Source organism: Notolepis coatsorum (genome assembly GCF_963971535.1).
Source record: "Notolepis coatsorum genome assembly, chromosome: 12".
Lineage (NCBI taxonomy): Eukaryota > Metazoa > Chordata > Actinopteri > Aulopiformes > Paralepididae > Notolepis > Notolepis coatsorum.
The window spans coordinates 57,393,170-57,533,169 of NC_140176.1; the positions used below are offsets into that span (position 1 = coordinate 57,393,170).

Below are 140,000 nucleotides of genomic sequence, written 5' to 3' on the forward strand. Positions count from 1 at the left end.
CTTGCCCCACAAGAGGAAACAAAACACTAGACCATGTTTATTCCAACATAATGGATGCATACAAAACTGTTCCCCTCCTCCACATGGTACAATCAGACAACCTTTATTTGTTCCTTTTACCCAAGTAACATTCAAAATATGGCCTGAGGGGGCAGACTCTGAGCTGCAGCACCGGTTTCAACACACAGACTGGAGTACGTTTGCCACCCAGTCCACCCTGGACTCCCACACTGATATTAACACCTGCTGTACATCTCTTGATGTAGTTGTGGACTACATCAACTCCAACATCAATAGTGTCACCGCCCTTAAACAGATTACTACATTCCCCAATCACAAGCCGTGGATGAGAGGTCCGTATACTGCTAAAGGCACGTGACACCGTTTTTAGATCTGGTGACACGCAGGCCTACTGTTCAGCCAGGGCTAACCTTGAATAGGGGAATCAAGCAGGCTAAGGAGCACTGTGCATATAAACATGGATACGGAGCATGGAGGACCCTATCTCCTCAGTGTTACATTTGCCCTCTCCCACCTGGATGAGAGCAGTACCCATGTGAGAATGCTATTCATCAACTTCAGCTCAGTATTCAACACCGTCATCCCGTCCAAACTCATCTCCAAACTTGGTGACCTCGTTGAAAACAAGGACCTCGACATTAACCCTTTTGTCTGCAACTGGATACTTGACTTCCTAACTAACAGACCCCTGTTTGTCAGGATAGACAATCTCTTACCAGCGCCTCTTCTTCCCTCTGGTAAACTTTTACCGGTGCACCATAAAAAGCATTCTCACCAACTGCATCACAGTACGTGGTATGGCAACTGCACTGCCTCAGACCAGAAAGGTGGTGAAAACAGCCAAACGCATCAGCAGTACATCACTCCATATCATATAACTCTGTATGATAGCATGTACAATAGTGCTGTATATACTGTACGTATATATACCTACTTATAAACCTGCATATAACCCATATAATTATGCATGATAGCATGTACAATAATGCTGTATATATATATATTTATTCGTACCGTATAATCTATCGGATAACTGTTTGTACATACCTGCATATAATCCTTTTTATATATCTGTAGATACTATATCTATATCTCTACATATCCCTTACCTACTATTACTAGTTATGCTGCTGGCCAGTATGACTTACTACCAGTGTCTGTGACTTGATTATGGCACCGCCCTAAAGTGTAAATGATCTATTTTGGCTGCTTTGTAATACCATTCCTCTATTTGTAGGCTATAGCTATAGGCTGTGGGCTATACCTACTCTTACTAGTTACACTGCCGGCCAGTATGACTACTACCAGAGTGTCTATACACCTGTATCACTGTACATATTAATACACCAACTATCTGATTAGCACTATTACTCAGTAGTACTAATTTATATATTTTATACCCAGTTTAACCACCTGTACATTGTATATTACCATTGCACTTTACTGTTACATTTGCACTCTGGTTGGATGCCCAACTTCTTTTTCGTTGTACTGTACTTGTGTTGTATAACGGCAATACATTTTAATCTAATCATATACTATGTGCATCAACATAAATGACACAAACTAAAACTAATACAGTAGTGATACTGGTACAGTGGTACAGTCTAATGATGCACTCATATTCTCTGTACATTATCCTCAATCACTTACATACTGACACAAGGTCAGCATGAATCCGCAACATACATACAAACACACACACACACAGATATGTTGTGTAGACTGTACAGCGGTGCACTAGTACTGTACGGGAATTGTCCATCACATGGCCTTTCCAAGGTCTGCAGGCTGAGCAGAGTATAATCACCTGCTGGGCTGAACAGGCTTTCTGGCTCTGTGCTCAAGACAAAGGCCTCATTGTGACCAGTCAGATTCCTCTGTTAGCCCTGGGTGAGCTTAGAGAGAGCCCCTGAAGCCTGCACACACACACACACACACACTAATTCTCACATGCACTCGTGTACACAAACATACACATATGCGCGCACGTTTGCACTCGTTCATGGATGCACACGCACACACAACCACACACACATGACGGCGTCTGGGGCAGCTCACTCAACCTGCTCCTACAGGACTCTGCTAATCTCTCCATGTGTGTGTGAAAGCTTTCACACCTGCCAGCACAGCTCTCACACACACAGAGCCAGAGACCTGATACTGTTTTGATGGAGAGTCAGACACACATTTAGGACATGCTTGTCTGGCGTCTGCTTGTGTAGAATTTGCTGCACCCTCATATGCTGAAATATTAGTTGAGTTGTGCAATATAATAAATAGAAGGAGGAGGGAGAGGAGGAGGGGGAGAGGAGGAGGAGGGGAGAGGAGGAGGAGGGGAGAGGAGGAGAAGAAAAAGATGGTGATGATGATTGTTTTTATTGTTTTGGTAGGATCCCCATTAGCTGCCAAATGAATGGCTGCTAGTCTTCCTGGCGTCCTCACAATCAAATGACACAACAGAGAGGGCGGTCGGGTGGCGTAGCGGAGATTGCGCTCGTCACCAATGCAAGAGGCTGCGGTCTCGACTCCCGGAGTCAGCAAGATTCTGATCAAACTGGCCAGTATCACGTCTTCGTCTGTTTGGCCCTCCATCCAATTCCTCTGCGTTGTGTACTTTTAATGGTCCTGACGTCTCCGATACTGGTAGATAAGATCCTTATCTCCCCCCGTTAGTGCAATCCATAAACCATAATAATTCAAATCCGTAAGAATTCGACACTTCGACAACGTGAAATACCTTACAAGGAAAAGCGTGGTTTTATTTCTCTAAACAGAAACCTCAGCTCAGATGTTAACAGATGTTATTGTCCTTGAAGAGTCTATTCTAATGATCTTTCGGTGTGTTCAGATTATCGTCCTTTTGCTGTTCAGTCCAATAGTGTTCAGGCCTGTTCGTTAGCCGAACCCTCCTCGTGTTAGCCGAAGCTACTGTAATGATGATGTGGCATTCTCCCTTCCCCCCCCCCCTCCGTGGTGGAGGAGGAAGAGTCTCTCCTCTGTGTGATCTCAGTCCTACTCGCTCTTGGTCAGATTCTCGTCTGGCTTACACCCGGAAACACCGTTCGACTCATAGATGTTCGTCGTCGCAACGACGGCCCCGCCTTCTGGTTGTCATGCGACGTGTTGTCATGACAACTGCATAACCTTTAACACTAATAAACTCACGTTTCATTAAGATGAACCTCTCTCCCTCCTGCCCTGGGAGACAGTACACTCTAATCTCAGATGTTCTTCTAAGGAATTCATAACAAAACCCTCGCTGACGCGGCCTGTGCCTGTGAAATCACTGGTTCCACCACCGTCAATATCACCGTCTCCTGCTTCCATGCTAACTCGTTTGGCTGAGTTAGCGGGAGGGAAGTCGTGGGTGGTAATCTGGCATTGTGGACAGCGACTCCTACAGGTCAGGTCTGGGCGCCTGCTCAGCGAAAGGCAGGAAGTGGTGAAGGCAGCATGACCTCCCACGCGTTACACTTCACCAATGGGAGTCCTCGCTGGCAGGTGAAAAGAGAATGAATGAATGAAAACTTTATTTAAGAGATTGCAGAATGGGTACAATACAGTACGGCTCAATACATACAATTGTTAAGGGGATGCAGACCAGAGAAAGACGTTTGTCTTGTTTACATCAGGGTCCCCGCTGGCTGTCTCTGCATGTGTCGGAGGAAGCATGTGGTAGACTTCAGGGTTCCCTTGTACCGACCAGTAGTAGGGGGAACATGCGCACAACGACCAGGTAGGGGAGGGGGGGAATTGGCATAACACTAAATTGGGATGGGAGGAAAAGCATAGAAAATCAGGCGGAGAAAAAGAGGATAAAAAAATCAGAACAATGACACAACAGAGTACAAACACAGAAAATACTCAACATTGAAGACGTAGGCTGATGATGAAAAATAAGTCTTTATTGTCCATTTTTACAAGGCAATTGAAATGGTCTTTCTGCATTTACGGTGTGCCCCGTAGATAGTAGATACACATTACACATAGACAGAGAGGTCAGGAGAGTGGAAAAGGAAAGTGCCGTGCTTATTATGGGCACCTCAGATGAAGTATCAACCACCCTCTAGTTGCCAGCTCACAGTCGGAATACAGTCACCGGTCTGCCTCTTGGCCATCCTGTCACAGATAATAAAATGAAACATACGACAAAGTACAGTAAGAGTCTGAAGATATGAAATCATGTCAGAATCTAAACTAAAGTGCTTCCTGACTTGCATTTTTCCTACAGGAGAAAAGCCTCCTTGTCTCTGAGCGGATGTCTCTCTAAATGCTTGCAGACTGTTGCCCTACAGGTTATTTTGACTCCAGGTTTATAGACACTACTGCTAATAGCGGTTTTGAACATTGGGAGAATGCGGCGCCAGGCATGACTCATCTTTCTCCTAATGAATAACACAGACTAATACCACCATCTACTGGATAAACCACACATAACACTCTCGCTCTGTCTCTCTCTCCCATCTGTCCATCTCTCTCACTCTTTCAAAATCATCATGTTTTTTCATTCGTTAACAATAATCCTATAGATTCGATAATGAGTGTGCTGCATGATACATCTTTTCAGCACCAGTATACTGGCGGAGGTCATGAAACTTTGTTATTTGAAAATGAAAGGTGGTTTAAGTGGTATATTTTTGTTAAAATAAGTGTTAAATTTAGCTCTACATTCACAACCATCAATGATAAAGTGTTTGGTCAGTAACATCATGGTCTCCCAGTCCCTTCACTCTGCAGTAAAGAAAAAATTCCAAAAAAGTGGGGGATACCAGACATTTATTTTGTGTTTACCGCAGAGCGGAGGAGGGACTGGGTCTGGGAGACCCATGTTACTGTCCAGACACTTATTTTAACAAAGAAAATACCACTTACAGCACCTTTAAACTATAAAAACTATAACTTCCAATGCCTCCCTAAAATAATGTATAAATACATTTATATTAAATTGTATTTGATCAAACCGGTACTTGGTAGTATCAGTTTGTATAGTATATAGTATAGGCTACCAATTAAACATTTTGGACAAATGTTGTCCCAGATTTACTGATGAAAATGGTAAATAAAATTAAAAATTAAAAACTGAATAGAATTTGAAAGATACAGTATTTGTCCATAGAGGATAGATAGCTGTCAAGCTGAGATAGAAACTTGTTATTGCATATGTAAACAGCCTGTTCGTGTAAATTCAGAACCTATGGATTCACATTTTAGTTTGTAAATAGGAGAGGCCAAAATTATCATCCGTTCCAAACAGCCTAATATTTACCGGTCGGCGGTCGGCGGTCGCACACATATAGATATATATCTATGGTCGCACAATTCCAGAGGAGCCGCTCTGATGAGGAGCCGTATCGGTACGTTTCTTTGCCCATGTGCAAAGTGTAATACTACCTTGTATCCATGAGGGGGCGATATCTCTCTGACAGTGAGGCTATCCCCTTCACTTGAACAGTTGTTGACACAGCTGTCACCTGCTGTATGCACATTTGATGCTTGACCTATAATATGAGATAAAAAGAAAAGATTAAAAAATGTGGTCAGAAAATCCCTGGTCCCATTTGATGAGAAGTGGCATGTGGATTCCCCAGAGAGACTGATTAGGTTGTATACATGATGACTAGTATATAATTCTTCCAACATTATTAGTCAAAGTCAAAATCAAAGTCAACTTTATTGTCATTGTCATGTCAAAAATTAAATTACATTCCCCCTTCCCACCCACGGTGTATATAAAAATATCTAATATAAACATAAAGTAACATATAGGACACTATAAACATAAAGTAACATAATACAATGTACACACAATATACAGGACTATATGCAATATAAACAGTAGCTAAAAATGTTATGACTGAGTGAAATAAATATAGAGGTAAAAGAGAACTTAGTGCAAAACTTCTAGCAGCAGTGGTACATAATACATATAAATAATGGCAGTAAAATAAAATAATGGCAGTGAAGTGGCAGTGAGTTAGTAAAGTAAAGTGGCAGTGTGTGTCTGTGTGATGGTGTGTGTGTTTCAGTTTCAGTTTATTAAAAAAAAGAAAGAAAAACAGTACACATTGATAAACATTTCTGTAAATGTGTCAGTTTTAGCCAGCTGGCTAATTCGCAACTGTAGTCCTTTTGGCAAGATGTTATGAGACCGAAAATACACCTAGAACAGAAACATTAAAAGCACAACACAGTATTTACAACATAATCCAACATAATAATAAAAGCAATAATAAAATACACAATGAACTGATTAAAAGTGATTACATGTTTGATTGGTTAACACATTGGGCGCCATGGGTTATATCCATCAATAGCCAGTCTGCCACCATTGAAAGCCTATGGAGATGTTTACCTTCTTTGCAGGGCTATAACTTTTTTAATTTGATTGCTATATTGACATTACTATAGCCCATTCAACATCGATTATCTATCGTTCAGGATGTGGGAACGTTATATTTTTTTCATTCATACATTGTTGTGTTACTAGCAGGGCTTGACATTAACACCTGACCACCGGCCAAATGCTGGTAGAATTCGGTGGCCGGTGACATTTTTTCTATGAAAAAAAAACATTGTAGTCTACAAAAGGCATCGGCAATAATTAAGTCAATCTGAGTGATACTACATAATACTACAACTCCCACAACAATTCGGAAAAGTGCATTACCGGCCAGATCCTGGTAGTGGTGCTGTCTCGAGAATGGAGTACTCCTTGTTTTCAGACCAGATGTAAATTTTTTTCATTCAGGCCTACTTTTTCTGTTAGCGTGAAGCTATGCCTTCATCAGATCGCATGGAATACCTTTTGCGACGCCGAATTCAGTATGCAGTAAAGGAATATAGCATCAGCCAATGGACATATCGATCTACCAGATGGCGATCAATAACTGGGAAATCCTTTTTGGGATCCAACCGGCCACAGGTAAGAACGATTTCATGCTGATCAGGCCTTGTTAGCATAGCCAACCAGCCGATGAATGAATGAAAACTTTATTACAACAAATGCACTATAGTGTTTGTCTGGAGTCCTGTAACATGATGTGACTGCCGGAGGAATTTCCTCGACACACCGATTGGCACTTCCAGTTTTGGCGAGAGTGTAACTCGCCCGACCATCCACCAGGCGGCGGTATTGAGGCGTTGCAATCTCATACAGGGTCCCGCTGGAGTCCGGAGGTTGGCTGGATGAATTATGAATGCCATGGCGAAAAAATGAAATATTGATCCCAAAAACGGCGTACACCGTTGTTGGCGTTCAACGCATGGCGGGCAAAAACGGCGTAAGTCGTTTTTGGCGACCAATGTGTTGTAACCAGGTATTGAGTTTTTTTGTAAAGGTGTGGTAGGTAGCAGTGTCTTATTTCAGTTGGTAGGGTGTTCCAGAACTGAGTGGCTCTGACTACAAAACAGGACTGACTGAAGGAGCTGGACCTAAACGGCACAGTACAGTCCCCTCTCTGGGTAGATCTTGAGGACCTATTATGAGATGTTTTTTGTTTGATAAAAGTACTGAAGGGTGGGGGGGCCTTGCCATTTAAGATCTTGAATAGTAGGCAGGCATCAGTGTATTTTGTGAGGTTTTCCCAGCTGAGGATTCTGTACTTGCTGAGGATGTGACAGTGGTGGTAAGTATACGGTTTTCGGTCCAGCACCTTGAGGGCCTGCTTATACAGAGAGAAAATTGGTGTCATGGTTGTGTTTTTTGCATGGGTCCAGCTAGTCATACAGTACATGAGATGGGAAATGATCATTGCGTTCATATAGAGAAGGGCAGCAGTGGATGTTGAAACAGTTCCTCATGAATCTGAAATTTGACAAATTATATTTGGCAGTCTGTGTTACTCTTTTTACCTGCTTTTTGAATGATAATGTAGAGTTGAGGATAATACCAAGATATTTAAAATGAGAGACTACTTGAATTGGCTCTCCAGCAACAAACACTCCAGGATTATCAGATGTTGGATTGGATTTTGTGAAGTACATACAAACTGTCTTCTTCACATTAAGACACAGTTGAGACTCTGTGAGCCAGTTGCTGACATTCACCATTGCAGCGTTTAGTTCAGCTGCCAGTTCTTTGGTTTTTGCATGAATATAGAAAACGGTGTCATCGGCATACATTTGAATTTCACACTCTGTGCAAACAGACGGAAGATCATTTATAAATAAACTAAATAGGAGAGGCCCGAAGATGGATCCCTGGGGCACACCAATTGTATTGCTCAGGATTATTCAATAGCTAACACATTGAATTCTGTCAGCAAGACAAGACTTCACCCAGTTCAGCGCGCCAATAGAAAAATTATAGTTAGCAAGTTTGCAAAGGAGTATCTGATGACTAACAGTGTCAAATGCCTTGGCACCGACAACACCTCCTTTGTCCATCTTTTGTTTGATACTCTCTAGGAAGAAGCAGTTGGCTGTCTCAGTGGAGTGGTTGGTCCGAAAGCCAAACTGCATTGGGTGCAGAGTGTACAGGCTATTATTAATATGGGAGATTAGCTGTTCAATAATGCATTTTTCAGCAACTTTGGAGATAACAGACAAGATACAGATTGGCCTAAAGTTACTCACTGTGCTTGAGTCTCCTGATTTAAAGACTGGTATAACAATGGCTGTATATTATATTTATATTTATATTTATATTCTTTAATAGAGGCATTCACTATTTTTGTTAATGGTTCAGTGAATGCATTTGCATTATTTTTTAGAAAAAGTGAGTCCAGACCAAATACATCCTTAGACTTAGAGCTTTTGAGGGATTTCAGAATTTTGCTAATTTGGGCTTCAGTGACCTCCATCAGGGAAAACACTGGCTGGGATTCATCTATCAGACGTGCAATAAGTGGTCCTGTTTGACACTGTCATTGTGACATCCTCCGGGAACGACGCAATTAACACAAGTAGATTTCTTGAACTGATTTTAATGAAGCTTGTTCATTCTCCATCCAAACCGTAAAATCTGTATAACATACAAATGCATACAAAAGATACCATTAACATTGAAAGTCCATTAAAACCATGGTCAGAACATCACTGTAACATATACCAAAATCATCATCCAAAACAATCAATACCTTATTGGCTGCGTGCCAGTATAAGAGAACATCGATGCGTTATGGTAGTATGTCTTTGATCCTTATCTTGGAAGCTTGTCTTGTTAAATTGTCTTGAAGGATTGTCCTTTGCTTATTAAGATTGACAGGTAAGTCAATAATCCATCCAAGTTCATTGTCGCAACTCAAGAGAAAGAGGGTGGAAACACGTCACCGGATACCAGGTGTGCCAAGTCTTGTGAGATGAAATAATTGCGCAAACAAATAGAAAAAATAGTGCGCCACTAATATATATCTTATATAAACCAATAAGAAATACAGTGAAATACAATTGAGTGTATTATTACTAATATACAAAAATAAGCATATAAAATTGTAAACGAAAATAACTATATTAACCAACTGTTAACCATAGCTGCAGTTACACTCCCACCAATTACACATACTAATACAATGTGGAATGTCTTATTGCACATACTTATAGAATGTGGAATTTCTTATTGTGGATACTTCAAAGGATATGTCTCTAAGATCAATTGGATTCAACCAGGTAAGTATCTCTTTCCAGTGTAAGACAAAACAAAAAACTCCTATTTCAGAGTAAAGGCAAGCAGAAAATGGGTAAGTGCCAAAACAGCTTAATGTTGAATAACTCACTAGTGCTCTAATCTGCTTCTATCAATGTAATGATCTTGTGTATTGGTCTCTCTAAATACACTGTTGTGGCTTTCCCTTTGCTATCGTATGTGGTGTGGCTTACTAGCAGCTTCAACTTTCGGACTCCACCATCTCGTCCTGGGTAGACTTCAGTGACCCTTGCTAGTCGCCATTCGTTGCGTGGTGTCAGTTCATCTTGGAGAAGGACAATGTCGTTGACTTTAGAGTTCCTTCTGGTTTTACACCACTTCTGTCTCTGTTGTAGGTTGAGAAGATATTCTTTCCTCCATCTTGTCCAAAACTCGTTGGCCAAATACTGAACTCGGCGCCACCTCTTTTGTAGGTACAAATCTTGTTTGATGAATTGTCCAGGTGGGGGCAGAATGATTGTAGATTTCATCGTTAGAATGTGGTTCGGGGTTAAAGGGTCAGGTCCGGATGAGTCGTTCAGAAACTCACATCCCAGAGCCTTCAGTCTTTCTTCATTCATTCCCTTCATAAGGTCTGTAAATTCTCTTCTCGCGCCAACACAATTGGTTCCTTGATCCCATCTGAGTTGGCGAACGTTTCGCAATGAATGCTCTGAGTGCATTGATGAATGAATCTGTAGTCATATCGTCAATCACTTCTATGTGAACGGATCTTGAGCATAGACATGTGAGTATAAGTCCATATATTTTTAGATCTTTTCTTCCTTCTTTAACGCAGATTGGGCGTCTTGACCTACACGTCCTCCCACCTTGAGGATCCCGTCTTCGTCCAGGAAGGGACTTAGCTTTTATAGCTTACTTTCTTTGGTCTTGGCAAGTTCATGCTTTTGCTTGAGTCCTTTTATCTCAGCTGGGAAGGCCTCTTCTTGAGCAAGCTTGATGATAACAAGCTCAGCTTCTTTTCTTTCTTTGATACTTGTATTCTCGTTGGTGCGTTCTTTTGTATATTTGGCACCTGACACATCTGCAGAGGTGCGATGAGACTGCGTCACCACAGGAGATGATATTCTCCATAAAGGTACAGTAGTCCGCGGCTACGTGGCATAGTGGGCAAGGCGCTCGCCACGAAATCTGGAGACGCTGGGCTCGCCTGTTCAAGCCCAGCGCTCCACATTTGCTTTCAGTTTAGCTGGTCGTCCGTACTAATACACATTGGCCGTATTAGGGGGTGGGAAACTGATGGGTGGGGATCGGGCGTTGTGGACAGCGACTCCTACAGGTCGGTTGGTGCGCCTGCGCAGTAGAATCAGGAAGGGTCGGGGGCAGCATGAGCCTCCCACGCGTTACTCCTCGCCACTGAGAGATCGAGCTGCGCAGGTGAAAAGATGCGACTGCTGTTACCTCAGGTACCGGAGGGGACTTGTGCTATGTATGACTTAGTCCACAATGCAGCCGGCTTGTGGGAGGCAAGAAACAGCGTTCGTGACAGGGGAGGGTTGAATTGGGTGATACGAAATTGGGATGGGAGAAAATATAGAAAAATGGGAGAAAAAAGTGGATAAAAAAAAGGTACAGTAGTCCTTGTAATAATTTCCATCTTTGTTCAGTCTTCTTTCGAGACCTTTCAGGCGGTGGATAGCGCTGATCTTGTTGTTAGGTAGCTCTGGTCGTTCTCCTTTGAGCGGCAGGGGCATCTCATAGTGACCGTTTTCCTTCTGTGTGATATTTTCTTTCAGCTTCGACAGGAGCTTCAGGTCATCTTGTGAGATGGGATTATCTTCCTTGGACCTTTCTGAGAAGTCGGACTCGTGGACCTTTAGGATTTCTGTAGGGGTCCCTTCTTTTACTTTGAGCCGATTTACATAGTGTACTTCTGTTTGAAGGTTGATTGAAGACTCAAAATCCGGTGTCACTTCTTTTACCTCTATATGATGACTAATGGGGATTCTGTTTGAACTCCCTGCATCGGCCAGGACCCTGACGAGCTCCGATGTACTTTCACCCGGGGAGGAGACTACAGTTCTTGGTGCAGAGAGCACATACGGGGAAGGAGGTCTTGTAGGAGCAGGCATTTGGTTGACTGTTCTCCTTTCACTATCCACTTTGATGTTTAGCTTCTCTTCTTCTTTTTTCGCCACTTGGTCGTACACTTGGATTCTCGCTTGGGCTGCATTTAGACTTTTCATTTCCTCCAGTTGCTGTACCCTTCTTTTCCTTTCATCCAGGGTTCTTTGGAGGGCTGTATGCTGCGATATCATTTGAGCTTTGATTTTAGCGGCCTCTTCCTCTTGCTGCATTCTTCTTTTCAAATCATCTTTCTTTCTCTCCAAGCGATCCTTGACAGCTGCTGCTTCTTGTTCGGCTATCTGTTCTTTAGCTCCATCTTCCAGCCGCCGTATTTCTCTTTGTTCTTGGTCTTGCTCTTTTGTTAGCTTGAGAACAGCTTGGCCTGCAGCGGCATTGGCAGCACCTTCTTGACGTCTTACTGTGGACCCAGTTGTACGTACAGAGGTCTTCTTTGAGTTAGAGAAGCGAGAGTTGATGCTTGCGTGGAATAGAAAACCTGCTTCAGGACAGTCATCTTCTTCTTCAGGTGTATGTCCATCCAGTAGGCTTGAGGCTCTTTTGCAGATGAACAGGGATGTTTGGGAGCACAGATCGACTCTCCGACGGGTTTCCTTATCTGGCGTTTCAACTTGTCGTAATTCTTCATATGTGCGCTGGACATCAGTGGAGAGACGATGGGTATCAGTGATGACTGTTTCGAGTTCCTCAGTTACTGTCTCAGTTTGCGATAGTATCTCCTTGGCGCCTCTCACATTTATTTTCCATCTCTTATATACGTATTAGAACCTTCGCTGGAGTCCTATAATTTTCTCTGCTTGCATCTCTCTGCCCTTCTCTGTCAGAGTTATGATTCTTCCACTTTTTCTTGTATTCCTTTCAGCAGTGTCGCCGTCTTTACACCTTTCGGGCTGCTCTTGGGAATCTTCTTTGTTTCTGGGTTTCTCTTTAACCTGTTCGATAATCTGTTCCTTTTGAGCTATTGTGTCATCTTCTTGTTCTAGCTCAGTAATCTCTCCTTTACGTGACATGTTGAAGACTATGTGTAAATGTCAAGTTAATATGTGAGGATAATAAGTGTATAAGCCTTACTATTATTACTTGAAGTGCGATTACTTAATTAATTGCTTAGTTATAAATGTAGACTTAATTAACCAAGCTAGTTGACTTATTTAACTAGGCTGGTAGACTTATTTAACTGGGCTGGTTGACTTATTTATACCAGGCTAGTTGACTTGTTTAACTGGGCTGGTTGACTTATTTATACCAGGCTAGTTTACTTCTTTAACTAGGCTGGTTGACTTATTTATACCAGGCTAGTTTACTTCTTTAACTAGGCTGGTTAACTTATTTATACCAGGCTAGTTTGCTTCTTTAACTAGGCTGGTTGACTTATTTATACCAGGCTAGTTTACTTCTTTAACTAGGCTGGTTGACTTATTTATACCAGGCTAGTTTACTTTACTAATGTAGGCTGAATTCCCCCTTACTCTATATGTATAAAATAAGGTTGATCAATAAAATTGCACTTTTAAACCTCAAAGCTCTTATTTCAATACATGCATGAATGGGGATCTAAGCTACAGAAAGTAAGGTGCTTCAAAAATCATTACAAAATAAACACATGGATAAAGGCGACACCTTGTGGTTGTGACCAGGCATGCGTTGTTCATGGCACGGGGTACCACGGTGTGGGACCTCACTCGCTATTTGCATATAAATAGCTCCGGTCGTCAGGTGTGTTAAATACGTTCTCAGACACATTCACACCTAACCTTGTTGTGAAGACGTGTTACATTCCATTCGTAGAGGCAATTAGGCACTGTCTTTAGTCTGTGCCCAAGCGAGGGGACATTAAATGCGCATTCGCGGGAGCGCGCGCACGCGCAGGGAGCACGCGTGCACGTGGTGCGTGTCACCCCAGATGATTTCAATAACGCACCACTGGTTGTGACTCACTCCTCTCACCCTTCTAATACGTTTACAATATTACCCTTTGTTAGAAAACTACTTCTTATAAGTGTCCAACCTTATGGCTTTTGCAAATATATATTGAATAACGTGAGTTTAGAACTTTACGCAGGTGCCGTCATTCCAGATGCTGTTGTTTGATGAGCGTTGACTTGAACACCGGCGCCATCTTGTGGTTTACACCGTGGTCCATCCCACGTGTTGCTTCATGACGAGCGAAACGAAGACCAGCGGCGCCATCTTGCTTCCACTTGACTTCGCGTAGACAGTTAAGATTTTACTGTGACATCCTCCGGGCACGACGCAATTAACACAAGTAGATTTCTTGAACTGAGTTTAATTAAGCTTGTTCATTCTCCATCCAAACCGTAAAATCTGTATAACATACAAACGCATACAAAAGATACCATTAACATTGAAAGTCCATTAAAACCATGGTCAGAACATCACTGTAACATATACCAAAATCATCATCCAAAACAATCAATACCTTATTGGCTGTGTGCCAGTATAAGAGAACATCGATGCGTTATGGTAGTATGTCTTTGATCCTTATCTTGGAAGATTGTGTTGTTAAGTTGTCTTGAAAGATTGTCCTTTGCTTATTAAGATTGACAGGTAAGTCAATAATCCATCCAAGTTCATTGTCGCAACTCAAGAGAAAGAGGGCGGAAACACGTCACCGGAGGTGTGCCAAGTCTCGTGAGATGAAATAATTGCACAAACAAATAGAAAAAATAGTGCGCCACTAATATATATCTTATATAAACCAATAAGAAATACAGTGAAATACAATTGAGTGTATTATTACTAATATACAAAAATAAGCATATAAAATTGTAAACAAAAATAACTATATTAACCAACTGTTAACCATAGTTGCAGTTACAGTCATCCTAACAGAGTTCACAAAATAGGAGTTGAAAAGAGTTGCAATTTGTACTGGTTCTTTAATCAGGGAGCCATTCTCTTTAATTTCAAGCTGTTTTGTTGATCTTTTACTGCTGCCTGATAACCTTTTCAAATTGTCCCAGATTTGTTTTCGATTTTCCTTAGCTTCGCTCAACATATTTACAAAAAAGGTTGCTTTAGCAGCTTTGATCACTTTTATAACCCTGTTTCTTAGGAAGCAAAGATTTGTCTATCTGTTGATAGTTTGGTCTTCAGATATGTTCTCAGGGCATTGTCTCGTCCCTTCATGAGTTTCATTATATTACCATCAATCCAGGGGATAGTCTGTTTGCTATTGTTTTTTTACTTTGCATTTCTTAAGAAATGATTTTGTTGTATTTGTAATTATATCTAGGAATGTGAATCCACATTGTCCCATATACTAGGTCCTTCCAGTTGATGTTCTTAATTGCACTTTCAAATTCAGCCATGTCACTCTTAGGTATTCTGAATGTATTACATTTTGTGTTGGAGGTCATGTGTGCTCGATTTTGTGGACGTTTTCTAACTACAATGGTTAGGTTGTGATCAGACAGGCCTGTAATCATGTTAAATTATCTCAGGTTTGTTAGAGAATATTAGGTCAATTTGAGTTCTTGATGTGGGAGTTATCCTAGTGGGCCCCTTAACTAACTGTGTAAGATCAAATTTATTTGCGATTCTATTCAGTGCTCTTTTACCTAACTTATCTTCATAGTTTAGGTTCAGATCGCCAAGGATTAATACTTCCTTCCCTGAGCTATATTTCTTTAGTACATCATGGAAGTTATCAAGAAAGACAGACTTCGGAGAGGGTGGCCTATACACTCCAATTAAGACAAAGGACATTCTTGGAGATAATGTGACATTCAGACAGATGCATGAGGCCATGGTTACACTGGGGAATACAGCAACGTTTTTGTTGCTGAATGATTACGTTTGCTGTCCAAGTTAGGCTGCGGTTAGACTGACTGATGTTTTCGTTTCGTTTTGAAGATGAGTTTCGCTTTTCCAGGTCGCAACGTAGCGGTAGGCGAGTCAGACATTCGTTTTGCAACCTGAGAACTTTCGTTTTGTCACCTGAGCACAGTGATGTAGTACACTGCCAAAGCAGTAGGTGGCGAACATGAAGGCAATTTTCAACCAATCAGAACTTGAATGTGCCAATACACTTCCTGCAAAGAAATGTCAACACGCCGCCATCTTTAAATGCCTCGGCTATTTAGCCAATGCAGCACTTATTTTTCAGCAAAGTGTAATAAAAGTGCAATAAACAAAACTGATACATTCACTGTGTTCTGCCTATCATTTGTTGATGAAACAAAACTATCATCAACACAATTGACCACCAAGAGCGGAGTTTAGTCTCATCAGCGCTGATTTTGTTAGCTTACATGCTAACGCGATAGGAATATGCCATTATAACAGTATAGCATTGTGGCTAGAAGGTAACGTTAGCTCACGTTAGCCAGCCAGCACCAAACTGATGATATCGGGAGCTATCAGTAGCTAGATAACATTAGAGACAACGCCTTGTGTATTAAACAAAGGTGAATAGATGACTGGGCCATTTTGTTTAATGCTTGTTATGTTGAAAGATGAGCTCTGAGCTAACAGGGTCTGGTAGCTACGGTAGGTAGCTAACGTTAGCCAGCTGCTCATGCAATCGTTAATGCTAGCAGAATGAATGGATGTAAACTTTATTTAACATATCGCAGAATGGGTACAATACAATACGGCTCAATACAAACAATTGTTAAGGGAATGCAGACTGTTGTAGCTTGGACTGGGGTCCTTATAACAATAACTTGACAACACATGGTAGCTGCAGCTATAGCTCTGTTGTCACCGGACATTGGTGAGGGCACGCAGATGTGGGTATCTACTGCGCATGGGCGTTGAGCAACAACGGCTCCGCGCAGATTACACGACACGTTGTCGGCGAGTTTTGGCGAGTATCCAAAACTAAAACACCTTTTCAGCGTTCCCGCTAGGGCAACGCGTTTTCCTGCCAAAACGGCATTTCTATGTAACAGGGACAGCAAACGTATTCAAAACGTATTCAAAACAAAAACAAAAACACCTAGTCTAACCATGGCCTTAAAAAGAAACGCCGTTTTGGCAGGAAAACGCGTTATCCTACTGGCAACGCTGAAAAGGTGTTTCCGTTTTGGATACTCGCCAAAACTCGCCGACAATGGTGCCATGTAATCTGCGTGAACCGGATACAGAGCCGTTGTTGCTCAACGCCCATGTGCAGTAGAGACCCGCACGGTTATTTCCAGTGTTTACAGCAGAGATGTACCAAGTAGCTGCGGCTACCATGTGTTGTCAAGTTATTGTTATAAGGAGCCCAGTCCAAGCTACAACAGTCTGCATTCCCTTAACAATTGTTTGTATTGAGCCGTATTGTATTGTACCCATTCTGCAATCTATTAAATAAAGTTTACATCCATTCATTCTGCTAGCATTAATGTTACCAAGCTGCTAGCCACAATGCTATACTGTTATAATGACATATCCCAATCACGTTAGCACGTAAGCTAACAAACTTTGCTGCTAGCCACAATGCTATACTGTTATACTGGCATATCCCAATCACGTTAGCACGTAAGCTAACAAAATCGGCGACGATCTTTTTGTGAGACTAAACTCCGCTCTTGGTGGTCAATTGTGTTGATGTTAGTTTTGTTTCATCAACAAATGAGAGGCAGAACACACAGTGAATTTATCCGTTTTGTTTATTGCACTTTTATTGCACTTTCTTTGCTGAAAAATAAATGCTACGTTGGCTAAATGGCTCACGCGAGGCATTTAAATATGGTGGATTGTTGATTTTTAGCAGGAAGTGTATTGGCACATTGAACTTTTCTGATTGGTTGAAAATGGCCCTTCATGTTTGAACTACATCGCCACCTACTGCTTTGGCATTTTACTACATGTATATACATCACTGTGCTCAGGAGGCAAAAACGATATCTAACTTGCCTGCCATTACGTTGCGTTCTGAAAAGCGAAACTGACCCTGAAAACGAAACGAAAACTGGCCATAGTGTAACCGCAGCCTGAAATGTCATTCTCTGGGCATTGGATCTCTTTGTATAATATATGTTCTCGTACATAGAACATTACCCCCCGCCCCTCTTCCTTGAACTCTGTCCTTCCTGTAGATATTATAGCCAGGTATAGTTAGGGCAGAGGATGGGGAGTTTTTGTGGAGCCATGTCTCAGAGAAGCACAGGAAGTCTAGATTAGTCTGAGAGAAGATGTTTAATTTGGTTGCTTTTTGGGATAATACTACGAATATTAAAATGTCCTCCTAGCAGTCCCTTGGGTTTGTGAGGATTCCACACAACATTGGCATTATTGACAGTTTGATAGAAGTTTAACTTTATTTAACAGATTGCAGAATGGGTACAATACAGTACGGCTCAATACACACAATTGTTAAGGGGATGCAGACCAGAGAAAGACTTTTGTCTTGTTTACATTAGGGTCCCCCATTTTCAATTCATAGTGACATACATTTATGACATACACAACATACATGACATTTATGGCATAGGGACATACATGACATACAGGTATATAGTACTGTTACATTTGTGACATATACGATATGCAAATATACAGTACTGTTACCCATAGATCCTAACATAGAATATGTACATACGTTGGGGAGGAGACTGTCTATTAGGAGGGGGTGGGGGGGGGTTTGGGTTTGGACATTTACGGTGGCCAGTTTAGAATTGCAGCCTCCTGTAGGTGCTTTTGAATGTGGGTAGGGATTCACATCTTTTTACGGCTGTGATAGGGCGTTCCACATTGTTGTGGTATAATTGCTAAATGTGTTCAGTCCCTTGTTTGTGCCGAATCTGGGTTGCACATGATTTGTGGAACTCCCTGGTGTTGTGGGCGTGGTATTCACTGACCTTTGGGAAGTATTTCGACATGTACATGGGTACCTGTGTGGTGTAGAGTATCTTGTAGACCAGGCCCATTGCAAGTTGCTGTACTCTGTCGTCTACTCTAAGCCATCCTAGGTAGTCAAAGTGGGCAGGGGTGAGGTGAGTTAGGTCAAGTAGTAGTCTGACCAGTTTGTTTTGTGATGTTTGTAATCATGTTTTTAGCGCCTTTGAGGTGCTTTGGTACCATGAGGTGCAAGCATAGTCGTAGTACCCTTGAATGAGTGCTCCTGCCAGAGTCTTCAGGGTATTCTTGTTTACCAGAGAGGAGATCTTGTTCGTTGGTTGACTTTTTTTTATTATATTGGATGCCATTTTGTCACAGGAAAGATTTGCCTCTAGGATGGAACCCAGGTATGTAATTTCATCTTTCCTTGTGATAATATTGTCACCCACTGTAACTGAGATGGTGTAATGATAGTTGTTATCAGCGAGCCAGGTGCAGATTCTGCCGAGTTCCGAGCTGAGGGTTTTTTCAACCTGTAACTTGTTTTTGTCAGAGACCAGCAGGGCTAAGTCGTAAATTAGGAACAGTAGCGGTCCTAGTATGCTTCCTTGTGGAACACCACAGCTCACTGTGAGGGGGGGGGGGTAGTGTACCGTTTACCTCCACCATCTGTTCTCTAAACATGTCCATGGTCGCGGAAGGTTAGGTTCTGCATTGACACTAAAAGTACTGGTGTTACCATTGAAAACGGTGGCAGCTGGGCTACTGCAGCAGCATGTGCCGGGCGTGATGGTGGAGCTGCTGCTGTGGCCTGGGCTAGGCGTGATGGTGGAGTTGCTGCTGTGGCCTGGGTGGGAGGGGGGCGTGGCTGGTGAGGGGGATTCTTCAGAGAGTGAGGCAGGGGACCCATCCACGCCTCCTGCGTGTCGGCTACAGGCGTGGTACCAGGAGCAGCAGTGAAGGACATTCGTGCATGACCAGTCTGCTGTAACACCTGTTCCCACGCCCCGGGAGAGGAGGTTTCGTTTCGGTCTGGGGGTGAAGACCGGGAATCCAGGGCGCCTAGAATTGTTAGGAGTAGCTGGCAGATCCTCCTCCCGCTCCTGTGGTGGGGGGCCCAGACAGCTCCTAGCCATAGGAGTGGGTGAGCCTGACCCCGGACGTTGCCTCTTTGCCCCTGGTGGAGAGTGAGAGAGACTCATGAGGTGGAGTCCCAGGTTCACCTCTTATGCCTCGACTGCACTTTAGACCAGGCCTGGGGAGGGGGGTGTTGAAGTCAGAGGTTCTAGGTAGGATTGTTATTAACTGTCTAACTGTATATATAACTGTTTCCACTAGAGGGCGCTCTAGGCGGAGCTACTCAAGACACCACCAGGTGGCGAGTATAAATAGATATGTCTCCTCCTACTCTATCTCTCTTCCCCCACCTACCTCTCACGAGGAGGACTCATGTGTTACTGCTCTTACCATGTGAATAAAGAAACCACTGCAGTTAAAGGCGAAAGATAGAAACCATGCCTCTTGACCACATTATTGTCGGATTCTGTCAACAGGTTATGGGCCCAGATCACGCCGGGGGCTAAATAATAAGGGTAGCAAGTTTAGCTAAAGTATAGGCTAGGTTAGCACCGGGAGTACCGCGTGGCTAGACGCTAGGCCAACAGGAGCTAAAACTACGCCCACCATCAAAGAGCAACATGAAAGCCAAGAAGTCTCACAGGAGGGTCAAGAAGGTAGCAGCCGGGAGTCACTGGAAGGTAGCAGCCAAGAGTCCCGAGGAGGCGGCACCGGGGGAGACGGAGCATGCTGAGCACAACGGAGGCGAGGGGGAAAACCCTGTCTTAGAAAGCGTGGCGCCTGCTGAACACAACGGAGGCGAGGGGGAGAACCCCGTCTTAGAACACATGGCAACCAGAGGGAGGAACAAATGGCCCTCATTCAATGGAAAAGCAGAGGACTACGAGCTCTGGGAAGAGCACATGCTATGCTGCATGCATGGTGCGGGACTGAAGGAGACGATCCTGGCAGCCCCCACGGGAGACCTGACGGCGGAAGAGCAAGCCCTGGACGACCAGCGTAACGCAGACGCGTACTGTGAGTTAGCGCCACTGCTCGACGACACCAGCTTGGGGCTGATATTCCGCGACACTAAAGACAAAGGCAGAGAAAGCCTGGAGGTATTGAGAGAGCATTACATCGGGCGAGGAAGACCCCGAGTCATGGCCCTCTACATAGCACTGACGGCCCTGAAGAAGGGGCACACCGAGACTGTGACCGAATACGTCAACAGAGCGGAGCAAATCACGATGCCATTGAGGAGTGCCAGAGAAGCACCAAGCGATGGGCTAATGATGGCGATGATGATGAGAGGACTACCGGAGCTGTACAAACCGTTCACACTCCTGGTAACACACGGTTCAGAGGACATGACGCTGAGACAGTTCAAGGCCAAGCTAAGAAACTTCGAGGCCTCAGAAGATACCCACCCAGCCGCCGCGGAGACGGGAGAGAGGGTGTTGAAGGCGAGCGATGCCAACAGAAAAGACCAGGCCCACGACGGAGCTGGCGTGTTGGAGATGCGGAGAGAAAGGCCATCGGAGAGGTAACTGCACGAGGACTGTCTGGTCTGGCTTCTGCAGATCCACGTGGCACGCAAGCAGAGCGTGCATGAAGAAACGCGACCAGGGCGCGCGACACGCGCATGGACAAGATGGCGGCGATGGTCGGCGTGGGACGGATCGAGGCGACGCCTGGAGAGTACCGGAACGAGAGGGCTTCATCCCCAGGGCGCAGACGACTTACGTCACCAGGCCAACGCAGCTGCAACAGGCCCAAAGGAAGGGACTGACCGTGGACACAGGTGCGTCGTCCCACGTCATCAACGACAGGAGTCGGTTCAAGAACTTTGACAGAACTTTCCGCCCGGAGAGACACAGCATGGAGCTAGCAGACGGAAAGCGCACCTACGGGCTGGCGAAAGAGAGAGGAGACGCACAGGTATGCCTCACGGACAGCGGGGGCGCCGGCGTACAGTGACGTTAAAGAACGCTTTCTATGTACCATCGTTCCCACAAGGACTGTTCTCTGTAATAGCTACTACTGCGAACGGTGCCAGAGTGTTCTTCATTGAAGGTAAACATTTTCTTGTAGAGCCCAACGGTACACGATTTGACATAGAGGTGTATCAGAGAATGTATTACCTGAAAACAGAGTGTAATGACAATGATATATGTAAAGTAACCGTCAGCCACTATATTCAGACATGGCATGAGATTATGGGTCATTGTAATTACGAGGATTTACTGAAACTGCAAGCAGTGACAGAGGGCATGCATATTGAAGGTGAAAAGCGTAGACCTGATAAAGAATGTGTCGTGGGCATAAAGGGGAAGTTTGCTCAATCGAGAAACAGAAATCCCACAGAAAAAGTAAAGGTACCCCTTGCGTTGGTTAACACAGATCTTGCCGGTCCAGTAAGAAACGAGTCCATAGGAGGTTTTAAATATGTACAGTCTTTTACAGACGTGTGCACAGGGGCAGTGTTTGTTTACTTTCTTAAAGCAAAGAGTGACACACTCCAGGCCACGGAAAAATTCCTGGCGGACATAGCCCCTTATGGTAACGTGAGATGTTTGAGGTCCGACAACGGAACCGAATTCACAAACGGAGAGTTCCAATCACTGTTGAGGAGGAACAGGATAATACACAAGACGTCATGTCCATATTCCCCACACCAGAACGGAGTGGCAGAGAGAGAATGGCGCACTCTTATCGAGATGGCTAGGTGTAAGCTAGTAGATAGTAACTTACCTAAGAGCCTATGGCACTATGCGGTGCAAGAAGCCGCTTACACCAGAAACAGGTGCTTTAATAAGCACACGGGCACCACCCCGTATACAGCACTGACAGGAAAGAAGTGTAATCTAGCCAGAATGCACCGATTTGGATCAGTGTGTTATGCGTACCTGCAGGACAGAGGAAAGCTCGAGTCCAGATGTGAAAAAGGACTCTTTTTAGGGCATGACAAAGGAAGCCCCGCTTTCCTGGTTTATTATCCCGGTAAAGGGGGAGTGCAGAAACACAGGCTAGTCAAGTTTGTCACAAAGACAACATGTGAGGGCGAGACACAGACAGAGGGGCCAGAGCTGGACTCCAGAGTAAGGTGTGTAGAAACAGAGACACATCAGCCCAGTGTACTTAACACGGTCGTACAGGCAGACAGTCAGCCACCCCCAGAGGGCGATGACGAGGCGCACCCGAGGGTGACGTCAAGTGCCCCAAGCAGTGGGAGGTATCCCTCAAGGGAACACAGACCCCCAAAGTATCTGACAGACTATGCTCGGAAAGGGAGTGACGAGGAGGACAGTACACCCACCACCGTTGATTACTGCTACAGGGTAGTTAGTGGGGTACCTCAGACCTTTAAAGAGGCAATAGTGTCCCCTGAATCAAGTAAATGGGAGAGAGCAATGGATGAGGAGATGAGGTCCCTAGAGGACAACCACACCTTCACGCTAACCAAGTTACCAGAGGGCAGACAGACAGTGGGAGGAAAATGGGTGTATTCAATCAAGGAGGGTATTGAAGGCCACAATAAGTACAAAGCGAAGTTTGTAGCTAAGGGTTACAGTCAGAGGGAGGGGATAGACTACGGTGAAACATTCTCCCCCACAGCCAATCTGACCAGTATAAGGGTAGTGGTGCAGAAAGCAGCTGAGGACAATTTAATTCTACATCAGATGGATGTGAAAACAGCCTATCTGCATGCACCCATAGATAGGGAGATATACATGGAACAACCTGAGGGTTACGAAAAGAAAGGGGAGAAGCTAGTGTGTAAGCTGGAAAAATCCATTTACGGCCTGAAACAGTCTGGGCGAAATTGGAACGAGATGCTTCATACATGCCTTATCGAAGATCACTTCCTACAGAACCCAGTAGACCCCTGTGTTTACTCGAGGGAGTCAGAGGAGTTAGGAAAAGTGATCATCGTCATTTGGGTGGATGATTTGATCATAGCAGCAGACAACACCAGAAGCCTAGCACAGGTGAAAGAGATGCTCTCCACCAGATTCAAAATGAAAGACCTTGGGAGGTTAACGCATTTTCTAGGTATGGACTTTGAACAGTCTGCCAATTGTGTAAAAATATCCCAGAAGATCCTGAAACGTTTCGACATGCAAGAATGTAGATCAAGGGAAACACCATGTGATCAAAAACTAGACTATCAGGAGGATGCTCAGAAACTGACAGATGTAAAAATGTATAGAGAAGCTGTGGGTAGCCTCATTTATTTAACAACATGTACCCGCCCTGACCTATGTTTTGTAGTGAGTAAACTGTCACAGCATTTCGCTGACCCCACAGAGGAGCACTGGATTACAGCAAAACATGTTTTTCGTTATCTTAAAGGTACAGCAGAAAGAGCAGCGAGGGTCTAGGACTTAAAGCCTACAGTGATGCAGACTGGGCAGCTGACACCACAGATAGAAGGAGTACCACCGGATATTGTGTGAGTTTGAACGCAGACAGCTCACTGGTTTCGTGGAAAACAAAGAAGCAGCCCACCGTGGCTTCATCAACTTGTGAAGCCGAATATATGGCTCTAGCTATGACCATACAGGAGTGTATTTATCTGGAACAACTGCTATATATCTATGTATATAAGAAGACTGTTGTTTACGAGGACAACCAGGGAACCATTGCGATTGCTAGAAACCCTGTGTGCCGACAGAGATGTAAACATGTCGATATAAAATACCATTTCATCAGATCTGTCATCAGAGAAGAAAGGATGACACTGATGTATTGTCCAACGGACGACATGGTAGCAGACGCTATGACGAAACCTGCTTCCAAATTGAAATTGAAGAGATTTGCAGAGGCCATGTTTGGTGTGTAGATATTGACTGCCATATTCTTTTGATGTTTTTGGAGTATATTATTTCCTTTGTAAAATGTCTTTCGAAGATGTTACTCAGTATGCTAATACAAATCTAAGTGGGAGTGTTGAAGTCAGAGGTTCTAGGTAGGATTGTTATTAACTGTCTAACTGTATATATAACTGTTTCCACTAGAGGGCGCTATAGGCGGAGCTACTCAAGACACCACCAGGTGGCGAGTATAAATAGATATGTCTCCTCCTACTCGATCTCTCTTCCCCCACCTACCTCTCACGAGGAGGACTCATGTGTTACTGCTCTTACCATGTGAATAAAGAAACCACGGCAGTTAAAGGCGAAAGATAGAAACCATGCCTCTTGACCACATTATTGTCGCCCTATAGCCGGATTCTGTCAACAGGGTTGAGTAGGAGTGGAGCTGGAGAGCACGGCTCCCTGCTTCCTGTAGAAGCTCTCCCTAGAAGATCCAGCCGAACGGGGGGTGCTTCTCTCAGGTCAGCCGACAGGATGGTCTCCCGATGTCTCTGCTCCTCCAGATGGATGGTGGTGAGGAGGGAGATCCGCTCCAGCAACTCCTCCAACTGCTTGGCAATCTGGCAACAGCCAGGAGTGGAACACTCCAGTGGGGGACTGGTGTCTGATGTCATCCTGGAGCTGTAGGCTCAGGTAGAGCAGGCTGGAGGCTCAGTGGAGCTGGAGGCCCAGTGGAACAGGCTGAAGGCCCAGGTAGAGCAGCCTGCAGGCCTAGTGGAGCTGGGGGTCCTCAGGTGGAGCTGGAGGCCCAGGGGAGATGGAGGCCCAGGTGAAGCTGGTGGCCCAGTGGAGCTGGAGGCCCAGTGGAACAGGCTGAAGGCCCAGGTGAAGCTAGTGGCCCAGTAGAGCTGGAGGCCCAGGTGCAGCAGGCTGGAGGCCCAAGTCAGGCCAAAGTAAAAAAAAAAAAAAAAAAAAATCTCTCTCAGTCCACAGGGCAATAAGCCCCTGCTGCAGATCTAGGCTATAGACGAGCCACACTGCAGCAGTAAGATGGTTGTGATGGGCAGGTAAGCAGGAGATTAGTCTTCCAACTCTGGACTGGATTGATAGAAGGGCTACCAGAGCCAGCTAGGCAGACCCGGCGCCATGGGCGGGCATTAGGGGGCAGCTGTGCCCACCCTGGTAAAAAAAAAAAAATAATTATCAAAGTCGACTATCCAAATCCTTAGTCGGGGACAGCCCTAGTAAGCACTGATGTCAACAACAACACTACTGAAGCTAGCACGGCACTCTGTGATAATTCGTTTTCTACCCTCAAGAACGTCTTTATAGAACATCAATGATGCTTCATCGACGCAAGGCCAATTTAATTCAGTTGGCATTTCAGAAGGACTTAACAAAAAAGTTCAGGAATGAGTGGAGGGACAGTGTTTTAAGAAAATTTCACTCTGTCCCCAAACGCCGCTTGCCGCTCTACTAATGATGGTGAGTAGCCTGTGGAGGAATTTTGTTTGATTTTTTATGCACCTTATTTTTCAGTTCAGTTCAGTTTGTCAGTGAATTCAGAAGTGTTGAATAAATGGAAACTTTTCAAAGATATAGAATAGAATAGAAATGTATTATCCTGAGGGAAAATTTGACACTGCAAATCGCTCAACATTAAACATTTAGACAGAACAAGTCACGAATAAGAATAACAAAACAAATGGCCTAAGAATAGAATAAAATGAAATAGAATAAAAATAGAATAAAAGATACAGTAAATAAATACAGTAAAAATATACTGAAGTCTACAGTAGGTGTAATAGTTTCAAGTTTCAAGTTTCTTTTTTAGTTGTCATACAGAAGTACAGAATACTTTTATACAAAATGCTTCTTTCTGTTACGCTCCAGAGACTGTGCTAGACAAAAGGATAAGTATAAAATAAAATAAGTATAGCAAGTATAAAATAGAAGTCACGTACGTAGACACAAGTGTTCAGTATATACATATGTACAATGTTCAATGCAGAGTAGAGTAACTGAGTTACCATACAATATACTATACAATATACTAGTTACAATATACTATATAGTGCAAAGCAGAAATGGGATGAGGTACAATTTAGATACAATTTACAGTAAGGTGTACTGAGGTATGGGTTGTAGTGCAAATTCTTTGCCAATAAATATAAAGTGTGTATAGGTGTTCTAAAGTGTGTAGAGTGGGTGCTGCAGTGAGTTGTTTGTTTAAAGTGAGTGTGTGCGTGTGGATGTGTGTGCTGTGAGTGCTTTTGATGGTTGTTGCATAGTGTTATTGTTCGTTGAGCAACCTGATGGCCTGGGGATAGAAGCTTCTTCTGAGTCTTTCTGTGCTTGCCATGAGACTCCGGTATCGCTTGCCTGACCGCAGCAGTTCAAAGAGGCAGTTGTTTGGGTTGCACAGTGCTGTTTAAAAAGTAAGAGTCCAGGAAGATGGTAACTGTCACTCTGTGCTCAGTGATGCAGTGAGGCACAGTGATGCATTGTATAGTCTGATGGCTGTCGGAATGAAGGACTTCCTGTGCCGTTCAGTGCTGTATTTAGGTAGTGTGAGCCTATAACATGCTCCTCCTGTCAGCCAAGTCTGTGTATAGTGGGTGGGAGGGGTTTTCCCTGATGGCCTGGAGCTTAGCAAGGTTCCTCCTCTCCGCCACCCTTGCTAGAGTCCAGCTCCACCCCAACCACGCTACTGGCCTTCCTGACCATCTTATCCAGCCTGTTTGTGTCCCCTGCTCTCAGTCCGCTGCCCCAGCAGGTCTGTTATATATATCCGTTCAGTCTGTTTTTGTATAAGTGAATGTTCTTAAGATAGAGAGAAATTTGATTTTTCAATTGCCTCTCTGCTGTTTAGTTCAGCACCGTGGGCAGCGCAAAGCAAGCCACAGTGCCGTTGTCCCAGCTGAAACGTATAAAAGGGAACTTGTGTTGAAAAACCATTGTGCCCCCCCGAGAACATTTTATGCCCCCCCACTAATTTGTTTCTGCAGCCTGGTCTGGACACAGGCAGCCTACATTTAAATTGTGCCAAAATAGGAAATTCACCACGGCTGCCACGTAACAAGACATGGTGCTTTACATAATATCATATAGATTAGATTACATTTTATTAAAAATGTATTGTCATTATACATATTATGTGTGTGTGTGTGTGTGTGTTTCATTAGACAGTATCATTACTGTACTAGTTTGTGTAATTTTTTTTTGATCCACTTTTTCTCCCCATTTTTCTATTTTTCTCCCATCCCAATTTTGTATATCCAATTCTTCCCTCCCCTGTCTTGAACGTTGCTAGACTATGCCTCCCACAGGTCGGTTGTAGTGAGGACAGAAGCCTTGCATCACGTGTCCCCTCCGGTACACGAGGAGGCAGCCTGTCTTTTCACCGCAGCAGCTCGAACTCTCAGTGGCGAGGAGTAACACGTGGGAGGCTCACGCTGCCCCCGTCACTTCCTGTTTCCGTCGCACCGGCGTCACCAAACCGACCTGTAGGAGTCGCTGTCCACAACGTCAAATCCCCACCCACCGGCTTTCCCACCCTCTAACACTTGCCAATTGTGTTAGTATGAACGACCGGCCAGCCGGTAGCAACGCCGAGAGCTGGGCTCGAACCCAGCGTCTCCTGCGTTAGAGGCGAACGTCTTGCCCACTGCGCCAATCAGCCACCCTAGTTTGTGTAATTTATCTTGATGCACATAGTATATGATTAGAATCAAATGTATGGCATTATACAGCACAAGTACAGTACAACGAAAACAAGTGGCATCCAACCAGAGTGCAAATGTTAACAGTAAAGTGCAATAGTAATATACCTGTACAATGGTGATTAAACTGGATATAAAATGTATAAATTAGTGCTACTGAGTAATAGTGCTAATCAGATGTATGTACAGAGTTGTAGTATTAATATGTACAGTGGTATAGGTATATATACACTATTGTAGTAGTGTATACACTATTGTAGTAGTGGCCGGCAGTGTAACTAGTAAGAGTAGGTATAGCCCTAGGCTATAACTATAGCCTACAAATAGAGGAAATGTATTACAAAGCAGAAAATAGATCATTTACACTTTAGGGTGGTTCCATAATCAAGTCACAGAAATCCACCAGAGGTTTATAGTGTAATAGGCTACAATGTACATAATTATATTCTGTTTCAGTGCAAAGATTCTTCTTCTTTCTTGAAATATGACACATTTTGGAAACTGCTGTTGAAGCAGTCATCAGTGACCACTAACTAGTGAGTACTAACTGTTATGAATGTGACTATATTGATAAGACTCATATGTCAGAGAATCCCTAGTAACACCCGCCCCCAGGTCCGCCCACGCCGCTGTTACCATGACGGCGGAGAGACTACAAAAGATTAAGGTGAAACTGAACAGTCATGCAAAACATCCATAGACGTCAGTCAGATGGTAGTATGAGAGCTGTGTGTGGGTCATTGGTAAGTAACCCACGTGAGCCTGGGTTGTTGCCTGACCATATAACGATGTACAATTAAAATAAAATATAGGCCTACTAGAATCTAGAAATGTGTGAACAGAGCTGTGTCACATTGCAACTTTGTAATCAAATATACTATGTAGAAAGTACAAAGTAAAAAAATAAATGAGAATTGTGCTAAAGATTTAAAATAAAGATATATACATTATGTGTACATATAACTCAGTATAAACTCTCTCTCTGTCTGTCTGTCTGTCTGTCTGTCTCTCTCTCTCTCTCTTTCTGTCACACACACACACACACACACACTCTTCAACATTTGTACTTTCATGCATAATGGCAAGTTATTGCTTATATAAGAAAGAGATTACTTTGCTGTCAATTTACACAAGGCCTGCATATACATACAGTATCTCCTAGACACACACATAGCCCCCTACTTGTATGTTTCTTTCAGAGAGGTCAGAGGGACAGGGCTGGGTACATATCGCTGGCCATACTGGGGATTGTATGTTACTGGTCAGCTTTTCTACTTCCCTTCAAAATAAACACAGAACACAGAAGGAGCTACAGCAAAGTAAAGAGAGAGAGGGGGAGAGCGAGGGAGGGAGAGAGACAGACAGACAGACAGGGATATGAGAGAGAAGAAAGGAGAGAGAAAGACAGAAAAAGAGAGATAATAGATAAATGAGAGAGAGAGAGAGAGAGAGAGAGAGAGAGAGAGAGAGAGAGAGAGAGAGAGAGACTCCAAACTTTAGGTTTCCCCCTCCTACACTTAGGCCCTCAGCTCTAACCATGGTAGAAAGAGAGTCCTGTCTCTTTCCATTAAATAGTCATTCATGATCTGTGATAGTGGCATTAGGGACAAAATCCATTTAGAGAGGATTCAAACCGAAAACCCCTCGTCTCTGTATTGTGGTGGCGACCGATACTGTTCTTATGTGGGCATCTCATACTATGTGCTACTAGTCATAGAGTTTGAATATGAATTCCATTTCCATTGAGTGCATATGCAAATACAGTAGGGGTGGGAATCATCAGAGGCCCCATGATACAATATTATCACAATACTCAAGTCACAATATTGCAATTTTGTGGTATATTACGATTTATTACTTTTTTCAGCTGAGAACTTGGTCAACATCTGCAATAAAAAATATACATCTAATAAGATAACATTGTCTGTTCCTCTCACTTCAATGTGTTTTACTGTCGATACTATGCTGTATAGACCCCCCCCCCCCCCCCCCCATATTCCTTTTTTGATCCCCTTGGGAAAATTCGGGTGTCATAGCCGCATTGGGGAGGGTACAGGTATGGGCAGGTTAATAGTAGAAAGACATAAATATAGGCAATACATTTTTATCTGAATATAAAAAATAAAATAAATAAAACACTGTAAACAATATAATTAACTCTGAATATAAAATATGATATACTGTACTTTCAAAAAGGGGCAACATGCCTTATTCAGAGAGCGAATAGTCCAGGCTTATTCCTCAGAGAAGGAAAGCAGTACAGTACAGTAGGCTAAAGAATGAAAGTGAAACTGTGGAAATTCTGAGTCCCCATTCCTTAGAACATTCTTTCCTGTTATGAAAAGTCCAAAGTGTTGTTTTATTGTGAATGTTTTATGACATCAGCTCCAGAGGCATTTCAGAACAAACACATCACTTTTATTTTTCCTTTCTTTTTATTAACAATATGACATGACACAATCATTTTCAAACTCACATCATTACTTACTATAACCAAGAACAAAAAAGGTATAACAAGCAACTTTTATTTAATTTCTTTCTAATAAAGCTCAGACGACTTCATCCCACTGGCTGTACAGAAGGAACACACTTCAGTGATCACATGCAAAGCATACAACTGTCATTTGCATTGCAATTACGATGATAACAGATTTCATTCCATGGGAACGGACAGTTAAGCTCATCAAGAGCTTAACATATAAAACAATAACATTGGAATATTGCGCACATATTGTATTATTTCTATATATATCTTTTGTTTTAAATTATATCTCCACCACAGGGTCATATAAGGCATGTTTCCTCAATAGCCTAACTTGTACAGCATGAGTCACTTGTATAATGAATAATTATGTCCATAAATGATCAATCAACAAATCATTCCACAAGGACAAAAGGAGCTGAAACATCTCCCTCAGTTACCGACCAGCAGAACCAGAGAAGGAATCACACATACAGTATGCAATAGAACTCACTAGGGCTGAGCCCAAATGTTCCTTACATTGGCATTCAAATCTTAATTGATGGATTCGAACCTCCCCTTTTTAAATTAATTTTTTTTTATTCTCGTTTTTTTGTATTATTATTATTTTATTTTATATATCAGAATATCACAGTACTATGTTGTGTTTACAATAATTCGAAAGTCATGCACGAACACAGACACAACAACAACACAGTCTAGTCGAGATGAGGAGGGGTCACCGTCATACATCATCAGGAAATTAATCAATCATGCAAAAAAGAGAGTTGAGTGACTCACACTCACCCGTCTTATTTCATAATACAACGTTTCCGAATGGACGTTTGGATTAAACCAAGTGTATGCAGTGATGCTGAACTTTCTCAGTGGAACACAAGTTACTTAATGTTACACAGGTATGTTATGCACGTTAATTAAGCTAGGCACGTTTAGCTGGCTAACGTTAAGATAGCAGGAGCCGTCGGCCAACAAAGATGTTGTTTCAACAAATGTATTCACAAAATGGATTACCATCCAAATGTTATTGAAGCTTCCTGTGATCAGTAAGTAGGTACTACTACTCTTAATAACTGCAGCAATATGCGCATATGCGCTACGTTATATGCGTAAATGTGCGCTATGTGCCTAAAGTCAAGACTCGACAGTACTGAACCAGAAAGATTATTTAGGAGCAAATCTTTTGCATGATTAAAAACGATGGTTCGAATGTCCATTCGAAAAACCCTGGCGAAGTTCGAATCCCAAAAACAGGCTTCGGGGACAGCTCTAGAACTCACAGGACATTAGTCCCATTGCAGCCGTCTAGGCCCTCCGTCGTCCATTCTTTATGTCACATTTAGTCCCGAGTCAATGGCGACCGCCAATCTGACTGGACCGCTCATCGCTTCTGATGGGGCTTCCGTAGCAGGGGTTCTGTGCAAGGGGTCACCTCTGTCCCGGCGCTAGCTGTATTCAGTGGCAGGGGGCCCTCGCACTAACTTATAATATCCCGCCATGGCCCCGAGGTCGACGTACAGCGAGCCTTTCCTCTTGATGTGTCCAGAGTCCTCGGAGTACAGGGACGATTCTGCAGGACAGAGAAGATGGGGGTAAACAATGTGTCCTGTGTGTGTAAGATCAGATAAGAATAGAATAGAAATACTTTTATTATCCCGTGGGAAATTTGACACTGACACTAAAGATATTCCTTTATTGATCCCCTTATGGAAATTCAGGGGTCATAGCATCATGGAGGAGGGGGGAAGGCAGGTACTGTACAGGTGTGGGCATGTAATAGTAGAAGACATAAATACAGGCAATACAATTATAATAAAAGATATAAAGATAGAAATACAAAAAAAATAAAGATTAAAAAAGATTCAAATAAACAGTGTGTGTGTACACATGTATGCCTGCATGTGTGAGCATGTGCATGTGCACTGCATGTGTGTACTTGCTTGATGAAGTGTGCGAGTGTGGGTGTGCGTGCATGTACAAATCATGCTGCAGCGATTACTCATGGGTCCCCTAAACAAGTGTAATCCTCACCCTGGATGGTGTCCGGCTGCTGGCTGTGCTGGCGCAGGAGCGGGTGGTCGACCTCCCCCAGGGCCGAGTCCAGGCTCCAGCAGCGAGGCTGATCCTCCCTGGAGGGGTTGATGGCCTCGTCCCTCAGCAGCTCCGAGGCCGAGCTCCGCAGAGCGGGCTCCCTCTCCAGCGCTCGCTCCAGGAAGGAGCGCATGGCCGGGCTGCAGTCCTCGGCTATGTCTTCCAGCGGAGGCGCCTGCTTGTGGATCTGAGGCGGGAGGGAGGAGATCAGAAGAGGAATCGCTGTCAGACGCGAGACTGTGATATAGGCCAAGGCCACAACGTGATAACACACACGTCACACACACACACGTTACAACAACAACACTGTTCAGTCAGAGAAGCCATGTACGTAAGTGATTTTTCTCAGCACGTATGAACAGGTTCAGTGGGGCTAAAAAGGGAAGAAGTTGGGGTGGTAGAAAAGAGTCTGTAGAAGCCTCCAAAGACCACTTCCCTATGACAGCGGTTTCATGAGGAAGTTATAGACTTCCTCATGAAAGACTATGAGTGAGTCACTCATACAAATCAAAACCGGCGACAGAAAAACAGAAAACAGGACCATTGAAATCAAAAGAACCCATGTCATGGAAAAACCTTTAAAAAGGAGCGAAACGGAAGTAGCGGCTGACTGACGAACTAAGAGCGAGCCCTGAGGGCGTGTAGTCAAGTGGAGTCACGTTAAGCCACCGCTTATCACATGCCGATCAAGGCTGTGGAAAAGTAGAACGAGGTCACGGAAAAGTGCATGACTTTTGAGGCATGCACCAAAACACAAAATTAAGACCTTGGCCTTATCTCACGTTGTGAGGTATGTGTTTTATGTATGATAGTGACAAGAGAAAATGTGTGTGTTTTATGTATGATAGGGACAGAGAAATGGGTGTGCCGTCTGAATGACTTGACTGCTACTAGCCCATAGATAATGGGTTTTCCCCCTCCAAAAAAAAAGCATAATATTATGTAAGTAAATTGCTTTAACAGCAAGTAGGAGGAGCACATCTCAAATACAATTTATTGGCATTTATTATTCATTTAATCATTTGTCCATTGCACATTAATTTAAACTGTGCATTGTTATCCTAATGGATATGAGTAGAATGTATCGAGCAGTACATTCATTTAAACTGTGCATTGTTATCCTATTGGATACATAGGATACACATACGCAACACATGTAAAACGACTGTAATGTGATGTAATGTAATTAATGTAATTATCATAATTATTGTATGACCATGTAAAGAATGTCACTATTAATTATGTGCTCATTTTAAATAATGTACTTTTGGTAATGATGATATGTAATGACCACTTATTTTAGGTAGAAAAGCCTAACCAGGGACAGGGGTTGCAAATTGGCTAGAGATCCTACATGCAATGCGTCGGTATCTTGTTATTGTAACGGAACGTAGACCAAATGCGTCCACATTTTTATAGGATTCTAGCACATTTTCATAACAATAGCGAATATGACCATTTTCATTGAGGTTTCTTACAAATTAACGATGCTTTATGTTGTCCTTTATATGCCGATTATCATTAAAATCTTAAATTGTACCATATGTCCCCCTTTAGACAACATATGTAACGCTACCAGCGCACTTTTGTTAAGATAATTAGTTTACCATTTGCGGTCGCTATACTGCGGTCGCATACCGCTGTTTAGATCACATCGAAGAATAGACACATCTCAGTGACCTGTGACCTGTGCTAATGCTCTTGGGAAATGTATTCATGTAGTTTTCAACATTTTCACCTTTTAATTTTAAACCAATGCTGCCATCTACTGACAACAGAAAGTGTTGTCTAATAGTCACCTTGAGAGCCACTTCCGTATACAGCGTCGCCCGAAACCCATTCTAGAGATTCCCACTTTTTACTGGGAATGGGGCGTGGCCATATTTGGTCCCAGACAATAAGAGTGGCTGCGATTGGTCACCGTGACATTAACCCGCTACAATGTTTTCTATTGCATTGTCCCTGACAAATAAGCAAATAAATAAAATAATACAAAATAAAAAAATATGAGTAGAATGTATTGAGCACTTACAATGTAAAGGTAAGAGGGGTATGACGTGCGGGGATATCTCCTGACCCAGGGGGGACTTCCAGTCTGCATGTGGATGATTGTGGCCCCCAGGCTGTAGATGTCCGTCTTGGTGTCGTGCCCCCGACACAGGACCACTTCTGGACTCATATACATCTGGGGGAGGGGGGTAAGTAAGGATAATATTAGGCTAATGATCCAGCAGGTTATTGAGGTAATCTGGGCTTAACAAAAGGGTCATTGTGGAGAATGGTTCCTCTTTTTTGACCGATTCAAAATCGAGTGGAATTGCTGAGTGACGGGAAACGCAGGAGGTGAGTCAGTTGCATCTCGAAATACGACTTTATTTAATACAGCAATCTAAGGTCAGACCACACACGGCCGGAGAGACGCTAAGTGCGGTGCGGAAGGCCAGTGGCCTGTGGAGTGTGAACAAGTGAACACACACACACCACAGTATTAAGAGTCCATCTCTCTTTTCAGTTGGTTGGAAATTCCAGCCTGTTGCCTTCCCTCCCATGTTAATGTCAGCCTGAGCAGACCACCAGTATTGCTAGCTGTCTGTTTGCTAGCTCTTTCTCTGTTATTACTGCTGGGTGTCTGCCCTGGGACTTTCCACCAGTCAAGCCACAAGGGGCCAAAGGCACAAACACAGGAGCACACACACACGCCAAAATAGGAGAAGGAAGGCGCAATATGGGAGAAAAGAGCCGTGAAAAAGTCCCTTTCTGCATCACCCTACATTTTCCAAAGAGTGGATAAATTAAATATTTTAGGTTTAAATTTATTAGCTTCATTACAATAGTGTTCACTAATGCTACATGCTGTAATGCTTTCTGCTAAGCATTAGGTCCCCCCCAACTTTTATGCAGACAGTTTTGACGACGTGATTGGCAAGCACTGACAAGTCTTACAGCTAAACAACATTTTGAACGCCCCTGAGGGCGTCTATAATGATCTCAATCATGAACCAGAACACAGCTGCTGTTCCTGGTTATAAACACGCCTATGCAGGTGGTTCACAGAGTAAGAGGTAGCTTAAGTGCAGACTAGGACAAACAGTTTAATAGGCATTAGCGATTCTAATGTTAAGGGGTTCGATTCCTGCAAGGCACGTCTTTACATAGCCTGTTTAACCAGAATGATTATTTAGAGTATTCCATAACATCATCGTTGCAGACATCTTAGTACGCAAATAACCGGTGATCATCATTGAATGACAACTGTGGCCGTATTTCATCACATTGCGCCCTATTGGTAGGATACGCGCTACATGTCACGGCTATGCTATGAAACCAGAATGTGCCATAATTGATGTGGTGAGATCATTATGAACAACAGATCTTAGGGCGTTTTTTTTCTCACCTCCGTGCCCCTCAGGTCTCTGGGAGTGTACACATCCTCCGTCATCTGTACCGTTAGGCCAAAATCCACCAGCACCGCCTTGTCTGACATCAGGACTATGTTGCTGGCTAAAGAGAGAAGGGAGAGAGAGAGAGAGAGGAAAAACTAATATTCAGCTAATGTCACGTGAATAAAAGCCTATGTCAGACAAGATATTATTACAAGATACTAATAAAAACAAGCAATACTTCTGCCTCGCTGACAATTGCTGTTAGTCTTGAAGGTTCTGGCGACTAGTGTTTGAGGAAATAAGCACTCTTGAACTGAACACGCTCAGTGAGTAGGTAAACAAGCCCGCGCTGCGGTGTATTTATATTGCTTTCGACAGCATTGAGGAAAAAAGGACGTCGACTTCGTTTGGAGCAGTCGCTGGGAAAGTCAAACAAGCGTGTCACACGTTTCAGCGAGGAATCTGATGGATAACTGAAAAGCAGGCCTTCCCCCCCCCCCCCCCCTTCCCCTCCAACTGCTTGTCCTCCAGGCTTCTTTACCTCACCGGGGCTCAAATTACATATTTTGACTGGAGGCAGGAAGCACGCGTCAGAGAGGGCCAGGCCACAAAGCGGGTCATTGTCGTAACTCACTCTCCTCCTCTCTCAGCACCCTGCATTTAACCCTTCCTGGAGGTGGGAGGAACTGCCTGGAATCTCCAGACACCAAAGAGCCTTTAGGTCGTGACTGGCTGACAGACAGCTCCAGGGAGAGCCTTTCATCCCGGGGCGGCTGCTGCGGTCACACTGATTGGCTCCTCTGAGATCAGAACCCAGCCGTGCTGACTCAACCCAACTGGTTTCCTGTGTCCCAGCAATCTCGGTAAGCAATTACCCAACTTTTTTTTATTTTTTTTTAACCAGTGACCCTGCCTACTTTCGGCAAACACCACCAGTTTCCTGCTCACAAGGCCCTCGTAACAAACACACAGGGAGAGAAAGAAGAGTCTCTTCTTTACGGTCAAATATATTGTGTTGTGTGCATTCTATTGAGATACATCAAGCCTGTGGTCTGTGGCTGTTGTTGTACCTCAACATGATTCATCCGCTTCCTGCCAGGTTCTAAAGGCTCCATCTGTTGAGAAAAACACAACAGGACCCCCCGGCTTGCGTCTGACGTAGAAATGGCTGACGACTCATCGCCGGACTTCCTGCACCACAAATCCGTACATGCATGTCTGACCGGGCGGGAAGAATGTCCTCCGTCCCTCAATACGAAGTTCTCAAAGTGCCCATAAGCGAGGCACATAACCCCCAAACTGCTCCAGTGGAGCTGCGACAAGTGGCCAGCAGTCTGACTGTGGTTGCACTGGGCGGTTCTCAGGTGTAAATGTGACGCATGGGGGGGGGGGGTTCAGCGCCCAAGGGCCCCCATAAAACAGATAGAAATCTCAACGTGATTACCCTGGTCTCCTATCTGTCATAGGAGAGAAAATAACGGACCTGCCCCCGAGAGGGGGAACGTGTTTGCTTAGTTTCTGCCTGGCTTACGTTTGATGTCATGGTGGATGACATTGTGGGAGTGGAGGTACTCCAGGCCCCGGAGGACCTGCTTGGTCACCCAGATGATCTCAAACTCCCTCATGGGCCCGCAGCTGTCCAGCTTCTCCAGAACCGAGCCACCCTCGCCCGCCTCCATGTACAGGTGGATGCTCTGGTCCCACAGCACGGCCCCGTAGAGCTCGGCGATGTTCTCGTGACGGAACCGGGCCTGGATCTCCACATCGGCTGCTTTGAAGTTCTCCATGGGGATCTGTGTGGATAATAATATAAATAAAAATCATTGACCTGTGCAAATATATTCCTGTTAAAGCACAGTTGTTATCATATGATGGATCAGTTATAACAATATGATGATAATGGTACTGTCTTCCCATATCTAAAGCAGTCTGGAAATACAAAGGAGGTATATTGTGGGCCATAGTTAGTGAACTGACGCAGGTGCGCTATTTACAGTATGTGCATTGTGTGTGTACATAGCATTCAGCGTGATGAAACCAGACCAGGAAACCGCTCCCAAAGGGCATGGCAAATTTTTTTTTACAGGAAATACTAAATGTGCCCCTTGTGAATAGTTAGAATAATAGAATAGAATAGAATAGTACTTCCCATCATCGTCCACCTACTGTACCAGAGTAACACTGACAAAGAGAATTGCTCAATAAAAATGTAAAAAAGCTACAAAATCAGGCAGATCAGATCCGACTGCTTGGTTTTGTAAATTATTTACTGAGAACTTTTTTTTTTTTTTAACATTTAAACACTTCTTTTCCTCTTACAACATCGCCAGCCCGCATTCCAGGCATTGCTGTGCAGGACTCACCAGTTTGCATGCCATTCGCTTCCTGGTTGTGGTGTCCTGAGCCAAGTGGACTTTCCCGAAGGAGCCTTTGGGAACGAGGCCAGAGCCGGGATTCTTGTAGGTCAACTTCCACGGGAATAGGAGCACGTCCTCGTCGATCTGGTAGCGGCCATTCTTTACAGCCATGTCCTTCTGCAAACAAAGGCAGTTAAATATAAACAGTGCAAGCTGTTCAGTGCCACAATCTAATGCATCGAGAGGGGAAGTTGCCGATTCATTCGGCCGTACGGCCTCATTATTATGAGGACTGTATTGAAACAGCACAAGCTCTCACCTTATTGAGTAGTACTCCCATCTCCTGAGGCAGGTGCTTCAAGGCCGCGAGCTGCATGTCAGAGAGGAGGTTCACAAAGGACAGGAGGTCAGACACCGTCCCGTACCTCACCCCGACCTGCCCCTTCTCCTGGGTCCCTGAACCCACCGAGTGCCCACAGTCCCCCGCCCCCTCCTCGTTTTGGTCCATCTCCTCCTGGGAGAGACCCTCCTCCTCCTCAAACGACAGTCCTCCCTCGTCTTCATCGGCTTGATAGAGAGTCTCCACTGCGTCGATGATGTCCTCTATGTTCATGTGAGCCAGGAGCATTTCTATTCTACTGTTGTATTTGTAATCCATCTTGTCCGCTTGAGTCGTCTTCTCTGGCGCTACACCGGAACACTGCCAATTCGTTGCAGAACCACAGACTCCATTGGGGCCCTCTGTCATGACTGACTGAAACAAACGTGCATGTCTGTCAGTCAGGAGAATTATACACAATACAGAGAAGAATTAGTAGTGCAACCTTCTGCAGAGATTGGGGAGGGGCTAAGGGTAGTGTTTTTCAAGAGGATTAAGGGAGTTTCACAGAAATGTGGGAAGCCCCTCAGGCAAGCTTAGCCCCCCCCCCCCCCTCTTTACAAGGATTCAAAAGCATGCAAATCTAACATTTTAAAGAGCTGAACTGTGTTCTGGCATCTACCTTAGTCTTAACACAAACTATTAGTGGACATGTAAAGGAGAAACTGCGGTCAAGTGAGCCGTCTTTTGCTTTTGCGTGGTCAAGTGAGCCGCTCTTGTTTTTCGAGTGCGCGATTAGTTCCAGGTTTACGGTAATGCATTAAAACAAGCCTGGGACGCTGTTGTAATGAACCGACGTGACTTTTGAACACAGTCTCACAAGTAGATCTTACAGAAATACTTAATATGACATTGAATGCGCATCGAATCAATAGGACGTTTAGTCTAATCAATAGGACGTTTCGTATGTGCAGTATTATTGAACATCGAATCAATAGGACGCGCAGTATATTCGATCACTAAACTAAAGCTACAGACAATTCCACAGAGGAACACTTCCGGTGAGGATTTCAAAGTAAAGGATGGCATGTGGTTCATTTCTATTATTTCATAAGTAGTTTATTACACTGCCATGTTTGTACTTAATACTTCTCAAGACTACTTGCACAAATAATATTAACTACTTTTACTGTGTACTTTGAGTAATTTGAGTTTCAAAGTCCTTTTTATAGAACAATGAGTATTTTCGACTAACTTTGATGTTGGATAAAAACAATTCTTCCCATAAGCACTTTATGAAACTGCCATGGTTGTACTTAGTACCTCTTAGACTACCTGTACAAATTATATGAAATATTTTTACTGTGTACTTTTTGAGTAATTTCAGTTTTAAAGTCCCCAGAATCAGCATTTTCGACTAACTTTGATGTGGGATAAAAAAAGATTTTCCCATAAGCACTTGATGAAACTGCCATGGTTGTACTTAGTACCTCTTAGACTACCTGTACAAATTATATGAAATATTTTTACTGTGTACTTTTTGAGTAATTTCAGTTTCAAAGTCCCCAGAATCAGCATTTTCGACTAACTTTGATGTGGGATAAAAAAAGATTTTCCCATAAGCACCTTATGAAACTGCCATGGTTGTACTTAGTACCTCTTAGACTACCTGTACAAATTATATGAAATATTTTTACTGTGTACTTTTTGAGTAATTTGAGTTTCAAAGTCCCCAGAATCAGCATTTTCGACTAACTTTGATGTGGGATAAAAAAAGATTTTCCCATAAGCACCTTATGAAACTGCCATGGTTGTACTTAGTACCTCTTAGACTACCTGTACAAATTATATGAAATATTTTTACTGTGTACTTTTTGAGTAATTTGAGTTTCAAAGTCCCCAGAATCAGCATTTTCGACTAACTTTGATGTGCGATAAAAAAAGATTTTCCCATAAGCACCTTATGAAACTGCCATGGTTGTACTTAGTACCTCTTAGACTACTTGCACAAATTATATGAAATATTTTTACTGTGTACTTTTTGAGTAATTTCAGTTTTAAAGTCCCCAGAATCAGCATTTTCGACTAACTTTGATGTGGGATAAAAAAAGATTTCCCCATAAGCACCTTATGAAACTGCCATGGTTGTACTTAGTACCTCTTAGACTACGTGTACAAATTATATGAAATATTTTTACTGTGTACTTTTTGAGTAATTTCAGTTTCAAAGTCCCCAGAATCAGCATTTTCGACTAACTTTGATGTGGGATAAAAAAAGATTTTCCCATAAGCACCTTATGAAACTGCCATGGTTGTACTTAGTACCTCTTAGACTACCTGTACAAATTATATGAAATATTTTTACTGTGTACTTTTTGAGTAATTTGAGTTTCAAAGTCCCCAGAATCAGCATTTTCGACTAACTTTGATGTGGGATAAAAAAAGATTTTCCCATAAGCACCTTATGAAACTGCCATGGTTGTACTTAGTACCTCTTAGACTACTTGCACAAATTATATGAAATATTTTTACTGTGTACTTTTTGAGTAATTTGAGTTTCAAAGTCCCCAGAATCAGCATTTTCGACTAACTTTGATGTGGGATAAAAAAAGATTTTCCCATAAGCACCTTATGAAACTGCCATGGTTGTACTTAGTACCTCTTAGACTACTTGTACAAATTATATGAAATATTTTTACTGTGTACTTTTTGAGTAATTTCAGTTTTAAAGTCCTCAGAATCAGCATTTTCGACTAACTTTGATGTGGGATAAAAAAAGATTTTCCCATAAGCACCTTATGAAACTGCCATGGTTGTACTTAGTACCTCTTAGACTACGTGTACAAATTATATGAAATATTTTTACTGTGTACTTTTTGAGTAATTTCAGTTTTAAAGTCCCCAGAATCAGCATTTTTGACTAACTTTGATGTGGGATAAAAAAAGATTTTCCCATAAGCACCTTATGAAACTGCCATGGTTGTACTTAGTACCTCTTAGACTACGTGTACAAATTATATGAAATATTTTTACTGTGTACTTTTTGAGTAATTTCAGTTTCAAAGTCCCCAGAATCAGCATTTTCGACTAACTTTGATGTTGGATAAAAAAAGATTTTCCCATAAGCACCTTATGAAACTGCCATGGTTGTACTTAGTACCTCTTAGACTACTTGCACAAATTATATGAAATATTTTTACTGTGTACTTTTTGAGTAATTTCAGTTTTAAAGTCCCCAGAATCAGCATTTTCGACTAACTTTGATGTGGGATAAAAAAAGATTTTCCCATAAGCACTTGATGAAACTGCCATGGTTGTACTTAGTACCTCTTAGACTACCTGTACAAATTATATGAAATATTTTTACTGTGTACTTTTTGAGTAATTTCAGTTTCAAAGTCCCCAGAATCAGCATTTTCGACTAACTTTGATGTGGGATAAAAAAAGATTTTCCCATAAGCACCTTATGAAACTGCCATGGTTGTACTTAGTACCTCTTAGACTACCTGTACAAATTATATGAAATATTTTTACTGTGTACTTTTTGAGTAATTTGAGTTTCAAAGTCCCCAGAATCAGCATTTTCGACTAACTTTGATGTGGGATAAAAAAAGATTTTCCCATAAGCACCTTATGAAACTGCCATGGTTGTACTTAGTACCTCTTAGACTACCTGTACAAATTATATGAAATATTTTTACTGTGTACTTTTTGAGTAATTTGAGTTTCAAAGTCCCCAGAATCAGCATTTTCGACTAACTTTGATGTGCGATAAAAAAAGATTTTCCCATAAGCACCTTATGAAACTGCCATGGTTGTACTTAGTACCTCTTAGACTACTTGCACAAATTATATGAAATATTTTTACTGTGTACTTTTTGAGTAATTTCAGTTTTAAAGTCCCCAGAATCAGCATTTTCGACTAACTTTGATGTGGGATAAAAAAAGATTTTCCCATAAGCACCTTATGAAACTGCCATGGTTGTACTTAGTACCTCTTAGACTACGTGTACAAATTATATGAAATATTTTTACTGTGTACTTTTTGAGTAATTTCAGTTTCAAAGTCCCCAGAATCAGCATTTTCGACTAACTTTGATGTCGGATAAAAAAAGATTTTCCCATAAGCACCTTATGAAACTGCCATGGTTGTACTTAGTACCTCTTAGACTACCTGTACAAATTATATGAAATATTTTTACTGTGTACTTTTTGAGTAATTTGAGTTTCAAAGTCCCCAGAATCAGCATTTTCGACTAACTTTGATGTGGGATAAAAAAAGATTTTCCCATAAGCACCTTATGAAACTGCCATGGTTGTACTTAGTACCTCTTAGACTACTTGCACAAATTATATGAAATATTTTTACTGTGTACTTTTTGAGTAATTTGAGTTTCAAAGTCCCCAGAATCAGCATTTTCGACTAACTTTGATGTGGGATAAAAAAAGATTTTCCCATAAGCACCTTATGAAACTGCCATGGTTGTACTTAGTACCTCTTAGACTACGTGTACAAATTATATGAAATATTTTTACTGTGTACTTTTTGAGTAATTTGAGTTTCAAAGTCCCCAGAATCAGCATTTTCGACTAACTTTGATGTGGGATAAAAAAAGATTTTCCCATAAGCACCTTATGAAACTGCCATGGTTGTACTTAGTACCTCTTAGACTACTTGCACAAATTATATGAAATATTTTTACTGTGTACTTTTTGAGTAATTTGAGTTTCAAAGTCCCCAGAATCAGCATTTTCGACTAACTTTGATGTGGGATAAAAAAAGATTTTCCCATAAGCACCTTATGAAACTGCCATGGTTGTACTTAGTACCTCTTAGACTACTTGTACAAATTATATGAAATATTTTTACTGTGTACTTTTTGAGTAATTTCAGTTTTAAAGTCCTCAGAATCAGCATTTTCGACTAACTTTGATGTGGGATAAAAAAAGATTTTCCCATAAGCACCTTATGAAACTGCCATGGTTGTACTTAGTACCTCTTAGACTACTTGCACAAATTATATGAAATATTTTTACTGTGTACTTTTTGAGTAATTTGAGTTTCAAAGTCCCCAGAATCAGCATTTTCGACTAACTTTGATGTGGGATAAAAAAAGATTTTCCCATAAGCACCTTATGAAACTGCCATGGTTGTACTTAGTACCTCTTAGACTACGTGTACAAATTATATGAAATATTTTTACTGTGTACTTTTTGAGTAATTTGAGTTTCAAAGTCCCCAGAATCAGCATTTTCGACTAACTTTGATGTGGGATAAAAAAAGATTTTCCCATAAGCACCTTATGAAACTGCCATGGTTGTACTTAGTACCTCTTAGACTACTTGCACAAATTATATGAAATATTTTTACTGTGTACTTTTTGAGTAATTTGAGTTTCAAAGTCCCCAGAATCAGCATTTTCGACTAACTTTGATGTGGGATAAAAAAAGATTTTCCCATAAGCACCTTATGAAACTGCCATGGTTGTACTTAGTACCTCTTAGACTACTTGTACAAATTATATGAAATATTTTTACTGTGTACTTTTTGAGTAATTTCAGTTTTAAAGTCCTCAGAATCAGCATTTTCGACTAACTTTGATGTGGGATAAAAAAAGATTTTCCCATAAGCACCTTATGAAACTGCCATGGTTGTACTTAGTACCTCTTAGACTACGTGTACAAATTATATGAAATATTTTTACTGTGTACTTTTTGAGTAATTTCAGTTTTAAAGTCCCCAGAATCAGCATTTTTGACTAACTTTGATGTGGGATAAAAAAAGATTTTCCCATAAGCACCTTATGAAACTGCCATGGTTGTACTTAGTACCTCTTAGACTACGTGTACAAATTATATGAAATATTTTTACTGTGTACTTTTTGAGTAATTTCAGTTTCAAAGTCCCCAGAATCAGCATTTTCGACTAACTTTGATGTTGGATAAAAAAAGATTTTCCCATAAGCACCTTATGAAACTGCCATGGTTGTACTTAGTACCTCTTAGACTACTTGCACAAATTATATGAAATATTTTTACTGTGTACTTTTTGAGTAATTTCAGTTTTAAAGTCCCCAGAATCAGCATTTTCGACTAACTTTGATGTGGGATAAAAAAAGATTTTCCCATAAGCACTTGATGAAACTGCCATGGTTGTACTTAGTACCTCTTAGACTACCTGTACAAATTATATGAAATATTTTTACTGTGTACTTTTTGAGTAATTTCAGTTTCAAAGTCCCCAGAATCAGCATTTTCGACTAACTTTGATGTGGGATAAAAAAAGATTTTCCCATAAGCACCTTATGAAACTGCCATGGTTGTACTTAGTACCTCTTAGACTACCTGTACAAATTATATGAAATATTTTTACTGTGTACTTTTTGAGTAATTTGAGTTTCAAAGTCCCCAGAATCAGCATTTTCGACTAACTTTGATGTGGGATAAAAAAAGATTTTCCCATAAGCACCTTATGAAACTGCCATGGTTGTACTTAGTACCTCTTAGACTACCTGTACAAATTATATGAAATATTTTTACTGTGTACTTTTTGAGTAATTTGAGTTTCAAAGTCCCCAGAATCAGCATTTTCGACTAACTTTGATGTGCGATAAAAAAAGATTTTCCCATAAGCACCTTATGAAACTGCCATGGTTGTACTTAGTACCTCTTAGACTACTTGCACAAATTATATGAAATATTTTTACTGTGTACTTTTTGAGTAATTTCAGTTTTAAAGTCCCCAGAATCAGCATTTTCGACTAACTTTGATGTGGGATAAAAAAAGATTTTCCCATAAGCACCTTATGAAACTGCCATGGTTGTACTTAGTACCTCTTAGACTACGTGTACAAATTATATGAAATATTTTTACTGTGTACTTTTTGAGTAATTTCAGTTTCAAAGTCCCCAGAATCAGCATTTTCGACTAACTTTGATGTCGGATAAAAAAAGATTTTCCCATAAGCACCTTATGAAACTGCCATGGTTGTACTTAGTACCTCTTAGACTACCTGTACAAATTATATGAAATATTTTTACTGTGTACTTTTTGAGTAATTTGAGTTTCAAAGTCCCCAGAATCAGCATTTTCGACTAACTTTGATGTGGGATAAAAAAAGATTTTCCCATAAGCACCTTATGAAACTGCCATGGTTGTACTTAGTACCTCTTAGACTACTTGCACAAATTATATGAAATATTTTTACTGTGTACTTTTTGAGTAATTTGAGTTTCAAAGTCCCCAGAATCAGCATTTTCGACTAACTTTGATGTGGGATAAAAAAAGATTTTCCCATAAGCACCTTATGAAACTGCCATGGTTGTACTTAGTACCTCTTAGACTACGTGTACAAATTATATGAAATATTTTTACTGTGTACTTTTTGAGTAATTTGAGTTTCAAAGTCCCCAGAATCAGCATTTTCGACTAACTTTGATGTGGGATAAAAAAAGATTTTCCCATAAGCACCTTATGAAACTGCCATGGTTGTACTTAGTACCTCTTAGACTACTTGCACAAATTATATGAAATATTTTTACTGTGTACTTTTTGAGTAATTTGAGTTTCAAAGTCCCCAGAATCAGCATTTTCGACTAACTTTGATGTGGGATAAAAAAAGATTTTCCCATAAGCACCTTATGAAACTGCCATGGTTGTACTTAGTACCTCTTAGACTACTTGTACAAATTATATGAAATATTTTTACTGTGTACTTTTTGAGTAATTTCAGTTTTAAAGTCCTCAGAATCAGCATTTTCGACTAACTTTGATGTGGGATAAAAAAAGATTTTCCCATAAGCACCTTATGAAACTGCCATGGTTGTACTTAGTACCTCTTAGACTACGTGTACAAATTATATGAAATATTTTTACTGTGTACTTTTTGAGTAATTTCAGTTTTAAAGTCCCCAGAATCAGCATTTTCGACTAACTTTGATGTGGGATAAAAAAAGATTTTCCCATAAGCACCTTATGAAACTGCCATGGTTGTACTTAGTACCTCTTAGACTACGTGTACAAATTATATGAAATATTTTTACTGTGTACTTTTTGAGTAATTTCAGTTTCAAAGTCCCCAGAATCAATTTGAAACTGAAATTACTCAAAAAGTACACAGTAAAAATATTTCATATAATTTGTACAAGTAGTCTAAGAGGTACTAAGTACAACCATGGCAGTTTCATAAGGTGCTTATGGGAAAATCTTTTTTTATCCCACATCAAAGTTAGTCGAAAATGCTGATTCTGGGGACTTTGAAACTGAAATTACTCAAAAAGTACACAGTAAAAATATTTCATATAATTTGTACAAGTAGTCTAAGAGGTACTAAGTACAACCATGGCAGTTTCATAAGGTGCTTATGGGAAAATCTTTTTTTATCCCACATCAAAGTTAGTCGAAAATGCTGATTCTGGGGACTTTGAAACTGAAATTACTCAAAAAGTACACAGTAAAAATATTTCATATAATTTGTACACGTAGTCTAAGAGGTACTAAGTACAACCATGGCAGTTTCATAAGGTGCTTATGGGAAAATCTTTTTTTATCCCACATCAAAGTTAGTCGAAAATGCTGATTCTGGGGACTTTGAAACTCAAATTACTCAAAAAGTACACAGTAAAAATATTTCATATAATTTGTACACGTAGTCTAAGAGGTACTAAGTACAACCATGGCAGTTTCATAAGGTGCTTATGGGAAAATCTTTTTTTATCCCACATCAAAGTTAGTCGAAAATGCTGATTCTGAGGACTTTAAAACTGAAATTACTCAAAAAGTACACAGTAAAAATATTTCATATAATTTGTACAAGTAGTCTAAGAGGTACTAAGTACAACCATGGCAGTTTCATAAGGTGCTTATGGGAAAATCTTTTTTTATCCCACATCAAAGTTAGTCGAAAATGCTGATTCTGGGGACTTTGAAACTCAAATTACTCAAAAAGTACACAGTAAAAATATTTCATATAATTTGTACACGTAGTCTAAGAGGTACTAAGTACAACCATGGCAGTTTCATAAGGTGCTTATGGGAAAATCTTTTTTTATCCCACATCAAAGTTAGTCGAAAATGCTGATTCTGGGGACTTTAAAACTGAAATTACTCAAAAAGTACACAGTAAAAATATTTCATATAATTTGTACAAGTAGTCTAAGAGGTACTAAGTACAACCATGGCAGTTTCATAAGGTGCTTATGGGAAAATCTTTTTTTATCCCACATCAAAGTTAGTCGAAAATGCTGATTCTGGGGACTTTAAAACTGAAATTACTCAAAAAGTACACAGTAAAAATATTTCATATAATTTGTGCAAGTAGTCTAAGAGGTACTAAGTACAACCATGGCAGTTTCATAAGGTGCTTATGGGAAAATCTTTTTTTATCCCACATCAAAGTTAGTCGAAAATGCTGATTCTGAGGACTTTAAAACTGAAATTACTCAAAAAGTACACAGTAAAAATATTTCATATAATTTGTACAAGTAGTCTAAGAGGTACTAAGTACAACCATGGCAGTTTCATAAGGTGCTTATGGGAAAATCTTTTTTTATCCCACATCAAAGTTAGTCGAAAATGCTGATTCTGGGGACTTTGAAACTCAAATTACTCAAAAAGTACACAGTAAAAATATTTCATATAATTTGTACACGTAGTCTAAGAGGTACTAAGTACAACCATGGCAGTTTCATAAGGTGCTTATGGGAAAATCTTTTTTTTATCCCACATCAAAGTTAGTCGAAAATGCTGATTCTGAGGACTTTAAAACTGAAATTACTCAAAAAGTACACAGTAAAAATATTTCATATAATTTGTACAAGTAGTCTAAGAGGTACTAAGTACAACCATGGCAGTTTCATAAGGTGCTTATGGGAAAATCTTTTTTTATCCCACATCAAAGTTAGTCGAAAATGCTGATTCTGAGGACTTTGAAACTCAAATTACTCAAAAAGTACACAGTAAAAATATTTCATATAATTTGTGCAAGTAGTCTAAGAGGTACTAAGTACAACCATGGCAGTTTCATAAGGTGCTTATGGGAAAATCTTTTTTTATCCGACATCAAAGTTAGTCGAAAATGCTGATTCTGAGGACTTTAAAACTGAAATTACTCAAAAAGTACACAGTAAAAATATTTCATATAATTTGTACAAGTAGTCTAAGAGGTACTAAGTACAACCATGGCAGTTTCATAAGGTGCTTATGGGAAAATCTTTTTTTATCCCACATCAAAGTTAGTCGAAAATGCTGATTCTGGGGACTTTGAAACTCAAATTACTCAAAAAGTACACAGTAAAAATATTTCATATAATTTGTGCAAGTAGTCTAAGAGGTACTAAGTACAACCATGGCAGTTTCATAAGGTGCTTATGGGAAAATCTTTTTTTATCCCACATCAAAGTTAGTCGAAAATGCTGATTCTGAGGACTTTAAAACTGAAATTACTCAAAAAGTACACAGTAAAAATATTTCATATAATTTGTACAAGTAGTCTAAGAGGTACTAAGTACAACCATGGCAGTTTCATAAGGTGCTTATGGGAAAATCTTTTTTTATCCCACATCAAAGTTAGTCGAAAATGCTGATTCTGAGGACTTTGAAACTCAAATTACTCAAAAAGTACACAGTAAAAATATTTCATATAATTTGTGCAAGTAGTCTAAGAGGTACTAAGTACAACCATGGCAGTTTCATAAGGTGCTTATGGGAAAATCTTTTTTTATCCCACATCAAAGTTAGTCGAAAATGCTGATTCTGAGGACTTTAAAACTGAAATTACTCAAAAAGTACACAGTAAAAATATTTCATATAATTTGTACAAGTAGTCTAAGAGGTACTAAGTACAACCATGGCAGTTTCATAAGGTGCTTATGGGAAAATCTTTTTTTATCCCACATCAAAGTTAGTCGAAAATGCTGATTCTGGGGACTTTGAAACTCAAATTACTCAAAAAGTACACAGTAAAAATATTTCATATAATTTGTGCAAGTAGTCTAAGAGGTACTAAGTACAACCATGGCAGTTTCATAAGGTGCTTATGGGAAAATCTTTTTTTATCCCACATCAAAGTTAGTCGAAAATGCTGATTCTGGGGACTTTGAAACTCAAATTACTCAAAAAGTACACAGTAAAAATATTTCATATAATTTGTACAAGTAGTCTAAGAGGTACTAAGTACAACCATGGCAGTTTCATAAGGTGCTTATGGGAAAATCTTTTTTTATCCCACATCAAAGTTAGTCGAAAATGCTGATTCTGGGGACTTTAAAACTGAAATTACTCAAAAAGTACACAGTAAAAATATTTCATATAATTTGTGCAAGTAGTCTAAGAGGTACTAAGTACAACCATGGCAGTTTCATAAGGTGCTTATGGGAAAATCTTTTTTTATCCCACATCAAAGTTAGTCGAAAATGCTGATTCTGAGGACTTTAAAACTGAAATTACTCAAAAAGTACACAGTAAAAATATTTCATATAATTTGTACAAGTAGTCTAAGAGGTACTAAGTACAACCATGGCAGTTTCATAAGGTGCTTATGGGAAAATCTTTTTTTATCCCACATCAAAGTTAGTCGAAAATGCTGATTCTGGGGACTTTGAAACTCAAATTACTCAAAAAGTACACAGTAAAAATATTTCATATAATTTGTACACGTAGTCTAAGAGGTACTAAGTACAACCATGGCAGTTTCATAAGGTGCTTATGGGAAAATCTTTTTTTATCCCACATCAAAGTTAGTCGAAAATGCTGATTCTGAGGACTTTAAAACTGAAATTACTCAAAAAGTACACAGTAAAAATATTTCATATAATTTGTACAAGTAGTCTAAGAGGTACTAAGTACAACCATGGCAGTTTCATAAGGTGCTTATGGGAAAATCTTTTTTTATCCCACATCAAAGTTAGTCGAAAATGCTGATTCTGGGGACTTTGAAACTCAAATTACTCAAAAAGTACACAGTAAAAATATTTCATATAATTTGTACACGTAGTCTAAGAGGTACTAAGTACAACCATGGCAGTTTCATAAGGTGCTTATGGGAAAATCTTTTTTTATCCCACATCAAAGTTAGTCGAAAATGCTGATTCTGAGGACTTTGAAACTCAAATTACTCAAAAAGTACACAGTAAAAATATTTCATATAATTTGTGCAAGTAGTCTAAGAGGTACTAAGTACAACCATGGCAGTTTCATAAGGTGCTTATGGGAAAATCTTTTTTTATCCCACATCAAAGTTAGTCGAAAATGCTGATTCTGGGGACTTTGAAACTCAAATTACTCAAAAAGTACACAGTAAAAATATTTCATATAATTTGTACAAGTAGTCTAAGAGGTACTAAGTACAACCATGGCAGTTTCATAAGGTGCTTATGGGAAAATCTTTTTTTATCCCACATCAAAGTTAGTCGAAAATGCTGATTCTGGGGACTTTAAAACTGAAATTACTCAAAAAGTACACAGTAAAAATATTTCATATAATTTGTACAAGTAGTCTAAGAGGTACTAAGTACAACCATGGCAGTTTCATAAGGTGCTTATGGGAAAATCTTTTTTTATCCCACATCAAAGTTAGTCGAAAATGCTGATTCTGGGGACTTTGAAACTCAAATTACTCAAAAAGTACACAGTAAAAATATTTCATATAATTTGTACACGTAGTCTAAGAGGTACTAAGTACAACCATGGCAGTTTCATAAGGTGCTTATGGGAAAATCTTTTTTTATCCCACATCAAAGTTAGTCGAAAATGCTGATTCTGAGGACTTTAAAACTGAAATTACTCAAAAAGTACACAGTAAAAATATTTCATATAATTTGTACAAGTAGTCTAAGAGGTACTAAGTACAACCATGGCAGTTTCATAAGGTGCTTATGGGAAAATCTTTTTTTATCCCACATCAAAGTTAGTCGAAAATGCTGATTCTGAGGACTTTGAAACTCAAATTACTCAAAAAGTACACAGTAAAAATATTTCATATAATTTGTGCAAGTAGTCTAAGAGGTACTAAGTACAACCATGGCAGTTTCATAAGGTGCTTATGGGAAAATCTTTTTTTATCCCACATCAAAGTTAGTCGAAAATGCTGATTCTGAGGACTTTAAAACTGAAATTACTCAAAAAGTACACAGTAAAAATATTTCATATAATTTGTACAAGTAGTCTAAGAGGTACTAAGTACAACCATGGCAGTTTCATAAGGTGCTTATGGGAAAATCTTTTTTTATCCCACATCAAAGTTAGTCGAAAATGCTGATTCTGGGGACTTTGAAACTCAAATTACTCAAAAAGTACACAGTAAAAATATTTCATATAATTTGTACACGTAGTCTAAGAGGTACTAAGTACAACCATGGCAGTTTCATAAGGTGCTTATGGGAAAATCTTTTTTTATCCCACATCAAAGTTAGTCGAAAATGCTGATTCTGAGGACTTTAAAACTGAAATTACTCAAAAAGTACACAGTAAAAATATTTCATATAATTTGTACAAGTAGTCTAAGAGGTACTAAGTACAACCATGGCAGTTTCATAAGGTGCTTATGGGAAAATCTTTTTTTATCCCACATCAAAGTTAGTCGAAAATGCTGATTCTGGGGACTTTGAAACTCAAATTACTCAAAAAGTACACAGTAAAAATATTTCATATAATTTGTACACGTAGTCTAAGAGGTACTAAGTACAACCATGGCAGTTTCATAAGGTGCTTATGGGAAAATCTTTTTTTATCCCACATCAAAGTTAGTCGAAAATGCTGATTCTGAGGACTTTGAAACTCAAATTACTCAAAAAGTACACAGTAAAAATATTTCATATAATTTGTGCAAGTAGTCTAAGAGGTACTAAGTACAACCATGGCAGTTTCATAAGGTGCTTATGGGAAAATCTTTTTTTATCCCACATCAAAGTTAGTCGAAAATGCTGATTCTGGGGACTTTGAAACTCAAATTACTCAAAAAGTACACAGTAAAAATATTTCATATAATTTGTACAAGTAGTCTAAGAGGTACTAAGTACAACCATGGCAGTTTCATAAGGTGCTTATGGGAAAATCTTTTTTTATCCCACATCAAAGTTAGTCGAAAATGCTGATTCTGGGGACTTTAAAACTGAAATTACTCAAAAAGTACACAGTAAAAATATTTCATATAATTTGTACAAGTAGTCTAAGAGGTACTAAGTACAACCATGGCAGTTTCATAAGGTGCTTATGGGAAAATCTTTTTTTATCCCACATCAAAGTTAGTCGAAAATGCTGATTCTGGGGACTTTGAAACTCAAATTACTCAAAAAGTACACAGTAAAAATATTTCATATAATTTGTACACGTAGTCTAAGAGGTACTAAGTACAACCATGGCAGTTTCATAAGGTGCTTATGGGAAAATCTTTTTTTATCCCACATCAAAGTTAGTCGAAAATGCTGATTCTGGGGACTTTGAAACTCAAATTACTCAAAAAGTACACAGTAAAAATATTTCATATAATTTGTGCAAGTAGTCTAAGAGGTACTAAGTACAACCATGGCAGTTTCATAAGGTGCTTATGGGAAAATCTTTTTTTATCCCACATCAAAGTTAGTCGAAAATGCTGATTCTGGGGACTTTGAAACTGAAATTACTCAAAAAGTACACAGTAAAAATATTTCATATAATTTGTACAGGTAGTCTAAGAGGTACTAAGTACAACCATGGCAGTTTCATAAGGTGCTTATGGGAAAATCTTTTTTTATCCCACATCAAAGTTAGTCGAAAATACTCATTGTTCTATAAAAAGGACTTTGAAACTCAAATTACTCAAAGTACACAGTAAAAGTAGTTAATATTATTTGTGCAAGTAGTCTTGAGAAGTATTAAGTACAAACATGGCAGTGTAATAAACTACTTATGAAATAATAGAAATGAACCACATGCCATCCTTTACTTTGAAATCCTCACCGGAAGTGTTCCTCTGTGGAATTGTCTGTAGCTTTTGTTTAGTGGTCGAATATACTGCGCGTCCTATTGATTCGATGTTCAATAATACTGCACATACGAAACGTCCTATTGATTAGACTAAACGTCCTATTGATTCGATGCGCATTCAATGTCATATTAAGTATTTCTGTAAGATCTACTTGCGAGACTGTGTTCAAAAGTCACGTCGGTTCATTACAACAGCCTCCCAGGGTTGTTTGAATGCATTACCGTAAACCTGGAACTAATCGCGCACTCGAAAAACAAGAGCGGCTCACTTGACCACGCAAAAGCAAAAGACGGCTCACTTGACCGCAGTAAGGAGAACGGCAGTAAGTAGCAGCAGTGTCCACCATTATTTGAATTTGAACAAGCAAAACAGCTGAAGCCCCATTCCAGTGACCAAAACATGGCACTGCAACTAATTAATAACACAAAAATATAGTAGGCACATTTGTGACTGTTACAACAAGGCTATAAAACGTTATGTATAAAATGATGAGTGTTAAATGTGTATGTAGCTGTCCCTAATAAAATAAACATTACTAAACTGAGTAGCAGCCAGTGGATACCACCGCGAAGACCCACATGCGTTACATTAAATTAGGAAAATATCCTCTCCGTACTGTTGTCTATTAATAAAAGCGGTACGTCTATACAGTTCAGAAATAATGGACGGTGAGACGGAGACTTGTTTATTATTACCTTGTTCGTTTACTGCCTAGAGTTTAGCGCCGCAGTCTCTGCATGGTGCGTCTCCTGCGGGTCCAACATGTAGACTGACCGGAGTTGATCTGACAGCGGAGTTTAGACCCAGCTGTCGCTGCTGACAAGGAAGAAGGAACTCCAGTAAGCAGAGGAAGTATTGTTGGTCTGTGCGGCCCCCGAGCGGCGTCATAAATAGAAGTGGGTCAAGTGCCAAATGTTTATAAACCCCCGTTGTTTTCGTTTTTTCTTTTCATTCTCTTTTATTTTTCCCAAATAATTTAGTCACATCATGGTTAGCCTGCTGTATGTATACATGGGGGACCCTGATGTAAACAAGACGAAAGTCTTTCTCTGGTCTGCATCCCCTTAACAATTGTATGTATTGAGCTGTACTGTACTGTACCCATTCTGCAATCTGTTAATACACTTTTCAATCAATCAATCAATCATTCATTCATCCCCTTTCCTGACTGCGATGCTAGCCTCGCTTGAATACGCAGTCACTGGCTCCCACGTTACTAGCCATGTTAATGTGCACATCAAGCACTGCTTAAAAGCGAGCGGTGGGTCCAAAATATATCAGATATAAATGTCAAAGGTACTCACCGTTGCATTAGGGTTTCACACACACACGCGGCGGGGTTTGAAAGCTCGGCGTTGCTAATAAACATTTTAAATATTTTTTATAAACTGGTCAACATGGTTTGCTATTTATCATCTTCCACTGAATAGTTGGGTATTTTCCTATGGAAAACAAACCACTCTATCACAACATTTTCCTTTAATCATATAGTAGCTAAGTCTGTGGTTATTGGTGTATGAAAATGATAGAACTTAATCCAAAAAATGATTCCATTGTGTCATTTATAATAAAACATGACGCATCTGCAAAATGTTATGTTAGCTTTTTAGGCCTTTTTGACAGTTCCGATTTGCCGTAGAACGGAAGTGTGCGCATGCGCCCTTACCCCACGCTCAATTTAACAATGGCGTCCTCCTTCGGAGTGTGCAGGTTACATATGAGGGGAGGCGGCAGGCTGATCAAATGCTTTCAGAAGATTGACACATGTTTTCAAAGAAGGCTCGGGACAAACACCGCTGCCGCGCACGCTGAAGCGTCCAAGAAAGATGAAACCGGTTGGTTACTCCGTACTGTCTGGGAAAGAATGCGGCTAGTAGTTAGCTTGCATGCTAACAAGCTCATTGACATCAACGAGAGTTTGCTAGGTAGCCAGGGTTAACAAACTAACAGCTGGTTCTGTTTCTCTTCAGCATATCACAAATGTGCGTTTTCTAACTTAGTTTTCTGCGTCAGTTTGAACTTACTATCGCTGTCGTTATCATCCATAGTTGAAGAAGCTCATCAGAACCTATGATCTAGAATGAACCAGCACTGGCAGTTATTGCTGTAATTGGGCTATACCATATATATTTTATCCATCTACACACCCTCTGCTTTCTATTAAGATAAGCACGTTCCTCCAGATTGACTTGGTGACGTTCACTTTGAGGTGTAATAATAATAATAATAATAATAATAATAATAATACACTTTATTTGTATAGCACCTTTCATACATAAACTGCAGCTCAAAGTGCTTCACAACAGAAAAAAACAGGCATAAAATGAGCACATAAAGTGCAGACATAAAATCACAGTTTTTTCACATTAGGATCTAACATCCCAACAGGCCACCTTGTTTATGGTTTGATTCAGTTTTAAATAGACAATAACAAAAAGAGTAAGATAAAATAGTGCAGTGCAATACAATAGTAGAATAGATTAAAATAGTTCTGGATTACTGTTCAACAGTTCAAAGTCGTCTTTACCTTCTCTGTTTGGTATCCACAGTTTAGAACTTGACAGTCTTCCCTCCTCTTTTATACCCACTTTGACCCTTCGAACCTCCCACTCAGGGCAAACCTCCCTCTCAGGGCGCAGTTCCATCTCTCAGGGTGCAGTTCTAGGCCTGGGTCCTACACAATTTTAAAGCCTGGCAGTCTCTTGTTTAAAACCCACAGTTTAATACCTGACAGCTTTGAACCTGTAATAAAAAGTAATAGAGTAAAATAATACAGTGCAATAAAATAGTAGAATAGAATAGATTGTAAAATTATGCAATATAATGGACAGTAAAATAGTGCTACAGTACAATCAACAGCGTAGTTAATTAGAAGGCTATGGTGAAGAGGTATGTTTTTAGCTTATTTTTGAAAATATTAAGAGATCTAGCTTCCCTAATGTCCATAGGTAGTGTGTTCCATAACTTTGGTGCATAGTTTGCAAAGGCGGCATCCCCGATTTTCCTTAGACTGGCTTGGAACCTTCAATGGACCAGTAGTAGATGATCGCAATGTTCTAGGAGGCACATAGTTGACTAGAGAATTTGCAATGTAGCTTGGTCCTGTTCCATTTAGTGCTTTGTATATAAGGAGGAGGACCTTGAAATCAATTCTAAATGTTACCGGAAGCCAGTGTAGGTTAGCTAATACTGGACTGATGTGGTATCTCCTCTTGGTTCTAGTTTGCCTAGCTGCCGAGTTTTGAATGAGTTGGAGTCGTTCTGTTTTTTTTTTTGCGAGCCCAGTGAGGAGTGCAGTTACAGTAGTCAAGTCGGCTTGAGATAAAGGCATGGATCCATTTTTCAGCGTCTTTTTGATTTATAAACGGCCGTACCTTAGCTATGTTTCTAAGGTGGAAAAATTATGTGTTTGTCACCTTGTTGTTGTGTGATTTAAAGCTTAGGTCTGAGTCTATTATAACACCAAGACTTGTAACTTTGAGTTTGATCCAAGGAGTAAGTTGCCCCATATTGCTCTGTAACATTTATCTTTTTGTTATAGGACCGACTAGTAGGATTTCAGTTTTGCCCTCATTTAATTTTAGGAAGTTGTTCGTCATCCATTTGTTTATTGCTAAGAGACAGGTGGAAATGGAGTTAATAGCTGTGTGATCATTTGGTTCAGCGGAGATGTACAATTGTGGCATCTGCGTAACTATGGAAACATACATTGTGTTTTAAGATAAGATAAGATAAGATAAGATATTCCTTTATTGATCCCCTTGGGGAAATTCAGGCATCATAGCAGCATGGGGGGGAGGGGGGGAGGGGTACAGGTAGTAAAACAACACAGTATACAGGTAGTAAAAGACAACACAGGCAGTGTAAACAAATTGATCAATATGGTCAATATAATTTACTATCTGACTAGCTGAGGAATATTCACATTTGTTCTAATGATGTCTCCGAGTGGCAGCATGTATAGTGAGAATAATAATGGACCATGGCAGCTCCCCTGTGGAACTCCAAAGTAGGTGTCATGTTTATCAGAAGAATGATCTCCAAGCCTGACGTAATATTTTCTCCCTTTGATATATGTTCTGAACCAGTTTAATACATAGTCAGAAAGACCAACTAACTTTTCTAGACAAATTATTAGGATATCATGGTAGATCGTGTCAAACGCTGAGCTTAGATCTAATAGGATGAGAATTGAGACTTTGTTTGCATCAGAGTTTATTCTGAGGTCACTAATTATTTTTGTAATAGTTTCAGTGCTATGGTGCGTTCTGAAGCCTGATTGAAATTCCTCCATGATGTTGTTTTCTTTGAGAAAGGAGTTTATTTGTATTGAGACTAGTGATGCACCGATGTGAAAATTGTGGCCGATACTGATAACCGATATTAATATTGCTGTTCTGGCCGATACCGATATTTACCGATGTCGCGATATCTCTGTATAGAAAACACTTTTTTATGATAATCAAATAAAGAGCTATTTTCCAAAACGCATAATTTTTTTACTTTTGTAACTTATTTTCAGAAATGACTGATATTTTGAAACTATTTAAGGCCAAAACATGTTAAAAAAAAGAGATAATTTTTTATTTATTTTTTTAATATCGGCCCTATCTTGATATCGGACCGATACCGATGTGTAAAAAAACTGCCATATCGGCCGATATTATATCGGCGGCCGATATATCGTGCATCACTAATTGAGACAATTCTTTCAAGTATCTTGCTGATGAATGGGAGGTTGTATATTGGCCTATAGTTGGTTAGTACATTACTGTCTAGTTTGGGTTTCTTTAGTAAGGGTCTTACGACAGCTGTTTTTAATGCGTGTACATTCTCTTCTGTAGTGTGGAAAGACGAGGCCGGACGCAACTCGTTTTATTCTGTCCAGACCAAGAGGCAAAAACAAGCGGAGAGATCTGTTCTCATCAACTGTCAGTCCAGAACCAGCCAAAATACGCTCATCAAGTATCTGTCGAGACATGGCGAAATCAAGAGCTATTTCTTCTATGAAAGCTACGTAAGTAACCGGCTATCTTACATTGTGTGTCGACATGACAGCCTATTTGATACATATACTGTGTGTGCATAATGTGATCGTCATGTCCCGTTGGATTTGTCACTCCTTTATTGTGTGACACATGATTTCACACTCTGCTCACATCTGGTTCTCCAGGGTGTATATGCGGTGGTGGAGTTTGCCAACAAAGAAAGTATCGCCTCTCTCCATGAAGGGACTGCCATCCCCAGCATCAACCATGAATCCATGGTGCCTTTCAAATCCAGACTGCTGTCCCTCAGAAGTATACTAGGTGCTGTGGACCCAGCAAACAAGTCAGCAGGACCCCAGTGCATACCACAGAGCGCCATCCCCATTAATACGCTCATACAAAGGCTGTCCAGAGAGGAGAGTGTAAGTGGAAATGGGTAGGTACCGGATATGTTTGGCCTGGCTGATAAATTCCGGGTCAGTTTTTCAGGTGAGTCAAACATCAGATGTTTATCACCCTGTACCAAAGATCTTTGGCTGTAAGGTGGCCCCCGCGGCCGAATCTATTCTGGATTGACAGCCATACATGTCTATAGTGATACAGCATGATAAACGTCTGATGTTTTCTATGCAACTCAACTGAAAAACGGACCCCGAACTGATCAGCCAGGCCGAATATATCCAGTACCTATACCCGGGTTCTTACAATGTTATCATGCAAATACTATGCCGTCTGCAGCAAGTATTACAATCTATTAATGTAAGTATTACCAAGTAGTATCACTATAGATGCACACAGCGAAGTGGGATTATATGGGAAAAGCAAGCATAGATGCACAGTGAGGCGGGATTAGCTACATGGGGAAAACATGCATCGATACACACAGCAAAGCGGGATTACATGGGGAAAACGTGCATAGATACACACAGCAAAGCGGGATTACATGGGGAAAACGTGCATAGATACACACAGCAAAGCGGGATTACATGGGGAAAACGTGCATAGATACACACAGCAAAGTGGGATTACATGGGGAAAACATGCATATATATACACAGTCGGGATTACATGGGATAAACATGCATAGATACACACAGCAAGGCGGGATTCCTTCAGAAAAACATGCATAGATACACACAGCAAGGCGGGATTACATGGGGAAAACATGCATATATATACACAGTCGCGATTACATGGGGAAAACATGATACACACAGCAAAGTGGGATTACATTGGGAAAACATGTTAGCTGAGCACAGAGTGGTCCCACTTTCATAGAATTCCCACCCAAACCATGTATATTAAATAGATCATTGGTCAAGTAAATGTAAACATCCATTTTATATTTTTAATAGCCCTCTGATGTTATGACATATTGATTATTTTAACACATTTGGTTGTCTCCACTGTCAACTGTGAAATGGTAAGAATAGGAATGAACAACTGTGTAATACTAACAGGCACACAGAGACTGGTAGCAACTCTAACCAGTTAATTTAGCTGTACACCAGCAATTACCCACATGACCTGTGGGTATCTGTACCACATCAGAAAGTACAGATAAATATTGTTTTGTGATTATACAATAGTTGGTTCCAACCGAGCAATATGATTGGCTAAGAGGCTTTCCATTGAGTGTCAAAATCTCATCTCATCTCAAGAACTCATTGCTAAAGTAATCTGGTTTAGCTCATATCATTCAGTTCCTACTTACCACTCCTGATTGACCCATATACCTATTTAAAATGTGATTCATTTGAGTCTTAACTCTTTGGACGCCACAGACTTGAGCATCGTTTGTTCCTACCACGCCAACGCTCTAAGAGATAGGAATAAGTGGCTGTGTTTGCAGGGCTATATCTATATTCTATATTATAGCTATGGATACAATACTATGGCCCATTTGACATCAACTATCTATCGTTCAATATGTGAAAAAAAAAATTCATCCATGCATGTTATACCGTGGTGAATATAAGTATAGTTTTAGAGTGATCCTGACTAATCCCAGAAAACGACGATATGCTGCAATAAAAGCGTTGGTGTTTCTCGCCTGGACACGCTACTATTTCCAAATCAAATGTATATAATAGGTATTATGTTTCATCATGAATGCATGAAAGGGGGGGGGTCGTTTTTTGATGCTTTGATCGTCACCAACGGCATACGTTGTGGAGTAACGTTACACACACGCATTGCGTTCGAGGTGAAATCATGGTTGGATCAAAGCAGGATTGATGTCATATAGTCCTTACCAGCGTTTCCGTTAGCCGGTAATTACCGGTATTTGACCGGCAAAATATGTTGAAGTCCGACTATTTAAATCTCTCCGGTCATAATGTCCGGTGAAAATAATTTCTCTAAGCACAATTTTATTATTTGAATTGTATTAAAATAGGCTAAAATTAAATAGCCTATGCGATGAACGAAACAATCATTACATGTTGCTTCACTCTGATAAAGCGCGGATGGCGCCGCTCGGATGTGAATCTTTTTTTCTTTCTTTTTTTGAGCCTGTCTGGCCACCATAACGACAAACGGGTATACGAGCGAGAGAGAGAGATGGCCAAAACAAGCTAAGCTTAACAAATATTTCATGAAACCAAGCACAAGCAGGTCTAATAATAATGACAACGAAGATGAGTCTTCTGAACTTGAAGTCACAGAGACCGCTGATGCCGTGGTGAAAGAAAACAGAAACAGAAATGTCGAGCGTTCAGGCCCGAGTGGAAAGTTTAATTCTCCTGGCTGAGGTGCGACATTATATCCACATTTTCCAGTTCACTGATCCAGCCAGGGTTACCACAGTTCATTCTGGAACCTCAGATCCCCGCTGATCATGGAGTTCTACAGTATCGCGTTGGATCCATACACGTATCGATTTTTTCGAATGGTGATCAGGAATTGGAATATACCAGTTGGATACCATCTGATGTCAGGTAAGGACTCTATGTTATCAGTGTTAGGATAATCAGAGTAAGTTTGATGAAGTTATAAGCTGTTTTGTGAAATGTCTTCTTTCGGTTTCACTGTAAAAGTCCGAGAGGAAATCAACGGGGCGATTATCCGCGCGCGGCCGTAATGTGCTTGCGTGCACGTATAATATTGATCATCTAGCGTTTATTTGAAAACGATTCATAAAAAGGCTGACGAATATCAACGGCTGACGATTTTCATAGAATGCTCCAGAATGAGCTGTTTTTTATCTGAAAACGGGTGCTTTTCTAACTGCTCTGAAACGGAAACGACGCGATAAACAGCCTTGACAGCACTGACTGGAAAATAGTCTTTGATAATGCGATGGGCAGATTAGACACATAGCCATAATTTAAAACATAGATTAGGCGATATTAACGTTAACATTGGCGCCGATGGTGGCATTCAGCCGGTAAAAAGGAAAACCAGGCTGACCGGAATTTCTCGAATATGTCCGGGGATAGAAATCTTGCAGGACACCCAGACCGGCACGAATATGTTCTAACGGAAACGCTGGTCCTTACCTTCACTAGGAGGTACCCCAAAAAGAATATTCCAATTGTCTGATCGCGAGTCCCAGTATTGGTGTCCATCGTGTCGCCAACATAATCCACCACAACAGATGCATCGGGGGCATTTGATGCTTCTCAATACGATCGGGATAACCGCTGGACTCGCCTGACAAAAAAAACTGACCCCGGAGACATTTGAACGTAGCACAAGCCAAAAAATAAGGTTTCAAAGGGTGCTCGATACTGCCACCTGGTAGGATGCTGCGGTTATTGCATTTTGGCGATCTCAGGATGATTCCCCATGTTAACCCTGATGTCTGTGTGCCTGTAATGAATAGAAATATTGAATAAAAGAAATAACGATGAAAACCAGACTATACTCTGGCCTGGCGCTGAACGGTTGGCGAGATAACCAGACTATCCTCAGGTCTGGCGCTGATTGAGTTAAAGGCCCATTCTGTGATACCAAAAATATATACCGGTGTATATATATATTATAATATTTTTTTTCAAACCGTGAGGTGTATTCACATTGAAGAGTTTGATCTGTGGCTGTAAAATACGAACCTATTTGGAATATCCATTCCTAATGGGCATCAAGATCTGTTTTATTCTAGTAGTTTACACACATTACCAATGTAAACAAACCCTTTACAGCCACAAAATACAATACCGCAAATTGAATTAAGAATACATTTATCGGTTGTCCAGTGTCCTTGTATCAATCAACTACTAGAGAATGAAAACATGTCTCCATTCTTATTTCTTATTTTTGGTCACTGATTGGGCCTTCAAGTTGAAGTGTGTGTGGGCGGGGGAGGTATCGTTTGAAAATGTTGTGTGTTGTGTGAGGGGGAGAGTGAGAGGACCCACACACAGCTCTCATACGACCATCCAATGCCTATGGATGTTTTGCATGACTGCTCAGTTTCACTGTTAGGTCACGGGCCCCTTAATATTTCCTCTTCTTCCATAGCACGAGATTGTGTCTTTCTGTTGTCATGGTAACAGCAGTGTGGGTGGACCTGGGGGAGGGTGTCACTAGGGATTCCCTGACACATGAGTCTTATCAATATAGTAACATTCATAACAGTTAGTAGTACTCACTAGTTAGTGATAACTGATGACTGCTTGTCCCCAGCAGGTAAATTAGAAATAACTTGGAACGATGTGGCATCACAGTTCATATGCATTCTTTATCCTCTCTTTAAAGGTGTTATGATGAAAAAAATATCAAAAGTTAGGTTTTCAAATCCCCTCTTTGCATTCAGCGATCATTCAACTATATTTGTCCAAGGGCCATAATCTTTCTAAGCAGACACTGTGGGGGCGGGTCTTTTTTGTAAAAAATAAACTTTATATTATATACAGTAGTGTACCAGTCACAAATGTGGACACACTTTCTCATTGAACTGAATGAGAAGGTGTGTCCAAACGTTTGACTGGTACTGTATATATAACTTATATACATTATTTTTAGAATTAGGCCTAAATATATGTGTGTGTTTATGTATTATAATTTAGCCTTACTTAGCCTATTATTGTTTAATATTTTCACCTTCTTACTAACAGGGTTCGTACGGGTGCTGGAAATCCTTGAAAATGCTTGTATTTCAATGTGGTGTTTTCAAGGTTTGAAATGTGCTTGAATTGTGTATAAAGTGCTGGAAAGTTATTGAAATTGTAATTGCACTGTTACTGTATACTTTCATAATAAATCGCTATCTGACTTAATAGTTAGGTTTTTAGATAAACAAATTAAATTCAGGGAGCGCCTAATTGCTTTCGCCTTTCACGCAAAATGAAGAGGAGTCCTCTCTCGAGCCACTTGAGCTTTTTTTTTTTTTTTTAATCGTTAACAAGCAAGTGAGCTAGCGTTTCCACAGACGGCTATGTTTATTGTTCATGTTGACAACGACAAGCGGCACCGTAAGGTGAGTTAATAAATTCACTCTGAAAATCTGCTCCTCTCTGATAAACTGACTCTTCGGTCAGAGCGTCCAGTCTGCACAACTTGAGTGCGCTCGCTCTGACACACTGAAAAACAAGTTTCGTTTAGCTAACGCCATTATGCATCGGCGCTGTGGTTTCGCTGTGCTCAACATGACTAACAAGCAAATACATTCTTTCTATTTTAAGGAATGTTCTGTAGGATATGTCGGCAACATAAGAAGCCAGCTACTAGGGGTAGCTGTTTGTGTGAAATAACAATAGAGGAGACTAGAGAGTGTGTCAACTGCAAGTTTGCAACCAATAACATGGGCATCATATAGCTTACATCCTGGTCCCTGCTGGGACGTACCAACTGAACACACCACTGGGGGGGGGGGGGTTATATAAAAATTCTAGGTTGATTTGATTTTGTATAAATTTTAAGGCTCAAGGAGCTGATTGACTGCCTACCTCAAAGACTGCACTTATTTTGCAAATTTTCAGTAAATATTTGATTGAAATTTAAGTCTTATCTGGTGATTATTTGAGTGATTGTTTCATATTGGCTCAGCCAGGTTATATAGGATGTCATGTCTACATCATTTTGGTTGTTTATAGCACAATCACATCTGATTTAATGTGATGGAAGAAGTGACATTATCATTTGTGTAAATATTTTATTTACCACAGCCATGTAAGATGCTGGAAAAGCTTGAAAAGGCACATTGAAAAAGCTTGAAAAGTGCTTGAATTTTGCTTTGGAAAAGGTGTAAGAACCCTGTACTAAATTAATGTTGTTTTTATTAGCCTAGCGTAGTTCCCAAACCTTTTCAGCTTGAGACCCAAAAGATAAATTTGGCGTCTCCCCTGGACCCAAACAACAACAAGAACACAACAGTCTGAAACTCACTGTAACTCTGCTCACCACTCTCTCTTGTCACCACCACATTAGTCACACACGGATGTGGCCCGCGGGCCTCCCAGTTGACGTTGCATGCTGTAAGGGAATCGATGTAGCAAGTGTAAACACGTGGTTACATGACCTCTCAGCCGGTCATATCGCTGTCCTAAATGCACCATATATTTTAAACGTGTGATGTTTATTATGATACAACATTTCCCAATCGTTGGTATCGTAGTTATTGTAAGAGGTTGATAGGTTTTTTTTTGGGTTTGGTTTACTTTATTTGATCAAGGGGGACAGCGTACATTAACACATTCGGGGCCATTTGGATCTGTCTAATATCACTCTAGACGGACGGCCTTTTTTTTATTTATTTTTTTTAAGATTTTCTTTTGCCGTTTTATCGCTTTATTGCTACTGGGCAGTCCAGTAGAGAGAGACAGAGGAGGAATGGGAGACAGAGTGGGGGGAAGACATTCGGCAAATAACGACGGGTTCGGGAGTCGAACCCGGGTCGGCCGTGTCGCGGCTGAGCGCGCTATGTGGTTCGCCACTGGGGCGCCCCTACGGCCAGCATTTCTAAACAGACTTGCATAGTTCGTGAGGCTGTTTGTAGAGCTAAATCTATACTTTATAGTATTGCTATCTGTCCATTCTCATTGTCAATTGAGACCATAAACCGTCCCTTCAAAATGGCTTAAAGAAATAATTTTTTCATCAATACCTTTTCATTTTATAGCATCTTGAATATAAGAGTTATATGGGATTTGGGCTAGTATATTTCCTGGAAGGCGAGATACAGGGCGCTAAGCTAGTAACGTTAAATCCAATGGTATTTCGGCACTACAGAAGCTAGAGTTAAAAATCAAACTGCATATGATCGATATGATTGTCCACCATGAATGCATGAAAGGGGGGGGGGGGCGGGGGACGTCGTTTCTGATTATTGATTACCAATAACCGCGTTAGCCTCAGTAGCCACATTCGCTGATAGGGTGGATGGCTATCATAACGAGGCCTGATCAGCATGTAATCTACGTGAAAAAGATCTTACCGTGGGCCGGTTGGAATCCAAAAGGATTTCCCAGTTATCGATCGCCATCTGGTAGATCGATATGTCCATTGGCTGATCATATATTCCTTTACTGCACACTGAAATCCGCGTCCCAAAACGTATTCCGTGCTACAGGCTACAGGCATAGCTTCATGTTAGCAGAAAACTACATTGGAGATCCAGAAAAAACAAGACAACTTCTGCCACAGGGAACACTGCATTATCGAGATAGTGCCCCTAAGAGGATCTGGCCGGTAATGCACTTTTTCGAATTCAAAGAGTAGGGTACTTCTGCAATGCTGGTCGGTGACATTGAGTAGGATATTACAATGGAATAAAAGCCAAAACAACCTTGCCACGGACATGTCCGTGGATGGCCCTCTAGCGTTGCATCCGAAACACGGACATCTCCGTGGTTGGCCGGGAAACGGTTAATAAAACATTTTACAAATGTAAATGCACCCAATTTTAGCCAAAAGGCTCATTTCCATTGGCAAGTCCCCCTGCCAGAAGGTACAGGCTAAAATCCTGTGTGAAAAAGGGTTGGCAATAAAAACAGAATTAAAATCAAGATAAATAACATTAGAATAAAAACACAACAAAAGCACATAGACATACGATAGGGATACAGGTCACAATACAGTCATGGACACAAGGACAGAGCACATCATGACATATTAAAAGACCCAGACATAGACAAACGCACCATATCCACACACACACATACACACACAGACACCAGTGTTGACAATGCTGGTTTTCAATGAGCCATTCCCTAACCCTGCACTTGAATGAATGATATGATGTGGACACTCTAATTGTTTGAAGTATTGAGTTCCATTGGTGGGATGCTCTATATGAAAAGACGGCCTGGCCAAATACACTTCTTTTTTTTAAAGGGATTGTACAGTCTCCCCTTGCCGCACCTCTAGTGTTCCTGGTTGAGGCAGACTTGAGGTTGATGAAACCGGACAAAGGAGGAGGAGCCAATCCACACTTTATTTTAAAAACTAGACAGACGTTTTGATAAAGAGTCAGGTTTTCCCAACTGAGTAGATTATATTTTTTTAGAATGTGACAGTGATGGTACCTGAATGGTTTCTTGTCTAGAATTTGTATTGCTTGTTTGTATAGTGATTGAAGTGGTTTCAGAATGGTGGAATGTGAATTGGACCAGGTTATCAAACAGTATGTGATGTGGGAAAGAACCATTGAATGAAGATATAGCTTTGCTGCCTCGGTTGAAAGGAAGTTTCATTGTTGTATTGAAGCATTGTGAAAATCCCTAAAATGGATGCTGTTTTTGCTCATCAGAAGGTGACCTTTAGGTGGCTAGGTGGCGCAGTGGGCAAGGCGCTCGCCACCAACGCAGGAGATGCTGGGTTCGAGCCCAGCTCTCGGTGTTGCTACCAGCTTGGCTGGTCGTTCATACTAATACAATTGCCAGTATTAGGGGGTGGGGATCGGACGTTGTGGACAGCGACTCCTACAGGTCGGTTGGTGCGCCTGCGCAGTAGAATCAGGAAGCAACGAGGGCGGCGTGTCCCTCTCACGCAGACCCTCGCCGCTGAGAGATCGTGCTGTTCAGGTGAAAAGATGCGATGGCTGCCTCCTAGAGTACCGGATGCAAGGCTTCGTCTACATTGCAGCCGGCTTGTGGGAGGCATGGCCAACAGCGTTCGAGACAGGGGAGGGTATCTGTAATGTCATCAAATGGCGACCTATAGGCAAAATAGCCCCTCTTGGTATTTAGTTTTTTGTTTTCGACTGATTGTTGGGTTTCAGCGGGTATTGAAGAGGAATTGCTACTGCTGGCCACACCTCACGCTCTGCCAAGAGAGGTCTGGAGACATTCACAGTATAATAAATTACTAAACTCCAACCCGCACATTAGATTATATTAGATTCAACTTTATTGTCATTGCACAGGGTACAAGTAGAGCGCACAACGAAATGTAGTTGGCATCTAACCGGAGTGCAAAGCAGCAGTTAAGTGCATTGTAATGTAATAATAACATATATGAAAAAGCTAAGCTATATACAGTATCAACAGTATTTATGTACAGTATAAACAGTGTAGACAGTGTTATATAGTGGATATGATTAACTATGAATGAACTATAGGTTGGATATAAGTAGTATAATGAATTTTTTGTATAAAAGTATTCTGTACTTCTGTATTACTTTACTTACTTACGCCTGCTACCCCTTCTGGGGCATAGGCCGTCAACAAGTGATCTCCAAGCATCTCTGTCTTGAGCTGTTCTCTCCAGTTGGTTCCAGGTCATCTTCATGGTCTTGGTGTCTGCCTCCAGGTCTCTGCGCCAGGTGTTTCTCGGGCGGCCCCTTTTCCGCTTGCCCTGCGGGTTCCATGTTAGGGCTTGTCTGGTGATGGTACTTGCGGGCTTTCGCAGGGTGTGGCCTATCCAGCGCCATCTGCGTTTCTTAATTTCTTCTTCTGCTGGCAGCTGGTTTGTTCTCTGCCAGAGTTCGCAGTTGCTGATGGTGTCTGGCCATCGGATGTTGATGATCTTCCGCAGGCAGCTGTTAATGAAGACCTGCACTTTCCTGATGGTTGCAGCTGTAGTTCTCCACGTCTCTGCTCCATATAATAGGACTGCCTTGACGTTGGTGTTAAAGAATCTGACTTTGGTGTTGGAAGTCAGTTCTTTTGAGCTCCAGATGTTCCGTAATTGCACGAATGCTGTACGTGCTTTCCTTATTCGTGCTCTAATGTCAGCATCTGTGCCGCCCTGCTTGTCAATAACACTGCCAAGGTAGGTAAAGGCTTCAACTTCTTCCAAAGCCTCGCCATCCAGCATGATTGTGTTGGTGTTGTTTGCTGCATTGGTCTTGAGGATCTTAGTCTTGCCTTTGTGGATGTTGAGTCCCACTTGCGCGGAAGTGGATGCCACGTTGTTGGTCTTCTCCTGCATCTGTTGTTGGGTGTGCGACAGTAGTGCCAAATCGTCAGCATAGTCCAAGTCGTCAAGTTGCGTCCAAGGTGTCCACTGAATCCCGTACCTTCTCTGTGCTGTGGAGGTCTTCATTATCCAGTCAATGGCCAGCAGGAAGAGGAAGGGCGAGAGCAGACAACCTTGTCTGACCCCGGTCTTCATTTGGAATGCCTCTGTGAGCTGCCCTCCGTGGACCACCTTGCATGTCAGTCCCTCATAGGAGTTCCTGATGATGGAAACAATCTTGGTCGGCCCCCCCGTAATGTCGGAGAAGCTTCCAGAGGGTCTCTCTGTCTAGGCTGTCAAAGGCTTTCTCATAGTCCACAAAATTTATGTACAGGGGCGAGTTCCACTCTATCGACTGCTCCACGATGATGCGCAGCACTGCAATTTGGTCTGTGCAGGATCTGGTACTTCTGTATGACAACTAATAAAGAAACTTGAACTTGAAAGTAGATATGTATACAGTATATGATATCTGACAGAGGACAGATATACAGTAGATAAATATGGATACCAAAACAAAAGTAAACAAAGCGCAGTACCAAGCGGGGCTCTTTTGCCTAGAGGTCACTGTTTGACAGCATTACAGATCCTACCTTTAAACAAACAGAAACCACAAATGTGTTTTGGGATGATATTGCCAGCTGCCCAAGGTACAATTTTCTTACAGATGCATAAAAAGGTTTGTGTTCAGTACTATGACGTAGTATGTTAAATCATTATCTGAAGTTCCGTTGTCACATCTTTTATATAGAGATCTCTTCCACAGCTTCTTGTACGTCAGTCATGCATCAAGTGGTGTCTTTAACCCCCTCTTTCCCCCTCAGATAGACCAGCAGATAAACGTTCTGACGGAAGCCAACCAGTTAACGGAGGAGAACACCCGCCTGCGCTTCCTGGTCTGCTCGCTACTCGGGGACGTGGCCGCCGCTTATTTCCCAGAATGCACCATCAGGCCATACGGCTCGACGGTGAACGGCTTCGGAAAGCTTGGCTGCGACCTGGACATGTTCCTGGACCTGGACGGCATCAGTGGGAGGAGCATGAACAAGGTAAACAACCTAAGGTAAACTCGTTGTTATGATCGTTATTTCTTTTTTTCGCTATTGGCATTCATAATTCATCCAGGAAGCCTCCGGGAGCCAGCTGGACCCTGTCTGATATTGCAACGCCTCAATACCGCCGCCTGGTGGATTTCGGGAGAGTTACACTCCACTCTAAACCGGAAGTGGCGCTCGGTGCATCGGGGAAAAAGCTCCGCCAGAGATATGTTGTTACGTGGATCAATATACACACCTCGAGTGCATTGGATCGCTTTCGAGATGCAAGAATCAATATGCTTGCGTCATACAAACGGAAAATGGATCTAGCAGATCGACGTCAAATAATTGGAATTTTTTTCTCCAGACGCATCGGCCAGAGGTAAGAGGAATCTAACGTTATTTCCAGCTCGATTGTCCATTTATTTCATTGCAATCTGTCTGATCAACGTATGGTGTCTTACTAAAGAAAGCCGTTAGTGACAATCAAGGAATCACGACCCCCCCCCCCCTTCACGCATGATGGAGCATAATGTATAGCGATCATATGCATTTGAAATTTTTAATATAGCGTGTATTAGGGGTGGGCGATATGACTATATTAAATAAATATCGGGTAGAGTTCATAAACTATACACTTTTTAAACGTATCACGGACATCGTGATGTTTCTCACAATCCCTCACATCAGTTTATAAGCCGCCGCGGTTGAGATGACTTACTTTGGCGCAGCGCTTGCCTTTACTCTCTCCGTCTCTCGTCTCTCCCTCTCAAAGGAAAAAAAATTCACACGCTCGCCCCAACTCGCACACACACACACACACACCCAGAGACGGAGAGGCGGCGCCACAGGTTTGTTTTGAGGAGACAGCCGGGGATACGAGAGTGAGAGAAGTGGAGAGAGCTTCGCGAGTTTAAACGTTAGCCCTACATGTTTTATTCAGAAACGTCAATGTAATATGGAGGCGCCAAGGTGGATGAACTGGTATTAGCCTCGCGTTCTAACGGTTAGCATTGCAGCTAGCATAATTGAGCTAATAAGGCACTGGATTCATACAGTAGCTTGATAGCTAGTGTAACTGAGGGGTACAATTCCCTGACTGTATTGATAAGTATGGTATCATTAAACCACTACCGCTTTATGTACTTTAACTACTGGCCACACAGTACATGATATAGATATGATGAACACTTTTCCACCATGAAACCAAGTCCACACAAATGTATAAGTCGAATATTTAATATATAGCAAAGGGTATATACAACGTTCACTTAATGACATTTATGATTTGAATGCACTTGTAAGGCAAATGAGTATTCGTAGGCAAATCAACATTGAATGTCCAATCTCTGGTTACGCAGGAAGCAAGTATACAACCTGGTTCTTTAGGGAACTATAGCGATGGTACTTAATGATTATAGCTGGATATACTAAAGGGGGGTCCTGCTGGTTGTAAGTCAGTAGGGGGGGGGGGTTAGGAGAGCCGCCGGCGATATCCCATCTGGCCAACGATTTCTTGGGAGAATTCAGAGTGCTGAACACGGTGCCCACAGAACCTTGGTCCACAGATGAATACAGTTGGGCCCTCTTGTAGACGGTAGCTGCCGGTCCACAACGAAGAGACGTGAGGCGACCTCACTCGGGGTAGAGCGCCGTCTCACCTGGACTCCTCTCGGGGGGTAGTTCCAACACTCACCAGTGTTGGCTGTTATCCATGGCATAAATCAAAGCACCCAAAGCAAGTAGATAATCCAAGCCGTGTAGGGCTCGCCGTCGTCCGGGTAAGGTAATCCAATGTGCAGGTCCACTCGTCCTAGCCCAGAACTCCTCGGATGAAAGCACCACACGTGGTCTGCCCAGCCTGGTTAAGACTCTAGATAACGCGAGGAAACGATGGGGGTACTACTCACTGTATAACTCTAACCGAACGATGCACCATACATAATAGACTATTATTAACTTAATAGAAATACGTCCCACTCGACGGTATAGTGCCAAACTATGACAATTCAACTATTAATCCACACGATGTCTCAATGCCATTCTGAGGCCAAGTTGACCATACTGCACCACACGTGTATCGTGGGTGAGGCTTAACGTCTTGCCACTAGGTTGGAGGGTAAAGAACTAAGGGCTAAGGGACTAAAAAGGAAGTTCTACTTTACTTGCGCCATATATATATGCGCTGTGAACAAATAGTACCATTCGTATTTCGCCAGACGTATTCCTACGCGGAACCGGGCTAGTAACGACATGTTCGTCGGCACGATTGAACTTGAACCAAGGGGCTTGGCTGCTGGCGCCAAGTTCTTGTCCAATGAGAGAATGAAACTATTATGGGCTGTTAGTAGACTAAAGGGATATTCAGTGTATATGTACAAGGAATATACAAGGGATATCAAACGATATACAAATACTATTAAATATATATCCATAAATAAATATATATATTCGGTTTAATCTGATCCTTCACAACAGCTAGCGTCGAAATCCTCCGTGTGTCGCGTTGAAGATGACGTCACGGCGCCCCAGCTACACTGACGGGGGGGGGGGGGGTACCGTCTTTATATCTATCTAATCTATGGGGGGTACTACCGAGCCGAGTAGGTACCGTGCAGACTGTGGAAAAGCGGCATAAGGGAATACTTCATAATGTTTCATGCAATTAAAAAGTAAATATATATATATGATGATGCACACACACCTTTACAGTGTTTCGTTTACCAGTAGGATGTTATAACATTGCTGATAATAAAAATCATAAGTCTAAGCTATCAAGTCTCCTGTGATTTGACTATATATTAAAAGTATAGGCGGACCATTCCTCGGTTACATGATTATTATTTTCTCCAGTAGTGTGTGTGTATTTTTGGCTAAAGTGGATAGAAAACAGTACTGTGCAAAAGTCTTAGGCACCCAATAGTTTTTATATAAATTGTCTTAGATGTTAATAAAAAAAAAATCTGTATTTCTGTGTCAGTAGACTACTCTTTTAGAAACGTTTAATTAAATAATTTTTTAAAGCATCTTCATGGTTTAATGCAGACATATGTTGCAGGGACTATTTTAATTGTCATGTTGGCATGACTATGCTTCAAAGGGTTAAATCAAGCATTTTTAAGGGCTTTAGAGGAAATATCAAAATATCGTGATCTACATCGTGTATCGTAACATAGCCAAAAAATATCGTGATATCATTTAGAGGCCCTATCGCCCAGCCCTAGCGTGTATAGGGACGAAACGCCAATCGATAATGTATAATACGCGTCAGGGCCTATAATGCACGTTCTAGGAATTACTGCTATACAGTCTAAAAACATACTTATATTCTCGACGGTACTAACACGACAATGTATGAATGGAAAAATATAACGTTCCCACATCCGGAACGATAGATACCTGATGTTGAATGGGCCATAGTAATGTCGATATAGCTATAATATTTAAAAAGTTATAGCCCTGCAAAGAAGGTGAGCCACTCCATAGGGTTACAGCACTGGCAGAGAGTGGTAAAGATGGGCATACTGCATGGCACCCAATGTGTTAAAACAAGTACAAGCGGCATCTAAAATATTAGAGTTCAAAACTTTAAAATCTTCTAACAGAATGAGATGTTCTAACTTCAAGGTTTTCTGTAGTTCAATCCATTTGTACGCGGCATGTAAAATCTGTTTTTACCAAGCTGTGGTGTATCTAAAGCGAAGTAATCCTGTGACCTAGTACCATTATGTGCTGTATTTAAAAGCAATCAAGGAGCAGAGATAATAGGGAGGTTTCATAAGCAGAGCCTTATAGATAAATATAATGCAATGCGTATCCCTTCTTAGTCGAAGGTCATCCCACTTTTTCATATAAAATACAATGAGTGAGAAATGTATCTCCATTGATACTGACATACACTGATATAACTCTGTTTTAGAAATCTTTTGGACTGCCCATGAAATTGCATTTGTAAAGTAAATCCAGTGTGAATAATGATGTATCACAAGACAGGGTGGCCGTGGGTCCTTAACTCATTCACTGCCAACGACGAGTATACTCGTTATTGGGCGCCAATCGTTGAACACCAACAACGAGTATACTCGTTATTTGATCGTTATTTCTTTTATTCGATATTTCTATTCATTACAGGCACACGGACTCGGGGGTTAACATGGGGAATCATCATGAGAATGTAAAAGTGCAATACCGGCCGCACCACGCTAGACGGCGATATCGAGCACCCTTTATACCCTTGTGTCTTTCTCTGTCGGACGGCCACAGGTCTCCGGTTTCATGTTTCCTTGTCGGGCGAGGGCAGCCGTTCTGCCGGTTCCATCGAAGTGTGTCAAATATCTCCGATCCATATGTTGTGGTGGATTATGCCATCGACCAAATGGACATTGGATATACCAGATGGCGATCAAACAATTGGAATATTATTTTTAGAATACTCCCGGTCACAGGTAAGGACGATTTGACGTCAATTTTAGCTTGATCCTGCAATGCTTTCATACCGATCGGGCTGATAACCGTTTTTAGTGTTCAATGTGAATGCCGTTACTGATAGGGATGGATTGGGTACCTTTCACATTTGAACCGATACCGGTACCTGTGAATCGATACCGGTACCCAACGGTACCTTTTTTCGGTACTTTAGTCTCAAGAAATTTAATTTACCTACCTCAGTCGTAAAAAAAAATATCCAAACTTCAAATAACTACAATTTCGACAGTTTTTGGCTTGTCATTGCTCCGACTGCTTTGTTGTTGAATCAAGTCAAATCCTAGGTAAGCATATATTGTGTGTGTGAACGTTGACATGAAAAGAAAAGTAAAAAAAAAAAAAAGTAAATCGACGTATAGGGCTTTAACTCTATGGCGCGGCTCAGGTCAGTCGCCATTGGTTTGGCTCCGCAACGATTAGGGGTGTAACGGTACACAAAATCCACGGTTCGGTACGTACCTCGGTTTTGAAGTCACGGTTCGGTATTTTTTCGGTACAGTGCATACATAAATTTTTTTTTAATATAAATTATACTTTTTTTTTTTTTTTTTTTTTTTTTTTTATTATATACAGCTACTGTTTTTTTAGTAATAACTAGAAAGTAATGGTATTTATTCAACAACAGGTGATTGATTAATGATACTAATACAAATCTATACAATGAGTATGGCTGCAGCACTGCAGATATACCCTACTCCAATGATCCACACACGGACATTACACGGTGTTGCGCTCGCTACTCTGCAGATATACCCTACTCAGTCTACAAGGCTCCGTTGATGTAGCACAGAGGATCTGTTGTGATTTTTGCACAATAAATATTCAACATTCTCTTTTGAGACTCCGCCTCAGACTCTTATCATTTGGCACTAAAAGCTAAACATTGTCACCGATATGGCTGTCCGCAACATGTCATTAATTGTGTACGCGAGGTGGTTCAGTGACGACGACTCTAACGTGAGCTAGGTTAGCTAGCATGAGCTACAGAGAGATGGAAAGACTGTAACTGTGATTTACGTTGGAATACTCCTTTGCCAACTTGCTGTACTTTGCTTGCAGGTCTGCAGCCATTATCGCTGGATTATGAATAGCCCCAACTTTAGCCAAGGTAACGTTATGGTTAAACCTTTAACGTCAGTTAATGCTAGCTTTCGGTTAGCTGTTCAATGCTAAATAACACCACCAAGCTCCCCGTCAACACCCCTCTCTCGTGGAGGATGGCATTTAAGAAAGTATCTGCTGTTAAAATGACAAACAGCATTGACACTTTAATTCACGGTCGGTTAAACACACGTTTGTTTTATAATGCTCACAGCAGACCGCAGTGTTGTTGATAAATTACGTGGGGCCGGGGGGATTTAAGTTCCGCAAAAAAAGTTTACCATACCGTTGCAATCGTACGGTGCACAGCCCGTACTGTACCGGAGGACCACATTGACGCGGTACAGTACGTATCCGCGTACCGTTACACCCCTAGCAACAATTGTGCTTACTTTTAGTCATTATGTTTATTTTTACTACTTTTTTTATGGAAACAACACTGGTGGGGACGTCATACGACCGCCAGTCACTTATTGACCTAAACTCCGGACTTAAAGAGGAGTTTAGAGACACTTTATGCCAAGATTGGCCACCGGAGATCAGGCGGGACAGAGACAAAGGCGGCGGCAGGAAGAAACACAGAGGCAGGAGAAGCGGAATCGGATTAAGGTTAAAAAGATCTGCTTACCGTCCGGCGATCCCATCCATCTTTCTGGCGAATGCACGTTCGCTAGAGGGTAAGATGGACGATTTACGGGCGAGGGTCCGATTCCAGCGAGAGGTGAGGGACTGTAACATCATGTGCTTCACAGAGACATGGTTGAAACCAGCGACTCCGGACCACAGCGTCTCTCCCTCGGACTCCTTCACCGTCTTCCGAGGGGACCGTACAGAAGCCTCCGGGAAGAGCATCGGCGGGGGTGTCTGTCTTATTACCAACAACGGCTGGGTTAGCCCAAAGGAGATCAAGATACTCTCCCGTTCATGCTTGCCGGACCTGGAACATCTGGCCATTCAATGTCGCCCATTCCACCTTCCCCGAGAGTTTACCGCGATCATCATGACCGCGGCGTACATCCCTCCCCAAGCGAACACCGCCAGGGCCCTGGCGGAGCTACAAGCGCATCTCAACATCCACCAGATTAAACATCCGGACGCAGCCATGGTCATTGCCGGCGATTTCAACCAGGCAAATCTGAAGAAAGTGATGCCATAATTTTTTCAGCACATCGCCTGCTCCACCAGGGGAGGAAACACGCTCGACCACTGCTACACCCCGTTCAGAGCCGGCTATAAAGCGGTACCGGCTCCGCCATTAGCGGGGGCTACAAGCACATCTGATCATGATTCCATTTTCCTCATTCCTGCTTACAGACAGAGATCACGTGACGCCGTCGTGTCACGTGAGGTAAAGAGATGGTCCGACCAATCAGAGGCCACGCTTCAGGACGCTCTAGAGGACGTAGACTGGGGAATGTTTGAGGGAAGTGCCAGTGACGTCAGCGAGTTCGCAGACACTGTTGTTAGCTTCATAGCAACCTTAGCTGATAGTATCGTCCCCACAAAGAAGGCAAGGGTGTTCCCAAACCAGAAACCGTGGGTGGACAGTACTATCAGAGCAGCTCTGAAAACTCTCACCACGGCTTACAGAGAGACAGGAAACATGGAAGAGTACAAGACACCAGTCTACACTCTGCGCAAGGCTGTTAAACTTGCCAAAAGGACGTATGCTGACAATGGAGGCACAGAATGACACAAGAGGCTTATGGCGGGGACTGAGGACGATAACTGACTACAAAGTCAGCGCCCCCTCAATGGGGAGTGACGACGCCTCTCTCGCGGACAAACTCGACTCCTTCTACGCACGGTTTGGTGCAAACAGTGGCGCCGCTAGCGCAACGGCTAGTGACGTCACTGGCACGCCGGCTGTTGTGGAAGGGGGGGGGCATCCGCAGGGGGGCGGGGACGCTCTCTCATTGACGGAGCACAATGTGAGAAGAGCATTTATGCAGGTGAACACCAGAAAGGCTGCTGGCCCAGATGGAATAACAGGACGCATACTTAAGTCCTGTGCTAACCAGCTAGCCCCTGTGTTCACCACCATATTTAATCGATCCCTGGCGGAGTCAGTGGTCCCTGCCTGCTTCAAGATGTCTACCATTATCCCGGTACCAAAGAAATCCTCCCCAACAGGTCTCAATGACTACAGACCGGTGGCACTCACCTCTGTGGCCATGAAATGTTTTGAGAGGCTGGTCAAGGATCACATTTGTGCCTCCCTCCCCAGTGATATCGACCCTATGCAATTTGCATACAGGCCAAACAGGTCCACTGATGATGCGGTCTCCCAAGTACTGCACAGCACCCTCTCTCACCTAGACCACCAGAAGGGGTTGTTCATTGACTACAGCTCAGCGTTCAACACCATAGTCTCCACCAGACTGGTGGACAAGCTGATCGAGCTGGGTCTGAGCTCTGCTCTGAGCGCCTGGATACTGGATTTTCTGAGTGAAAGGCCCCAGGCGGTCAGGGTGGGGGGTCAGACCTCCAACACCATCACCCTGAGCATCGGATCCCCCCAGGGCTGTGTTCTGAGCCCCCTGCTGTACTCACTATACACACACGACTGTGTGGCCAAGTTCAGCTCCAACTCCATAGTGAAGTTTGCGGATGACACAGTGGTGGTGGGGCTGATCTCGGACAACGACGAGAAGGCCTACCGGGAGGAGGTTGAGGTACTGGAACGCTGGTGCCAAGACAACAGCCTGCTCCTGAACATTGGTAAAACCAAGGAGCTGATCGTGGATTTTAGGAGGAGACAGCAGGGGACACACACACCACTGAGGATAAACGGGGCTACTGTGGACAGGGTGAGCAGCTTCAAGTACCTGGGGGTCCACATCTCAGAGGCTCTGACATGGACAACACACATGGACTCGGTCGTAAAAAAGGCGAAGCAGCGCCTTTACCACCTGAGACAGTTAAGGAAGTTCAGAGTATCTGGGAAGATACTCCAGTCCTTCTACTCCAGAGCTGTAGAGAGCATCTTGACTGGAAACATCACTGCCTGGTATGGAAACAGCACGGCACAGGACAAGAAGGCCCTACAGAGAGTGGTGCGCTCAGCCGAGCGTACCACAGGTATTGCACTACCACCCCTGCAGGTCCTATACAACAAGAGGTGCAAATCCAGAGCCTGCAGAATAATGAAAGACCCTCACCACCCCAACAACAGCCTGTTCATGCTGCTGAGGTCAGGCAGACGCCTGCGAACACCAGCTACTAGGACAGAGACTTCGGCTCAGCTTCTTCCCCCAGGCCATCAGAGCCTTGAACACTGAACTCTCCGCACACATGAGCACACACACACAACACACACACTGTACACGCTCACACACTAGCAGCCACTTTAACATGAGCACACACACACTCATGCTGCACACGCTCACACTTATGGTCACTTTACAAAAGGAAAGGTCACTTTAAGAATAGTATAGTATAACTTGAGATTGTATAATATAGCATTGTATAGCAGTGTACATAAAGACCCAGCGCCTCATCCGTAGCTAACAGTGTATTGCACTACCACAGTACCTAGCATGTCCTACCATGCTCTGTAAATAACTCATGTACATATACCGATATGCCCTACTTTGTTTACTTGTTTTATTGCACAATGTCATTCTATTGGATTCTTATTATATATTACTATTGTATTATGCACAATCGTTGCGGGCAAGACCCCCCGCATTTCATTGTATACTTGTATGCCGTGACAAATAAAACTATTTTTTTTTTTTTTTTTTTTTGGTCTTTTTCCCCCTCCATTTTCCTCCGATTTTCTCCCATCCCAATGCCAGTCGTATGCCAATTCCCAGTCCCTTCCTGGTCGCTGCGCACTTACCCCCCACAGTCGGATCATCTGGGAGAGTGGAGGCTACCACGTGCTTCCTCCGACACACGTCCAGCCAATCACCGCTTCTTTTCACCTGGCAGCGCGGATTCTCATTGAGAGGGCGTAGCGTGTGGGAGGACCACACTATCCCCCTCACGTCCAATCCGCGCTTAGCAGGCGCCCCGACCGAACTGTAGGAGTCGCTGTTTACAACGACCCGGACCCACCCCGCCAGCTTCTCCCACCCTCTGATACAGCCAATTGTATCAGTGCAGACGGCCAGCCAAGCTGGTGACAACCCCGGAGCTGTGAGCTGGATTCGAACAGGCAAATCCAGCTCAGCTCCGGGGCTGGTGACGAACGCAATCTCCGCTCGGCCACCTAACCGCCCTAATAAAACTCTTGACTCTTGACTTGAACTCAGGATTTCATGAATTACCCTAGACCGCCGCTCTAAAACCATTCTTATATTCACCACGGTATAACACAGGAACGTATGGATGGAAAAATTCATTCTTTCTCACATATTGAATGATAGATAGGTGATGTCAAATGGGCCATAGTATTGTATCCATAGCTATAATATAGAATATAGTTATAGCTCTACAAACAAGGTGACTCAGTCTCAGTCATATATTTTAAAGCGTGGCAATGCGACCACAGGGCCATGGCTAATCCCCGGCACTGAATGAGTTAAAATGTCTTAAATTCACATTTACTAATAAAATGCCTTAAAAAACATTAAATACTCTTACATTCTCTTTGGAAAGGTCTTAAATATCTATATGAAATACTGTAACCAGGATCCAAAACGAATGCCAAGCACAACATGGCTGTGATTATAGGACTGATTTTCTCCTCCCGACAATCAGGATCTTAGGCTAGTCAGAACCAATTATCTGCTTGTTTATCCTGTTGTCCAAGGTGTTGGCAGATTCAAGTCAAGTGTTCCTTTCATTAACCCCCTTGTGGAAATGCAGGTGTCATGTTAACCTGAAGCCTCCCAATCTGCTCGTAAATCAGTTGGGAATATATCAAATTCACATAAAAGACAAAAAGAGCTCTACAGTTGAACAAGAAAAATATCATTTTTGCTGTTAATAACTGCCATATGTTTGGGCTATGATTTCTGTTCATCAGACAGAGATTTCCTGTGTGATTGCATGTTGTGAGTTTGAACAAATATGAGCAAACCTGTGTACATGGCATGCCATAGGGTAATTGCATGACATTTTCTTCTGTCCACATTATGCGCTAGCAAACTGGGACACTGTTATGTACAGTGTGTTGTAGTGCAGTATGTACTCTAGCTGAGCCATGTGATATTTTATGGGCCTCGTCAGGTACAGGGGTTTCATCACTTCCTCTATATCATAAAGGTCTAACAATAATGTCTGCTTGTTTTTCAATGCGGTCAGATGGCCTGACACCTGCTGTATTCTGAGGTCACTGGACGTTTTTGAATCAGATTTGGGATCAGCTGCAATGTTGTGTCAAATTTCAAACATTCATTGTGTCAAATAGAAGTGCCTTGCATAGGGCTGGGTATCGTTTAAAACATTTCAATACCAGAACGAATACCTAGGATTCAATACCGATACCAAAGCGATACTCGATAGTATTGAAGCAATTCGATACCCTGCCCTAGTCTCTTGCAGGTAAAGTGTATGGCAACAAATGACCATACAATCTAATTAGAACCCCCTCTTTGTTGTCGAATTGCGCTGTGTGGAGAGTCAGTGTTCTGAGTGTGGGAACTTCCTGATTCAGGTAATTTGTTTACCTAGATGTGTCGTGGGAAAAGCCCCCTTTTTCTAGGGGCTTATCAGTGCTCTCTCGTGGGTAAATACCGGCAAGCTGATAAGAGAGAGGCCAGAGTTGAGAGATGCTAGAGCTTCCTTTCATGTGGGAAGATATCATCAGACACTCAACAGTAGGAGACGCATGTAGCAGTCTTCAGAAGACATGGTTGGACACTCAACAGTACGAGACACGTATAGCAGTCTTCAGAAGACATGGTTGGACACTTGACAGTATGAGACACGTATAGCAGTCTTCAGAAGACATGGTTGGACACACAACAGTACAAGACACATGTAGCGACCCGACCATAATTCCATCGTCACTCACCATGCATTGAGTAAAAATCCTTGATTAGAAATAGCCACCTTGAAGCTTCTGTGCTTTTCCATAGAAAACAGTGATATGCTTTGGAGGCATTTAGTCTGCAGAAAATACATGAATTCATTCAATCTCAACTTGAAAATTCATTGAGGGCAAGCCCTCATTTTCAATGATGTGGAAAATACGTAATAATTACATAAAATACGTACAGAATAGGTACAATCAATTAAAACAACTGCAGATCATTGTGGTATGGTTGGATTAATAAGGATTTAAACTGACCAAAGGATACCAACATAGTGGGTTTTAGAGTTTGTTGTCAGGGGCACAGAAGCTAAAAGCAGAGTTCTCTAGTTGTGTGTGTGTGTGTGTGTGTGTGTGTGTGTGTGTGTGTGTGTGTGTGTGTGTGTGTGTGTGTGTGTGTGTGTGTGTGTGTGTGTGTGTGTGTGTGTGTGTGTGTGTGTGTGTGTGTGTGTGTGTGTGTGTGTGTGTGTGTGTGTGTGTGTGTGTGTGTGTGTGTGTGTGTGTGTGTGTGTGTGTGTGTGTGTGTGTGTGTGTGTGTGTGTGTGTGTGTGTGTGTGTGTGTGTGTGTGTGTGTGTGTGTGTGTGTGTGTGTGTGTGTGTGTGTGTGTGTGTGTGTGTGTGTGTGTGTGTGTGTGCCGCGAGCGAGCGAGAGATCATTTGTACAATCTCCAATTATGGCTTTATAAAGAAACAGGCAAAAGAAGACTTAAGAATGATTTAATTCAAAAGCACTAAATTGTTCAAAATGTTTTTAAAAATATCAACTTTAGCTCAATTTCAGTATGCAGGCATTAACCCTAAAGTTTTTGCTGGAATATTTGCATATATTTTTATGACTTTTTCAAACCTGGTTATAAAACTATTTGTATATCAGAAAAACAGGAAGGAAATATTCTCTGGTATTAAGCACATGGAATTGGTTCTTAAATTGCAGTGGCTATATCACAGCCTACCAGGTTTATTTTGTATTCTTAATCGAAATTAACTTGATAAATAGTCAGACTAATCAACAGAATACTTGATTACCAAAATGGTCATTAGTAACCGCCCTGAATGTGAAAGTCCACACAGAATAATGAATCTTCTGATCCGCCCTCTGTTCCTGACCCTCTCTCTGTTCCTGACCCTCTCTCTGTTCCTAACCCTCTCTCTGTTCCTGACCCTCTAATCACAACTGTTGCTGTTCTCTGTCGAGCCAAGAGAGTGGGTGGAACTTGATATTGGTCTATTGTGTTAATGGAGGCGAAAAGTATTTTTCCCAAAAAACATAACAAGGAGGACAGAGGACTTGGATTTCCCACATGCCTCAGTCCCTTCCAGGCCAATGTCATGAATTAATCTAGGTCCCACAGGAATTCTGCTTTCTGTTAAACAAATTATCTTCCTTTTAGGCTGCAATAATACCAATACTGGTGTTGGATATTTGGGCAGATAAACGGAAGAGAATCTCCCCGATTGTAGAGCGGAACCGATATGTGGTGAAACCGAACTCGTATATGGATCTTCATGATCAATATAGGTTTAATAGTGAAAACATTATATACAAAGTACATAGTATAGATTGAGTTTGGGCTTAGAGGAGTGCTCTCATTAGGCCTCATTCAACAATACTACTCTCTTATTATTTTTCTTATATTCTTGCTTACCTGTCTGTTAAGAGAACAACAAGAAAAGCCACCGCCACATTCATCAAGCCGTTCTTAACGTCGAAATCTTTGCGTACTCAGGAAATGTACATGATGAATCCCACTCATTCTTAAACTCAAAAGCGCGTTCGCGCAAAATTCATTTGCATACAGACACGCCCACCATCTCCTTATGAGGCGGGTGTAAAACAGCCGAGTTTCGCCATCTGATCCCTGTCTGATATATTCAACAGGAAGCGCTTTGCGATCTCAAAATGACACACGTCTCACGACTTGCGACTCAGTGCATGTGTGTGTGTTCCTGTGGGTCGCTCATCGCATGTGTGTGTGTTAATCTGATGACAAATAAAGACTTATACTTGTACTTATACATATACGTACTGTTGTATAGTGCGAAATTAATCGTTCCAGCAAAGTAGGCTTTCAATACTGAGCTGCACGCTTGTCAAGAACCAATCGCGGCACGCAGTATACTGATATATATATATGCCGCTGATCTCCTTTCAGAGAGAGATGACTGTCACCGGATATGTCACCTGTCATCTCTCTCTGAAATGTCCGTGACTAAAACTCAGAGTGCGCTCAGGACTTTAGGTGTGGAGCAGAGTTTTGATTGCACTACCACCCCTGCAGGTCCTAATATAACAAGAGGTGCAAATCCAGAGCCTGCAAAATAATGAAAGACCCTCACCACCCCAACAACAGCCTGTTCAAGCTGCTGCGGTCAGGCAAACGCCTGCGCACACCAACAACTAGGACAGAGAGACTTCGGCTCAGCTTCTTCCCCCAGGCCATCAGAGTCTTGAACACTGAACTCTCCACTCACAACACACATACTGTATACGCTCACACACTAACAGTCACTTTAGCACAAACACACACACGCACACGCACACACACACATGCTGCACACGCTCACACTAAACGGTCACTTTACACAATGAAAAGGTCACTTTACTTTATAAAAAAATATATATATAAAAAAAGAACAGGAGTGGTTCTTGTATAGCAATAGATGGATATAGCATAAGGATATATAGTATAACTGTATATTGTGTAGTATAGTATTGTATAGTAGTGTACATAAGACCCAGTGCCTCATCCGTAACTTAACACTGTATTGCACTATCGCAGGACCTTAGCATGTCTTTTACCATGCATTTTAAACTTTATGTACATTATACCCGTTATGTCTTATTCTTATTACTTGTATTATTGCACAATCGCTGCGGGCATGATCACCCGCATTTCACTGTATGCCTTGTATGCAAATAAAACTCTTGACTTGACTTGACTTAACTTGAAGATATTTTGGCGGATGGACACTAGCAAAACCACACAGACACAGACATGATGAGCACAATCTCAGGATTAGGCAATAACCTTCTGGAGTTACTCTTTTGACACTGAACTGGAGACATACTTTCTATGCTGTAAGTAGGAAATGGGGCTTGGGGTCCGAAAAGTTTGAACTTGCCCTTTAATTGGCCTGCAGGTGTTTTTCAAAGCTTTGTATTTACATGGATTCTCATAGGATTTGCTCAGTTCAACACATGTGCACATCCTAACCGTTGCATCATTGATACGTGACGTCTAGTTCTGTAACCTTACGGCCAGAACCGTTATTTACTCCTCTCCGTGTCTTTAGCCGAAGGCGGGGCTGGCCCTCGAGTACCAGATGAAGCAGGCCAGCTCGGAGCGGGCCGTCACCCAGAGCATCCTCTCCGTCATCGGGGCGTGCATGGACCACTTCGGGCCGGGCATCGTCGGGGTGCAGAAGATCCTCCAAGCCCGCTGCCCCCTGGTCCGCTTCGTTCACCAGCCGTCCGGCTTTCAGTGTGACCTCACAGCCAACAATAGGTATGCAGTACAAGTGTAAACACACACACACACAGGCATGTTTTCATGTGTTCCTATCCAGGGCTTGAAACTTTGTCCTGAAGTATATGTTGACTATCCCAAATTGTATATGTATATCTTTTTTTTTACATTATAGACTTGGATATAGACATCGTCTATGATCATAATCGGATACTCCATAAGGATAAGCAAATAGAAAGGTTAGTTAGAATGTGTGCTTGTTCACCACCTTCCAATACAGTTTTGGAGCCAGTTTTAACAGACTCTGTTACAAGCTAAATAGCCAATCTAAGCGATCAAACACAATAAGAATAACAAAGGCCCATCTTCACTGGACACACTCTCTCACACACACCCACGCTATCTCTCGCTTTTTTCTCTTTCTCTCTCACTCTTGCTTCCTCTCTTTTTCACACTCTCTCTCTCTCTCTCTCTCTCGCTCTTGCTTCCTCTTTCTTTCTCTCGCTCTTGCTTTCTCTCTTTCTCACTCACATGCTGTCTTCTGCCAATCAGAGAGCAGATGAGCGATCCCCCACACCCCCTGCTGGTAACGTTATTTCTAGCTTTCAGAATCCTGTTAACATATTCGGGGCCATTGGGATTAGACGGGGCCCACTCTATAAAGCCAGCTTATCATAATAACCTTTCATTGTGTGTGAGGCTGTTTGTAGAGCTAAATCTATACTTTATATTATTGCTATCTGTCCATTCTCATTGTCAATTGACACTATAAACCGTCCCTTCAATATGCCTTAAATTAAAAAAAAATGTCATCAATACGTTCCCATTTTATAGCGTCTTGAATATGAACGTTATAGCAGAATGTTCTGGGGTATTTCCTGGAACGCGAGATATAGGGTGCCAAGCTAATGGCGTTAAATCGAATGGCGTTTCGGCTATAGACAAGCTAGAGTTAAAACTCAAAATGCATATTGTCGGTATCATGGTCCACCATGAATGCATGAAGGGGGGTGGGGGCGGGGGACGTCGTTTCTGATTATTGATTACCAATAACGGCATTAGCCTCAGTAGCCTCATTCGATGACCGGGTGGATGGCTATCAAAGCAAGGCCCGACCAAGCTGAAATTGACATCAAATCGCTCTTACCTGTGGCCAGTTGGACTGGAAAAAGGATTTCCCAGTTATCGATCGCTATCTGGTAGATCCATATGTCCATTGCCTGATGCTATATTCCTTTACTGCACACTGAATTCAGCGTCCCAAAAACTATTCTAGGCGATCGGCTACACGCATAGCTTTAGGCTAACAGAAAAGTTAAAAAAAAAAAAAAAAAAAAACGGTCTGTAACAGGGAACACTGCATTATCGAGACAGCGCCCCTACGAGGATCTGGCCGGTAATGCACTTTTCCGAATTCCAAGAGTAGGGAAAATCTGCAGTGCCGCTCGGTGACATTGTGTAGGATATTAAAATGGAATAAAAGCCAAAACAACCTTGCCACATATATATACGTGGTTGGCCCTTTAAGCATGGTGCCGAAACGCGTCTATTCGAAGCCCAAACAACTCTTGCTTCCGTGTTCGAGTTTTGCGCTCTGATTGGCCACTGACCTACGCTATTACGCCCCCCTTATCTACGCCAGTTATCTACGCCACGAATAGACGCTACAGGGCAGCGTGGGGCTCTGAGAGTCACAGGGCAGGTAGTGGCAGGAAGCAGAGAGCCTTGCTACTACTATCCGCAGAGCTAGTCTCTGTTTCACCTAACACTATTGCTCCGTGATCATAGCCATTCATCTCTAAAGCTAACCACTATTTGTAAAAGCCACAACCACGTTACCATATTTGTAATGTAAATCATTGTCGTTGTACATATTGTGTATATAACGTTAGTAGCTAAGTTGGCTAACGTAGCTTAGCTTGGTAGCCAGTAGGGGTGGACGGTATAAACGGTATACGGTATAAACGGTATGAATTTGCTCTACGGTATGGATTTTGACTATACCGTGTAACCGGTAGGGCAGCTCTAAAATAGCAATGACGTCATGTAACCACAGCGCAACTATTTCACTCGCATTTGCCCCTAAAAATAGATATAATTAGTCATAGATAATAGATATGTGCGAACTGGAAAAAGTTATTTAGGAGGCTTCGCGCAGTGGGCGTGCCAGCCCCTACCGCACGCATGTAAACACGGGTCTAGTAGTCTAGTGGGACGGGACACGGGAGGAGGGCGGCGTCTCCCTGAGCTAACGTTAGCTTAGCTACCGTTACAAAATGACCCAGTCAACTATTCACTTTTAGTTTAATACATGATGAGGCATTGTCTAACCGAACGGTATCTAGTCGGCCAGCTACCGATAGCTCCTGACACCAACAAACGCTCCACAAAGTCTAGTAGAGACGTGTATGCTACCTGTTAGCTCACGTTAGCGCAAGTTAGTTCACCGTTCAAAACGAAATGTCCCATTGAACTAAATAATTCACTGAGGCGTTGTATTAACGTTATATATCCGGCTAGCAGTAGCTACAGATAGCTCCTGATATCAATGTCTTATAACACTGATTCGATGCGTATTCGAGCTGAGGGCTTGCTGAGCACAGTTAAGTAACGTTATGCCAATAGGGTCCAGGTGCAGCGCCGGAGAATCCTGGCCGTAGCTCTGCTCGAGGCTACTCGAGTATAGGTCCAGGTGCAGCTCCGGAGAATCCTGGCCGTAGCTGGAGGCTACTAGAGTACACACAGACAGTGGAGCTTGTTGCGTGGTGGCGATGTCTCGCAGATAATACAAGTACAAGTCTAATTATATAATATATATATTTTATAAAAAAAAATTATAATTATATAAAATAAAATAATTTTTTTTTTATCAAAAACGATGATACCGTGATATATACCGTTACCGTCTATGCTTCAAATTATACCGTGATATACATTTTAGACCATACCGTCCACCCCTAGTAGCCAGCATTCTCGAAACTCCTAACAATGCCCGATTTAAAATGGTTCTCTCCTCTTTATATACCTTTGTCCTCACAAGTATTCTGCCAGGGAACTTATGGACACGACAATAGTAGTAGTTATAATGTGTTTGAGCTTGTAACGTTAACGTTAGTTAGCTCATAGCTATCGTGGTAGCCCGTTTCGTGACTGATGCACAGAGTGGGGCTGTGTCTATTCGAATCCCAACCGGTTCATGCTTATCAACATCGAATCCCAACCGGTTCATGCTTATCAACATGCCGTGACGTGTAGCTTGCTAGCCGGCATGAATGGCCGATTTAAAATGGTTCTCTCCTCTTTGTATACCTTTGTCCTCACAAGTATTCTGCCAGGGAACTTATGGACACGACATAGGGCTGGGCGATATGGAAAAAAATCATATCGCGATAACGATATGATAATTTTATTTTATTTCTCGATATCGATAATTATCGAATTGTTATAAGTATAAAAAAAAAATTTTTTTTTTTTTTTTTTAACAACAGATGTATGTTTATTTTGCAGCAATTCTTTGTCATTGCCGCCATCTTTAGTGTTACATCCCCTCACACTCCAGTTCTCAGGCTGCAGCTGGTTTAAAAGCTAAAGTAAACCGGCTTCTCTGCTGGCTGTGGCTCCAGAGGAGTTGAACAGTTCTGGCTCTGCTAGTTTATTTTCGATCTTTTGGCGCTTTTTTGGTGGACAAACCACCGCACATGTGCACTGTGACTCGTGACTGGAGTCTAGTTCTGCTAGCACACATAGCCTACTGTGTACAGACGGTTTCAAAATGTATTTTAAATTAGAAAGCAAACAAAATAAATGGACAAGAGAAAAAGAAATCTGAATTTGGTCAGTATTGTCATTTGGACAAGCAAAGCCATTACTTTAAGTTGCAGGCAAGAAAGACAAGTCTGTCCACTGTCTCTCTTATTTCGATATTCGATATCGATTATTAAAATATATCGCGATATTTATCGTTATCGTTATATCGCCCAGCCCTAACACGACAATGAGAATGCTGGCTACCAAGCTAAGATGAGCTACGTTACATTATTACAAATATGGTAACGTGGTTGTGGCTTTTACAAATAGTGGTTAGCTTTAGAGATGAATGGCTATGATCACGGAGCAATAGTGTTAGGTGAAACAGAGACTAGCTCTGCGGCTGCCCTGTAGCGTCTATTCGTGGCATAGATAACTGAAGGGGGGCGTAATAGCGTAGGTCAGTGGCCAATCAGAGCGTAAAACTCGAACGCGGAAGCACGAGTTGTAGGCTTGGACGGTATTACGGTATACCAGGGTATTTCGAGATCCCGCCGGTATGATTCTCAATACCGTGATGTCACAGACTGCTATTACACTGACACTGAGTTGATTGTAGAGCACAGCACGCGCCAGCAGAGGGTTATGTGGCTATCGTTCTGGGAGCTAACGTTGATACCTGGATGGTGCGGGCTAACTAGCTACCGTTCTGGGAGCTAACGTTGATACCTGGATGGTGCTGGGTAACTAGCTACCGTTCTGGGAGCTAACGTTGATACCTGGATGGTGCGGGCTAACTAGCTACCGTTCTGGGAGCTAACGTTGATACCTGGATGGTGCGGGCTAACTAGCTACCGTTCCGGGAGCTAACGTTGATACCTGGATGGTGCTAACTAACTAGCTACCGTTCCGGGAGCTAACGTTGATACCCGGATGGTGCTAACTAACTAGCTACCGTTCCGGGAGCTAACGTTGATACCTACTAACTGGCTACCAGGGGAGGAAACTAACTTTTTGGCTTACCAGCCAACTGGCGGGTATCTGATTTTTTTTACCAGCCAAATAGATTTTTTACCAGACAAAAAAAATCGCTAATTGTGATAATTACTTCTTTGTACGTCTTCGTCTAAATTGATTTTCAATCATAGTAAATTAATCACACTGTCTCTACTCTTCAAAATATTACATCATTAAATCACATATTAACATGAAAGAGGGAACTATTCTGGACTGGGTTGGGCTGAACTGGGCAGTGAAAGATGCTGGGTTGGGCTGGTCTAGGTTATACTGAATGATGAATTGAAAATGGGGGACCCTGATGTAAACAAGACGAAAGTCTTTCTCTGGTCTGCATCCCCTTAACAATTGCATGTATTGAGCCGTACTGTACCCATTCTGCAATCTGTTAAATAAAGTTTTCATTCATCACAGCTCAACTACTAGGAATGTGTGTCTGACTCTTAAGTGCAGGAAATATTCATCAGAAAGGGGGGACATGATGGAGGGAATGGAAAGAGCAGGTTTGACAGGAGCAGGGTTGAAGGGATTGATTGATTGAAAAGTGTATTAACAGATTGCAGAATGGGTACAGTACAGTTCAATACATACAATTGTTAAGGGGATGCAGACCAGAGAAAGACTTTCGTCTTGTTTACATCAGGGTCCCCCATTTTCAATTCATCATAACATATTGGAGTGTGGAGGAAGTGGACAAGGCATTAAGCAAACAGGACTGAAATGGGGGACCCTGATGTAAACAAGACTAAAGTCCTTCTCTGGTCTGCATCCCCTTAACAATTGTGTGTATTGAGCTGTACTGTATTGTACCCATTCTGCAATCTGTTAAAGTTTTCAATCAATACTGGGTTGGGCAGTGAAAGAACCAAGCATTTCACTGTAATGTAATAGCTAAATAAAACAACTTGAACTTGACTTGTTACATTTGCACTCTGGTTGTATGCCAAATGTATTCTGGTTGTACTGTACTTGTGCTGTAAGATGACAATACATTGGAACCGAATCGACAACGCTAGGGGTTCAGCGGGTGTATTCTGAATGCCAAATATGACAACATCACCGTTGTGAAGGGCATATGGGCGAGTGGTGATATGCTGGGAAACCCGGTAATAATAAAATGTCACTCGGCTGCATTTAAGCAAAGCCGCTCAGTATAGTCCACTATGTTGAATGCGCGTTATGGTAGCTTGTTACATGCTAGGTAGCTAGCCGGCTAATGTTGTTGACTTGTCATTCTCATCCGACTCGAAGGAGACGCGTCGCGTGCTGTTGTTCGCCCCCATGTCAGACCGCACCGATATCCGAAAGCGACGACTCTACATGCAATTATTTTCATCCACTCATGTGTTTTTGTAAGTTTGTCTACGTTGTCAAGCCGGCTGCCGGTGGCAGGAGTTTGTAGGTCTGCGCGCAGTCAGTGGTCTGTCCACTTCCCCTAGATGGGCGGCATCTTCTAGAAAACGAGTGTTCATTGGAGGAGCTTAGAGCGCATCTGTACAACGATGATGTTCATTGGTTATGGTCTGATTATTATGTGGCGCAAATGGGAGGAATCAAGGGGGGAGTCAGAGTTCGGTTTGTGTCAGTGAGCGAATCAGCAGATTGCAGAATGATTTTTTTGTTTTGTTTTGTAATTACTAGTACTCGCCAGACTGGCGAGTGCTCTTCATGAATTACTCGCCAAACGTAAAAAATACTCGCAATTGGCGAGTAAAGTGGCCTAATTTCCTCCCCTGCTGGCTACCGTTCTGTGATTTGTTTACTTGGTAACACGGGTTGCTAAGGAATTTAGTTTCGAGGTTGAAGAAAGTGCACTTTTAGGTTGAAAGAACGGCCCTAATGTCAACGTGTTTCAATATAAGCGTTATGTATGGTGATAACGAGTATATTGTTAGCTCCGTCCCGTCCCCCGCCCCGCGCGCTGATGAACATGAAAGTCATACCGTCATATACCGTATACCGGGGTATTATGTCAGCAAGGTATGAAGGTATGAAAAAAATTATACCGCCCAAGCCTAACGAGTTGTTTGGGCTTCGAATAGACTCCGCCGAAACAAGTATATATACGTGGTTGGCCCCGAATGGGTTAACTGACCAGTCGGTGTGTGTGACTCGAGTCTTAGCCACCAAAACCTGCTTGGACTACAACGTATGATGTGTATCATGGCAGTTAGGGTACCTTGTGTATACTTTTTACTTTTACTCCTACTCATACTATATTATAATATATTCAGATACAAATGTTGTATTGCCTATATTTATTGTTTACACTGTTTAATTTTCTCATAATATATATTCAGATCTAATTTCATTGCCTATATTTATGTATTTCTACTATCCATCCTGTCCATCAGAGATGAAGAAAAGTGTGCAAATCACTTAATTTACATATCAGCTTTTAGTGCTGTTACATGTCGTCAATGTAAGTTTGCTTAACAACAGCAGAGCACAGGCTCAATAAGCTTGGCTCTTATCATCCCAGAAGGTCCCAAATGACAAGAATGAGCATCCAAAGTCAACAATTGTATGGTCCTGGGACGTCTGGATGCTGTTAATTTAAAAAAAAAATCTGCTTTCCCCAACTTTAACCATAACAACTACCTGCCTTACTGTAACCTAAACCTAACCCTAACCATAATAACCTCTTTACCTTGTGGGGTCCTAAGTTATCAGAACGACATGGTCTACATTGTGTAAAGTTGTCTTGATGTTAATAATGGATGAATAATATATTTCATATAATAGTCCCTGATGTGTTATTAATGGATGAATCTACCGTAATAGCACAAAGTTCTCACAAAAAAGGCCCACATCTCGAAATGTCAACTGCTCACACACCTGTTGCTTCACAGAAACCACCAGCTCTCTGTCGTCCCCTCACATTTCGGCCGCATCGGCGTTGTGCAAACCCCAAACAGAAACCCTTAACCCTTTGGTAGAGTGGTAGTGAAAGGGTTAAAGGCGGGAACCACTGTGTACGTCGGTTGCGAGTGATTTGCACAGTGAAACCTGTGCAGGGACCCAGAGGAGGCCCAGTGGATGTTAGTGTTTCACTTCTCTCTCATTCAGGCCCTCAGGATATTGTGGTCTCTCTCTCTCTCTCTCTCCTCGTGGTCACATGTGCAGCTCGCTCACACACATACGCACAAGAGCTAACGTTCAGAAAACCACTCTGCACTTTCAAAGAAAGAAATGTAGGCGGGTGGGTGTGAGGGTGGATTTCTTTTAAACCTTGTTTTTCGGGTCAAGCTTTGAAGCCCCTATATACCTTCTCATCACTGGTAGTCTGTAGAGGAGGAGGAGGAGGGGCCCGGGAGCACATGTTTAATTCACAGCTTCTTAATCGTGCAGACACTGACAGACTTAATGTTTCGACACACTACTGTGACGTTCTCTTTTATAATTTTTTTTATGGGGAACGCAGCTACATGTCGCAACAGCTCCTCTCTATGTGGCGGTAAACACACCCACACCTGTGAATCTTAACTTTGCGGTATCCGGAGCGTGCCGCGCCGCACACCCAGACGATTCCTGGGAAACCGCTTTCAAAACAAGAAAACAAGGCACTGCTTTGATTCGGACGTGTGTGACTCAGTGGGGAAAACACTGAATCAAAGTAGTAAGATATCACAAAAAAAACATAATTAACGACATAAGGTCCTAACTCAGGAGTGAAGCCTCTATGGAAAGATCCGCCACCGTTTCATCCCCTCATTATAAAGGTCACTCCAGCACAGCTGCGTCTTGGTGCTGTGCTGTGTGTGGTTAGAGGGCCAAGTAAAAGGGAGATTATGACTGATGCCAGCTGAATGCCACAGAGACTGAGTGAGTCAGTCTCAGCGGTTAGCTAAAGACTGTCCTCTAGTGGTGGTTTCGTGAACTGATTTCTGTTTGTGAGCCTTCCTCCGTGTCTGGTAGTTTCGATCATAGATATATATCTATGGTTTCGATGACCTTTGACAGACGGGATGACATTTCATGTTCTGATTATTTAAACTTTTTTTTTTTTTTTTTTTTTACCAAATGAAAAAAAAAAAGTCCCCAGTGCCTGACCCAAGAGGCCTTGAATGTTTGTGTAGCGGTCTCTCTTCCTATAACCATGGTACTTTCCAAAGAAAATGCCTAATCTCTGTTGCGGTAAAACCTTGGAAAAGCATATCACTGTTCCACTGTGACTTGTTTACAAGATCCAGTGATAAGTCACCAAATTATTATTATTAAATACAATTGATGTATTTCTCATATCAACACATATTAACCGTCATTTACCACATAGCAACTGTTGTTTCTTCCAGCATGGAGGGAAAATGGCCATTCAAAACAGGCCTCAATTCGGCATGTATTTAATCATCAAAACTTTAGGTATTATTCTTATATTTTCTTGTAGGAGGAATATGCTTTTTTGACCTTCCTAATCCCATATGAACTCAAAATACATATCTGTTATACTCCTATGTTTACAAAACATTTCATATTTAGCTGCCATATATTGTCAGTTCTTGTCAAGCGCTTCAGTAAATCTTTTTATTCCGCCACCACCACCAGTATTTGGGTTTGCAGTGATGGCGCTAAATTGTTCACATTTTGATTGGAGATGGAACCTTTTAACCTTCATCGGTTGGCTCTGTGATGATGACAACGGCACATTAGAATCAATGTGGGGCAGCATAATGCTACACGGAGCCATGTTGTGGTCGAGTCACTAAATTTCGAGGTCTAAATAAAAACTGTTTATCAATTAACAAGTCCGAGTCCTCGTCTGCACCTTCCCAAGTCCGAATGCAGTCAATGCTCGAGTCCAAGTTCAAGTCTGAGTCATCAGTGCTCAAGTCCAAGTCGAGTCACAAGTCCTGAAAATCCTGCTCATGGACACTTTAGCGGTTGGTATTAAGGGCTGGCAGAGAGTTATTCATTCACTTCCCCGCCCAGGTTTTTTCTGTCGGTCCGGGGGGTCGAACCGGTGACCTTCCAGTCACAAGCCAGCTTCTCTAACCTTCAGGCCACCGCTGCGCCGCTGTCTTGCTGAGCATGTGTTCGCTCTTATTCAGCAATACCACTTGTACACGCTCACACAGTTACACGACACACGTTCACACTTGGGAGCTGTCCGGTACAGCTACAACCTGACACTGTTGACAACAGAGCAGCTCCTATGGAGGTCCGGCGCGTTGCTCGAGGACACTTAACCCTTTCACTACCACACTACAGATGGTTAACCTTTCACTACCACACTACAGACGGTTAACCGTCTGTCTGTAGTGTGGTAGTGAAAGGGTTAACCTTCTGTAGTGTGGTTGTGAACGGGTTAACACTTTTTTGTGTGGCAGTGAAAGGGTTAACCTTCTGTATTGTCGCAGTGAAAGGGTTAACCATTTGGTAGTGTGGTAGTGCTGTACTTTGTGAGGGGAGGGGCATTATTCACTCATGGCCCCTCACCCAGATTCCTCCCCTGAACAAGCGCCCAATACCCAATGAAGCAGATTGGATTAAATGTATTGTCCTTGCACAAGTACAGAGTACAACGCAATTGAAGTTGGCATCTAACCAGTATGCAAAGTAGCAGTAAAGTGCATTGCAGTAGTATGTACATAACATGTACAGTATCATTATATACAGTGTTAGTATGTATGCAAGTATGGTAATAAACCATTTTAGCCAGTGATTTAACTAATTACAGTAGGGCTGACCTCAATTAGTCGAATAGTCGAGTAATCGATTGAAAGGAGCCGTAGTCGACTGCCAACCTTAGTCGAATACAAAAAAATTCAAGTCGAATACAAAAAAATTCAAAATAAGATTATAATATAGGCCTAGAAGCGTGGCTAATGCTAATGGTGCACATACCATCGAGGCTAACTGGCTAAGAAAACGAGCACAGAGGCACTGAAAGAGGATTTCACACACTAGACATATCAAGATGTATCCATCAGTGGACCAATTGCATGCTTTCGCAGAGGACAAGAAGCTTTCAGTCGACTCCTTCAGACATTAAGCACCCCCACAGCCCAAATGGAATGATCCCCCCATGTGAATGCAATGATTTTTATTTTATTTTTTGCATTCATGAGGGTAGTCTACAAATTTCGGCCAATCAAAGTCGACTACACAAATCCTTAGTCGGGGACAGGCCTAGTATGGATATATACAGATATAGATAAATGTATATACAGATTGTAGTGTACCGCATGGTTATACAGATATAGATACATATACTTGTGTACAGTGTTATTGTACATTGCTATCATACAGTGTTATATGGATAGGTTGTAGATTGGATATAGTGGTATATAATGAAGGTAGTTATGAGTACAGTGTGAGACGACTGTAGGCAGTAGATAAGTATGGATTGAGTATAGGCAAGAGTTCATACTGTATAGGTTGAGTATAGTCAACACTAGAGTTTATACAGTATAGGTTGAGTATAGGCAACACAGTTCATACAGTATAGATTGAGTATAGGCAACACAGTTCAGAGATCATACGTTATGGAGAGATAGTGTTTGAGGGGGAGAGATATCAGTGCTCTACCTCCATGCTTGTCTTACAGCAATCGTAATCTTTTTTTTTTTTTTTATGGAAAGTGTGCAGTCCACCCCCTCATTGAGACAGTTGTAATGTAGAAAGGCAGACAGAGTTGGGGAGATGCAGGGCAGAAAAGTCTGTTGATTCAGTCCCAGGCCAGCAGGGGGCACACATGGTCCCAGAAGCGGAGGTCTTACATCAATCTAATTATCAATGATCCAATAGGATCGATGCAATGTAAAAAGATCGGTTCATATCGATACTCTTATTTTGAAAATCCCGTGGCGAGTCTCATATCCGCCCAACAACAACAGCACTAGCTCTGTGTGTGTAGATGTTACACCATAGCTCCAGAGTCCGCCTATTTCCTGTCTGTCTGTCTGTGTGTCTGTCTGTGTGTTCGTCCCATCTCTGGTCTTTGGAAAGATCAGATGAGGTCAGAGGAGTTTGATGGTATTTACTGAGGATGGACAGATATTTTTGATATTTAAACAAAATATAATGCATAATAATTGAATACATGATCATGCAACATAAAATGGAATGGTTTGGGGTAGGGAGGGGGTTTAGGTTGTGTGTTATGAGTTAAAAATAGATTTTTTTTCATTTAAATGTCTGGAAGAGCTCAAAAATAAAAATGTCAAATGATATTTTCGTTGCCTTTTTTGAGTTGATCTAAATGTTACTGATTGTGTTAAATGGGCATATGATATCGTCTCATCGATCGCAGCACCTGAATCTAATCGTATCGTATCGTATCGTGGCAGGCTTTGTGATATCGGCAAATATCGTATCGTTGTCCAAAGAATCTATATCGTGTCGTATCGTGATGAAACTGGTGATTCCCACCCCTAACTACAAATATGTGGTGGTGTGTTTATCTGCAGAGACCTCATTCCTTTCTATGTTGCTGTGCACGGGACTATTCTGGGCGTCAACCTTTGGGCAGCGACTGTGTGTGTTATGAGTAATATATTAACCTATTGTATTGTACAATGTGTACTTATTACAAATACGTACATGTATTACATATTCAGCATTTCAAAAGGAAAATGACGTCTTGTTCACTTGTCAACATTCTCCTTTTCTACCTAAAGTTGAACCTAAAATACAGTGTTTCAGACAAAATTTGTAGTGATTAGTTTGAAACTATCGTTGGATATTGAGTCATATTTGATCTGCAGCGCCTAGACAGTTTGGTCTGATCTACGTTCCGCGGTGAAGCGTTTGTAAAATACCACACTGATTTAGTGGTACTCTAGTGACAAACTACTAAGTACTAAGCTACTACTTAGAAGTCACAACATATTATTATAACGTGTGAAAACGTGCATAATCCGTAGTGTGAGATGAAGAATAAATGTCTGGTTTGTTATTAATATCGCTTGATTGAAGAGTAATTATTATTAAGAGTAAGTATATTATTCCTATTGGAAAATCTAGTCGACGTGTGTAGTGAACATGGAACAGTTCCCACCCAAAGCGAGAAGCCGCAGAGCCAAGAGTCAAACCCGGTGATGTCGTCAAGATGTCAGATCTGGAGTGGGTCCATATAGTGAGACTGACATGGGGGATTCACAGGCTGTTGGTTTGAGAACCAAATACACTTTGTTCTATATAGCAGTGTCTATAAATCTAGTTCTGAACTGGGAAATGGAGCCTTATCCCGGCCTAGAAGATCCTCCAGGATGCTCTCAGACACCTCAACATGTTTTCCTATTTATTCTCTTTAGAGCAGCTCCATATTTTCAACAGTCTTGTCAAAAAAAACTTAAAATAAAGTACTCATCGACCACAGGAAAAAAAGGTACATAATGTACGTTATGTTATAGCCATAAGTAATATATTTACGTCTTGTATAAGTAATACTGTATTTCCCTTTTGTATCGGCAAAAGTCCAAAACAAACACTGCGACCGGGAGTCAAACCAACAATGATTGTGGTTGCGGGTGAGTCCTCTCACCACTAGACTAAGCCACCCACCCACCCTTATACAAACACAGGAATACTATGATAATGGTTTGTTTTAACGGTTATGATTAAGATATGGAGTTGGGGTTGGGGTTAAGCTTATGGTTAGTTTAAGGTAACCGTGTGGTTAAGGTTAGGGTTATGGTTTGGGCGAGTTTTGAATGTTTTTTAATACTATGTAGTCACATAATGTACTTATTTGTAATACGTACACATTGTACATTTTCGTAAATACGTCAATATATTACTTATAACTATAACATGACGTACAACATGTACCTTTTTCCTGTGGACTTTATTTACATATTAATTTCTAAGCGAGATCGTACTGATATTTTACACTGCGATGTTCAGATCTCAGTCCTCTGGTTTCTGGTTTTCGGAGAGAGTTGTTCACGATCACTGACTGGACTGTCGTTCTTCATAGTATTCTCATGACGTGTGTCTAACGGTTAGAGACGCGTCATGAGAATACTATGAAGAACGACAGTCCACGGTTAGAGTCTAACCAGTATGACGCATGCTCACGGCCACAGCGCATTGGCCACAGCTGTCCTCTAATGATTAGCACCTGTTGTTTGCCGTCTAACATGTCTGTGGTGGAATACTAACGAATGCCACAGGAATAACTTACATGGATTCTGACTTGAGTGGTATTTTTGTTTTTCTTCTCTTATGTCTCATCAACTCACTCGCATCCTCTTGCGACCTGCGACGGTAAACGTGTTCTCCTCCACAGGGTGGCGATGAAGAGCACGGAGCTGCTCTACCTTTACTGCGGGCTGGACCAGCGGGTGCGGCACCTGGTGTTTGCCGTGCGTTGCTGGGCCCGGGTCCACAGTATCACCAGTAGCATCCCCGGGGCCTGGATCACCAATTTCTCCCTGACGGCCATGGTCCTCTTCTTCCTGCAGAGGAGGAGCATCCCCGTCATCCCCACCCTGGAGCACCTCCGACACCTGGCAGGTCAGCAGCACAGCCAGCTTACAGGAGATATATCTTCTCTTATCTAGAGATGTCCCATATTATCGGTATCGGTTACATTTTCTTTTTATAAAAAAATTATATAATTTTTTTTTGTAGTAAAATTTTTACCCAGGCAAGCAAGAAAGAACAAATTCGTACTTTATTTATTGTCAAAAGTATGCATAATGTTGTGTTAATTCCACGACAAGAGATATGTAATGTTAATTAACTGAAATTATTCAGTTTTGGGGGGGGGGGGGGGGACCTGCATATATCGGTATCGGAAATTAAGAGTTGGACAATATCGTTATATCGGTAAAAAAGCCAATATCGAACAGCCCTAATCTTATCCATTTACATTTAGTCATTTAGCCGACACCTTTATCCAAAGCCACTTACAAGTTCTGCACGATAAAGTCAGCAGCAACTCTTTCAGCTGAGTAACAAAGTTCATGAAACGGTGTTGAAACTTGGGTTATATAGTATAGTATAGTCTCTCCCTATACTATAGTAGGTAGTAATATAGACAAGGAAGATTAATTAGTGGAAGAGTGCATGATGGTAGAAGACTGTATTTTTTGTCTTCTTTCATTTCAGATATTGATTATAGTCTAATGATGATGCGCTGGTATTGTTTTTTCACTTTCAGGACCGGCCCAATTACCAAGTAGTACCGTTCCCATCTTTTGATCCAAGCGTTTTAAAGAACAGTATAAACTTAATTTGGACAAACAATTGTTTTAGATAGGATACATTTTTCTCCATTAAAAAGATTTGATATGCTTTTTTGTCCCAAAGGAGTGGAGTAAATAATCGGCAATCTGATTTTAAGCTTAAAAATGTTAAGCTGTGTGCAGACAATCCACTGTACACATGACAATTAACTAAGTTGCTAGAGGCAGAATGCAGTACCAGTTCACTTTACCCATTTTTCATTATTTAGCTTTTAGTTTAGTCAACATTCATCAGGGCATACCAGAATACAATTACTGTTGTACGTATGACATCACAAATACGGTATGACACACCAGTCTTCCTCCATTACTTCCACTCCGCTCCACACCACACCACACCATAGTGGCGTGGCGTGGGTAATATAACAGGGGATACCAAAAAAAAAGTTATAAAAAAAAGTTATTATTTTTTTTTATTTTTTTTTATACTTAAGCCAAGCAGTCACCATGTACAGTATGGCTCGGCGGCCACTGCCAGTCAAACCAAGCAGTCACCATGTACAGTATGGCTCGGCGGCATTACTACTATGAACAAAACACAGTTTTGACTCTTTGACTTTTTAAATAAAGTGACTATATTTATTTTTCCAAATATAATTTGAGTCAATCACAAAATTCACAATCCGTCAATGTCATTAACAATGTGTTTCCCTGAACAATGAGTGAACTAAAAACCAACATGTATTGTGCTTTGTCAGCAGATAAAACATTTGACGCTATAGGAGAGGAGACTGTTGTGGTCTTGGTCCATGAAACAACTATTACTTGGCATTTATAAGACAGCACGCCTCAAAAACAATTAAATAAACCAAACAAACATCACAGGTACATATGTCCAAATTAACCTGGCTACTATGGAGGAATAAGTGACTGCGTATTCGAGCCCCTGGCCCCAAATGTACAGTCTCCTCACCACCGGATGTATATTTCTCTCCCACCCACCCACCCCCTCCTAATGTACAGTCCCCTCCCCATCATATCATATGTATATACTCTGTCAGGATCTATGAGTAACAGTACTGTATATTTGGATACCGCATATGTCACAAATGTATCAGTACTAAATACCTATATGTCCCTATGCCATAAATGTCATGTATATTGTGTATGTCATAAATGTCAATATGAATTGAAAATGGACCCTGATGTAAACAAGACAAACGTCTTTCTCTGGTCTGCATCCCCTTAACCCTTTATCTGCCGGAGCTTATATCCATCCTTGTAGCCTCTCTTCCAGCACTATTTGTCTATGGAGATGTTCACCTTCTTTGCAGGGATATAACTTTTTAAATTGTATTGCTAAATTGACATTACTATGGCCCATTCAACATCAATTATCTATCGTTCGGGATGTAGGAACGTTTTACTTTTTCATTCACACATTCATACTAAAATACCGTCCAGAGTATAAATATATTTTTATTGTTTTCTGCTGTATTTCATAGAACGTGAGATATAGCCATAAATGCATATATTAGATGATCAAATGCAGTTTGATACCGATCAACGCTATAGTAAAAATGTCATGTACATGATCCTAAACGTCATGACTGGTCATCTGCTGGTGACCGGGGGGGGGGGGGGTCGTTTATAATGCAATGGCCGACGTTAAATGATTCATGTAGTATGGGTGATATATAGATCAGAGCAGTTTGTATGGATAATAATAATCAAAAATGCTGAAACCCACGGCAGCTTCCGCGTAGCGATGGGGGATGATACTGGAGCAAAAAGATCGCTATTATGGGATGTTGATCTAGGTGATCCAGTTCCGGTTTGTATAATACTAATATACGTCCAATCATGTTGTTTATTGAGTTATGGCAACGGATCGATACACGGTGTCTGGATAGAGTCCCGCGAGCGTTAGCGAGTGGCCGGACGGAATAGGGTGCGGACCAAGCATTTCCGGCCACTTCCGGTTTTGGCAACTCGCCGATCGGCCACCAGGTATTGAAGCGTTGGAGAGTTGAGCGGAGATCTACAATACCAGCCAAGACTCCGTGGGTGAAATGTGCATACCGTGACAGAAATTTGAAATATTGATCTCAAAGACGCTGTAAAACGTCATTGGCAGATTACGCATGGCGAGGAATGACGTGGTAACACGTCATTGGCGGGAGATGGGTTAACAATTGTGTGTATTGAGCTGTACTGTATTGTACCCATTCTGCAATCTGTTAATAAAGTTTTCAATCAATCACGTTAGTTAGCATCCAAGCTAGCCTGATAATGTTAGTAACTTAGCATCCAACCCATGATGGGTTGCAGTAATAAACCATGACCATTCTCCTGATGAATTGAAAATGGGAAACCCTGATGTAAACAAGACGAAAGTCTTTCTCTGGTCTGCATCCCCTTAACCTGTTCCACACGATGTGAAAATCTGCATAAAATATATACCTAGGTAAATGGAATATTGCTCCACTTCTACAAAGGCTATTTGCATATTCTTGGTATCTAGGTACATCTATGTACCTCGGGAATGTATTCAGTGTCAGAAATATTGTGTCTATTACTAGGCTTGCTTAAATTGTGATGAAACAAATGAGAATATGAATTATGATTTTTCTTTGCATCTTTGACAGTGAATAACACCATGATAATAATGACCAAACTTAAAAAACTGCCACTGATGTTGTTCAGTACCCTCTTGAGATCATGTGTACAAAAAAATCGAAGGAAATTAATAAAGCGAAGATGATAAAACCGAAGGTCCTGTAGATACAGTACTGAATTCTCCCATCCGGACCAATGCAATTTGAAATATTATTATAGAATATAGAATAGCAGGCTTATAAATTACCTTATTATAGCCAATTCTCACATTTATATATATACATATATTATCTTTCAAATGGCCGAGTTCAATTTGGATTTAGTATCACCAGTCATGCATAAGAACAGATAATGAAATCTACTGTAATCGACTGTACTTTTTTATTTTCCCCACAGTGCAACCGTTTTGAAATTAATTTCAGATCTAATTGTTCCTACATGCTAACCATAGGGAGGAGAAACAAACTGTTTCAATATTTGTCAAAAACGTTACCTTTTGTGGCTTATTATCGCGAATCATAACAGTTATTGATATTATTCATTCAGAACGCTGAACTTTGAACCCCCATAGTATCTGCCAGGAAGTGTAGCTCGGCAAAATTCCAACGCTGATCCACAGCTATGCATCCCCTCGACAAAATGGCCGCAAAAAACTACAATTCCCATGATTCAAATTTTCCAAAATGGTCCCCGTCTTGGAATAGACTTCAGCAAATCGAGAAGTTAAAACGATATAATGACGCTTTTAACCTATTGCTAAACTAACGTATTGATGATAATATACATTCTACGTGCTTTTGTGACATGTTAGTGATGTTAATACTTGAAAACGTTTGATTTTAAAATTGCAAATTTTTTCCACCACTCTGAAAAATATGGATCTATGATCATAATGTCATTTACCCATTCTGCAATCTGTTAATAAAGTTTTCAATCAATCAATCACGTTAGTTAGCATCCAAGCTAGCCTGATAACGTTAGTAACTTAGCATCCAAGCTAGAAACTGCTTCTTACCTGGCCAATAAACTGGTCCTCCTCGCTCCTCCTGGACAGATAGATTTGTTAAATCATAATATCCACAGTGGTGTGCTGTGCTGGTCCTCAGTAAATGTCCCGCTGGCGAAAAATAAGTGGCTAATAAAGTACTAAATATTTGATACACTAATAGAGGATTCGAACGTGCCTGCTCTGTTAATACAATTTTCAATCAATCAATCCCGCGAGGAGATGACGTTCAGACGTTGTCACGTGACTCACGTTAGATGCCAGTATCTGGATGCTAGAGTACTTTTCTGCCAGAGGGACCAGTGTTATCATGTGGAAAGTGCTTTAGTAAGCTTGAATCCTATTGGCTAATAATTGGTTTTGGATGGATCAAGGGAAAGCTAGGGAAAGACACCCCCCTCCTCCCCGAGCTGCAGTGACTGACTGAGCACAGTGACTGCCAGCCTGCCTCAGTGAGTCTGACAGTGTAGAGAGAGTGAGAAAATTCAACAAAAAATAATTATAACACAGAGATGAAAAATAATGATTTTTGATTATGATTGTAAACTATAAAAAAAGAAATATATATATATTTTTTTTTTCATATTTCATATTCATATTTTAATGGGGAAGCCTGGCTTCCCTTGGCTTCCAGGATGATTTGCCACTGCCACACCACTCCACACCGCTCCACTCCGCACCACACCACTCCACTCCACACCACTCCACACCACACCGCTCCACACCACTCCACACCACACCACACCACTCCACTCCACACCACACCGCTCCACTCCGCACCACACCACTCCACTCCACACCACTCCACACCACACCACACCACTCCACTTGTATCAGTATGCACTAGAGGCTGACATGTGAGTGGATTTTGACTCCCGCTCCTTCCTACTCCCACAGAAATAATCCCATCCCAATCCCAAGTGAGAGTTTCAAAAAAATCTCACTCCCTCCCACTCCCACAGAGGACTGATCCCAATCCCGTCCCAATCCCGAGCCAAACTTTTATAGAATCCCACTCCCATCCCACTCCTGTTTACCAATCCCGCTCCGTTTTTCTTCCTCAGTATAAAATATGCAGTACATGGGTCACATCATGTCTGTAGGGCAGCGTTAACTTTTTTTGCACATAGATAGCACTGGTGCAGTGGTGCTACAGAGGTTGATTAGCACAGGCCAAAATCTTGTAGCACAAGTATAAAACGTGTTATATTTGTAACAGTCACAAATGTGCCTATTGTATTTGTGTTATTTAGTTGCAGTGCCATGTTTGGCTGTCATTTTCATGCTGACAAGTTTTTTTTCTTTTTTTCTTTTAGTTGACGTCACACAGCCAGACATGTTACGTGTAAGGAATTATGGGGTTTGGTGTTGGATGTATGGACTCTACTAGGGGTGGGAATCACCAGTTTCATCACGATATGATACGATATCGATTCTTTGGACAACGATACGATATTTGCCGATATCACAAAGTCTGCCACGATACGATGCAGGTGCCTGCAATCGATATGAGACGATATCATAAGCCCATTTAACACAATCAGTAACATTTAGATCAACTCAAAAAAGGTAACGAAAATATAATTTGAAAAAAATAAATTTAGCTCTTCGAGACATTTAAATGAAAAACAATCTATTGTTTTTAATACAAATAGACCTCCTGTTCACTGTAAAGTGCCACGTTTTGATATATTGAGCTTTAAACTTGAAATAACTAAGTAAAAAAATTTGGAACTCACAACCTAAAACCCCTCCCTACCTCTCTCGCCCAAACAGTTCCTAATTTATTTTTATGTTGCATGATCATGACATGTATACATTTATTATGTATTATATATATATATATTTGTATCCACTTTTTCTCCCCATTTTCTATTTTTCTCCCATCCCAATTTCGTGTATCCAATTCTTCCCTCCCCTGTCTTGAATGTTGCTAGACTATGCCTCCCACAGGTCGGTTGTAGTGAGGATAGAAGCCTTGCATCACGTGTCCCCTCCGGTACACGAGGAGGCAGCCTGTCGTATCTATCTTTTCACCGCAGCAGCTCGAACTCTCAGTGGCGAGGAGTAACGTGTGGGAGGCTCACGCTGCCCCCGTCACTTCCTGCTTCTGTCGCACCGGCGTCACCAAACCGACCTGTAGGAGTCGCTGTCCACAGCCATCACATCTTTTCACCTGCACAGCGCGATCTCTCAGCGGCGGGGGTCTGCGTGGGAGGGACACGCCGCCCCCGTCGCTTCCGGATTCTACTGCGCAGGCGTACCAACCGACCTGTAGGAGTCGCTGTCCACAACGTCCGATCCCCACCCACCAGCTTCCCACCCCCTAATACTGCCAATTGTATTAGTATGAATGACCAGCCAAGCTGGTAGCAACGCCGAGAGCTGGGCTCGAACCCAGCATCTCCTGTGTTGGTGGCGAGCGCCTTGCCCACTGCGCCACCTAGCCGCCACAATGTGTATTATATTTGTTATGTTTAAATATCAACATTATCTGGCCATCCTCAGTAAATACTATCAAACTCCTTTGACCTCACCTACATAAAATCATTGATGTCGTAGAGAGAGGGACAGAGAGTAACCTCGTTCCCAGTTGTATCTCCTCCGTGAGATAAAGACTGGTAAGCCAGCAGAGAAGCCGGTTTACTTTCGCTTTCAAACCAGCTGCAGCCTGAGAATTGGAGTGTGAGGGGATGTACTAAAGATGGCGGCAATGACAAAGAATTGCTGCAAAATAAACATACATCTGTTGTTTAAAAAAAAAAAAACTATACTTATAACAATATCGATAATATCGAATATCGAGTGATATGATATTGTTATCGATATCGTTATCGCGATATCAATTTTGGCCATATCGCCCAGCCCTAAATCACTACGATCGAAAGTGTGAATTTCCGGTGTATGTACTTCCCCTGGAAGCTGCCTCCGAATGGACCAAACTTTTCCCGAATCCTGTCGGCAAACAAGCTAGAACGTCCAGGTCATGTAGTAAATTCTTCAGGCAAAGCCGTTGCAGTGGCTTAAACGAGGAAATATTGTGCACTTCACACGTTTCTATAATTGTTTTGTCGAAACCAGAAAGCCTGTAGCCGGTACTTCCTGTACTTCCGTTTTCACACTTTAGGAGGCATAGCTTTACCAGCCTAGACAGAGAGAGGCTGAGGCTCCCCCGCCCCCTCCCTTTCCTCACTGTTTTCTCTGCCTCTGAGCCGGGTTAGCTTAGTTTAGTTACCGGGAGCAGCTAACTAGTTAGTTTTGGTGAGGATGCAAAGCATGTAAGATGCATTGGAAGCGTTGCAGGGAAAAGCAGGCAGGGACTTATTTTCCTGGTCGCAAAATGCGCACTCTAACATAACATAGCACGCTGTTGTTGTTGGGCTGCCGGAGCTGCGCTTGGGAGGAAATGAGACTTGCCACAGGATTTTCAAAATAAGAGTATCGATATGAACCGAATGCCTATCGCACGGGTGCTAGTGCAGTAAATTCATCGCACAGACCTATTTTTTCATAGCACGCTGTACAGCCCTGATGTCTGCCTTAGTTAAATATAAAACCACCAAACATTTACATTAGTGATGCACCGATGTATCACTCCCGTCCAAATCCTGTTGATTTTGTTGTCATAGTTCCCACTCCCTTCTGCTCCCGTTGACTTTTACTCCCGGTCCTGCCCAATCACGGGATTCAAAGTGAAATTGACTCCCATCCCGTGGGAATCCCGAAAAGATGTCATCCTCTACACTCTGCTCCACACCACTGCTGCTCCGCTCCACACCACTTTGCTCCACTCCGCTCCACACCACTCCACACCACTCCGCTCCACACCACTCTGCTCCACTCCGCTCCACACCACTCCGCTCCACTCAACTCCACACCACTGCCGCTCCACACCGCTCCACACCACTCCGCTCCACACCACTGCCACTCCGCTCCACACCACTCCGCTCCACACCACTCCGCTCCACTCAACTCCACACCACTCCGCTCCACACCACTCCGCTCCACACCACTCCGCTCCACACCACTGCCACTCCGCTCCACACCACTCCGCTCCACACCACTGCCGCTCCACACCACTCCGCTCCACACCACTGCCGCTCCACACCACTCCGCTCCACACCACTCCCGCTCCACACCACTCCGCTCCACACCACTCCGCTCCACACCACTCCGCTCCACACCACTGCCGCTCCACACCACTGCCGCTCCACACCACTGCCACTCCGCTCCACACCACTCCGCTCCACACCACTGCCACTCCGCTCCACACCACTCCACTCCACACCACTCCGCTCCACACCACTCCGCTCCACACCACTCCGCTCCACACCACTGCCACTCCGCTCCACACCACTCCGCTCCACACCACTCCGCTCCACACCACTCCGCTCCACACCACTCCCGCTCCACACCACTGCCGCTCCACACCACTCCGCTCCACGCCGCTCCACACCACTCCGCTCCACACCACTGCCGCTCCACACTCCCTTTCCCTTTGTCACCTTGGCTGCCTGATGATTGCCTTCCAAAAGCAATCTATTCCCCCCTCAGCCCCCCGCTTAGTGCAGACTCTATCACACAGAGTGCTTACAGCACAATAAAAGACCCATCACTCTCGGAAGGGCTATGACCCCCCCCCCCCCTTTTTTTTTCCTCCTGGACACACGCGCACACATGCCAGCAGGCATCCTTATCCCCACGCTGACACGGTCAAGGAGACTGGCACCAGAGCTTTGATGGAGAGCCAAACAACCACACCAGGGACTTAGGCCACTCTCTCCCCATTCTGTCTTTCTCTCTTGACGCTTTCTTTCTTCCCCCATCTCTCTCTCTCTCTCCCGCCACCATCCGTCTGTGTCTTGTTTATGGCTCATAGATGTGTAACGCCAGTCATTTACCTTGTGTCTCTCTTGTGCTACAAGGCCCCGCGGACAAGAGCGTGATCGAGGGGTACGACTGCACGTTTGTCAGCGACTTCGGCAAGATCCCACTGCAGAACAACACGGAAACACTAGGTGGATATGAGAGCATTTTTATAATGAGGCTCACGTCCATCAATATCCATGTTCTCGTTAGCCGGCCGTCATGCTGATTTCACTGTCTTTGTTTTGTTGCAGAGCAACTCCTGCAGGAGTTCATGGAGTTCTACTCCACCTTTGCATTCAACAAAATGTCCATCAACATCAGAAAGGTGAGACATGCAAGGGGACATATTTTTGTCCTTTTTGACTAGTAAATATAAATATTTCAGGTCCCCTAAATGTCTTTGACAAACACTTGGATTATTCATTCTAGCAGCCTCTATGCCCCTCTGTTTCAGTTCTGCTTTTATCGTACAAATTTGATTTGTATCCTACATCTAGCAGTTGTGCACTGGCCTGTACAGTCAAACGAAATTCAGATCAAACTGTCAGACTAGACGTTGCCGATCAAATATGACTCAAGATCCAGCAATAGCATTATCAAACATACCGAAATACGTATAGAAATGTTGTCAGAAACATATTTACAGGTTCAATTCTAGGTAGAAAGAGAAGATGTACGCGCAATCCTGAGGTTTGCTGATGTTGTGTTCCGTGCCTCATATCTTCTCCTTCAAGTCATGAGGAGGACTCTGAACAAAGACGGGACTCCAGCAGTAGAGGAGACGATAGACTCCTTGCACAGAATGTTTGCGCAGTTCTCCATCTTCCAGGATGGCTGCCTGTAACCACTTTCAAAAGAAAATACCTAATGTCTGTGCGGTAGTAGAGTAGGTAAACACTGGGAAAGCACGATATCACCATTCTACTGTGACTTGTTTACAAGATCCAGTTATAAGACATCACATTATTACAGTTTTGTTGAACACATAGCAACTGTTGTTTTGTGCATGGCTACAGTTGTCTCTGTTACAGGCAGCCATGTTGGAAGACCGGGAACTACACAAACAAGGCCTCTATTGAGCCTCCCTCCACTCAACCTCCTGATCTCAGGGAGGAGTCCCGGCAGAGAGGGCTGGGGTTAATAAAGGCAGTGTGTTGTTTTGCGGGTGACAGTCTTCCAAGCCACAGATGACAGCTGTCCCTGGTGTTTGTGTGATTGATGCCTGCCCCCCCCCCCCCCCCCCCCCCCCCCCCCGCTGGGTCTCGGCGCCCATTAGCCAAGCTCCCAATTAGAGGGCTCCATCAGATGGTAAACAGTCGCACATTGACTTCATACAGACCCAGAGTCGTTCCCTTTGGGGGTGGGATGATACGAGTAACTCGCCATATCATACTGTGACGAATTTGGCCCTCGATAGTGGAAATATCACTATCGCCAATAATCGATATACTGTATTGCTGTAAGACATTTCATCTATGATGCGTCACGATATCTGTGTAACTGAAGAAGAGAGAATACCCAGAAAAAGGCAAAAGGCAGGAATGATGTCATTGTGTTTATTCGCAGAATTGACATGAAAGCTAATCAAATTCTTTAGTGTGCATCACAAACTGGCCAATTATACACGAAACAATGTGCAACAAATTGCATAGTGCCTCTTTTAACACACACTGACCGCAACTTGATTATTATTATTAACTATTAATTATGTCCCCAACGGAAAACTTTGTTACCATCTGCAATAAACATATTCATACATCATCTGCTTTATCTAATAAGATGACGTTTTCAATCTGTTAACCTCATTCCAATCATTTGTATTGCATTAAAATGGTATTGACAAGCAAAAGAATAAATATATCGATTATAGGTAGAATATATATATATATAAAACATTTTATATCGATACTTGGCGCCAGTGTATCGATAATGTGTTGCAAGAGAAAGTACGGCGATATATCGCAGTATCGATTTATTTTTCCCACCCCTAGTTCCCATAGATGTTCCCTGGTTGTTTCCACTTTATTTATCCCACCGTGGCCTCAGAGAGTGTGGGGGAAAGGAGAGGCTAATATCAGGAGCCCAGTATCGGGGCTGATATACAGGAGGGAGTCATGTAGGCAGACTGTGGCCGTGACCTGTTCCTACAGGCTTTCACCAGTAGAGAAACAGCCATAAATCTGCTTAACTGTGCTACAATTCTCCTGTCCGCTCCCCTTCCTCTCTGACTGATGGCTTTATGCTGCTGTCTTATACATCTCCCTCTCCTGTCCTCCATCTCTCCCATCCATCCAGCCTGTTTACTGCCAGGCGCTCTGAGGCAGGATCCAGATACACACACGCACGCAGACCCCCCCCCCCCCGGAAAGGTTCTCGACTTATCCCTGACCCCGCGTTTTAATAGTCCCGTTTGATGGGACCAGCGCGGAGACGCAGAGCACTATATATATATACTGTATATCTCCATGATTTTGATATCAGCCCATTTTGATATCAGCCCATCGCTCCGCTTGGAATTCAATTCAAACCCCTCCCTCCCGATATTCCTCTCACTCTACACAGCTTGAGTGAGAATGTCTCCTAGCGCCCTATCTGAGGTTGAGGTGTTTTTAGATGTATGATAGATGAGCCGTGTGTGGCTCAGCTCACCTCCAGGCATGTTCCTCAAAGCCTGCTCGGATCAACACACACACACACACACACACACACACACACACACACACACACACACTCTTACACTTTCCCATCTGGTAGCCTGGAGAGAGGTGTAGCAGTCGGGCATAGGTGCCCCAGATACAGCAGTGACCTGAGTGTGTGACCAATAAGATAGATGAACCGTAACATATGGGGCTGTGCTTATGCCTGTGTGTGTGTGTGTGCACGGTTCTGCTCGTGAGTGCGGTTCCACCTGCTGACGTTTGTCCTCTCCCCCCGTCCTCAGGGTCAACAGCAGAACAAGCCGACGTCGGATCCGCTGCACATCCAGAACCCGTTTGAGTTATCGCTCAACGTCAGCAAGAACGTCAACGCCGCCCAGCTGGACCGATTCGTGGTCCTGTGCCAGGAGAGCGCCTGGCTGCTCCAGCAGAGAGAATTCAGCGCGCCGGGGGCCGCGGGGGACAGTGGCGTGAGCAACCGCCCCACCCCGTGGGGACTGGCGGCCCTCCTGCAGCCGTCCCAGACCGCAACGGTCAAAGGTCGCCGGAAGAGGAAGAGTGAGCCGGCCAGCGAGAGGATCAAGATCCTACTGGACTCCCTGAAGATCAAAGACCAGCCCAAGAAAAGCTAGGAGGGTCTGAGACTGCCTCGAGTTATCCACGTCCTCCTCGCTCTCGTCGTGCATTGGTGGAGGCCCTTGGACGTTAGGAGGTGAAGACGGAAGGAATCTAAGAAAGACTTTGCAGATTCCAAGATGGACACACAGCTACTTGAGGTTTCCTTGAAACTGGACTATAGTTTCAAACATGACCACCAGAGGGCATTGTTGAGAGCTGCGCTTGTGTGTTTGTATTGGTCTACGTTTAGGAAAGGGATTATTGTATGACTTGAACTTGACGATAAACTGTGTTCTAGCCCTAAACACACTGCTGTGGAAACTGATGCAAGTCTATAACCAGAGGCTCATTATGGAGCAAAGACTGATGGCTACGTTGTTATGTACATAGAAATGATAACTTAAAGCGCCAACCAATATCATCCGTTTGTTTACATTCATACAAAATGTATAAGGATGTCTGGTTTGTATTAAATCAGTGTCACCGAATAGATGTTCTTCGAGGTAATCAAGGTTTCAAGTGAAAACACTTCATATTTCGATTGAGTGAATGGGAGGACGTTATGAATCACACTGACGCAAGTGTTCGCTCACATCTTGTATTACATCTGGATCAAGCCTTTTTTTTTTTTTTTTTTTTTTTTTTGCAGCAAACGGTCTAAAAAAATACAATGATGTAATGGACTGAGCATATGCTCCTCAGACGTTCTATAGGAATACAGAAGGACTCATCGAGTCGCTCCGGTCGAGGTCCCTGGAACTAAGGCGCAGCCAGAGTTATTGTGGTAGGTCTGTAGAAGGGATTGACCTCTCTCCAAACGCTACTGGTTGAGACGACATCTTAAATATGTGGAAAAGGCAGCAGGCGCATTCCAGTTAAGCTCCAGCCGCCTTGGAGATGGGAGACCTTTAACTTAATTTCCACAGTATGCTCACACGATGGCCTGTGTGTGTACTAATCGTGTTGTCCGTCAGAATGCACTTGAGTCGATGCAAGGAATATGTGAAAACCCTGTTGACGTAGTGTTTTTGATAAAGTTACATAACTTCACAAAGTCGCACACAAACCGGAATGTATGTGTGTGTCTGTTGGAGAGAGTAGGCCTGGGTGTATGCGTTGAGTGCATTTATGTTTAAGTACAGTAAGCGCATATTTTGTGCGTGCCTGCGTTGCGGTCCCAGGAGACCCGAGTCGGGGGGGGGGGGGGGGGGGCTGGTGCTGGAGTGTGCGGCCCCACAGCTGTTTTTCCGTTCAGTGCAGTGGGAGGTCAGAGGGGTGAACGGGTAGACTTTTAACGCCCCCCTCCTCTGCCACGGGGGCACAGGGAGGGAGAGAGAGAGAGGACCCGTCACTGCCTCACACACGCACACCGCTTCATCTTTGAACTCTACTCTGTTCCTCCCTCTATCTCTTTGAGTGTGAATGTGTGTGTGGTGCTCATTCACTCCCACTGGTCCCATGTGTCTTGGTCTTGCATCTTTCCCCTCTTGAAGGCACAGTATGGTTTGCATCTTTCCCCTCTTGATGGCACAGTACGGTTTGTGTCTTTCCCCTCTCAAAGGCACAGTATGGTTTGCATCTTTCCCCTCTTGAAGGCACAGTATGGTTTGTGTCTTTCCCCTCTCAAAGGCACAGTATGGTTTGCATCTTTCCCCTCTCGAAGGCACAGTACGGTTTGTTTGTTTCTTTCCCCTCTCGAAGGCACAGTACGCTTTGCATCTTTCCCCCTCTTGAAGGCACAGTACGCTTTGCGTCTTTCCCCCCTCGAAGGCACAGTACGCTTTGCGTCTTTCCCCCCTCGAAGGCACAGTACGCTTTGCGTCTTTCCCCCCTCGAAGGCACAGTACGGTTTGGGGTTTTGGGGGCTGTGTTTAATTCTGCGGGTGAGTTTTCTGACTGATGGATCTGGAGTCTGTGGTGAAGCCATAGGAACGGGGTTTGAAATGAGGTGGTTAGAGAGGCATTGGGTGGGGAAATCAACACTTCTGGGGGAGTTGTATAGGAAAATAGGACTGCCCTGGAGACTTGTGGGCTTTAACGACGCAGGGGGTCCTCGTGATTTGTATCTGAGCGGTTTCAAATGTACCACGTGGGTTGAAATGTATAGTCTTCCAGTTGAAACTTCTAATTAAAGCCACAATTGACTGATTAATGTGAGTGATTACAACTTTAACCACTTGGCAGACATGAACTACGGTTATCTATGAAAGTCGCCAAAGGTCAATGTCAGGGTCACAAACTTTCCTTCTTTCCTCCCCTGCCACAACCAGAGCACAGCCAGAGGTCTTATGTAACCGGCTTGTGGTGATGGAGCACTTACCGCAGAGAGGGACCCGGGGTGTGTTTGGCTAACCCATCGGCGATGACCCTCGTCCGGGACGGCTGCAGCCGGCCCACCATAGGCTCTGATTTATTAACCCTCCCTAATGAAAGGTCGGGAGATGAATTGGCCCTCTCTCTTTTGAGCAAGTCCAAAGGTTCTGCGGAGCGAAGCGGCTATAAGTTGGGGGTTTATGTTGTTGCCATCTTCCTGTGCTCATAATACGCCTTTGGAGCCTGAAGGAATTCAAGGTGGCTTGAAGGTTCGACAAACATGCAAGGGGTTTTGAAGAAACGCACTGCGGACGGGTGCAAATAAAATGAATACAAAATAAATAAATAAAAGTAGGAAAAACAAGAAATAAAAAATGGTCTTGGCCTGTAGTTGATGTTGAATTCCACTTTTAGCATTTAACAGCCTCTTTTTGTTTGCTAAAGAGATGTAATTTGGCATGAGGAATTTTTATTTTCTTTAAGGGGGGGGGGGGGGGGGGGTGGGCATCACATTTTCACCAGCACTTTCACAAGTTCTATTATCAAGCCATCAGCTTCACACAACTATTAAGCACCTGTACCTCCCCTCCAACTCCACAAGTAATCTCCCAAACACTTCCTCTCACAGTTCCATGAATTGTCCCCGTAGCATTGTGAGTGCCTATTACACCAACTTCCGTGGTTGAGGGACAAGCGTCCAGTCTGCCTCTGGGAATCGAATTCAACCACTTCCCCTCCCCTCCCCTCATCCCCCAGGCATCAGCACCACAACTGGCCCCAATATCTCCCTCCCTCGCTTTCTCTAATCGGACGTGGTGGGGCCGAGCAGGGAGCCCTGGAATGTTCTTGTCGCACGCTGAGGTCCTTAAGGTTATCAGTGTGTGTATCTCTGGTTGAATGGTTCCTGTAGGGGGGATGGGGAGGGGGGCAGTTATTGAAACCTACCGGCTCTGGTGTAACCAAGATGCCCCAGTCAAACTACAGAGGTCTCTCTCTCTCTGTCTCTTCCCTCCCCCTCTTGCTGATGAGCGCATGGGGGAAACCATTGGCGACCGTCCGGATAATGTGTGTTCGCCGTCGGGGGAGGCCTGGGACTTACAGTACCCACTGCCATTGTTTCAGTGCAGGACGCATGGGTGCCTAATTGAGAGCCTGGCACAGACGCACTAGCAACTGAAGGCTAGGGACCATCACCAACCATGGTGGTTTGTGCATTCTTGCTGTTGTTGCACAGCAGATCGAGGCTCCACACAGTAGCGCGGAGAGGGCTTAGAATGCTCCCCATTCAGCGGTGGCCAGACTGCAGGCCCCTATTGATGGAATTACTGTATGGAGTTATTAAGGGAGATAGCCGGACACTGTGGTGACACACACACACAGGGTGCCCATTGTACCCCTCATCCCTTCCGGATCGGGACAGGGGGTGAGTATCCATGGAAACCCACCCTTCCAACCTTAGACCACTCAACCCAGCTCTCATGGGCTGTTTCTCTTTTGTCATTGGAGACTGTGCACATGTGTTGTGTCCATTGTGTATGTGTGTGTTTGTATCATATCCCTCACTGCCCGGAGTCCTGCTGCTGCTTATGGAAAAGGTTAGACGTCAACATTTACACAACATTTAATTGCCGCACGTGTGCTTTGTTATGGTTCAAAACTGCCATGGCCATGAATGCACTATTGGAGTAAGTCATCCTTTTTACGACGGCCTCTCTGTTGGTGCAACAGCACAGCAAAACCCTATGTTTAGGACACTTGAGACTAAGCTAATGTATCAGGCCTGTGTCCAGTGTGGTTTTTGGCTCTCTGCGGATAGCCCCGCCAAGAGGATACAGCCACGGTCCGGACCAGTCCATTCCAAGGATAAATGGGGGGGGGGGGGCTGTGAAGAAGATAATGCTGGCCAAGGGGATGATCAGTAACATCCAATTCCCCTCTCTGAAGCCCAGTGGGCGAGGCCACTCCTCCCTCTCCTATAAGGGCTTAATCTACAGTCAGCACCACAGCCAGGATGGTCCTTATCAGCCCAGTGTGTGAGCCTGCATGACAAGCTGGAGCCTTGGCTCCCTTCACCGTGTGACCAGACCTGGCAGGTCAGACACACATGCATGCAGACATACGTGGCCAAATGCACACACACACACTCGCGCACCCAGACCTGTGCAATCAAGTAGAAGGTCAGTTCACAGTAACAGTCAGCTCGTAACATCTGTTCAGACCCAAGCAGACTAGAGGACCAACTCATAATGTGCTCCGATTTCTTTGGCGTCTGTCCATTCATACGTAATGGTACTCATTCCAGGAAATCATAAAGACACGATTTTTAGGGCTCTGTTTTTATAATCAGTAAGTAGGGGCTCCTCTATTTTTTTCTGTTATTTTTTCAATCAAAGCCACGTATTCCATTCCCTCTCGGTGTAAAAGATTGTTTTCCTTCAACGCTATCACTCATATACACTATGGAGAATACATCTACGCACACACTCGTCCTTGGACAATTAATTTCAGATGTCATTTGTAGGTGGCTGGCAAATTCCTGAAATGCTGTCTTGATGTTTTTTTTTCTTCCCCCTCCTCTTCCTCACTCTATTCCAGTAAGTACGAATTGGATATCTGTGCATCGGAGAAAGCTAAAGGAAATTAAATCAGACTGAGTGAAAACAAACCGCATGCCGTCGATGGCGTGTACAGTGAGGGGGCTTGTTCAAACTCACCATTACTGTCACAGAGTGGACTAGAGGGGGAAGCTTGGGGGGGTGGGAGCGGGCGGGGGGATAACCTGCTAATTGAACTGATGCTGCACAGAAATCTGATTAAAGAGCACAGACTACTGCATGGGGCTATTTTTGGTGTTATGGGTGGTTGTGTGTCCACTGTCCCCCCCACCACTCCCGACAGTGACACACACGCATTGCAGTCAGACGTCCCATGAATCGTGGCTCTTTTTAATAGGTCCTGGGAGGCAGAGATAGCTACTGCAGGACATTCGTGGGGGGGGGGGGCATGCACTTAAGTTGGTCGTCTCGGTTCTCACACAACAGCGCCGGGTCAAGAGGGCTGAGGAGCCACAAAAGAGCAGGCCTTTGTTTCAGCGTTTCAGCTGCGAGTGTCTTTCTCTGGCAGGGAGACATAGATGAGCTATTGTTTCTGTGGATAGGGATGCAGGGTTCGACCTCACCCCCGCAACGTGACACGGGGCCTCTCTCTCTCATCCAGATGTGTTGTCGTCTGTATTGTGTATAGCCTGAAATGACGATTTCTTCCAGAAAATGCTAAATGGGTCAATTAGGAGATTATCATTTCATTATGGTAACCGGCGTATCATCTTTGTTATCGTGCAGAACGAGGCCCAGGGCTCGTATTATTATTATCGTCCCAGAGTACTGTTCCGGCATCACCGACTCATAATGATGCGAAAGGTTAAGCTGATCCACAATCAACACTTCTCCCCCCGTGAGATCTCTTAATAGATATACCCCCCCCCACCATCGAACCGAGAATAGAAACAACCGTACTTAGAGATCAACCCACATTCCCCCGGGAAAAAATAAAACATCTGAAAATACACCGCTCTCCGCCTGCATCTGTCAAAATATCACAACTGTTTGCCTCTCGCACCCGGCGTCTTCCCGCACGGCGCCTGCCGTTGGCACAACAGGATGAAGTTATAGCTTTGGAGCAGCGGAGAGAAAAGGGAATAAACACCCCATCCTCAGGAGGATCACGGCATCCTATTTTCTCTGCACATTTGCATTCGTCCCCCCCTTCGCCTCCACCTCTGATTTCCTCAACACCAGGGAGAATGGGGGAGAAAAAGCACCAGATGAAACACAGATTACTCCCTCCCTCCCTCCTTCAACTCCCACCTTCCTCTTTGGCTCCAATTAAACCGGCCCCCGGTTTTCTGTTGCGTAATAAAAGCCTAATAAAACCACCTATCTGCTTCCTGTACAGGTTCACAGTGTGGTTAATGAAGCAGCTATCAGCTCTCAGAGTGGGACATGGTCTTATTAGAGCCGGTGGAATGCGGCGAGCCCTGCCGGATCAGAGGCTCCGAGCTCATTAGAGTGCATCTGTAGCGGCCCGCTGACATGGGAGACTTGCTACTGACTGACTGACTGACTGACTGGCTGGCTTGCTGAGTGAGTGAGTGGCTTGCTAGCTAGCTGACTGATGACTGACTGGCTTGCCAGCTGATTTGCTCCCTGACTTACTTGCTTGTTGTTGATTTACTGACTAACTGACTGACTGACTCACTGGTTGGCTACTGACTGTCTTGCTGAGTGAGTGAGTGACTGGCTTGCTAGCTGCAGCTAGCTAGCTCACTGGCTTGTTGGTTGGTTGGCTGGGAGCTGGATGACTGGCTGACTGGCTTGCCAGCTGATTTTCTCCCTGACTTACTGACTGACTCACTGGTTGGCTGCTGAATGACTGATTACTGACAGAAATGGACCAATAGCTGGAACAGGTCAGATTGAGAGGAACACCGCACTACTGTGACTATGCAGAATATGTTTAGCTGCACTGCATATACTGAGCTATAATTTTGAGTCTAAAACATTTATATGAAGCAGGCGCTGTGCTCTCTATGGCATGGCTCAGCACCGAATCCCCTAATGCCTTGTGCTTTCTGCTCTATTTTATAACTCAAAACCCCTGTATCCCTCGGCTTTTCATGTCCAATCAACTATTGCACTGCCTTGTTTACAAGAAGCATTATGTGGATTCCGTGTATTATCCGTGCTCGCATCTTTCCCCCAAGCAAAGTCAATAGGTCACATCCAGTAAGGTCACGTGGGTCAACCTCTCGAAGGCTCTTGTGTCGTCCAACCCCATTAACCCTCCTATTAGTGTTCATCTCTACCGTAATCTCTGTCTTCATGCTATTTAGCATTGGCTCGTCCACTACCTCCTCCCACCCTCACTGCCCTGGGGAGGAGGAAGTGGCCCATCCTCCAGTCTGCAGGGGCCCCCGAAAAAGAGAGCAAGCATTGTCTGGGAGTTTGGAGGAGTACGACGTGGGTTTGTTACATTTCCGCTCCTGCCGCGGTGGAGTTCATTAAAAGTCCTCCCAGTCGGTTATGTGGCCCCCAAGATGGAGGGAGAGAGCGGGTTACAGAGGGGAGCAGAGGGGAGGAGAAGAGAGGGAGAGAGGTTAAGAGCAGAGGGGAGGAGAAGAGAGGTTAAGAGCAGAGGGGAGGAGAAGAGAGGGAGAGAGAGAAGGATGAGAAGAGAGAGAGGAGAGGTTAAGAGAAGAGGGGAGGAGAAGAGAGGGAGGATGAGAAGAGAGAGTGGAGAGGTTAAGAGCAGAGGGGGGGAGGAGAAGAGAGAGGGAGGATGAGGAGAAGGAGAGAGGTTAAGAGCAGAAAGGAAAGGGAGGATAGGAGCCCCAGCTGGGGCCCCAGAGAGACGGACCCTTCCTCTAATGGGATTCATTATGGAAACACGATAGCTCTGTCTGGGATAATGGTGTAGGGCGGAGGAGGAGGGGAGGAAGGAGGTCTCGCAGACTTGAGGACGAAGAGCAGCGTGATGTTGTTTTTCTGGACGACATCCTTATCCCGCAGAATTCCAGGCCCCAAATACTCTAGTAACAAGAGGCGCGTTGTGGTCCAGCGAAAGCCCCAAGAAAGCTGTTGTGTTGGGATGGAGTGATGGTTGCGTGGCTCTGGATTCAGCTGGCGTTGAGATGTGGGATGAAGATAGCGGTCCTTGGATACCCAGTGCTCTCTCTCTCTCTCGATGCTGGCATGTGCTGAAGAGCCCAGCAGTGGTGCCCGTCCCAGTGTGCACAAACTCAGCTGACAATATGACCCTAAATAGATGATCATTGTCGTTATTATTCTCCCCCCCCCCATGCATACATGCGAAAGAATGGCTACATTATGTCCATTCGGTCGCATAAAACATCGGGACGTGCCGGCCGCGGGGGAAGAAGCTATTCTTCTACAAATTATCAGATGTCATTGATAAGAAACGCAAAATGGGGAACATCGTTTTCATTTGCCTTTATTTCCTGAAATATGAGCTATGAGACATCCAGGGTGCAGGCAGGGCGTGCCTCCATCCGCTCCCTGTTTAGGTAGCAGGCGTGGGGGTAGAGACGCAGGCCAGAAGCCTCAGCGCCGCCCGGCTTCTCCCAACAGCAGGTTCCAATTCTCCACCGGTGGGGCAGGTTGACTTATGCAGACGGCAATATGCGAATGTGGCCAGGTTTATTTTCTTTTGATTAAACAGGCATTTGGGGCATGTGCAGCCGGACTTGAGTCTCTATAATGCCTTTATTCTCCTCGTCCTCACGGGGGTGTAGGGGAGGAAGGGTGAGGGTGAGGGGCGGTTGAGGGGGGAACACACACACACACATGTGCACTCTATCCCTGTGATAGCACCCTACCTCTCCCTCGACAGCTCACTCCTCTCCTCTCCTCACTCCCCTCCGACCCCCCCCCCCTGTCAGAGCTCTGGCACGAAATTCCACACATGCCTTTAATTTGGAGTGAGGGAGCCCAGGAGTGAACTTATCTTACTGTTCTGGAATTTTCCAGCCTTGCCTCCAATGTGAGCCCAGATGCAATTAAGCAAAGAGGGGCGGAGATATTATTGGATGGGAACAGGGGTGGGGGGGGGTGATGATTGTATGTTTGTGTGTATAAAACATAACAGTCAAATCTGCCCATCGGAGCGCCACACCGTCGCCTGTTTGTTCAAGCCTGCCTTGACGGGAGAGTGTGAGCGAGAGTGACAGCGTGGAGAGATAACGATGAAAGGGGTGAAAGGTGACAGAGGGGTAAATACTCCAGCCTTCACTGTTTTGAAGACCCCCCCCTCCCTCTCTCTCTCTCTCTCGCTCTCTCTCTCTCTCTCTCTCTCTCCTTCCTTCTCTTCAGAACACAGGCTAGTATAAAGGGGGCAGGAACATCGGAAGAAGGGATGGAAATGGAGGAGGAATCAGGAGCCGCTGACGTTTGTTTATTTAAACCTAGATGACCGCTGCCTCGCGCCACCCTCGTTAGCAACAAGCGTCTCTCCCCTCTCTTCTTCTCCCCTCTCTCTTCTTCTCCCCTCTCTCTTCTTCTCCCCTCTCTCTTCTTCTCCCCTCTCTCTTCTTCTCTTCTCTCTCTTCTTCTCTCCTCTCTCCCCTCTCTCCTCTCTCCCCTCGCATTATTTTAGATCGTTTCTGCCTGGCACACTCCACATTCGTGAGGAGCCAAAATCCCAAATTAACCAACAGTAATAATAGGCTTCCTGAGTCCAAATAGGATAAAGTCCACCATTAACAAAAAAAAAAAAAGGAAAGTACGTTTCTTCGATTCTGACAATACAGCTCCTCCTCCGTCTCACTCCTGTCCTCTCTCTCTGGGGGAACCTGCTTGCCAGAAAGTCTCCCAATCACTTTCGGTGATGGATTTGACAGGCTCGTGTTTAAATCAGTGGCTCTGTGTTTGACTGCCTGGCCTGTTTTTGTACTCATGTCCTTGGTTTTTTGGGGGGCTTGTCTGCTTCTTTTGTCTAACCGGGAAGAAAGGCGCGGTTATAAAAAGAACACTGATGAGGGCCTTTGAAGTTCCTGCGAGCAACTGTGGACGAGAGGAGGAGTGGGGAAACGGTTCGAGTCTCCTCAACTTGAAATAGTAATTATGGCAGTGCTTTGATATTTTGGTTACTAGGGGCACGCGCTCAGCCCTCCTATTCTCAGTGCGGTAACAGACAGATAATTTACCATTCCACTGAATAATAAGTTATTATTAATAACCATATAAATGTTCAGAAAATATTCATATTCAAAATTACCTTAGAGACACACAATGTTTTTCTTCCTTCTCCCTTCTCTCTATCAAAATCTGAGAGGAAAACTCCTTGGGATGGCGTTTTCAAATGCTAATTGATGTACAGTTTAATGACTAGCGCTCTCTCTCACTCTCTCTCTCTCTCTGCGAATGGCACAAATCCAGCTGCACAGCTAAAAAGAGAATTTGTTCTGTATAAATCAGTAGAGTAGCCTGTGCAATGTGGGCCAGGCTCAGGCCTACACTCTACTTTCAAAGTGTGTCCAGGTCATGTGTTCATATGAGGAAGAAAAAAAGGAACTCCAAAACAATAAGTTGCATCTGTTCCACAAAATGTGTTTGATGTCTGTAAAATTGTCTGAGTTTAAAACCTTGTATAATGTTGTTCATGAATTATGAATAAATGCTCTTATTTCTGGTGTATAAGTAATTTTTTTTAATTCTACATGAGGTTCTCATTGGGTTTCATGGTTCCTAAGGTCATACACTTAGGGAGAACGGGGCCGGTTGGGACACTTTTGTATCGACACAAAATAAACATACATTAGTCACAGACTACTAGGCAAATAATTTGATCCCTGAACAGATACAGGTGTTTACTAACAATTGATTGTGTTTTTTAGAGCCCAAATTAAACATGAAAAGGCACATTTTTGTTAAATATACAAGGAATGTATTTCCACAAAATTTCTTCAGTGACACTTGTCAGCTTGATCTGGTTATCATATAATCACCTCCAAATCATGGGAGTATAGTCTTCAAGAATCAGTTGATTAGCCTTCAATCATGAGTAGTTTTCAATAGTCACAATGCTGTCCCAACTGACCCCGGGTAACTGTCCCAACAGTCCCACACTTTGCACTCCTAGCTATCGCCAACTATTCAGACTTGTAGACAGCTAGCAACACTAGCATTAACTGATAGAGAAAATAAGCTTTCCAACGATATGTATTATTTTGTATGTGGTATAACAAAACACAGTATGGTAGAGGAAAAATATAAAATATGAGGAATAGGCAGAGGTGAAGAAGGTGTAGCTGGGTAAGTGCATGGGGAATGTCATAGGCATGGCTACTATCTAACTGGCTAAAAAGACACTGTCCCTGTGTCCCAACCGACCCCACTCTGGGCACAAAATTGACAATGGAGACTTCCAACTGATTTTAACGTTTTAAAAGAAACACTAAAAAAGGTTTCATTCTGACAACAGGGAAATAGGAATGGTTTTCCAACTCCTCTGGGTTGTGAAAAGAATTTGGCACAATCCATCCATCTGGCCAGTCGTGGCCAGTAAAATGTATGACTGTGTTGCAATGAGCTATTAGCAGGAAGCAAATGGGTGTGCGACTTTTAGCCCTTCTAGACCCCGTTTCAGTTACATGAAACCCACCCCTGCTGTCTGGCCGAGTCCAAACTCTCTGCCTTGTCCTACAAATCAAAATATGGGTGTGTGCCGGAGAGAGAGAGAAGAAAGAAATACCCTTATTTATATATATTTTTTCAAACCCCTCTTTGTCTGGCCGTTGAGGATATCCAGAGCGCCCAAAACCTCCCAGACCAATGTGACCACAAATCTGTTTTTATCACATACATGAACGGAGAGAAGGAGAATATTGTGAAGATGAAGAAAGATGAGGAGAAAGAAAAAAAGAGAATGGAAAAACAGACAGATGGAGAGGTTGAAAAAGTTTCAGGGTGGAGGGAGGGGGGGGGGGAGAAAGATAACGCACTTGGGAGAGAAGTCCTGGGGTGGAATGAGCAGCGCTCTGCAGCAGTGGTGCAGTGTGGGCTGACTGGGCCAGCAGTCTTTGTGTCCTCTCCCTGAACCCACACACATGGAAGTGACACTGCTTCTCTGCCCCTCCTCAGTCAATATCAATAACCACATTAGACATCACTGGGGGATGAGGAGGAGCTGAGGCTGTTACAGTAGAGACAGGGTAGTTCTACTGATATAGTGTCTCATGATAGAATAGAGTGAGGCTGTTACAGTAGAGACAGGGTAGTTATACTGATACAGTGTGTTAAAGTTAGAGGTTCTATGTAGGATTGCTAGTAACTGTCTAACTGCATATATAACTGTTTCCAATAGAGGGCGCTCTAGGCGGAGCCACTCATGATACCACCAGGTGGCGAGTATAAATAGAGATGTCTCCTCCCCCTCAACCTCTTTCTCCACCAGCCTCTCAGTGAGAGGAGAACTCATGTGTTGCTGCTCATACCATGTGAATGAATAAACCACGCAGATCACGCCGGGGCGAAATAATAAGGGTAGCAAGTTTAGCTGAAGTATAGGCTAGGTTAGCGCCGGGAGCACCGCGTGGCTAGACTCTAGGCCAACAAGAGCTAAAGCTACACCTACCATCAACCAAGAGGATGGCGACCAAGGGAAGGAGCAAATGGCCCTCATTCAATGGAAAAGCAGAGGACTACGAGCTCTGGGAAGAGCGCATGTTATGCTGCATGCACGGTGCGGGACTGAAGGCGGCGATCTTGACAGCCCCCACGGGACCACTGACGGCGGAAGAGAAAGCCCTGGACGGCCAGCGTAACGCAGACGCGTACTGTGAGTTAGCGCCACTGCTCGACGACACAAGCTTGGGGCTGATATTCCGCAATACTAAAGACAAAGGCAGAGAAAGCCTGGGGGTGTTGAGAGAGCATTACATTGGGCGAGGAAGATCCCGAGTCGTGGCCCTCTACATAACACTAACGGGACTGAGGAAGGGGCACACCGAGACGGTGACCGAATACGTCATCAGAGCTGAGCAGTCCATGACGGCATTGAAGAGTGCAGGAGAAGCACCAAGCGATGGGCTAATGATGGCGATGGTGATGTGGGGACTACCGGAGCTGTACAAACCGTTCACACTCCTGGTAACACACGGTTCAGCGGACATGACGCTGGGACAGTTCAAGGCCAAGTTAAGAAACTTCGAGGCCTCAGAAGAGGCGGGAGAGAGGGTGCTGAAGGCCCGAGCGACGCCAAGGGAGAGGACCAGGACCACGACGGAACTGGCGTGTTGGCGATGCGGAGAGAAAGGCCATCGGAGAGGCGACTGCACAAAGACTGTCTGGTGTAGCTTCTGCAAATCCATGGGGCACACAGACAGAGCGTGCATGAAGAAACACGACCAGAGCGCGCGATACGCGCATGGACAAGATGGCGGCCATGGACGAGACGGCGGCTACGGACAAGATGGCGGCTGTAGACAAGATGGCGGCAGCGGACACGATGGCGGCGACGTGAGACGTGAGACGGATCGAGACGACGCCCGGAGAATAACGGGACAAGAAGACTTTGCTTTCGGGGCGCGGACAGCGTGCATCGCCAGGCCGGCACAGCTGCAGCGGGCCCAGAGGAAGGGACTGATCGTGGACACAGGTGCGTCGTCCCATGTCATCAACGAGAGGAGTCGGTTCAAGAACTTTGACAACACTTTCCACCCGGAGAGACACAGCATGGAGCTGGCAGACGGGAAGTGTACCTACGGGTTGGCGCAAGAGAGAGGAGACGCACAAGTATGCCTCACGGACAGCGGGGGGCGCCGGCGTACAGTGACATTAAAGAACGCTCTCTACGTACCATCGTTCCCACAAGGACTATTCTCTGTAATAGCTGCTACTGCAAGCGGTGCCAAGGTATTCTTCAATAAAGGTAAACATTTTCTTGTAGAGCCTGACGGTACACGGTTTGACATAAAGATGTACCAGAGAATGTATTATCTGCAAACAGAGTGTAATGACAACAACAAGTGTAATGATAATAATGATATGTGTAGCGTGACGGCCAGTCACGATATTCAGACATGGGACGAGATTATGGGTCATTGTAATTACGAGGATTTACTGAAACTGCAAGCAGTGACAGAAGGCATGCACATTGAAGGTGAAAAGCGTAGACCTGACAAAAAATTTGTAGTGTGCAAAACGGGGAAGTTTACTCAATCGAGAAACAGAAATCCCACAGAAAAAGTATAGGTACCACTTGCGCTAGTTAACACGGATCTAGCCGGTCCAGTAAGCAACGAGTCCATAGGAGGCTTTAGATATGTACAGTCTTTTACAGATGTGTGCACAGGAGCAGTGTTTGTTTACTTTCTCAAAGCAAAGAGTGACACACTCCAGGCCACGGAGAAATTCCTGGTAGACGTAGCCCCTTATGGTAACGTAAGATGCTTGAAGTCCGACAACGGTACCGAGTTCACAAACAGAGAGTTTCAAGTTTCAAGTTCAAGTTTCTTTAATAGTTGTCATACAGAAGTACAGAATACTTTCATACAAAATGCTTCTTACTGTTACGCTCCAGAGACTGTGCTAGACAAGATAGTATCAAATAACATAGTATAGCATGTAATTTAGAAGAAGAAAATGAGGTCACAGTGTTCGGTATAGACATATGTACAATGTTCTGAGTTACCATATAATATACAATACTATGCAGTGTACTAATGTACAGTACTATATAGTGCAAAGCAGAAATGGGATGAGGTACAATTTAGGTACAATTTACAGTAAGGTGTACGAGTTGTAGTGCAATCCTTCATCAATAAATATAAAGTGTGGGGAGTGGGTGCTACAGTGTGTTTGTTTAAAGTGGGTGTGTGCTATAAAGTGTGTGGAGTGGGTGCTACAGTGTGTTTGTTTAAAGTGAGTGTGTGCGTGTGGATGTGTGTGAGTTCCAATCACTGTTGAGAAGGTACAAGATAAGACACGAGACGCCATGTCCATATCCCCCACACCAGAACGGAGTGGCAGAGAAGAAATGGCGCACCCTTTTCGAAATGGCTAGGTGTAAGCTAGTAGACAGTAACTTACCTAAGAGCCTATGGCAGGGGTGCCCAACCTTTTTTGAACCAAGATCTACTTTTTTATTTACCACCTAGCCCGAGAGCTACCAGCCAAAATTGTATATTGTAAGCCGTCATTTGAGGCTTTATAAAAGCAGCATAATGAACACAAATCTGTCAGTGCCGAGTCCGACCTCATCTTAAATAACAAACAGCATTGCTTGTTGTAGTTAACAAGGAGAGGAAGAGTTGATTTAGCAAAAAAAGATTTAATAATCAAATTTTATTAATCAAGATCTACTTGAAATCAGCCCGCGATCTACCTGTCGATCGCGATCGACTGGTTGGGCACCACTGGCCTATGGCATTATGCAGTGCAAGAAGCCACTTACACCAGAAACAGGTGCTTTAATAAGCACACGGGCACCACTTATACAGCACTGACAGGAAAGAAGTGTAATCTAGCTAGAATGCACCGATTTGGATCAGTGTGTTATGCGTACCTGCAGGACAGGGGAAAGCCTGAGTCCAGATGTGAAAAAGGACTCTTTGTAGGGCACGACAAGGGAAGCCCCGCTTTCCTAGTTTATCATCCCGGTAAAGGAAGAGTGCAGAAACACATGCTAGTCAAGTTTGTCACAAAGACAACATGTGAGAGCGAGACACAGACAGAGAAGCCAGAGCTGGACTCCAGAGTAAGGTGTGTAGAAACAGAGACACATCAGCCCAGTGTACTTAGCACGGTCGTGCAGGCAGCCAGGCAGGCAGTCAGACACCCCCAGAGGGCGATGACGAGGAGCACCCGAGGGTGACGTCAAGTGCCCCAAGCAGTGGGAGGTATCCCTCAAGGGAACACAAACCCCCAAAGTATCTGACAGACTATGCCCGGAAAGGGAGTGACGAGGATGACAGTACACTTACCACCGTTGATTACTGCTACAGGGTAGTCAGTGGGGTACCCCCGACCTTTAAAGAGGCCACAGTGTCCCCCGAATCAAGTAAATGGGAGAGAGCAAGGGATGAGGAGATGAGGTCCCTAGAGGACAACCACACCGTTACTCTAGCCAAGTTACCAGAGGGCAGACAGAAATGGGTGTATTCAATCCAGGAGGGTATTGAAGGCAACGACAAATACAAAGTATGGTTCGTAGCTAATTGCTTAAATGCTGAAGGAGGGTACTCCATGTTTAAATACGGAAGGAGGGTGGCTACACTGCTTAAATGCAGGAGGAGGATACTCCAGGTTTAAATACGGGAGGAGTAGAATCCAGGTTTAAATACCGAAATGGATCCTATGTTTAATTCCATGTTTAAATACAGAGGTGGATGACTTACCATGTTCTAAATTATTTAATTATGTGGAAAAAGATCCTGAGATGTTTTGACTGATGTAATAGATGTATAGAGGAGTTGTGGGTAGCCTCAGTTGTTTGACAACCTGTACTCGCCCTGACCTATGTTTTGTAGTGAGTAAAAATTGTCACAGCATTTAGCTGACCCCACAGAGAAGCATTGAACTACGTCAAAAACATGTTTTTCGTTATCCCAAAGGTGCAGCAGACGAACAGCTGTGTTTCAGAAAGGGCGCAGCGAGGGTTTAGGACTTAAAGCCCACAGTGATACTATCAACCTGTGAAGCCGAGTGTATGTTTCTAGCTATGACAATGCAGGAATGTGTTTATCTAGAACAACTGCTCGAAGTGATGGACACCTATGTATATATGAAAACTGTTGTTTATCTAGAACAACTGCTCGAAGTGATGGACACCTATGTATATATGAAGACTGTTGTTTATGAGGGCAACCAGGGAACCATTGTGATTGCTAGGAACCCAGTGTGCCGACATAGATGTAAACATGTCGATATAAAATATCATCTCATCAGAGAAGAAAGAATGACACTGATTTATTGTCCAACGGACGACATGGTAGCAGACACTATGTGGAAACCTGTTCCAAATTGAAATTGAAGAGATTTGCAGAGGTCATGTTTAACTTGTAAATATTGACTGCCATACTCTTTTGATGTTTTTGGATTGTATTATTTTCTTTGTAAAATGTTTTCGGAGAAGTTATCCAGTATGCTAATACAACCCTAAGTGGGAGTGTTAAAGTTAGAGGTTCTATGTAGGATTGCTAGTAACTGTCTAACTGCATATATAACTGTTTAACAATGCTATTGGAAGTTAATGTAAATGCATTGCAACCCATTATAAATGTATTTTTTGTGTATAAATGTTAAGAAGCTGTTTCGAAGCTGGGTGCTACCGGTATATATGACTCTCCAGAAATGCGATTTGAGTCTCCATAGCATTGCCATTCAAATGATAATAATCCTTGCCTCCAGTATCTGAAAAAAAACAACAGAAAAGAAACACTGCAATTGCTTTTTGGGACTGGAATGACTCCAAGTTTGTGACAAATGTGGTGGAGTATCCCTTTAATCAAGTCCCAAATTTCCAGTAACTCACGGACATGCTGATTGCGTCTGCCACGGTAAATAGATGTGCAGCAGAGATTAGGTCGTATAAATACTGTATATGAAGGAAGACGGCGCGTTCCAAGCTGTCCCAATGGGATGAAAATGGACGTAGTTCCTGTCTCCTAATGCCTTGTCTCCATGAGCCTGGCTGGGGCTAGCCATGGTCTAGCATGGTATGGTATGGTTGGGTTTGTGTCTCCATTGTGTTTCTTGTAAATTCTCCGGTTGCTAGGCAACCTTTCAAAATTCAGACCACCAACTATGGTACACAAGCTAAACCGTGATGTTACAACAGTCCCAGCCAGGTTGTGAAAGGTGGCTGTCTCAGCCGGGGGTCCAGACAGGTTTTTCCAGGCTCTAAAGTCAATGGAGATGCTCAATGTGTGCCAGACAGGCCACAGCACAGCTAAACCCTGGCTAGTGGAGACAGGGCATAGTGGACGGGACTCTTAATTGGGTACCATCGCAAACACTCTTGAGACAGCAGGAGAAGTTTCAAAATAAATAGTTTTTCTCTGGATCTACAAATGGAAAAATATCAGTTCAGGGTCAGAATGTTCAGAACATCTTCACTTCAGTAAATATCTTCATTCCTGCGGGGCAGAGAAAATGAGCCATATTCTGGAAGATCTTCCACATCTTCCATTGGTATGAATGAAACCTGCTCTAGTGAGGGGGCAGTAGGCCTGCCAATGCTTGCAACTTCTGACTGAAACCCTCGTCACGCATTACAGGAAATTAAAGCGAGTCTTGCACATTATGAAAAGTCTCTCTGGTATAGTATTGTCAAGCATTTAAGAGCAATCAATCTGTTGGCCTTATCTAATATGCAGTAAGGATGCAATTTGAAAAACCTCTTTATTTATTTTCTTTATCTCCTCTGGCTCATTGACCCACCAGAAACGGCTCTGCGACCCATTTCGAGACCCGGCCCGTGGTTTAAGAAACAGCGAGAAAGGAACGAGGGGAAGGACCGTGTTTTGTTTCTTGGGGGCCCAGAGTTACCCAGTGTGAACTTCACTGGATTGAGCCAGACCGGGCCTGCTGATCCCTGCTCTGGCTGTCTCAGGGGTCAGCAACCTTTACTATCAAAAGAGCCACTTTCCCCTCGTCCCACAAAATAAAATGCTTAGGGAGCCGCACAACCTATTTACCCTTAAAATGAAGATAACACAGTGTATAACGTTTTATATATCCCCAAGCATACCCCACATTTAGCATAAAACGCCTGACAATTGCATACCCAAAGTAATTTGCGATGTATTATACTTTATACTTTTAGCACACAGTTTGTTGCATTAATGGGATTATAAAGCAACCAAAAGAAAATGTTTGACTTTTTATTGCTGTTTTTACCTGTTATAACAAAGGAAAACCTCAAACTCTTATGACGAGGACAAAAAATACTGGCTGTGTAGACCTATTTTTAAATAAAACACAGAAGAGGAGACAGAATACTGGTGTCTGTAGACCGACTTTGAAATAATAATAATGCAGGACCTGTTGCAGAGGTCTTTATTTGGCATGCAACGACACTCAATGTTTTAGCGGTACACACAGCGGTTAGTTTAGCACACACACCGGAACACACACGCATGCATTGTCTCTTTAGAATCGCCGATGCGATTCATCTCTGCGATTAACCCATCCCGTCGTCCTTCCCCCCCAAGGGCAGCCGGGAGCAGACAGGCGTCAACGTGAGCCGCGCCAGGGGACCAATCCAAGTGCTCCTGTCCGTCTTCGTCAAGGACGCCACAGCGTTAGCGATCTGTTGTTGTGCATGTTTTTCCATTGGGTTTTATCTTATCGGGGGGGGAAACCCTTGCGAGCACGGGGAGAACATGCAAACTCCACACAGAAAGGCCTGGGAGATACCCCACCTGGGTACCTGGCATCATGGAAACCTGGTCCCCAAGTGGGAATCGAACCCTGGACCTTCAGGTATATTTGAGTCCTTCCCTTATTTGTGGAAAATCTATAAAATAAAAAGTAAATTTTTCGTTGTTCGCAAATTTCGCACCACATATCAGGCATACAGGTAAGCCTTTTGTTGACTAAATGTTATGGTTTGTAACCGACCCCAATCGCACAACACAAGACAGGTATGATGGTTTGCCAAGAAACAGATATTTATTTAGAACAGGGAAAAAGGGCACTGTCCCTTTAAGGGAGAAAACACAAAACACTGGAATAACACAAGAGGGGAAGGTAAAGTGCCTTTAAGAGGCGGGCAGGAAAAGGGAACACTATGGGAAGGTAAGGGAACGCCTAAGGGAAGGTTAAGGGAACGCCTAGGGAACAGAGGAACTAGAGACTAGGAGAACTAGGGAAAGAGGACTAGGGACTAGGAGAACTAGGGATAGAGGACTAGGGACTAGGTGGAACTAGAAGGGGAGAACTTGGGACAGAGGGGACTGAGGCCCGCGGAGGCGGGCTGGGGAACAGGGAGGAACTGGGGACAGAGAACCGCGGAGGCGGGCTGGGGACAGGGAGGAACTGGGGACTGGTGGGAAAACATCTGGGCCGCTCTGCAGAACAGAGGAGAGGGTTAATATTCAAAGGGAACAAACAGAGCAGATGCAGAACAGTCCAAATAACAAAGTAACAAAGTAAATACTATCTTCGTGTGAACAAACACACAGTGGGAGATGAAATGTCCAAAATAATATCCACGAGAGAACAAAACAGAGTGGGAGATGAAATGTCCAGGTGTGGCCACTGAGAGTAAACGAGAGTAAAGAACGAGAGGGTGGGGGCTAGAGAGAGTGAGTGAGAAGGGACTTTCTAACAGTAGGCTTTAAAGAAACAGAGAAAAGGTGGTGAGCAGCGGGCAAAACCTCACAGTACCCCCCCCTCAACGGGAGCCACCTGGCGACCCAAAACAAATACAGACAGAGTGGCAGGGGGCAAAACAAGAGGTACTGGCCAAGCCAGCAGGGGAAGCCACCACAAGAGTGGGGCTAGCAAAAGAAACAGGGTCGCCGAGGGGTAACTAGGGTAGCAGAGGGGCAACTGGGGGAACTGGTCTAGAGGAACTGGGTCTAGAGAACTAGTCTAGCGAACTGGGCAAGAGAACTGGTCTAGAGAACTGGTCTAGAAAACTGGTCTAGAGAACTGGTCTAGAGGAACTGGTCTAGAGGAACTGGGTCTAGAGAAACTGGTCTAGAGGAACTGAGGGGCAAGCAGGGTAGCTAAGGGGTAACCATGGAAGCACCGGGAAAGGGCTAGCAGAGGGAAGGTTAGCTGCCAGGGCACTGATAGCTACAGGGCCTATGCTAGCTGTACTGCTACATCAACATAGAGGCTGCGCAAGCTGCCGGAGCCAGGCTAGCAGAGGGAAAGGGTAGCTGCCAGGGCACTGATAGCTACAGGGCCTATGCTAGCTGTACTGCTACATCAACATAGAGGCTGCGCTAGCTGCCGGAGCTAGGCTGGCAGACAGGGCTGGACCAGCATGAGAGCACAAGCTAGCTGGAAGGACAGTCCTAGCTGTGTGAGATAAACTGACCTTGCTAGCTGAAAGGGCAGTCCTAGCAGTGGGAAAAACTACACAAAAAAGTGGAGGCCATGCAGAGGGAAACTGGGTTAGCCGCCAGGGCATGGCTAGCTACAGGGCCCATGCCAGCAGCAAGGGCAGCATAAACATAGAGGCTGTGCTAGCAGCCGGGGCAAAGCTAGCAGACAGGGGCTCTGCTGAGGGACTGGGTTAGCCGCCAGGGCATGGCTAGCTACAGGGGGGTCAAAACAGGGCAAAACGGGAAGCAAACAGGGGAGCTAACCGGGGAGACTAACAAGCTAAACAGGGGAGTAACAGGCTAACAAGGGAGCTAAACAGGACTAACAAGGAAGCTAAACTGGGCTAACAGGGAAGCTAACAGGGCTAACAGGGGAGCTAGAGGGAACAAGAAAAAAAAAGGCAAACTCAACATACCCCGTCTGTGCTGGCTGGGGTCGTCGATTTGTTGGGGTCGTACTGTTATGGTTTGTAACCGACCCCAATCGCACAACACAAGACAGGTATGATGGTTTGCCAAGAAACAGATATTTATTTAGAACAGGGAAAAAGGGCACTGTCCCTTTAAGGGAGAAAACACAAAACACTGGAATAACACAAGAGGGGAAGGTAAAGTGCCTTTAAGAGGCGGGCAGGAAAAGGGAACACTATGGGAAGGTAAGGGAACGCCTAAGGGAAGGTTAAGGGAACGCCTAGGGAACAGAGGAACTAGAGACTAGGAGAACTAGGGAAAGAGGACTAGGGACTAGGAGAACTAGGGATAGAGGACTAGGGACTAGGTGGAACTAGAAGGGGAGAACTTGGGACAGAGGGGACTGAGGCCCGCGGAGGCGGGCTGGGGAACAGGGAGGAACTGGGGACAGAGAACCGCGGAGGCGGGCTGGGGACAGGGAGGAACTGGGGACTGGTGGGAAAACATCTGGGCCGCTCTGCAGAACAGAGGAGAGGGTTAATATTCAAAGGGAACAAACAGAGCAGATGCAGAACAGTCCAAATAACAAAGTAACAAAGTAAATACTATCTTCGTGTGAACAAACACACAGTGGGAGATGAAATGTCCAAAATAATATCCACGAGAGAACAAAACAGAGTGGGAGATGAAATGTCCAGGTGTGGCCACTGAGAGTAAACGAGAGTAAAGAACGAGAGGGTGGGGGCTAGAGAGAGTGAGTGAGAAGGGACTTTCTAACAGTAGGCTTTAAAGAAACAGAGAAAAGGTGGTGAGCAGCGGGCAAAACCTCACACTAAATATCTTATTTACCTATACCTATTTGTGGAACATTTATAAAATAAAAAGTAGTCCACTTTGAAAAAAGACTACCATGTGTAGACCTACTTTGAAATAAAACACAGAAAAGGAGAAAAAACACTGGCATCTGTAGACCTACTTTGAAATAAAACCCTGAACTATGCAGCTCTATTAGAGTCCTTCCCTTATTTGTGGAAAATCTATAAAATAAAAAGTACATTTTTCGTTGTTCGCCAATTTCGCACCACATATCAGGCATACAGGTAAGCCTTTTGTTGACTAAATATCTTAGTTGATGAAATATTTTTTCATTTCAGTGTCACAGTATGACATCGATCTCCGAAATAAGAAAAAAATATATATAATAATAAAAAAAAAAAAAATTGGGGGGGCCAGGGAGCCGCAGCTGATTGGCTAAAGAGCCGTATGCGGCCTCGGAGCCGCAGGTTGCCGACCCCTGCACCAGACCATCACCACACTACACTGCCTGCCTGCCTGCCTGCCTGCTGGGCTTCCTGTGCTGGGGAAGGAGAGAGAGAGAGAGAGAGAGAGAGATAGAGAGAGAGAGAGAGAGAGAGAGAGAGAGAGAGAGAGAGAGAGAGAGAGAGAGAGAGAGAGAGAGAGAGAGAGAGAGAGAGAGAGAGAGAGAGAGAGAGAGAGAGAGAGAGAGAGAGAGAGAGAGAGAGAGAGAGAGAGAGGCAGGCGGGTGGCAGGCAGCCAGGAGCCAAGAGCATGTGTGAGCAATCTGTAAAGTCAGACTAGCGGAGGAGGATGTGTGTGTGTGTGTGTGTGTGTGTGTGTGTGTGTGTGCGTGCGTGCGTGTGTGCGTGTGTAAAGAGAGGGGGTCGTTTTTGTGTACGTGCGTGTGTTCTAAATTACCCTGTTTGCATACCTGCCCGGCGTAATCACATTTCTTAATCACATCCTTCAATGTCAGACTCTACATTTAGCTGCATACATATAATCATGGCCTTTCCAATTGACAGTCGGCGATGAAAGGTTCGGTCTTTGAGGTGTAGCCTACTGCCAATGAGGTCTGAAAACGGACTCTGCATCAGTTTATTCGTCCTCTATCTGCCCCGGGGGCGAGACTCTGCCCCCGAAATCTCCTTTCATTTCCGTGTCGAACATGAGACGTACAAAGGGACGATTTTCCCTCTTGACTAGAACCTGTTTGTTTGTTTTCCCAATGCCCAGATTAGTGTAATGTGTGCCATTGCTCAAGCACGCAAACCAGTGACCCCTCCGATCCCTGGCAGGACGCCCCCCCCCCCCGAGGCCTGCGGTGTCTCTCCGAGCGCTGACCCGTGAGAGTGACCGCCCAGCCCCCTAGATTAACCCCCGACCCCTACCTTCACTAATGTTTGACCTTCCGCGGTAGCCCCCCCCACGCCACACGCCCCCCGCCCCCTCCACCCCATACCGTGACACGACGGAGCCCCGCTCAGGAGACGGATTGTTGGGCCTGTCTCGTTAGAGGAGAGAGACACACAGTGCGGTTGACTGATGATAGTCGCTCTGGACTAGAGACTAAATCTCCCGCTTCAGACTGCTACCCGGGGACAGGGGGTTTCAAGAGCACGGCTCAGCGCACGAGCTGCAGCGTACGAGACACGTCTCCGCTCCGTTTGTCCCTCCGCTGTTTATTTCCCTCACCTCTGGGGCGACTCCCCGTAATTTTTCTAAACTCTTATCTGCACCGCAGATCGTGGCCAATCTCGTTTTTCCCTCCCAAATAAGGAGCATACTAATAGTGTGTTTGTTATGGATGGATAACAGGGGGGGTGGAGGCCCCCCCGCTCTTTGCTACAGGGGCGTATTAGAGTGTTTAGGGAAGTGGTTTTAGTCATCACCGGGGTTGCGGGTTCAATCGCCGGCTGTGGTCTGCTGTTTCTAACTTGGACTTGGCACGTAGCGTGAACTCCCGGCGTCGTCGGTCAGTGTTGTGTGAGTAATGAGCGGAGAGGAGGCGTATTCCAAGAATTGTGATTACTGTGTCGGCCCCCAAAAACACACAGCGCACTCCCACCTCCAGACCTACATGGTAGCCCATTAAAACTGACAGGACAAACGGAATGACTCCAGATCTATAAAAAAATTATTGTGTCTGCGTGACCTTCAGGTTTATGCCGCAAGAAATATTACGATAGACGACGCGGGTTAAAGATTTTGCCGTACATAGCCGAGAGCCCCAAAAATGCCTACCGATATACATGCATGGCATCCTGGAAGCCTCGTATTTATAGTTTGGTCATTATCAGGTTTGTTTTTGGAATGCCATCACAAGGCTATGGTATCTGCCTTTCTTATGCCGTTATCTCTAGGAATGTGGTCGTGGATCAGGACTGGCCCACAGAGAGAGAGACAGAGAGAGAGAGGGGGGATGTGTGTGTTGTCCACCGGAGACACTGTCCTGCAGTCAAAACATCACAGTCGGTCTGTAAGTGACAAGCTTACAACAGACCGCCACAAGCACAGCGTGTGAGACAACTTAAAGAAACGGGCAGAGAGAGAGAGAGAGAGAGAGAGAGAGAGAGAGAGAGGGAGAGAGAGTGTCATAATCACAGCACGGGCATACTTCACTCCCCCTCCTTTTCCCCTCACGTCCTCCACACGCTCCTCTTCATCCCCCTCTCCATCCACTACTCACTCCTCCTCATCCTCTCCTTCTCCATCCACCCCTCCCTTTACCCTCATACGCCCAGCTGCACTCCATCCCCCTAATTCACACGCGGTCAGGCACCTCACTCTCCACAGCTGCACTCAACCTCCCCTGATGGGGGGACTACTTCTACTCCTCGACGCTGACCAGAAGCTGTCGTGGTATTAATTACCACTACCCAGGTACGACGTCTCTGCCTGAAGCTCTGCTGGATTCCATCCTTGTATTTGCCTACTCTAACCTGTTCTCTCCTGTGCCCCAAAAGACCGCCGTCCCTGCCTGGACGTCTCCTGTCCCCGACTAGAGGAACACTTGTTCTCCCGCTGCAGCCCAGCAGCTTCCAAGACAAGCACAAGGACCGCTTGCTTGCTCGCTGCCGCCACGGCAGCCACAAAACAGAACATAACCCCGTTCTATTCCCCCCAATTCCTGTGTTGCTCATTTGACAATTAAACACCCTTGAAACCGCTCCTATCTCCTCTCGTGTATTCAGCAATTGGGCTGTGCTCCAGACCCCAGTTCTTACAGAATACCACGACCACGATGACAGCACCAGCTGTACACGAGACCGAGGAGGAGGATACACATCCATCACGTAAAAGTACGTTTCAAAGGGAGCCCGTGAGTATTATCGACGACCAGAATGCCCGGGTCGACCAACTCGCTCACTCCCTAGACGCCGTCACGGCGCATCTGGCCATTTTCGCCCTCGACTCCGTTGAGCGAGAAACACAGTATCTCCGTATCGAGGCACACTTGGCACAGCAGGGCCTACCAGCCGCTTCCCCCGCTGCACCAAGTCCCCCGCATAGAGAACCCCCTGTCCCCGTACCAGAGCGTTATGACGGAAGCGTCTCCAAATGCCGTGCGTTTTTATTTCAGTGCTCATTAGTGTTCGAACAGCAACCTTACACGTTTCACAGCGATAGGTCTAAGGTAGCTTACCTGTCGGCTCTGCTCACAGGCGCAGCGTTGAAATGGGCCACCGCTCTCCACTTTAATAATTCCTTCCTCTGCAATTCGTACTCCGAGTACGTCGACGACATGCGTAAAGTGTTTGACCACCCTCCAGATGGCTCGGAGGGGGCCTCCGGCTTGTTTTCGATCCGCCAGGGAAGTCGCAGTGTAAGCGAATACGCTATCGAGTTCCACATCCTCGCCGCCGGCTCCGACTGGGGGGACACACCGTTGAGAGGCGCATTCCGCCAGGGCTTGAGCGACGCTATAAAAGACGAGCTTGCGTCCAAAGAAAGACCCACCTCCCTGAGCGAGCTAATCCATTTGGCCAGGGAACTGGACCTGCGTCTTCGGGAACGTCGTAGAGAGAAAGCTAGCACCGCTCGTTCGCCTATACCCGGTCCGCCTCGTCGCGCCGCCCGCGCTGAAGAAAATAGTTCCTCCGAGCCCATGGATCTCGACCGCTCACGTCTTCCCCCCAGCGAGCGCCGACACAGGCTCGCCACAGGAGCATGCCTGTACTGCGGCCAAACAGGTCACTCCATTGTCTCATGCCCGCTTCGCCCCAAACGACGGGGCTCGACAGTAGCGCTGGGCGTCTGTTCGAGTCTTGATATCGCTCCCAGCTCCGGCCCAAACATGCTATTCCGCGCCACGCTGTGTCTGAATAACCAATCACTCCCGTTATCCGCCCTGGTTGACTCAAGGGCCGACGAGAATCTCATCGACGCCGGAGTAGTCTCCCGTTACAACATCGCTACTGACGCCTTGCCGATACCCCGTGACGCCCGGGGGTTAAACGGGAAACTTCTCACGCGGATTACTCGCCACACCGTACCCCTCCGCCTTCTGCTATCCGGGAATCACAGCGAGAATATTCGGTTTCACGTTACCAACTCTCCCCACAATCCCATTGTCCTGGGCATGCCTTGGCTCAAGTTACACAATCCCGTTATCAATTGGCCTACCGGCCTGGTGACCAGCTGGAGCGCCCACTGTCACGTCGCTTGTCTGCAATCGGCTCGGCCGCCACTAGAGGGCGCCGGTTCGCACCCCCCCAATGAGAACATTGATCTGTCTGCAATTCCGCCTGCCTACCATGATTTAAAAACAGTTTTCAGCAAACAACAGGCTCTCTCTCTGCCTCCTCATCGCCAATATGACTGTGCCATTGATTTACTCCCCGGAGCGCCACTCCCCGCTAGTCGCCTGTTCAACCTCTCACGCCCAGAGAGAGAATCAATGGAGAAGTACGTCCACGAATCCTTGGCCTCGGGCATAATCACCCCCTCCTCTCCTGTCGGTGCAGGATTCTTCTTCGTTTCCAAGAAGGATCGTTCCCTTCGCCCCTGTATCGACTACCGGGGCCTCAACAACATCACGGTAAAAAACAAGTACCCCCTGCCTTTAATCGACTCTGCTTTTGAGCCCCTGCAAGGTGCCACCATCTTCACAAAACTGGACCTCAGGAACGCCTATCACCTTGTCCGCATGCGGGAGGGAGACGAGTGGAAGACGGCCTTCAAGACACCACTCGGCCACTTCGAGTACAAGGTAATGCCCTTTGGACTGACCAACGCTCCTGCTGTCTTCCAGGCCCTCGTCAATGATGTTCTCCGTGACGTACTCCACCGCTCCGTTTTCGTCTACTTAGACGACATCCTGATCTTCTCCCGCTCCATGGAGGAGCATGTCCAGCACGTCCGCCGGGTCCTCCAGCGTCTTCTGGAGAACAAGCTGTTCGTCAAGGCGGAGAAGTGTGAGTTCCACGTCTCCTCCATCGGCTTCCTCGGCTACATCATTGAGGGCGGCAAGATCCGGGCGGACCCCGAGAAGATCAGAGCGGTGTCCGACTGGCCCCGTCCCACCAACGTCAAACAGCTCCAACGCTTCCTGGGGTTTGCCAACTTTTATCGGCGCTTCATCAGGGACTACAGCCTGGTCGCGGCGCCCCTCACCCAACTCACTTCGCCTTCCGTGCCCTTCGTCTGGTCCGACGCAGTGGACTCCACCTTCGCCGAGCTGCGCCGGCGCTTCACCACCGCTCCCATCCTCGTCCAGCCGGACACGTCCCGCCAGTTCGTGGTGGAGGTGGACGCCTCCTGCACCGGAGTGGGGGCGGTTCTTTCCCAACGCTCCGCCACCGACTAGAAGCTGCACCCCTGCGCCTTCTTCTCACGCCGCCTAACCCCAGCCGAGGTCAACTACGACATCGGGAACCTGGAGCTCCTGGCGGTCAAGCTAGCCCTGGAGGAATGGAGGCACTGGCTGGAGGGATCGGAGGTCCCCTTCCTGGTTTGGACGGACCACAAGAACCTCGCCTACGTCTCAACGGCCAAACGCCTGAACTCTCGCCAGGCTCGCTGGGCACTGTTCTTCGCCAGGTTTAATTTTACCCTGACCTACCAGCCTGGTTCCAAGAACACCAAGCCAGACGCCCTCTC

The 140,000-nt window shown here is 43.6% G+C and overlaps 2 protein-coding genes across 3 annotated transcripts; one reads left to right on the top strand and one right to left on the bottom strand.

The window, feature by feature from the left end:
* Positions 1-30,579: 30,579 nt before the first annotated feature.
* map3k8 (mitogen-activated protein kinase kinase kinase 8) lies at positions 30,580-54,551 on the bottom strand. Of its 2 annotated transcripts, none has more exons than XM_084326729.1 (8): positions 54,430-54,551; positions 38,772-39,206; positions 38,459-38,629; positions 37,627-37,888; positions 36,107-36,213; positions 34,745-34,897; positions 32,653-32,899; positions 30,580-32,191 (listed from the first exon to the last, which is right to left on the bottom strand). In XM_084326729.1, the coding sequence occupies exons 2-8, from the start codon at positions 39,198-39,200 to the stop codon at positions 32,067-32,069; spliced, it is 1,494 nt and encodes a 497-aa protein (XP_084182855.1). In that variant the 5' UTR covers positions 39,201-39,206; positions 54,430-54,551; the 3' UTR covers positions 30,580-32,066. The 2 variants fall into 2 exon arrangements, with proteins under 2 accessions (XP_084182855.1, XP_084182856.1); XM_084326730.1 differs by having other exon boundaries at positions 38,772-39,225; positions 54,430-54,524.
* Positions 54,552-55,418: 867 nt separating this feature from the next.
* Positions 55,419-112,386, top strand: mtpap (mitochondrial poly(A) polymerase; the record flags this gene model as incomplete). Its single annotated transcript, XM_084326728.1, has 9 exons — positions 55,419-55,569; positions 58,579-58,751; positions 58,908-59,144; positions 69,888-70,112; positions 84,964-85,175; positions 99,133-99,359; positions 108,584-108,676; positions 108,779-108,852; positions 111,469-112,386. 9 exons carry the CDS (start codon positions 55,419-55,421, stop codon positions 111,814-111,816), a joined length of 1,740 nt encoding a protein of 579 aa, XP_084182854.1. The 3' UTR covers positions 111,817-112,386.
* Between the last annotated feature and the right edge of the window lie 27,614 nt (positions 112,387-140,000).

What these genes read in the sequence shown, in the direction of transcription:
- map3k8 (XM_084326729.1), bottom strand. Translation starts at nt 39,200, where the DNA reads ATGACAGAGGGCCCCAATGGAGTCTGTGGTTCTGCAACGAATTGGCAG. An exon ending in CATCCACCATGACATCAAAC is followed by an intron (nt 36,214 to 37,626) that starts GTAAGCCAGGCA and finishes TTCTCTCTTTAG; the next exon opens with CCAGCAACATAGTCCTGATG. An exon ending in ACCCCTCTTACCTTTACATT is followed by an intron (nt 32,900 to 34,744) that starts GTAAGTGCTCAA and finishes CTCCCGCCTCAG; the next exon opens with ATCCACAAGCAGGCGCCTCC.